This window comes from the organism of the source record quoted next, unplaced genomic scaffold (assembly GCF_019419815.1).
Source record: "Pyrus x bretschneideri cultivar Hongxiangsu unplaced genomic scaffold, Pyrus_bretschneideri_v1 Contig8, whole genome shotgun sequence".
Classification (NCBI taxonomy): Eukaryota; Viridiplantae; Streptophyta; class Magnoliopsida; order Rosales; family Rosaceae; genus Pyrus; species Pyrus x bretschneideri.
Window position 1 is genome coordinate 5,758,309 of NW_025999820.1, and position 144,179 is coordinate 5,902,487.

Below are 144,179 nucleotides of genomic sequence, written 5' to 3' on the forward strand. Positions count from 1 at the left end.
AAACTGGATATGTGTTCAGTTATGGAAATATAGCAATTTCATGGCGCTCAACGAAGCAACCATTAGTTGCTACATCTTCCAATCACTTAAAAATACTTGCTTTATATGAAGCCAGTCGTGAATGTACTTGGTTAAGATCAATGATCCACCACATCTAGAATTCACGTGATCTACCTTCAAAGACATGATCTACCTTCATGTGAACTGTCATTCATGAAGTTAATGCAGCGTGTGTTGCCCAAATGAAGAAAGGATTCATCAAGGGCGATAAGACTAAACACATATCTCCAAAGTTTTTCAGTGCACATGAGCTTCAAAAGGCTAAAGTTATTGAAGTCAGACAAATCCATTCCAATGAAAATCTGGCAGACCTATTCACCAAATCTCTACCAAAGTGCACGTTTCAAAAGCTAGTGTATGGTCTTGAGTTATGTCAGCTTACCAATTAGTTAAATTTGAAGAATGCAGAATCAGGGGGAGATACATATTGGGGGGAGCATCCATGATACATGCATGTTGTACTCTTTTTCCTTGAACTAGGATTTTTCCCACCAGGTTTTTCCTATCAAGGTTTTCATGAGGCAACATAAGCATACTTAACACTATACCAACAATCCAAGCAAAGTTGTACTATTGTTCCTTCACTAAGATTTTTTTCCCATTGGGTTTTTCCAAACAAGGTTTTAACAAGGTAACTGATGTTGATATGTGGGCATCCAAGGGGGAGCGTTATAAAAGTTGTGGGAGTGAATGCCCACATGTTTTTAGCCAAAGATGAAAAGTGAGGAAGACTTAAAAATATTAGCATTGTTGTTGTTGTATGATGTTTTTCAAAAGGCACTCATTTCACTTTGGTGATTCTTCACAGATATGACTCTATATAAGAAGCATTTCATGTATGATCACAACACACAGAAAAGAAAAATATGTGGAAACCAATAATATCAATATCTCTTCCTTCCTCTCTTTACCTGCAATCTTTTTGTGTTATAATTACGAAAATAAATAGTGTGATACATTGCACCAGCTTCGCTTTTGTCCGTAGCAAATGTTATCTCTCAAACTTATGCCTATTTATAACACATCTTCAATTATAACAAAATAAACGGTCACTCTTTAAAATTAGAGTGCAACTATTCACATGTTAAATATTAAAATTCAAGGGTGGACCCTTGAGCAAGGAGAAAATGAAGAGAGAATGTTGTTTTAGAAAATGAGTAAGTTTAGTTTGATTTTTTTTTTGAATAAATGATATTATCTACACTAAGGGGAGGAATAGGCTGAGTTTTTTGTGGCCTATTTTAATCTGACAGGGAGAGATGGGAGGCGCGGCAAAGAGAGAGAGTAGGGAGAGAGATGTGTTTGTAGGATTGTGTAAAGGATGGGTTATTCCCCCTACGCAATGCCTTTATTTATAGTAATAAGGGAAGGAAGAATCCTTCTCCTCCAAGGAATACAAGTCCTAATAGGGAAGAATAACTAGTTAGGATTTACATAATCACACTTTAATACAATGTTTATAACACTCCCCCTTGAGTGTGTACTCAAGTAGATTCAACATCATGTAGAGTTGAGGAAGTCGACTCATTGGCATTGATTCTGGGAACACACTAATCTCAAACAAGGTAAGAATTTTCATATTGAACTAAGTCTCACAAAAAAACCCAATGGGATATGGTAAAACCCGAGTAGGGACAAAACCCATAGTCTAATAAAAAGTGCATAAGAAAATGCAAAGTCAAATAAAATGTCTACGGTACGTCATCAAGGATATAATCAACCCAAGGTGGGTACCCCGTCAAAACCTTGTTAGGTAGCAAAACCCAAAGGGAAAAATTCTCCTAATCGTAGGGAAAAAGAATACATTAAGGTCAAGCTAGTATACTTCAGGATACTCCCCCTGAGTTTGACATAATTCCAAAGAACTAACAATGTTACAACTCAAGAAAGTTTATGTATACCTATTCCTTGAACAAGCTTCTGAAATGTCGCATTCGAGAGTGATTTGGTGAAGAGGTCCGCCAAGTTGTCTTGTGAACGGATTTGAGTGACGTTAATCTTCTGATGCTTTTGTTATTGATGTGAAAAGAAGAAATTATGCGCAATGTGCTTGGTGTTGTCTCTTTTGATATAACCCTTCTTGAGTTGTTTGATGCATGCTGCGTTATCTTTATAGATCATCGTGGGGACGTCAACGATGGGGTAAAGATAGTAAGAACTTCGTATATAGCCCACAACTACTCTCAACCAGAAATATTCCCGAGTAGCTTCATGCAAGGAAAATATTTTAGCATGGTTTGATGAAGTGGCCTCCAATGGTAAAGATATTGCGATGCCTCCAATGGTAAAGACGTAACCCGTTTGGGAGTGCACCTTGTGCTGGTCAGATAAGCAACATGCATCGGTATAACCAACAAGGCAAGAATCGACTTGAGAACCAAGAGGGGTTGCGACATCACTCGAGGATCTGTAGGGACAAAGCAGGCCTAGATTTGTAGTACCCTTAAGGTAACGGAAGATGTTTTTAACACTAGTCCAGTGTCTATGTGTCGGTGCATTACTGTATCTTACCAAAAGATTAACAGGGAAGGAGATGTCAAGTCTAATACATTGAGCTAAGTACAGAAAAACGTGTATCACACTTAGATAAGGAACTTCAGGTTTTAAAATCTCTTTTTCATCATCCTTTAGACGGAAGATATCTCATTTTGCATCTAGCGATTGAACGACCATATAAGTACTTGAAGGCTTCACTTTATCCTCGTTAAAGCATCGCAACACCTTTTGGGTGCAGTTTGATTGATTTACTAATTCCATCCGAATGGTGTTGTATCTTGAGACTAAAGTCTTTCCTAGATCCTTCATCTCAAATTCCGACTTCAATTGCATGACAATTCTCTTGAGGTTTTCAGGAGTTTTGATGAGGTTCATGTCGTCAACATAAACTGCAACAATTGCAAAAACGGAATGTGACTTTTTAATGAACACGCAAAGGCATATTTTGTTGTTCACATATCCCTGGCTAGTCAAATACTCACTCAAACGGTTATACCACATTCTTCAGGATTGCTTCAAAGCGTAGAGTGAGTGCCTCAGCCGAATTGAGAACGTATTCCTAGGTTTGGAACTATTTAATCTAGTCAAAGTAAGTCATTTGGGAACTTTCATATAAATTTCCGTATTAAGATTCCCATAGAGATATGCAGTTACTACGTCCATTAGCTGCGTACATAGTTTTTCGAAAACTACCAAATTGATAAGGTAGCGAAAAGTAATCATAACAATAATGAGTGAAATACGTTTCATCATAGTTAATCCTGAGGCGTTGTGAGAAGCCTTGCGCAACAAGACGAGCTTTGTAATGCATAATTTCGTTATTCTTATTACGCATCTGAACAAAAACCCACTTGTAGCCAACGGACTTCACATGTGAAGGAGTAGGAGCTACCAATCTAGACACCTTACGTTTCGCAAGCGAATCGAGTTCGATTTGGATTGCTTGTTTCTAGTTTGAGAGCATTCCATCTGCAAACAATGAAACTTATATGCAAAACTTAGCGTGTGTGTGTCTGTGTGTGCATGTGCACTTGCGTGTGTACATATACATGTCCTTGTGTATGTGTTCACGTGTGTGAAGAAGATATATGATAGTGCTATTCAATCTAGGGTCAGTCCTAAGAGTTTTGAGGCTTGGGGCGACCAAAAAAATGTGCCATAACTTCATATAAGAAAAATTATTTGTTTTCACACGTAAGACTTCGATAAAATTATACTTAGAAAAGCACTTCAAACTCAATAATTTAGGCATGAAAAAAAACTAATTTATTTTGTATTGAGAGAAGAGAACCCAAAAACCCCGGGCTTAGAAGTACATAGATGACGAGTTTTGTTTCCCTTCTATGTGAACTTTTAAAGTGTTTTTATATAACTCGTGAGGTGTTTTTTCTTATTTACTAACCTTGTCAACATGGACTAAAAAAATAATCATATTTTTGAATCTTTAGTTGATATATATAGGCAATGAATGAGACATGCATCCATTATTTTCTTGAAGGCTAATGCTAGGGATACTAAATTTTTCAACCAAATTTTGTAAACTATATAATTTAATTGTTAATGATTGGATTATTACTTAAATATTGATTAACATGCTTATTTCTTATTAGTGACACGTCATATGTGTTGCAAATTTTGACACACCCTGACCCAGAATGACCACTAGGACTCCGAATCGAACTGTGATGGCCGACATCTGGAAGGTGATGAAGCCATAAAGTGTAGTGATATGGAAAATGTGAATAAATTTAAACGTAAAAGTGCCTAAATATAAGAGTGCACTATGAGCGGGAATGAACCCATTTCACACGTGATGTCAGAGCATAAGTACAGTACAGTAAGATAGGTTGAGAATTATACCATCGAAGGAAATTGCCTACACCAAGATTTGCCAAGAATCCTTGTCGATATAAAAGCTCAGGTACTAAAATGTGGAGAGGCGAAAAACAGAGGTGAGTAGGCCTGAAAAACTTATAATAAAAATCTTTGAAAACGTTATAACCCCTTGCCATAAAACATGTATACTCTCTAAAATATACGTACTACGTATAGTATGCAAAAACTTCTCGTAACCTGCAAAACGTAAATAAGGCATGACATCCCAAAATCACAAAATCTCAACAGTAATATAAGTAAAATCAGGTGCTCAACAACCTATGCTAGCACACTAGTTGGAGTCACCTTTGCAACATGTACGATAGTGTCAGGCAACTTGTATGACAGTGTCGGAGTTGCCTATTGCAACCTATACGACAATGCTAGAGTTGCGAAGTTGCCTATTGTAACCTGTACGGCAGTGTTGGAGTTGCCAACCAGTACGACAGTGTCAGAGTTGCCTATTGCAACCTGTACGACAGTGTTAGGCATCCTATAGGACAGTGTCGGAGTTGCCAACTTGTACGACAGTGTCGGAGTTGCCTATTGCAACCTGTATGACAGTGTCGAAGTTGCCTATTGGTATAATCATGGCATTAAAGATCATAAGCATACCTGTGTATCCCACAGGATGTAGCATATTTCATAAATTCCGTCATTTCGCTAATTCTTATAAACTTTAGTCTAATCCAGGCATATGTAAGAAATTCTTTTTCAAACGCATAAATGGAAACTATCAATCACACACACACACACACACACACACACACACACACACACTATAAAAAGAAAAAGACCCATTCACTTAAAGTCCACGCTATAACTCCCTAGCACGAATATCGAGGCATCACGAACGATCGATGCCTAGAACAGATATCAAATCACATCTCATAATTCTTATGCATTGAACACATAACTTACATAAAACACATCCCCAAGGACGTTCTATAATGATTTGAAACCCATTAACCAAAAGTCAACGTCGGTCAAAGATCGACAGTAGGGTCCATAACCTTACGTAACTCGATCTGGAAGATCTGTAACTCGGATTTCCTATCCATAACTTCCTAAAGGTCTATTTATCTTCTAGAACAATATTCTAAAATTTCGGAACGATCCAATGATTGGGTCTACGCCAATAGCTAAAATTAAATGACGATCAATGTTTTATTTTACAAACTTACAAATCCAATTCGAGAAGATCTGTATGTTGGATTCCCGATTCGTAAGTTTTTAATATCCTCAAATATTACGTACTATAATGTATTAAAGTTTGCTGACGATCTAACGGTTGAATCGTCGATTCATAAAATGGTTAAGTGACGTAGCATTCCATACTAGGTTCAAACTATCAAAATATAACAAATGGTTATTAAATTGACATTAGAACATCAAATTTAACTCAAAAGAGCAGCGTTGGGCCCCCGCCGCTGCACGAGGCTGTTAGCTGCCCCGATTCGCCGGAAAATTGAACTAATTCCAAAAATTCTCAAATTTTATAGGAATGAAGATCTCAACGAGTAGAGCAAGTTTTATACCTGTGGCCAAGTCCAATTTGGCTGGGAAAAGCTTCAAATTACCATGAACCGGCCGGAACCCTAGAATAGGCAATTCTTGATTCGACTTCTTTGGTGCTTCACCGCCTCTACAACTGATTGGGCTTTGTTTGAAAGCTCAAAGGGAGTCTAATGGCGATGGAGATCGACGGGTTTGCTTCAAAAATGGTGGTTCGCCGCTGTAGATGCAAATTTCTTCCTCCTTGATCTTGGACAAAATTGCGCCAACAAAACAATTAACACCTTTGGTCAAGGCCAAGAGCCTCACGCGCCCATGATGAATAGGGGGCACTTTGGTCGAAGAACCTCCGATGCCAAAGTTAGAATTTAGAGAGAAAGTGTTTGAGAATTTAGAGAATTTTAGCAAGAGAATTGGGAGTCATTTTTGGGAGAGAATGGTGAGCTATATATAGGGATATGGCCAGCCATTTAGGTATTTTTTGGGTGTAAATTGTGGTTAATTAGTCATTACTAGATTAATTAGGTGATAAATCTATTAATTGACTAATTAACATATTTTGAAAGAAATTATTTAGGGACTTATGGAATGATTAAGATAATTAGCTAATTGATTATGGAATGAAATAGGTTTTGGGAGTTACCTTGTAGAAGGGATTTGATGAGATAGGTTTTGAATCGTTACCTATTTTAGGCACTTTTGACTTGGTTGAGGGATGATTACCCGCTGCTCACGTGTAGGAATCCCGTTACGCCTCAAGGGTACTTTTGTCATCTTTTTTCCAAAAATCCACATGTCACCTTGTGATTATTTTTGGCTCCACAAATGCCCCCACACCTGTTGGGCTGCTTGTAGGAAATGACAGCAGGTGTAGAGATCTTCTTACTTTAGGAAACGTATGACTGTTTCTTATTTTGATGTAGATTCCCCTTTTAATAGGAAAATAGATCCTTTTAGGAAATGGAAATAAATTTCTCTCAAAGCCTATTTAAGTCCACCTTAAGTGGGTTATTAAATCAACTTTGGAGGGCAATTTTTTCTACCCTACAAGAGAGAGAACTTAGATGATATTTGTTCCCCCTCCTCTAGCAATCTTCTACATCTTGCATGTGCAAAGGATCGTCTTTCGTTGCTTTCTTTGTCTTCTCCGCGCCACACCGAGGTAAGAAAAAATTAATTTTCCTTGTTTTCTCCTTGGATAGTGTTGTCGTGGGGCAGCTGTTAGGGTGGTGTGGCACGTCGACTGGCAGGGGCCAAGAGTCGGCTTGGCAGGGGCCAGGAGTCTGCTTGGCATGGGCTGAGGAGGTGTTGAGGTAGACACCACTGCTTGGGCTGCTCGGCTTAGCTAGAGCCAAGGGCAGCTTGCGCGGCTGGGGCCGCAGATTGAGGCACTAGGGCACAGTGATAGGCGAGCCGTATGACTTATGTCATTTGGGCTCTTGGACCTGACAGGGGCTAAACCGGCGATTGAGAGAGATGAGGAGGTCGAGGGCCTTATGGGCTGCTGGAATGCTGGGCATGCAGGCCTCCTACCTGTTGGTCTGGGAGAAAAAATGAGGAAAAAACCAGATGGGTTGAGTTCCTCTGCTGAGTACCGTGAATAACGTTGGCTGCTTAGTTATCTTCGTCGGGAGAAATGTAGGTTATTCACCGAGATAGAAGGTAAAGAGGATCAAGACGGATACTTTGGCTAGTCTAATCGTTGTCGTGCAGCCTACTGTAAATGAAGGTAGAAAGAAGAGATATTTACTGTCTGCTCAGCAGATGTTGGTTAAGAAAAAACTGAAGACTTTTTTCGCTGCTCGTGAGGGTCCACCTGCAGTCGGGAGGCCTGTGATTAACATGACTTCTTCTAATGGGAAGAAAATTGAGGCTGCTAGATCTGAGCCTATGACGCTTGTTATGTTGAGAATGGCAAATTTGATTGCTAATAGTATTGTTCAGTGTAGAGGTCTTGTCATGCCCCTAATATCAAAGTTTGTGCCAAGACGTCTGTCGGTAACTAAGTCCGGTTTTCCTTTGAAAAGGCTTGCTATTATGAAAAACGATAAGGTGGACTTTGATGCTAAAGTGGCGCTAAGGCCCACTCTCTCTGCTGTTGAGACTGATTCGCCTACTGGGAAGAAAGAGACTGCTCGCGTAGGTAGTTGTGAGAAATCCATTAAGCCTGCTTCTAGGGAGGCTACTGAGATCTGTGCTTTTGAAACCAGATATGCTTGAAGACACAGACGTTTATGTTAAGTTTGTTGATGACGTTAGAAATGTTGTTCGCCCAAGTTCCTTTGCGAAGCATACGGCCGAGTATAAGAAGGCTGCTTTATTTGCAATGATGCAGAAGACGACTATTCTAGCAGCCGAGTCCATGCTTTTTGACCAAGAGGATACCAAGGCTACCAAGGAGGAGGCAAAGGTTGTGGCAGCCGCAGCTTATTTTTCACATATTTAAGATTTTGATTGTACCATTTCTAAGCTTCGTTCCCCTGCTTATGCAAAGGATAAAGGGTTGATTACGGCATATAACAAAGTCATCCACTTCAAGAAAGTTGTTGATAGGCTTGAACCCCAAGTGTTGGAACTCCAAGGTGCACTGAAGATCAATGAAAGTTTGAAGAAAGTAGTGGATGAGTTGCATCGCGTCCGTGTTGGTCTGCTTGAGGAGAATAAGCAGTTGAAGGGTGAGAAGGATGGGCTCGAGGTTTCGAGACCTTGTCTATTTCTCCGGAAGACTTGCTTGACTTTACTTTTGAAACCTTCATTGGTAAAGTAGCTGGAGATGCTGGTGCCTAGGTTGGAGCAGCCGGGGGTGAAGCGCTGGATGATGCTGTTGCTAAAAACGTCGCGGTTGCTGAAGGTGTGGCAACCGAGTAGTCGTGGGATGTCCAAGTTGCTGAAGTGTAGTCTTTTAGGTAACCTTTAGGATTTTCTTTGTTTTTCCTTGTAGCTCTTGTTTTTCTTGAACTCCTTTGGCATTTTCAAGTTATTTATAAACATCATTCCTTCGCTTTTTTCATCTTCGCTTCTTTTGTTCATTCCCTAACCTTTAAACTTTATAGACTAGTGGCAGGCGTGCTACTTTTCTATAAGCAGACAGGCCTGCGTAGTCTATGCAGTCATAAGTGTTGGTATAGAACTTTGCAAAGTTGTTAGCCATAGGGTTGGCAGTCGGATGCTTTACTTACAGAAGTAGACAAATCTGCGTAACCACTACGCTGTTAACCTTGGCTTTCTCCAATTCCATAGGTTGCGTAGCAAGTATCACAACACTTTAGGACTTGGTGTAAGTTGTTCCGTGTTTGGCAAAGGTGAAGCTTATAGACTACATAGCATGTCGGCAATGGATAAAGCTTCGTATATACATGCTAGGTTGTTTAACCTTTCACAAGAATGTGCGGTTGTAAAAGTCTAGCATGGATTTACTGCTCGAAGGGCAAGCCGTAGGCGGTCTTCTGGAAACAGTAGGCTACCTTAGTGCATTCGGTAGCAGCTTTAGGGTTCCAGGGTAGCCGTCTATCAAATGTACTGTGTAATGTGCCCTCTTCATCTCTAAGGCTCGGTTCCCCATGGATTAGCCCAAGAGACCCAAAATCCTTCAGTTAGCCAAGCCTTGAAAAAAACCATTGTGGCTACTTCTAGGAATCTTGACGTAAGCCATCATGCATCTAGTTATACTAGGATAGCCAGGCTCATCCACGTCTGGATATTCGGAGTGTAGAGTTTATCCTCTTGTCGTCTTAGAGAGCTAACCCATATGGGTGTTGGGGAATTGGTTTACCCTCTTGCATTGAAGAGCATGGTTGGTCCATCGGGGGGTGCAATTCCTGCAATGAGTCCGTAAGAAGGGCGCAGTCTTATTTTGAAGTGTAGGAGTGACCAGTTGTTGTAAGCATGCAGCCAAGCCAAGTTATGATTACTTCTGAATTCCTCATTGAAAAACGAGTGAAACGAACGAGAACTTAGCTGTAAGGTAGGAATTGCATAACAACTGGATAGTCTTCGGCTTGTGAGGTGGTCCCCGTTGAGCTACTTAAGTCTTCGGGCTTTGATGTAGTGGGAGGTCACACATGGTACTTCCTCAAATTGCAGGCACTCCACTGCTTTTCGATCATTTTGTCGTTTCATGGTGGCGATGGTGTAATTACTCTTGCCACCTACTCTGCTGATCTTGTATGGACCTTCCTAGATGAGATCCATCTTTTTGGAGCCTTCTATATGAGCAATGATGAAGGCTTTTCTTAGGACTAGATCTTCGATATGGAACTGTCGGATCTTGGCCCTTTTATTATAGCTGGAGAGAAGCTGTTGTTGGTAGGCTACGATGCGGGTGATGGTCTGCTCGCACTTCTCCTTTGCCTGATCTAAACTTGATGCTATCTCCTTACTGTTCTGCTCAATGCTTGGTAGTAGAGCGGTGATACTTAACTTGATGACATTGGGATAAATGATTACTTCTGAGCCAAATGCCAAAGAAAAAGGAGTCTCACTGGTTGCTCATCTTTTGGTGGTGCGTTATGCCCATAGATATCCGGGGAGTTCGTCTGGCCATTTTCCCTTCTTGTTGGTGAGGGATTTCTTGAGGCAGTCGAGGATCATCTTGTTGGATGTTTCGACCAGCCTATTACTTTAAGGATATCTCGGCATGGACATGTGCTGCTTGATGCCATACTTTTAGAAGAACTTTGCCATACCTTTGCCCATGAATTGTGGGTCGTTGTCAGTAACGATGGACTGTGGGATGCCAAATCGACAAATGATGTTCCTCCATATGAAATGCTCTATGTCCGTCTCAGTTGTGGTCGTCTTGGGCTCTGCTTCTACCCATTTGGTGAAGTAGTCGGTTGCTACGATCATCATGCCTCTGCCCCCAGTAGCAGGCTTCATAAGTCCTACCAGGTCGATTGCCCACTGCATGAATGGCCAAGGACTCGTATGCAGGTGTAGCTCGTTAGCAGGCAGTGCTGGTATCGGGTTGTAGCGCTGACAGCAGTCGTACTTTTGTACTAACTTCTTAGCATTTTGGTGCATCGTAAGGAGTCGTGGAGCTAAGGCCATGTTACACGTAACAGGAGATGCTCAAGTTCCGGTATTGGACCATTCTAGAGCTAAATTATGGAGCAAAGGTCGGCTAGGGCCGTGTGACGCGCAACAGGAGATAGTGCTCAACTGCTGGTACATATTGCTTCTATGTAGAATCTTTTGGGGCGACGAGGACAAAACTTACTTCCGAGTGTGTCCTTCTAGTGTTTATTTGCCCTTGGTGTGTCTTTTAGGCCGAGTTGTTGCGTTTGTAAAAAAACTTTGCATTTGCCAGGGTCTACGCCTTTATTGTCGTGCGTTTGGATTGGGCGGAATAATGCGTCATGAGGATAACCGCGTGTGTTTGAAGGTAAAACTTGAGCTTTCAGGTTGCAATAACTATCACCAAAGTTAGCTTTTGAATTTCTGATAGCATCGATGAGAGCTTTTGAACTGTGGAATACAGGTAGTCGGGCCCCCAGCTCTTCTCACATGATGGTAGAGCTTATTGCTGCTTCAGATACCGTCAAACATGTGAATAAGTCCTCTTCTACTTCCGATTTGGATAGTAAGGAGGTGATATAGGGTATTTCTTCAAGTCTTTGAATGTGCATTGGCGAGTTTCGTCCCAAAGTGCATGCTTGCGAAAGAGTCTGCTAGAGTTAGATCTTCTTTGATGATCAATTTTCCGAATAGCAGGTGGCATGTTGGAAGTCATTTTTGGAAAGCTTCTCTAGCTATTGAGTTGTTGCATCCGACTATCTTTGCCTTCTCTACCTTGAACCTTTTCACATAGTCGCGAAGTGACTCTTTTGGATTCTTCTTGACGTTGAACAAGTGGTCGGACTTCTTCTTGACCGAGTGATAAGATGAATATTCTTTGATGAAAACCAAAGAAAGTTCGTCAAAACTCCGGATAGATTGTGGCGGCAGGGTGTAGAACCAATCTTGCACCTTACCTTGTAGAGTGGTGGCGAATATCTTGCACATGAGATTGTCGTTGTTTCAATAAAGGATCATTGTGCTTCGGTAGTGCTTTAGGTGTCTCTCCAGGTCTTTATCCCCTTTTGAAAGATGTGAAATGTGGCATGCTGAACTCGCGTGGAGGCTCTGTTTGCTCGATCTCGTCCGTGAAGGTTGACCTGTTTATGTTGGTCATGTCCCGTCGTAGAGCCTCGTCTGCCACTTCGTTGCATTGGAAATCACGTGATTCTAAATTTACCTTTGTTGGTGTAGCGAAGCTCTCGGCTGCCCCGAGTCTTAACTTGATGGTCTAGGATACTCTTCTACGTGCTCGGCTCGTCTATGCCGTGGTAACGGTGCATGTGGTGGATTCATAGTAGGCGAGGGATTTCGCAGACTGCTGGTTGAACTTGAGCCGGATTTAGTGACTGCTTCTCTCCCCTCGTCATGTTGCCTACTTCGATGTGATATGGAGGATGCTCATTACGGGCTTAGCCGCGAATGAACATTTCGCTTGCAAGGTTGCTCATGTTGATTATTGGAGTGTGGCCCCAACCATGAGTGTATGCTCGTCCGTGGGCCTAGTCGAGAGTGCACGTTCCTCCACGCGCTAAGACGAGAGTATACGCTATCTCGGTGGCCCAATTGGGAGTGTACTCTGCCCAAACCCTCGGTTCGTGGCTGGTCGAGTGGTTGCTTGTCGGGACACTGTTGGAAAGGTTCTTCGTTTGCCCTTGTCCTTCTTCGGGATACCTCGTTTGGAACACGTTGCATCTTGGTGCGCTGCAAGAGCTGGTTCACCAAGGTCGTCTGCTGTGCTAAGGCGCTCGTCAACTCTATGACTTGTCGAGACAAGTGTTGTTCACCATTTGGATTGGAAGAGCTTGGAAGGAATGTTTCTCCTTAAGCAGTGGAAATGTGGTAGACTTTGGGCGCGAGATTTGAGCTGGGAAATGTCAAATCTGCAAAAAAATATAGTGAAAATGCTCCCGGTTTGATCATCGGTTCGGAAATTTGGGGCCAGGACGGTTGAACTAGTCTTGGACCGATTTGGGCCGCTTGGAAGACCAAGGGAGCAGACTGGGCTGCAGGAGCAGGTTGGCTCACGAGAGCAGACTGCTCGGTAGGAGCAAGTTGGGCCATGAGAGTGGGCTGCTTGGCGTGTGGCACACGTGGGTGCGAGGCTAGGACTCGGCTTGGCAATGCGTTGGGCTCACGTTGGACTTAGATTGACATGGCTTGGGTCATGGCCTTGGTGCCATGAGCTTTGGATGGCACGACTTGGGCTTCCTTTGGTGGCACGGCTCGGGTCGTAGTAGTGGTGCCATGGACCTCACCGCGGGTGGCCACTGTGGTGGTTCCCATGGTGGAACCTTGTGGTGGTGGTGCCACTCCCCCTAGGATCACATTTAGTCTCATGGATCATCACGGTCCCATTTCTTGAATTTTGGAAATTTCACTCATGAAGTTTTCTAAATTTCTAGCCATTGTATTTCTCTTTTTCGTTTTATCAAAGAATCTTTGCAAATAAAAAATTCTAATAACAAAAACGTACGAAAAATACAAGTGGACTAGAAAATAGAGAAAAAACCTTTTAATGCGAGAGTCTTCTACGAGTGTGAATTTCAACTCTCAATGAAAGCACCAATTTGTGGATGCAAATTTCTTCCTCCTTGATCTTGGACAAAATTGCACCTACAAAACAATTAACACCTTTGGTCAAGGCCAAGAGCCTTACGCGCCCACGATGAATTGGGGGGTGGGGGGCTTTGGCCAAAGAACCTCCGATACCAAAGTTAGAATTTAGAGAGAAAGTGTATGAGAATTTTAGAGAATTTTAGTAAGAGAATTAGGAGTCGTTTTTGGGAGAGAATGGTGAGCTATATATAGGGATATGGCCGGCCATTTAGGTTTTCTTTTTTGGTGTAAATTGTGGTTAATTAGTCATTAATAGATTAATTAGGTAATAAATCTATTAATTGACTAATTAACATATTTTGAAAGAAATTATTTGGGGAGTTATGGAATGATTAAGATAATTAGCTAAAAAAGGGAAAATGAGGTAAAAAAATATATGGAATGAAATAGGTTTTGGGAGTTACCTTGTAGAAGGGATTTGATGAGATAGGTTTTGAATCATTACCTATTTTGGGCACTTTTGACTTGGTCGAGGGATGATTACCCGCTGCTCGCGTGTAGGAATCCCGTTATGCCTCAAGGGTACTTTTGTCCAAAAATCCACATGTCGCCTTGTGATTATTTTTGGCTCCACAGCCACCACAGAACCCTCGACGTCGTCGCCGTTGCTCATCTTTAAACAGCCCAAATCCCATCGTGTTATGGGTGGAAAATGAAGGACAAGAAGCGTGATGATGTTTGTAGATGGTGGAGAGTCCTGAATTGTTGAAGAAACGTCGAAAATCGCGTTGGAAATGGTTGCAAGGACCAGGTCACTCGGGTCGAAGACGGTTCAAGGGGTTGGCTTCCCTCATTTCCCTCATGTTCTCCTTCCTAATTGGTCAGGCTTTCCTCCCTCTTCTCCTGATTCGTTCCTCATCTACTTCTCTCCTCCAATTGGGTAGCTCTGCCCAATCATTTCTCCTCTGTTTCTCCTCCTCCCCGATTCTTTTCTTTTCCCATCTCAACCACACACACGTGGCATAACAATTTAGTAGTTTAAAATAGTATAATATAATTAAAATAGTGATTTCTTCAAAAATACTTTCGGATTCGTAGCTTCGTAAAACTTTAATCATAGTTCTGATTTCAATTCCGCTTGCACCTACACGTTCATATCATTGAGTACTTCAAGAATACGCTAAAAGAATATTTTGTACGTTTCACTATATAATTCTTGATCATTTGTAAGTAACATCAAACCAATGCTCATGGATTCCAACTAAAATGGAATAGTACAGGCTGAAAGTATTTCAAGGTAATTAATGTCTTTTGCTGCTGTAACAGTAATTACATTTGCACAATCGGGGTAATAAACGGTAGTGCAAATGTAAACATTGATTTGGTTCTTCCATCGTCGCAGTCAGAAATCTAATTCTTTCCAAATGAATATATACTTGAGAGGTCTAAGAATGATAAAGATTTTAAACACATTCTCCACAAAGAAGTGTCATCTCATTTTCAAGCAAAGATGTAGATGTTGATTCTAAGTCATGAATAAGATGGCTCATTTTAGATGGTTCTACATGTTGGGAAATATATGCAATACTCCACCACGTTGCCTTTACACGGCCGAAACATCCAAGAAAAACGTCACTGTGGATTTCAAAATAATCCATGACATCAAATGGTGTAAAACAAAGGTAAAGTGAGACAACAGTTCGGTTGTCAGAACCTTTACTCATATTTAACATCCCAAAATAAACCATCTTTCCTCGATTGTAAGTGAGGAAAGACACTATAGTCGAAAAATCGCTTAACAAATTGTTGATAACTCGACAAGATCGAAGATATCTTGAATTTCACAACACTTTGTGAGAATTTCAACCTTCTTCCACTAAACCCTTTTGGGAAGAAGAAAAGAATATCATCCACTGAGAGCATGTTTCCCCAAGAAACGTATATACTCTAAACAAGTTTGAAGAATTTGGTCTCACTGCCGAGGTAGATGAGAAAGTCATCCATAAGACCACTATGAATTCGTCAGGCTATGGAAGAAAACTCGGGTTACAAAGGTTTGTCGATTAGACCACCAACTCGAACTAGGGTTTAAACGGTTTTTAATCGTCACCTGATTAAGTGCTAAAAATCTAGGTACGATCCTAAGGTTCGACATTTCGCCTTTTCAGCTAGGTCTGAAGTTCCCTAGATAAAGTGTTTGGTTGGGTAATTTCCTAATAAATAAGCTTTAGTAACTAAGTTCTCTCAATGAAGTAGGACTTGGTCGAAAAGTCGCAAGGAAAACTGATGTAGTACGAGAAAGTGGATTGATGATGTACTTCACTTCACAATTTGGTGATATCCCAGGTAAAATTTTGGAATATGATGCCAAAGGTATACGTCCTTGAAACGAACTATACTACTAATCAACTCTACGACACGAACTAAAAGGTCTTCACAGTTTTCTTAACACTTAAATCACTTTAACAATGAGATATTATTTTGTATTTCGATTCTACTGTCTACCTGTGGAAGTGATCGAGAGGTGGCTAGTAAAAGAAGTTTTGATTATATGGTAGCCCTACTTCAGGGCCATCAACTTGTCTCAAATCCACATTTTTCCTTGGTAGGGAGGTTCGTTGCTTAAATCTAGAGGCGTCCGCCAAAATGATGTTCTAGAATGTTGATAAGTCGTCTAAGTCACTCAAAACTTAGAGAAAAAAGTTAACACACTTTTCGTACTCAACGAGGTGGCAAGATTCAAAAATTAGGCTTAAGAATCGAAAATGCTTACATCATGCGTGTGATGAACACAATACTGCCCAAACCTATGCTCTGGTACCAAACTGACATACCCTGATCCGGAATGTCCACTAGGACTCCGAATCGAACTGTGCTTGTCGACACCTGGAAGGTGACGAAGCCATAAAGTGTAGTGATGTGGAAAATGTGAATAAATTTAAACCTAAAAGTGCCTAAATATAAGAGTACGCTATGAGTGGGAATGAACCCATTTCACATGTGATGTCAGAGCATAAGTACAGTACAGTAAGATTGGGTGAGAATTATATCATTGAAGGTAATCGTCTACACCAAGATTTGCCAAGAATCCTCGTCGATATGAAAGCTCAGCTACTAAAACCTGGAGGGGCGAAAAACAAAGGTGAGTGGGCCTAAAAATCAAGTTTTAATAAAAACCTTTGAAAATGATATAACCCCTTGCCGTAAAACATGTATAGTTTCCAAAATATACATACTACGCATAGTATGAAAATACTTACCGTAGCCTGCAAAACGTAAATAAGGCATGACATCCCAAAATCACAAAATCTCAATAGTAATATAAGTAAAATCAGGTGCTCAACAACCTATGCTAGCACACCAGTCGAAGTCACTTATTGCAACCTGTACGACAGTGTCGGAGTTGCCTATTACAACCTGTACAACAGTGTCGGAGTTGCCCATTGCAACTTGTACAACAGTTTCAACTTCTACCCCTATCTTGACTGCAGCTGCCGCGGAAACTACTCGCCATGTCCCCCTTCACACTCCTGGGCATTCATCCAATATGGCTAATCCTGAGGAAGCCTGTGCACGCATGCATCGGCCGGGAACCAGATGTTTTTTCGGCCAGAATAAGGAGGTAGCAGGAGGAGTTAAGGCCTTGTAGGCTGTCGAGCAACTTGTACGACAATGTTAGAGCTGCCTATTGCAACCTGTATGACAGTGTTGGAGTTGCTTTTTGCAACTTGTACGATAGTGTCAGAGTTGCCTATTGCAACCTGTACGATAGTGTTAGAGTTGCCTATTGGTATAATCATGGCATCAAAGATCATAAGTATACCTGTGTATCCCGTATGATGTAGCATATTTCATAAGTTCCGTCATTTTGCTAATTCTTATACACTTTAGTCTAATCCCGGCGTACATAAGAAATTCTTTTTCAAATGCATAAATGGAAACTATCACACACACACACACACACTATAAAAAGGAAAAGACCCATTCACCTAAAATCCATGCTACAACTCTCTAGCACGAATATTGATGCATCACGAACGATCGGCGCCTAGATCAGATATTAAATCATGTCTCATAATTCTTGTCGATAGAACACGTAACTTACATAAAACACATCCCTAAGGACGTTCTATAATGATTTGAAACCCATTGGCCAAAAGTTAACTGTCGGTCATAGATTAACGATAGGGTCCACAACCCTATGTAACTCGATCCAGAAGATCCGCACTTCGAATTTTCGATCCGTAACTTCCTAAGAACAATATTCTAAAATTTCAAAATAATCCAACGGTCGAATCTCTGCTAATCGCTAAAATTAAGTGGCGGTCAACGTTTTATTTTACAAACTTACAAATCCAATTCGAGAAGATCCGTATGTTGGATTCCCGATCCGTAAGTTTCTAATATCCTCAAGTCTAATACGTATTAAAGTTTGGTGACGATTCAACGATCGAATTGTCGATTCATAAAATGGTCAAGTGACGTGGTATTCCATACTAGGTTCAAACTATCAACCTATAACAAACGGTTATCAAATTGACATCAAAACATCAACTTTAACCCAAAAAGGTAGCGTCGGCCCACCGGCCACGCACCTCCGCATGTGGCGGTCAACCACCCCGATTCATCGAAAAATTCAACTAATTCCAAAAATTCTTAAATTTTACAGGAATGAAGATCTCAATGAGCAGAGCAAGTTTTATACATGTGGCCAAGTCCAATTTAGCCGGGAAAAGCTTCAAATTGCCACGAACCCGCCGGAACTCTAGAATGGGTGTTTCTTGATTCAACCTCCTCGGTGCTTCGCCACCCCTACAACTAATTGGGCTTTGTTTCAGGGCTCAAGTGGAGTCTAATGGCATGGAGATTGACGGAATTTGCTTCATAAATGGCGGATCACAGCCACGGAACCCTCGGTGCCGTTACCACTGCTCATCTCGAAACGACCCAAATCCCGCCATGTTATGGGTGGAAAATGAAGGACAAGAAGCGTGAAGATGTTTGCAGATGTTGGAAAGTCCTAAATCACTAGAGAAACATCGAAAATGGCTACAAGAACCGGATCACTCGGGTCGAAGACGGGTCAAGGGGTTGGCTGTTTCCTCCTCTCCCTCATTTCCCTCTTGTTCTCCTTCCTGATTGGTCAGGCTTTCCTCCCTTTTCTCTTGATTCGTTCCTCATCTCCTTTTCTCCTCCGATTGGGCAGCTCTGCCCAATCCCTTATCCTCTGTTTCTCCTCATCCCTGATTCCTTTCTTTTCCCATCTCAGCCACACACATGTGGCATAACAATTTAGTAGTTTAAAATATTATAATATAATTAAAATAGTGATTTCTTCAAAAATACTTTCGTATTCGTAGCTTCGTAAAATTTTAACCGTAGCTCTGATTTCGATTCCGCTTGCGCCTACACGTTCGTATCGTTGAGTACTTCAAGAATATGCTAAAAGAATATTTCGTATGTCTCACTATATGTTGTTCAACGAAAGTCAATACCCTCACCTCTAGGGCATTTTTGTAATTTCACATTTTAAAAATTTATAAAATTGTAGAACTAGAGACGGCTTGTCACAAATTTGGTCTACGCATTACTCTTTGTTGAAGGTTAGACTTGAATTGGAATGAATGTCTAAAAATTGCAACCCACACAGCTACTAGCTAGCAATTAAAAAGAAATTAACAACCAAACAGAATGTTGTAAAAATTGGAAAGAATTAAAAAAAAAAAAAAAAAAAAAAAGCATATAACATTTCAAACTTAAGACCTTTCGTTAATTTTAAAGAATAGAAACCATTGCTTTTGATCAAACTTCTTGATCATTTAACCAAAATTTTAAAAATTTATACTCATACAAAAAGAAGTTCCAGAATTTTAAAAATTTATACTCTTATGAAAAGAAATTCATAAAAATGGAAAATGAAAAAACACACAACGTTTTATACGCTTGACCTCCTTGTTAATTTTAAACATCCTACTTCTAGTTAAACTTCTTAATCATTTCACCAAATTTAATCAATTTATACCCTTATAAAAAGAAATTCTTAAAAATTAGAAAGCAAATAAACATATAACAATTTGAACCTAGGACCTCCTTGTTACTTTTAAACAACATAAACTAGTAGTTCTAGTTAAACTTCTAGGTCATTTAACCAAATCTTATAAATTTATACTCTTATGAAATTATATGAATATAACACCCGAAATAATTTTAGTGCTGTAGACATCGAAATTTCAGTAAAAAAAAAAAACAAATGTTCACCAATGCATTAAAGTTTTGACGTGTCAAGGCATACATGGCATACGCCACGTGTCGTACAAATTGTACACATGGCGTGTGACTCAACAAAATAGGAAGAAATACCCTTGAAGGATTAAACAAGTTTTTCTTCTCATTTTGGGCAATGACAAGGCAAGTACATTTCAATCCATTGAGGATCAAAACAAGTTTTTCTTCTCATGTTGGGCAATGACAAGGCAAGCACACTTCAATCCATTACGGATCAAAGCAAGTTTTTCTCATTTGGGCAATGACAAAGCATACACATTTCAAGTTTAAAATGGTATTAAGTGGGAAATTAGGCCATAAGTTACACCACTTCAAGTTTAAAATGGTGTTAAGTGGGAAATTAGGCCATAAGTTACACCACTTCAAGTTTAAAATGGTATTAAGTGGGAAATTAGGCCATAAGTTACACCACTTCAATTTCAATATTGCATTAAGTGGGAAAATTAGGCAATGGTGCTTGGAAAGGAAAAAAATATTTTGTGGTGGTGATTCATTCTCAAAGCCTATAAATAGGCTTCTCCATCAAGGTATCAAGCATCAACCAATTCACAAATACATTTCTCCACACACCAAAACCTTGAAGCCTTAGAGTTCTAAAGCTCTCAAGAAAATCCCGAAGGATCAAGAAAGCACTCTTCGTTCTTCGTCAAATCCTCCTTCAAGATCAAGCCCCAACGGCCCTTGAAGAACTTCCACCAACTCAAGATCAAGCCCCGACGGCCCTTGAAGAAAGTGTTCATCCGTTCATCCTAAGCTCAAGCCCCAACGGCCCTTTGGATCAACAACCTCAACAAATCCACACATCCAATCGTTCTTCAAGATTAAGCCCAAAAGCCCTTGAAGATCCACTCATCCATCAACCTTCAAGATCAAGCCCAAAAGCCCTTGAAGAAATCCACACAACCATTATTCAAGATCAAGCCCCGACGGCCCTTGAAGAAAGTGTTCATCCGTTCATCAACTGTTCATCCTTAGATCAAGCCCAAAAGCCCTTGAAGAAATCCACACAACCATTATTCAAGATCAAGCCCCAACGGCCCTTGAAGAAAGCGTTCATCATTCATCATCCGTTCATCCTAAGATCAAGCCCCAACGGCCCTTTGGATCAACAACCTCAACAAATCCACACATCCAATCGTTCTTCAAGATTAAGCCCAAAAGCCCTTGAAGATCCGCTCATCCATCAACCATCTTTCAAGATCAAGCCCTGACGGCCCTTGAAGAAAGTGTTCATCCGTTCATCCTAAGCATAAGCCCCCAACGGCCCTTTGGATCAACGACTTCAACAAACCCATACACCCATTCTTCAAGATCAAGCCCAACGCCCCTTGAAGATCCATTCATCAACTGTTCATCCTTAGATCAAGCCCCGACGGCCCCTTGGATCAACAAACAAATCCACACATCTATTCTTCAAGATCAAGCCCAAAAGCCCTTGAAGAAAACCAACTGTTCATTCAAGATCAAGCCTCGACGGCCCTTGAAGAAAACCAACCGTTCTTCAAGATCAAGCCCAAAAGCCCTTGAAGATCCGCTCATCCATCAACATTCAAGATCAAGCCCTGAAGGCCCTTGAAGAAACTTCCATCAACCTTCAAGATCAAAGCCACTAAGGCCCTTGAAGAAACTTACAACTGTTCATCCAAGATCAAGCCTCGACGGCCCTTGGATCAACAAATCTACATCCTACGAAGATAGAATCAGAGGACCAAATTTGAGAGAGATCGTAACCCCAAAATCATTAAACACAAAATATTATTTTGTACACGTTATTCTTGTTTCTTGTTTCAAGGAACTTTCGTGTTCACAAGTGCCCCTGATTTTTTTGGGCCCCAGACAGTCGCCCAGCCTGCACTAGACCTGGGCCGGCCCTGATTCAATCTCTGTGTGTGTGTGTGTAAGCACCCACGAATTTGTATGTACGTGTATATATGTGTGATGGTCATAGGTAGAAAGTTGGGAGTTTTCATGAAAGAAGGTTGAGCTAGGTTTATTTTAGGGTGTTTTAATAAAAAAAAAACCAGCGGTACTGTTCACCTTAACGAAAAACCACATTTTTACACTAAAAAGTCAATTCTGGTACTATTCACTTTACCCTTTATTTTGTCATTTTCGTTAAAACTCAAAGTTTTCAAGCCCTTTTCATTAGTTTTCAAGCCCTTTTCATTAGTTTTCCTTTTATTTTAACCAAAAAAACCTTGCTATAATTTTATTTGATGAAAAAAAAACCTTAAATTTTAATAAAGAAGACAAAAGAACTTAAATTTTAAGGAAAATGACACAATTTAATATAAAAAAGAAAAAAAAACCTTTTATGAAACCAAACAGTATTATACTGTTTATAAAACTTAACAATAGTACACTATTTATGAAACTAAACGGTACTATACTATTTATGAAATTGAACAATACTACACTATTTATTGGTCCATATTCATAAATAGTGCCTAATTCTTGGTTCATTTTCATAAATAGTGCCTACATATTGGGTTTTATTTCAAAATAGTGTATAGTAATTAGTACAGTTTCATAAATAGTGTCTCATTCTTGATCCAGCTTCATAAATAGTGTCTAGTTCTTGGTCCATCTTTCATATATAGTGCCTAGTTCTTGGTCATGTTTCATAAATAGTGTCTAGTTCTTGGTCCAGTTTCATAAATAGTGTATAGTAATTGGTATAGTTTCATAAATAGTGTCTCTTTCTTGGTACAATTTCATAAATAGTGTATCTTTCTTAGTTCAGTTTCATAAATAGTGTCTCTTTTTTATATTGAACTCTTTTAATTTTTTATATTTTCTAATCAAACAAAGAACCAATTAGAACCGGAGGTGATTAAAAATTCATATGGTTCACAGCTCAAAGTCTATTTTTAGCATATTCCCATACAAATCAAACAAATGATACTATGAATTATAAATCGAACCTGGAATTCATAAGAAAAAAAAAAATCGAGCTTGTATTTTACTCAAATAATTGAGAATCCTAGATGATAAGAAGCTTCAAATTCAAAACTCAATTTTCCTACATTTTCGTGAGCCAAACACAACTCTCGTGCATGGAAAGCATTTAGAACTGATATCAAACATAGAGAATGTGTCATCAAACATAGAGAATGTGTCATCCAAATACAAGAAGTAGGCGAAAAATCGAATCTAAGAAGCTCAATTAAGTGAAAACTTCATTAAACAGTGAAAATTAAAGATGAAAAACTTCGACATTTCTGCAAATCATTTTCCTGAGTTCCTCGGGAACAAAACAACACTTTGCAATTGAAATTCCAGAAAATTAATAGTCGATCCTTGAGTGAGGAGGAAGGACCGAGATGGAGCTGAAATCGCAGGCCTTGTTGATCTTCAACTTCATGTGCTTGAATCAGTAAGACTTTGAGGTCCGTTTAGATGTTCGAAAATTGGAGATTGAAATGGAGTTGAATTTCTAGGAGATTTGAAGAGAGATGGACCTTTGATTGGAAAAAGACTCCTGGTTGACAGTTTGAAAAAATTCTCTGCTTCCTCATATTGTTCTTATCTGTAAGTGGAGGATCACGTATTTGATAGAGATACAATGGCTTGCACGCACTTTTGTTAGGTATTTTTTTGGTTTTTTCTCTGTCTTATCCTTATGTTATGTTAATGAACTCCACTGGTTCTCTCTAAGAATGCTTTTTTTTTTCTTTTTTTTTAATTCCAAAAAAGCCACTTTTCCTGCCAGGTTTTTTTTTTTTTTTTGTTTTTTTATTTATGAATCCCCTTTTTCCTGCCATCAATCACTCCACATAATTTTTTTTTTTTTTTTTAAGTTGCGGCATATATTTTAAGAGGAGAAAAAACTCCATAGAAGCAAATACAAAAGCTGGGAAAAAGCACCAGCACACCAAACCAAACAAAAGTTGGGAAAAAAACGTTGTGAAATTGCACGGGCCTTTTTTTTTTTTTTTTCCTTATCCTTATTATTAATTAAAATTATAGGATATTTTTTGATTAAAATTTAAAAATTTGAAGTTTTTTTCATTCGCTTTTCTTAGAAAATATGGCCTGTTCTTGAAACCAAAAGAGAAAATAAGACCCTTTCTTTCTTTATTTCAACTATTAACATTGAACAAGACTAATGGAGCTGTTTTTGTTGGAAAACATAGTTTGAGACAGATTCGTCGCAATATATAACCTAGAGTATATATGAATAGTACTGAACTTGACCGGTAGACGTGAGTATAGATATCAAAGAAACTTACTTACAAAGATTAACGCTTAACCCCGTGACATGAAATTTTTTATCTTATGGAGACTCTTCAACATTTTTTTTGGGTTCATTTTTCTTTTAAAATCTATTTGGGAAAGCATGAATCAGATTGTGTTGTTGAATCCCACATAAATTTATTTATTTATTGGTAAAAGGTTACTCTATTACCAACACAATACATTACAGAAGAAGAGGCCCACATACGAAACACAAACAAAAAATGGACCTCCATGGTAACCCTTAGCCCAACACAAAGTATTGAGTGAGCCCAATTCAGAAAAACCGAAAAACACACCAAAGAAACCTGCAGCCTGAACGCCTCAAACGGAGACCCCAACAACCGCCTGAAATCCAGCCAAGAAAAGCCGACCCAGAAGTGAAGGAACAGAAGACGCGTTACTCCAAAGAGCACCCCAAAGTTGCAGCCACCAATCGAAGGAACAAAGGAAGCCTGCCAGAAGAAGGAACCCACAAGCAACAATGCCAACGAGGGCACACAGACGGAGGTGGCGGGAACACCCGAGCAGGAGCTATACTCACCTTCCAAGAGAATTGCGGAAGTTTGCGGGTAAAATTAGTGGTTGCAAATCTAAATGGTGGCACTGAGGAGAAATAGGAAAGGGGATGGATGACAGAGTAGCAAAGTAAAGGGAAAATGGAAGGAAACGGGAAAAGGGATGAAAGGGAAAGAGGAGAAACAGGAAGGGGGAAGGACGGAAGAGATGGAAAGGAGGGCTGAGGAGTGAGGACAATCAAAGGGCAACAGAGATGGGACGAAGTAAGGGGGTAGCAAGCCTAAAAAACAAAAGAAAAAACAAGCTGAAAGCAAGGAAAGAGAAGGAAACATAAAAGAAAAGGAGAAGGGGAGGGGACTGCCACCGACCCTGGCCATAGCTAAGGTAACAAAAAAAGTCGAGAAACTGTGTAAAAGGTCCCACCAAAAACATAAATCACACAGAGGGTGAAGAGCAACGTTCACTGAGTCTTGTGGAGCCAATTTAGGTTGATATTCTCTTTGGCCACAATTATACTTACGTTTTTCAGATACGACGAGAATGATTCCCATAAATATTTTGCCTCTTCATCACAGACCACTTCCTTTAACTGCTCAAGACCCTTGACTGATGGAGGCAGCTCCTGGAACCTTGAACATTGTCTCATGTTGATCTTTCTTAAACCACTCATTTCACCAATATCTTCGGGCAACACCTTGATGCTGAAGCAATCAGATATGTCAAGAAAGTGTACCTTTCCAAGGTTCTTCATCAAGGTTGGAAGCTCCAACAGTTCTGTGCAGGATCTTAGCCTCAACATTTCTAAATTTTTCAACTTTCCAATCCCTTCAGGCAAGGCAGATAGCTTATGACAGTTAGTGACATTGAGCTTCTTTAGTTTACTAAGATCACAAACCTCGGCAGGCAATTCAATTAAATCACTGCAATAGTCGATGTTCATTTCCTCTAGATTTGGGAATGCTGATGAGATTGAGATGGAACAGTTGTTGAAAGCTTGATCAATGTTACACATGAACAAGGATATCTTCTTCAGACTAGCCAATTGTATGGGATTCTTAGTTATGGAAGGAATTGAGATGCGTTCTAATCTGATTCTCTTAAGATTTGGTAATGAACTCAAAAGTTGGAAGTTACTCAATTCAGCAGGTAAGAAACCATAATTTGTGACTATCACAGCCTTCAATTCACCCATGTTCACCATGGAATCTGGTAAAGCATAGTTCTCTGTCTGAAAATTCAATACTAAAACCTCAGCTTCTAGCATTTGCAAGTTGGGCCATTTTGTTGAAAACCCTTCATCTGCAAAGTAACAACTGTGAGTGTGGGGAGGAGAAACTAAAATGAAAGTATTATGAAGACTTAATGTGCACACATGTGCATGCGGAATGAATATTTATTTGTGCATGTCTACGTAATTGCTAAAGCGAAAGGGAGAGATAGAACAACCAGTTGTTATGGATAATAAGCGGGCCTTCATCTGCTTCTGTTCTCTCCACCATTTTGGAAGTTTGTCTCCGCATATGTCAATAATCAGTCTTTTTCTACGTTCTACTGGTCCTTTTTTTGTGTTGTAGATAGCCAGTTCCCTAAGAACATCATGCTGGGTAACAAAGTGCTCACTATAATACCCGTCCCCCTCAATCTTGTCCTTCCTGGTGACGATTAAAACTAAGTTTCTTAGAAGAGATTTCTTCAACCAACAGATTGCAACAAGAAATTAGCATCAACCAGTCGTGAATATAAAGGGGAAATAGAGCGAAAATAAAGCATGCACACCTTGTAACAACAAGATTAGCCAGACTTCGTTCGGTGAGCTTGTGGAGGTTTGCAATGCACTCTATATCTGTATCTAAATCATATAACTCTGCCCAGATATCAATGAGGGCCGCAGCAGGGATTCTTTGGTCTTCCGGAAATGCACCTAAGTCTAAGAAACATTCCTTGATGGCAACCATTTCTTTATCCAAGGCATCCAAGCTTTGTTCAAGGATGAAAAGCAATTCAGTCTCTGAATCAAGAAAAGTAAAACCTTTAGACCAGTCAAGTTCCCTTTTTTGCCATATCTCTATAGGCTGCCCGCAAAGCGATCTCCCCGCCACTGTAATAGCAAGTGGAAAGCCCTTGCAACGCTCAACTATCTGCAGGATAATTTCCCAAACAAAGCCAACTACCTTTTAAGTTGCAGAGCCAAAGTTCAAGTTACTAAGATGAGAAAATGGATAAATAAACTATCTAGATTTCGTTATTCTAATTTTAGTTTTAGTCCACAAATATGCTTAAATGCATGACTACTCACAGGTTTATATGGTAAATGGATGTGTTCGTCCACTCGATTGTGGATGCTTTGCGTAAAGTGAACATAATTTCTTGATAATTTTCCAAAACCAAGTCAACTAACTTTTGACTATACATTCTGTGCATTGCAACTAAAAAGTACCTTTTCTGGAAGATCTTTTGGAATATGAGAGCTCTTATCTCCAAGGGATGCTGAATGATCAAAAAGTTTCATCGCATTGTCATGACTCAATGGTTGCAAAGAACAAGGGAAACCATATCCCCGAAATTCAGACCTAGATGTCACCAAAAACTTGTAATTTTCCGTTTTGAATTGATCAAACTTCTCCAGAAGGGATTCTGATCCAGACCAAACATCATCCAGGACAATCAGTATAGGATTCTGCCCTTCTTGCTTCAGAAAACGTTGCAGCAATGTCACTGTACTAACTTCGTTTTGGAAAGGAGGTACCTGGATACCCTTGCGTTGATATAGATCTTGAACAATATTTTCCAATTTATGCTTTTTTGAAACCGTGACAAAGAAGATATTATCCTTGAATGTATCTATATAAAAAAAAAAAAACATAATAAATCTGTCCTTGAGGCGTCATTTAAATCTGCCGTGGTTGTACAAAGAAAAAAAAACATATACAATTCAGAGTGCTAAGTTATAATATATGATACCTTTGACATCCTTGTCTTGACAGAACTTTGTAGCCAAAGTTGTTTTTCCACATCCTCCGGGAGCAGTCAGCACAACCATTGACACATTTTCGTCCTTTAGAAGCTTCCTCTTCAATTCCTTTAGAGGAAAATCCAATCCAACCACAAGCGGCGGAAGTTCAGGTACTGCGCAGAAGGCTTCACAATCGAGTTGCTTTGGGATCACCTGATTCAATTCAATTCTTCCAACCGCCTCCTCTATAATCTTCACCGTAACTGCAATGTCCTTCACATCCCTTATTCCCTGAACGTTTAGTATTTCCAAATGTTGTTGAAGAGATTCATTCCATTCAATCAGCCTGTTGGCGTATTTGTACCTTTTGGCTACGCTCCACCATTGAGTCTTTTCGCACTTTGGAAGGAGCTGTATGCCCTCCTCCAAATGTACTTTTAACTTTTTCAGTTCCTCGACCGGAAGATCCAATTTCTTGTTGGATTCTTCTATATCTTTCAACAATGGTGCCAAAAGGTCTAACTTGGATTCGATGCGTTTGAGGAGGGGCGTAAACATTACATTCTTGGTGATCAGCTCCTTGAGGGCATCATACAGCATACTGAATGCTAGTCCGAGACCAGCCCCTCCGAAAAGGTCATCCGCTCCACCCATTTCTTGATTCTTAACAACAAAAACCAACACCAAAATCAGAAGAACTTACAAAAGTTTCAATCTAAAATGTACGACGACAGAAAATAACAGGGAAATTGGCCGAAATGATCAATTTTCACCCAATCGTTGAAATGATCAGTTTTTCAGTATGTGTTCGATATTGGATTTTGATAAATTCAGAGATTGAGAATTTGAGATTTGATTTCGGACCATTTTAGCCACTTTCCCAAAACAATAACAGATTAGAAACTGTGGAAAAACGAGACACTCTTAAACTTGGAACCCAAAATAAAGCGATTCAGAAAACAAGCAATACAAAGTTGGACTTTCTCTTACCTTGTTGGTGCTCAAGCTATCTGGGTTTTAGCATAGAAATACTTACTATTGAAGCTCGATAGAAATTTCGGAGTTGGAGCGCGTTGTATAGTACACCCAGTCGGCTCAGGCCGACTGAGAATCGCAAATTCTACAAGAAAGCGGTGCAGGAAGGGAAGGGAAAAAAGAGTTCAGGGAAAGAGGCAGTTTAGTTCATCATTCTTCATGGCCCTTCTCTGCCCTTCAGTACATATATGCTTCGAAAGGAAATTTTTACCCAAAAAAGTTTTTTTAACTCGGAAAATATAGTCACACTCAAAAAATTCATCTCCACACTTTTAGGCGGAAAAGGATCGAAAATCTTATGATCATTCATTGTATATCGTATCATCAGAAATTATTTAAAATTTAAATTAAATATAAATAAGATCTAACAAAACTGACTGAATAATATATAATGAACGGTCACGATCACGAAATCTTTCAGATCTCTAGAAAAGGATCCACCACCACACTTGGTAATTGATTTCGCTTTTTTTTTTTTTTTTTTTTCTTTTTTTTGTAAGGCAACCCAAATTTTATTATAAATAGTCAAATTAAAAAAAAATCATCTTCAAGCTAGAATCTCTATGATGGTAAAATAAACAACTATTCTTTGATTTTAGAGTGCAACAATTCATTTGTTAAATATTAAAAAATAAATAAAACTCAAGGGTGGACCTTTGAGCAAAAAGAAATGGTAAAGAAAGAATGTTGTTTTAGAAAATGAGTAGGTTGGGTTTAAATTGTTAATAATAAAATATTCTTGTTAAAATACAAAGTGTTGTTAGAGATGAAAAGGTAAACTGAATAGTTGAATTAGTTTTTTGAAATTGTTCACTTGCTAGTTTAACAAAAATTTAAATGAGAGAGTCGAACTAGATTAGGCGAGTTGAGCTACACTATATATAAGGTTTGGTCGTTAGATTATAATAGTAGTTTTACTCTCTAAACCAGCACAAGACGGTAAAAATGAATCAAGACATCGAGATTAGGCATCAACAACAAAGTATGCTACTTTTTTCTCACTTAGAGCAATGAGAAAGAGCAATGATTGATTAAGTATTTAACCATTATTTCTATGTTGCAGTTAACTCACTCGCGGTCGAGCACTACTGATCATATTTTGACAATATGGTGAACCAAAACTTAGATAATCTTTACCAAAGTAAGAAACTAAAAAAAACATATAGATATAACCAAATGCACAATTGACATATTAGGTGCAGTTAAAACACATTTTGTTTCGCATAATCAAAGAAAATATACTACACATTATTTATATTGTGTCAAACAATAACATGATATTTATACATAAAAAAACAACACAAGATATGAAGACTCGAGAGTTTGAAATAAAAACTCATATGATGAAACATAGAAATTGGACAGAACCAAGAACGAAACATGTTGCTCCAACATTTATTGAGGAAAACAATGCAACACAAATCAGAAACATGTTGCTCCAACATTTATTGAGGAAAGACAGGTCTCATAACTGAGGCTTCTCGAGCCAATTCAGATTGGAATTTTCTTTTGTCACCTTGATTTTGTCTCTGGCTAAGAAGGAATCCCAGAAAGGTTTCTTCTCTTCATCACAAATCACTTCCTCTAACTGCTCGTCAAGATCCCACACTGATAGAGGCAACTCCAATCTTGAGCATTGTGCCATGTTGATCTTTCTTAAACCTCTCATCTTACCAATGCCTTCAGGCAACGTCCTAATGCCGAAACAATTATACATGTCAAGGCAGCGCAACTTAGTGAGGTTCTCAATTGAAACCGGAAGCCCTACCAACTCTGTACAGGACCTTAGTCTCAATACATCCAAATTCTGCAGCTTTCCGATCTCTTCAGGCAAGGAAGATAGCTTATGGCAGTTGGTGATACTAAGCACCTTCACATGAGCAAGATCACATAGCTCGGCAGGCAGTTCCACCAAATCATGGCAATAGTCGATATTCATTTCCTCTAGACCCGGCCAGGCATCAGAAATTTTGATGGAACAATTGTGGAAAGCTTGACCCATATTACACATGAATAAAGATATCTTCTTTAGACTCTTCAATGGTACCCAGTTCTTGGTTATGGAATGAATTGAAATGCTCTCTAATCTTATTCTCTTCAGATTTGATAATGATTCCAGAAGATCAAAATTACTCAATTCAGTAGATGATAAACCATAGTTTGTGACTATTAGAACCTTCAGCTTGACAATTTTCTGCACAAATTCAGGTAAGGCATTGTTCTCCGTCTTAAAATTCAAAACTAGAACCTCAACTTGTGGTAGATGAACACTCTGCCATTGTGTTGGGTACGTTCCATCTGCAAACAATATGCTACGAGATATGAGTAGGAGAGAATTAAATGAAACTTTAGTGTATATTTTAGCGTGTGTGTCTGTGTGGTGCACGTGCATTTGCGTGTGTACATATACATGTACTTGTGCATGTGTTGATGTGTGTGGAGAAAATAAATGATAGTGCTATTCAAATCTGAGTGTGTGTGTGTGTGTGTGTGTGTACATATGCTGGTCATAGGTAGATGCACGTATATGCATTTTATAAAGAGAGTGAGATGGAACAACCAGAGGAGATAGACAATAGGCGAGCGTTGATGGGTTGAGACTTCTGCTCCCTCAACCACTTGGGTTGATTGCGTCCACTTACGACAATCAGTCTTTTTCTATCTTCTATTGGGTCTAATTTCGCAATGTAGATACCCAGCTCTCTAAGCATATCATGCTGGCGAACAAAGTGTTCGCTGTAGTAGTTATCCAGAATCACCACATTCTCCTTCCTGGTAACAATCCAAACTCAGTCAGTTGCAGACTTGCAGTTGTATATTATGGTAGGAGCTACTCATGAATATAGAAATTTTCAATGAGAATATTATACTGGAGAAACATAAAATCTTGAGTACCTAGTGATCACAAGATTTGCCAGACCTTTCCTGGCGAGCTCGTGGAGGTTCTTGATGGACTGAAAGTCCCCATCTAGCATATATAACTCTGCCCACATATCAATGAAAGCAGCAGCAGAGATTCTTTGATCTTCAGGAAATGAAACAAGGTCCATGAAACATTCCCTGGTGATAGCCTCTTTGTCACCTAAGGCATCTATGCTACTTTGAAGGCAAAGAAGCAACTTAGTCTCATAATCAAGAATAGAACCTCTACACCAGTCTTCTAGTCTGGAAAGCCAGGATTCTGCAGCTTGTCCGCTAAGTGAGTTCCCGGTCACTGTAATGGCAAGTGGAACTCCCTTACAGTGCTTTAGTATCTGCAGGTTAGTTGTACCAAATGATGTCAACTACTATCCGAGTTGCAGACTGTAAGTTCAAGTTTCTTTTAACATCTCAATGGTTTCATGAAAATGGTTAATGACTACCTACTTATCTTCATTCTTATTTTAGTTTTAGTTCTTAATTAAAATCATATGTGATTCGTGAATGATCATTTGCACGTTCGTATGGTAAAATGGGTGTTCGCTTCTGTATGTGTATACTTATCGTAAAAGATCAAAACAATTTCTTGTCCCCACTTTGTTGCCCTATAATTTGTGAGGCCTTGATAAGTATATTGTGTCGTGAATTGCATAGTGAGAAACAAACCTCTCTCAGGAGATCTTCTGGAACAGACAAGCTATCTCCCAGGGCTGCTGAATGACGCAAAAGAGTCATTGCATCTTTATCCTCCAAAGGTTCGAGTTTATACCGAGTGCCAAATCCTGGAAATTCAGATCTCGATGTCACCAAGATCTTGTAATTTCGCAATTTCAAATCAACAAACTTCTGAAGAACAGACTCGGACCAAACATCATCCAGGACCAACAGTCGATCTTGTCCTGCTTCCTGAGACTTTATGCGTTGATATAGCTTTTCTACATCTGAGTTGGGGTGTTCCGAAACAGTGACAAAGAATATATTTTCCTTGAATTTATCTATCAAAATACAACACAAGAAATATGTTAGATAAATGTGTAAACAAAGAACAAGACACGATGGTAACGTTAAGACAGAAAAAATTAACTCTTGATCTCAAGTACAGCCCTAGGATAAGCAAAGAGTATGAAACGAGTGAAGCAGTTTTCGTATTGGAACGTAGTCCAATCATGAAGCTAGTGTTGTAAATTCCTACCCGTGAGGTTTTCCATTTATATTCCTGTACGACTCAGTCTCTCAGATATGAACTGTATATCTGCAATGGGGATTATTCTTTGCTGATATAACGCATGAGTGAGACTAATATCCAAGATATACCAATATTCAAGCAATTGAAATATTACACTTATGGATTAACTTTGGCGTTATATATATCTGAAGCTGGGATTTATTTGGTATACATAGGTGCTGTAAACTCATACAAAAGGCTTCAACTCTACGACCGACATCTATAACATAGTAGTCGTACTAATCGAGAGAAAAAGATGTTAAATTACAGATTAATTCTACTATAACACTTCTCAATTAGCTATTAGAAAGTACTATCATACCTTTGACGTCCTTATCTTGACAGAATTTCGTTGCCAATGTGGTTTTCCCGCATCCTCCCGTAGCAGTCAGCACTAACATTGAGACATCGACCCTAAGAAGCATCTTCTTCAAATACCTCAAAGGCTCATCCAATCCAACTGTAACACGTGGAGGTTCTGGAACTGAACCCAAATCACGAAATCCTTCTTGATTTTGTATCACAACATTCTCTTTGCTTCCAACCGAACCATTTTTCTGGACAGCAGCCAAGATCTCCTTCGTCACAGCCAAGGTCTCGCTCGAAACACCAAATGTCTCCCCTGAAACAGCCAAGTTCTCGCTCGCAACAACAAATGTCTCCCCTGAAACGGCCAAGCTCGTCCTCGCAACACCGAATGTCTCCCTTGAAACAGCCAAGTTCTCCCTCGCAACACCAAATGTCACCCTTGAAACAGCCAAGTTCTCCCTCGCAACACCAAATGTCTCCCTTGAAACAGCCAAGTTCTCAAACGTATTCCTTGTTCCCTCCACATTCAGTATCGTCAACAACCTTTTTAGACACTTGTCCAAATTGAGAAGTCGGTTGGTGTATTTATACTTTTTGAAGAGTTTCCACCGGCTAGGCTTGGAGCACTCGAGAACTAACTCTTTCCCATTCTTCATTTGTTTCTCAATTTTTTCTACTTCCTTGTTTGATTGATCCAACACCGCTTTGTACTTCGCGATGTCATCGATCAGCGGCTTTAACGCTTCTAGCGTGGAATTGAGTTCTCCGAGGAGCTCCTCAAACATCGTAGTCTTGTCCTTGACATCCTTAACAACATCATACAGCAGAGTAAACAATGTTCCTACAGCAGCCCCTGCAAAAAGCGCCTCAGCCATTCCAGCTTCCCTCAAACAAAACCCGACACCGAAAAATCCCAAAACTAACTTGCGATCATTTCCATCAAAATTTGAAGACAAGAGGAGAACATGGGAGTATGAAAAAACCCAAATAAAAATGCTCTTAATATAAGGAACAATCCGATCCTGCTTCATATAGGAGGCTAAGAACTTCTTAGTTGAATCCATTGACTTTTGCCTTCACCTACCTCATTGACTTACCAAGCAAATTGCAAAGCTGCTTTCTGGGAACCTTCGAAACTAATATATTTTGCATTGACTGACCAAGAAGATGCTTCGGCTAACCAAAATATCGCACCTATCACACTCATGGCTTCCGACAAGAGCGTAATTACAATGCAATGATCCAAAGATAAATTCTAATATATTACAAATAATATTGAAATAATTTAACATTTTCTGGACCGCAACGCAAACAGTTGGTATGCATGGGGGCATTTCTTCTTTTTCTTTCTTTGGGGACAAGGAATTCGCCTGCCACAAACCCATTTCCATCCCTTCCCGGAAAGTGTTGTGTTCGCTCGCAATCAGTCGCAAGTTGGAACCTTTCAACAACCACAAACCAATTTTATTGATCTACCCTTCAAAATTTATTTTCTATACTTTTTATACCACCACACTAACAGGAAAATTGGAATTTCGTATTTTTTGTTGTAAAACAATCAACACTCTAAACACTCTGTTTTAAAGTGCAAAACTCAAAAAATTCATCTTCAAGAGTTGTTGTAAAAGAGTCTCTATTGTAACAAAATGAATGGTTGCTCTTTAAATTTAGAGTGCAGCTATTCACTTGCTAAGTGTAAAAAAAATAAAAAAAAAATAAAAAAACATTGTGGGGTAGACCCTTGAGCAAGGAGAAAATGAAGAGGGAATATTGTTTTACAAAATGAGCGGGTTGAGTTTGAATTTTTAATAATAAAATATTCAAAGTTTGTTAAAATAGTGTTGTTGGAGATGAAAAATTAAGTTTAGTAGCTAAAATAGTTTTTTATACTGCTCACTTAGTTTAACAAAAATTTAGATTTTCTCTTGAAGAGATGCTCTAACTAGACCCAAAAATCTTCGAGCCACAAAAGTTTTGGCCCATATTATGCACTTGAGCCTATACATTTTGGTTGTCTTGCAATCCGTAGAGCAGGTCAGAAATGAGGTTTGTCCTAAACCTCAACAATTCATTCGTGAAAAAACTTGTGCGGGGGAGCATTTCCGCTAATATCTGTGTTCTAAAAAAAAAGTTGAGTACTTCTTTTACTCTTTAACTCCTTGAAAATAATTCATAGACCTACCACTAGTCATCGTGATCAACTTAAACGAAATCAAAATAGAGCTCAGCATCCAAGACTGGTGTGAACATGGACGTCTTTGCTTTCACCTCGTTGAAGATGTCGTAGAGGATCCCTTTCCGTCATACAGCACACTGAAAACTGTCCCTAGGCCGCCCCCGGTATAAAGCTCCCCCACTCCCAGCAAACCAGATAATGTAACTTTGAAAATGTGAGAAAATTTGATTAAAAATATAAAAAAGATTAACAATAACAGATTCTAAATCATCCAAAGTCAAATTCACATATGGCGTGCTTCATGACAGTGTAATATAAAATTGTAAGCACGTTCTTAGTTTTGAATTACCGATCAACTCGAATAATTATATTGTCAAATGAAGAATTAAAAATCGGTAAAAAGACTCCAATAATTATATTGCCAAATGAAGAATTAAGATTCAGTAAAAAAAGACCATTGACTTGACTCAATTTATTTTTTTCGTTGGAAAGATAATATAAAATGGATTAGGCTAATCGAACTATACTAGATATATGGTATGGTCTTCGAATAACAATAGTGGTTTTACTCTCTATACCAGCAAAGACATTTGAAAAAGAACCGAGACATCTGGATTAGCCATCAACAAGCATGCCACTTTCTTTATGCTCAGAGCAATTACAAAGAGCTAATTCCCGATAGAACAATAATCCAAACCGATCCCCAATTTCCGAATTTTATTAAATTATTAAAAACACTAGTAAAAGAATAGAAGTGGGAGGAAAAATTAAAAAGCAATAAAAAGAGACATTGACTTGACTCTATTTATTTTTTCGGTTGGATGGATGATAATGAAAAAAATGAGACATTCTTAAATTTGGAACACAAAATAAAGAAATTCAGAAAACAAGTCGTACAAAGTTGATTTTCTATCACGTTGTTGTGAACAAGCAAGACAGGTAAACGAAAAAAGTTCGATTGACTGTGGAGGGAGACTTGGAATTAACCAAGAAACTGCATCACCATATTTAGGAAGCTTTCATATGGTGACAGAGATAACCCACCAACCGCAATGCAGGTTTTTGGCCGACCAGAATTGTACTTTTGTTATAAAATATTGTTTCTTATCCTTTTAAATTGTGAAGGCAAGTTTCGGAAGGAGACAACAGCATAAAGACAAACCAAAGTTTTGAACCAATGAGCAATTTGGATGAACTAATAAATTTACTTCCATTGGCAAACCATTTCTTTTCTGCACTCGCAAGTTCGTTTCCAAGACTATTTATTTTCTCTAATGCATTAGCTAGCACCCAAAAAAAGTGAGCCCATAAACTCTAAATTCTTACCAACTTTTTGTAGGTTTGTATTCCATTTCTCTTTCGAAAATACTGCATTCCTCGTTCTCGTAATTATTTTTTGAGAGTTTTAACGAAAACTTCACTGTACTATTCACTTTAACGAAAAATCACATTTTTACACTAAAAAGTCAATCTTGGTACTATTTACTTTACCCTTTATTTTGTCATTATCGTTAAAACTTAAAGTTTTCAAGCCATTTTCGTTAGTTTTCCTTTATTTTTTCCTACTAATTAATATATAATATGGATCAATCTAATTTTTTTTTTTTCTTCTTTCCCCCTATTTTTTTTCTTCCCAAATTTCCCTAAACTTTGTTTTGTTGTTGGTGTTCACTGTCTCTCCCACTTCTTACTCTCTCCTAGTTCTATTTCTTGCTTTCCTTCAAAAATAAAAAATAAAAAATAAAAATATGCACCCTCTCCAATTTTATCATGGAAGGCAACCAAGAACCTGTAAGTTTCTTTTCGTTCTTTATATTTGATCATGTGAACTAGACATAAATAACCCACATATATATAGGCGTATTAGGGTTATTTTTTTTTCTTTTAATTGGCGGTTTTTGGGTGAGGGTGTTTGGTTTCTTTTATATTTTTGTTCGTTAAAAAAAATGCTCAGATGCTGGAAACATAGAGCTCAGGAATTGAAAATGGATAAAATGAAGAACGATGTGAGATCTTTATTTTAAAAAAAAATGCGCAGATGCTCTTGGTTTTGAATTATAAACCAACTCCAATAATCCTATTAACAAATGAAGAAATAAAAATCAATAAAAAGGGACCATTGACTTGACTCTATTTTGTTTTTTTTGGCTGGAAGGATGATAATGGATCGTGCGAGTCGAACTACACTATATATAAGGTTTGGTTGTTGGATTATAATGGTAGCTTTACTCTCTAAACCAGCACAAGGCGGTAAAATTGAACCAAGACATTGGGATTAGCCATTAACAACAAAGTAGGTTACTTCTTTCCTGCTCAAAGCGACTAGAAAGAGCTAATTCTCCGATAGAACAACATCGTCCAGTCCCCTATCTCTGAATTTTATTAAATAATAAAAACGATAATAAAAGAATATAGACAGGGGAACACGACCTAAACCCCCGAAAAGAAAAACAAACAATGAAAATGAAAAACAGGACAAAACTCAAGGTCATGAGTATAAGCGACAACTACAAAATCTAAAATGGTGGTCCAACATTTATAGCCTTATAGGCACTAGCAGCCGCACTGAAAGAAGCTAAGGCATTAGCAACTTCCGCGCGCTATGAACTTGTGTTTCTATTATCATTATTGACTGTGGAGGAAGACTTGGAAATTAACCAGGAAATTGCATCACCATGTCTGGGAATCTTTCATATGGTAATAGAGAAAATTTTGTTTCTTATCCTACTAAATTGAGAAAGCAAGTTTTGAAAGAAAACGAAAGCATAGAGAAAGACAAACGAAAGTTTTGAACCAATGAGCAATGATTGATTAAATAACCATTATTTTTACGTTGTAGTTAACTCACTTGCGGTCGAGCACTTAGATAATACTACATAGTAAATTTACTTCCATTGGCAAACCATTTCTTTTCTACACTTGCAAGTTGGTTTCCAAGACTATTTATTTTCTCTAATGCATTAGCTAGCACCCAAAAAAGTGAGCCCATAAACTCTAAATTCTTACCAACTTTTTGTAGGATTGTATTCCATTTCTCTTTCGATTAGACTTACATTCCTCACATGGATAATGCACATATTTCACTATTTTGTCCATTTTTTTGTTTGAACAAGCCTCGGGTGTTCTTTGGGAGAAATTTTTTGGGAAGCTTCGCTTATCATTGGACTTCACTGAGTGGCACTACAATACACTTAAAACTCGTCACGTAACAAGTCTTGAATATTATCTTTTATCATTCTTTTATATTTAAAATTCTCATAATTATTTTTTCCTACTAATTAATATATAATATTGATCAATCTAATGTTTTTTTTTTCTTTCCCCCTATTTTTTTTCTTCCCAAATTTCCCTCCATTTTGTTTTGCTGTTGGTGTTCACTGTCTCTCCCACTTCTTACTCTCTCCAAGTTCTATTTCTTGCTTTCCTTAAAAAAAAAATATATATAAAAAATAAAAAAATATGCACCCTCTCCAATTTTATCATGGAAAGCAACCAAGAACCTGTAAGTTTCTTTTCGTTCTTTATATTTGATCATGTGAACTTGACATGAATAACCCACATGTATATAGGCTTATTAGGGTTTTTTTTTTTTTTTTAATTGGGGGTTTTTGGGTGAGGGTGAGGGTGTTTGGTTTCTTTTATATTTTTTTTCTTTAAAAAAAATATGTGCAGGTGCTAGAAACATAGAGCTCATGGATTGAAAATGGATAAAACGAAGAACGATGTGAGATCTTTATTTTTAAAAAAATGCGCAGATGCTCTTGGTTTTGAATTATAAACCAACTCCAATAATCCTATTGCCAAATGAAGAAATAAAAATCAATAAAAAGGGACCATTGACTTAAATCTATTTTGTTTTTTGTTTTTTGCTGGAAGGATGATAATGGATCATGCGAGTTGAACTACACTATATATAAGATTTGGTCGTCGAATTATAATAGTAGCTTTACTATCTAAACCAACACAAGGCGATAAAAATGAACCAAGACATCAGGGAGTAGCCATCAACAACAAAGTAGGCTACTTCCTTCCTACTCAAAATAATTAAAAAGAGCTAATTCTCCAATAGAACAACATCCTCCAGTCCCTTATCTCCGAATTTTATTAAATAATAAAAACGATAATAAAAGAATATAGGCGGGGGAACACGACCTAAACCCCCGAAGAAAAAAACAAACAATGAAAATGAAAACAAGATGAAACTCAAGGTCATGAGTATAAGCGACAACTACAGAATCTAGAACGGTGGTCCAACATTTATAGCCGTATAGGCACTAGCAGCCGCACTGAAAGAAGCTAAGGCATTAGCAACTTCCGCGCGCTATGAACTTGTGTTTCTATTATCATTATTGACCGTGGAGGAAGACTTGAAAATTAACCAGGAAACTGCATCACCATGTCTAGGAATCTTTCATATGGTGATAGAGAAAATTTTGTTTCTTATCCTACTAAATTGAGAAAGCAAGTTTCGAAAGAAAACGAAAGCATAGAGAAAGACAGACGAAAGTTTTGAACCAATGAGCAATGATTGATTAAATATTTAACCATTATTTCTACGTTGTAGTTAACTCACTTGCGGTCGAGCACTTAGATAATACTAGATAGTAATGCCCGCACGTTGCTGTGGGAATAGAAATCTGCTGCAATATATGAATTTGAGCTAATAATACATGTTGGGATAACATTGATTAATCTAAATAAAAATATATCAGGATAGGAAAGATGTTTATTTGCTGCAAAAAAATTCTTATTTTGTTATTTTACAAAGGTAATTCGCTCCAACTTCCTTGGTATCATTGCTCATCTCCGCGACAACTCCTTGACATTCCAAAGAACTAAAAACGAATGCAAAATTACCTAATCAAAATTAGAAGCAAACCGAATGAACAATGAAAACATTTACGAACATGCCGTAAAAGTATTAAATGCGAAAGGGGAACAAACCTTTTGCACGGTGGTCTTGAAGCAAGTAGCATAACAAAATCATCAATGTGAATCGTGATCCTTCAAATCCTCCAAGAAAGTGGCTTGCTCGTTCTTCTTTTGGCATGAAGCGTGCACGGAAAAATGCATGCATAAAATAGGCAACAACATAGTGCAGGTTAATTATTTGGGTTGAAAATAAAAAACAAAGTAGCTGAAAAACTCAAAAACATCGTAAACTGGACATCTTTTAAACGCAAAATTGTAATATGTTGTTCATGCATGTGTATAACTCTGACATATCCAATAAAACACAACAAAACAAAGAATGCAATTTCACACAACACAACAGAACACATTAATCAAACAAACCCCAATACATAACGAAACAACAATCTAACATCCAAAATTCAAATAATTTGTAAAACATGAAAAATTACAGGAATAAATGAAGGAGAATGAGAAGCAACAAAACTAAACGGTCTGGGGGAAGCTGAGACAAAGGTAGGGCAATGGAAGTGTCTCTGAAAGTCTATAAATAAAATTTATCTTCTGGGTGGGGATTCGGTTTCAGTTTAGCTAAAGTCTCTGATGCAGTTTCCATGTTCCTTCCTGGGATCTCTAAACTCTTCCTCTTCCTCCAATGACCCAAAATTCCAAAATTTCCAACAGAAAAAAGGGTAAATTTATTACAGATTTTGAGGTAATTGCTAAGATATTTAAAATCCAAGCATGATAACATTACAAAGATAAATTTATCAATTAACTAATTAGGCTTTGAATAAATGAAGCTAATTCCCTTATAGTAACAAATTGTTGGTTAGAATACTACAATTTGATTAAATATATAATAAAAGAAAAATAGGAAAATGATGCTTACCAATATGGACATATGGATTGCTTCGAAAGAACGTAAATGCAAGGTTGTCATCCCAATGGTTTTGTCTGCAATAAGAAGTGTAATTAACTTAAAAAGAAGCATCATTGCTACTTGCTAGTCTTCCTACACGATCAAATCACATTGACCATAAACTATTACATGCAACTCAAAAGATAAAATGAAGATAAGAGAAATTCACTGAAAAACTTGAAAACACTTGCCGGAAAAACCCACTGATAAGCATTAGATATCTTTTAATAATTGCACAGTTAAAGCGTGATAGCTACGATATTCCTCTACCCATCAGAACCTAGAACACATAACTAATGAGTGTTAAAGAAACTTACCACGAAATTGTCAAAAGAGAATATAAGACCATACGCTTCATCCAGTTTCATGGCATATCATATCAGTTTATGAAAATCTCCTTGCAGTCTGTTGTTCAAAAAATCCAAAGTAAAAATCAACAACAGTAACTCATAACAACATAAAGTATAACCATTAAATTAAATTCAACATAACACACAAACAATTTCACTACTATACATAAAACTCCATAAATTCCTTACAACATAAACCTTGAGAGGTCCAATAGGTCTAGAAGTCTCAAAACCTTCTCCATATTCAGCTCCAGCCGCCTGAAAACACCGAAAAAGAGGAAAAAAACATAAATTCATCAAAATTCCCTACCCAAAACTAAGCTAAAAATGGAAAATATTCAAACCTCATAATCTCTGGTTTCCTAAACGCCACATGGATCTACATTAGAAAACATTGGAGTAGCAGTATAAAAGTGAAAGATTTAAGACATTTCCGCACAATTCAAGTGGTAGACATGTCAAAATTAAATTTTATTTGATAATTATCAAGGAATATGATCTATAAATGACAAAACCAAATTATGGTTGTAGCAATGATTTCACCTTTGTTTATTTTTCTTTTACAATAGGTCCTACATGTGTCTTAATCTCTTATAAACGGTTATTTGATTGAGTCTAAAAGCTTCAGTCAAACATTTCAACAATAAAAAATCTTTGATCCATTCAAATTATGTATTAAATTTTATTATCAAATATAGATGCACTGGGCAATTGAGACTCACGCAAAACAGAGGAAATACCTGCATACTCTTTCACTCTTTCCCTAGGTTCTGTCTACTGACAGGGAATTGTAAACAACAACATTATCAACTATGTTTACACTCGGTACGCAGAAAAATTTAAAAGAAAGAGGCCCAACATTTTAGCATGACACCAGTTCTCAAACTGCACATCTACTAAATTACCACAGTACTGTATCGATGACTGAAATGATCTTTGGAGCATCTGGGTATCCAGGTTTTCAATTAAAAAACTTATCCAATTGAATTCAATTTAAAAAATGATCTCTCGGGCATCTAGGTACACAGGCATGCATTCAAGTGCACAAACACACTCAAATGAGTTATGAATTAACAGAAAACATACCAAAGGCAGTGGGAAGCTGTACGTCGATGTCAGACATGAAACTTAGCTGATTCAACTAAGCGGGCCTGCTAACCAGAATGCTCAGACCTGTATCATATTTAATAAATACCCATAAATCATCATGACCTCAATCAAATATAATCAAGATAAGAAAAACATAACAGGCACAAATCACATAATAGAAAAGAAGTTTCACAACTCATCCACAATCATCAACAGCTAAATTAAACCCAAAAATTAATCACGATTATCCATTTGTATATCAAGTAGACGTGTAAATGGGTTGGGTTTATTGGGTTTGGATCGGGATTCATCTGATCAGTTAATTTAACGGGTTATCCAATCCTAACCCGTTAAGCAAACAGATCATCCCTTTCACCCGTTAACAATTTTTTTTTTTTTTTTTTTTTTTTCCGTTTCACCCGTCGTCTGCGCCTTCATCATCGACCTCTTCTGGGCCGCAGCTCTGGCTGCTTTTTTGTATTTCCCTAAGATCCATGAACAAACCACCCAGAGTTCAAAGGACCTCACCGACACCATTTTGGAATTCCCCGGACGGAAATCTCCTCTGAAGGCTATACACATGATCGAGCCGGTGCTCGACCGAGACAACCCTGCTTATTGGGACTTCCTCTCCTTTTTCTCATATCTTCCCAAATCCAAAGAAATCATCGTCAACACGTTCGAAGAGCTCGAGCCACCTGCCATCCTCCAGGTCATTGCTGAAGGCCTGTGTAAATTTCACGCCTTGGGAGACGTCGGCGAGGGGTGTGAATTTCACAGCGTTGGAAGATCCGCCGCCTTTGCCGAAGCTGAGGTATCCAGTGCCGCTGGATTTGGAGGAGAGGCAGTAGGAGAAGAACCGGTTGTATTTCAAGGCAGATTACTCCTGAGGGAGGGCCGAGACCGAGCAAACCGGCGGCGCCCGCTAAGAGTCCCTGATTGTTTTGGCCTATTTAACCATTATTTCTACGTTGCAGTAACTCACTAGCGGTCGAGCACACTACTGATCATAATTTGACAATACGGTACATCATAATTTAGATAATCATCTTGACCAAAGTAAGCAACCAAAAAAAAAAACAACTTATATAACCAAATGCATAAATAACATATAAGATGCAGTTAAAACACATTTTGTTTCATATATCATTATTTATATTGTGTAAAACAAGAACATGATACACCAAAAAAAAAAAAAAAAAACAACACAAAATATCTCAAGACTCAAGAGAGTTTGAAATAAAGAGTATTACAAGCTCATATGATGAAACATAGAAATTGGACAGAAGCAAGAACGAAATCACGAAAGACGGTTCTCATAACTGAGGATTTTTGAGCCAATTCAGATTGGTTTTTTCTTTTGCCACCTTGATTTTGTGTCTGTCTAAGAAGGATTCCCACAAATGTTTATTGTCTTCATCACAAATAACTTCCTCTAACTGCTCGGTTAGATCCCACGCTGATAGAGGCAACTCTTTCAATCCTGAGCATTGTCCCATGTTGATCCTTCTTAAACCGCTCATATTACCAATGTCTTCAGGCAACTTCCTAATGCCGAAACAATTATACATGTCAAGACTGCACAACTTAGTGAGGTTCTCAATCGAGACCGGAAGCCTTATCAAGTCTGTACAGGACCTTAGTCTCAGTACATCCAAATTCTCCAGCTTTCCGATCTCTTCAGGCAAGGCAGATAGCTTATGGCAGTTGGTGATACTAAGCACCTTCACATGAGCAAGATCACAGAGCTCGGCAGGCAGTTCCACCAAATCATGGCAATAGTCGATATTCATTTCCTCTAGAACTGGCCAGGCATCTGAAATTTTGATGGAACAATTGTGGAAAGCTTGACCCATGTTACACATGAATAAAGATATCTTCTTTAGACTCTTCAATGGTACGAAGTTCTTGGTTATGGAATGAATTGAAATGCGCTCTAATCTGATTCTCTTCAGATTTGATAATGATTCCAGAAGATCAAAATTATTCAATTCAGTAGGCAATGAACCATAGTTTGTGACTATTAGAACCTTCAGTTTGTCAATTTTCCGCACAAATTCAGGTAAGGCATTGTTCACCGTCTTAAAATTCAAAACTAGAACCTCAACTTGTGGTAGATCAACACTCTGCCATTGTGTTGGGAACGTTCCATCTGCAAACAATATGCTACGAGATAAGAGAAGGAGATTAATTGAAACTTAAGCGCAAATTTTAGCGTGTCTCTGTGTTCATGTGCATATATGCATGTGCTTGTGTATGCGTTCATGTGTGTGTGAGCACGCACGAATGTGAATATACATGGATAAGTATGCTGGTCATAGGTAGACGTGCATATGTGCACATATATGCATTTTATAAAGAGAGAGATGGGACAACCAGAGGAGATAGATAATAGGCGAGCATTGATGGGTTGAGGCTTCTCCTTCGTCAACCACTTGGGTTGATTGTGTCCACTTACGACAATCAGTCTTTTTCTATCTTCTATTGGATCTAGTTTTGCATTGTAGATAGCCAGCTCTCTAAGCATATCATGCTGGCTAACAAAGTGTTCGATGTAGTAGTCATCCAGAATCTCTATATTCTCCTTCCTGGTAACAAGCCAAACTCAGTCGGTTGCAGACTTGCAGTTGCATATTATGGTCAGAGTGACACGTGAATGTGGAAATATGGAATGAGAATATTATACAGGAGAAACTTAATAGCTTGCGTACCTAGTGATCACTAGATTTGCCAGACCTCTGCTGGCGAGTTCGTGGAGGTTCTTCACGGACAGAAAGTCCTCATCTAGCTTATATAACTCTGCCCACATATCAATGAAAGCAGCAGCAGAGATTCTTTGATCTTTAGGAAATGAAGCAAGGTCCGTGAAACATTCCTTGATGATAACTTCTAAGGTATCTATGCTACTTTGAAGGCAAAGAAACAACTCAGTCTCAGAATCAAGAATAGAACCTCTAGACCAGTCTGCTAGTCTTGAACGCCAGAATTCTGTAGCTTGTCCGCGAAGTGATTTCCCAGTCACTGTAATGGCAAAGGGAACTCTCTTACAGTGCTTTAGTATCTGCAGGTTAATTGTACCAAATGATGTCAATTACTATCCAGGTTGCAGACAGAAAGTTCAAGTTTCTTTTAACATCTCCATGGTTTCATGAAAATGGTTATTGACTACCTACTTATCTTCATTCTTATTTTAGTTTTAGTTCTTAATTAAAATCATATGCGATTAGTGAAAGATCTTTTGCAGGTTCATATGGTAAGATGGGTGTTCGCTTCTGTATGTGTGTACATATCGTAAAAGATCAAAACAATTTATTTTCCCCACTTTGTTGCCCCTATAATTTGTGAGGCCTTGGTATGTATATATGTTGTGAATTGCATAGTGAGAAATAAACCTTTCTCAGAAGATCTTCTGGAACAGACAAGCGATCTCCCAGGGATGCTGAATGACGCAAAAGAGTCATTGAATCTTCATCATTCAAAGCTTTGAGATTATACGGAGTGCCAAATCCTGGAAATTCAGATCTCGATGTCACCAAGATCTTGTAATTTCGTGATTTCAATTCATCAAACTTCTGAAGAAGAGATTTGGATTCGAACCAAACATCATCCAGGACCAACAGTATAGGATCTTGTCCTGCTTCCTGAGACTATGCGTTGATATAGCTCTTGTAGAACATCTAAGTTGGGCTCTTTAGAAACGGTGACAAAGAAGATATTTTTCTTGAATTTATCTATCAAAATACAATACAAGAAATATGTTAGATAAATGTGAAAACAAGGAACAATATACCATGGTAAAATTGAAGAGTATGAAACAAGTGAAGCAATTTTCTTAATGGAACCTGATCAATCATGAAGCTAGTGTAGTAAATGCTTCGTTACCCTGTCAAGTAAAATTTCCTACCCATGGGATTTTCCAATTATATTCCTCTCATGAACCGTATAACAGATATCCAATAAGACATGGGGACGATTCTTTACCATATAATGCATGAGTGAACTATGATATCCGAGATATACCACATATTAGTCATGGAAAAAAGAAAGCTTGAATTTCGAAACCAGATATCCAATAAGACATGATATTCAAGCATTTGAAATATTACATTTGTGGATTCACTTTGATGTTATATATATCCGAAGCTGGGTTTGATTTGGGCATAAATAGGTGCTGTGAACTCATACAAAGGGCTTCAACTCAACAAGCGACATCTATAACATACTACTAGTAGTAATCGAGAGAAAAAGATGTTAAATTACAGATTAATTCTACTATAACACTTCTCAATTAATCAGCAATTAGAAAGTAGTATCATACCTCTGACTTTCTCATCTTGACAGAATTTCGAGGCCAATGTGGTTTTCCCGCATCCTCCCGTAGCAGTCAGCACTAACATTGAGAAATCGCCCTCAAGAAGCTTCTTCCTTATATGCCTCAAAGGCTCATCCAATCCAACTGTAACACGTGGAGGTTCTGGAACTGAAACCAAATCATGAAATCCTTCTTGATTTTGTATCACAACATTCTCTTTGCTTCCAACCGAACCAATTTGGTGGACAGCAGCCAAGATCTCCTCCGACACAGCCAAGGTCTTGATCGAAACACCAGATGTCTCCCTTGAAACAGCCAAGTTCTCCGTCGCAACACCAAATGTCTCCCCTGAAACAGCCAAGTTCTCCGTCGCAACACCAAATGTCTCCCTTGAAACAGCCAAGTTCCCCCTCGCAACACCAAATGTCTCCCTTGAAACAGTCAAGTTCTCCGTCGCAACACCAAACGTCTCCCCTGAAACAGCCAAGCTCTCCGTCGCAACACCAAATGTCTCCCTTGAAACAGCCAAGTTCTCCGTCGCAACACCAAATGTCTCCCTTGAAACAGCCAATTTCTCCCTCACAACACCAGCTATCTCCCTTAAAAGAGCCAAGTTCTCCCTCGAAACAGCCAAGGTCTCCACCCCATTCCTTATTCCCTCCACAATCAGTACCGTCAACAACCTGTTTAGACACTTGTCCAAACTGAGAAGTTGCTTGGTGTATTTGTACTTTTTGAAGCCTTTCCACCGGCTAGGCTTGGAGCACTTGAGAACTAACACTTTCCCATCCTCCATTAGTTTCTCAATTTTTTCAACTTGCATGTTTGATTGAGCCAACACCGCGTTGTACTTCGCAATGTCATCGATCAGCGGCTTTAACGCTTCTAGCGTGGAATCGAGATCTCCGAGGAGCTCTCTAAACATCATAGTCTTGTCCTTGACATCCTTAACAGCATCATACAGCAGAGTAAACACTGGTCCCAGAGCAACACCTGCAATAATCTCCCCAACTCCTACCATTGCAGCTTCTCTCAAACAAAACCCGACACCGGAAAATCCGAAAACTAACTAGTAATAATTGCAATCAAAACTTAAAGACAAGAGAAGAACATAGCAGTATGAAAAACCCAAATAAAAATGCTCATTATATGAGGAAGAAACCGATTCTGAGTCAATAGGAGGCTAAGAATTTCTTACCAAGCAAATTGCAAAAGCTGCTTTCTGGGAAACTTCGAAACTAAGATATTTTGCATTGACTGACCAAGAAGAAGCTTCCGCTAACCAATATATCACACCTACCACACTCATGGCTTTCGACAAGAGCGTAATTACAATGCAATGATCCGAAGATAACTAAATAAGATAATAATTTAAAATTTTCTAGACCGCAACGCAAACAGTACCATTTTCCATCCCTTTTTGAAAAGTGTTGTGTTCCCTCGCAATCAGTCGCAAGTTGGAACCTTTTAATTGTGTTTTCTTTCTCCGGTCACCGCTCACTTCCAACTCAGCAACCACTACTACGGTGTTTCTTTTCTCAGAAGTAACAAGAGGAAGTTTTTACCCAAAAAGTAACTTTAACTCCGACCATATAGGCAATTTTACTGATCTACCCTTTTAAATTTATTTTCTATATTTTTTGTACCACCACACTAATAGGAAAATTGGAATTTCGTATTTTTTTGTTGTAAAAAAATCAACATTCTAAACACTCTTGTTTAAAAGAGCAAAACTCAAAATATTCATCTCTAAGAGATGTTATAAAAGAGTCTCTATCATAACAAAATGAACGATCACTCTTTAAATTTATAGTGCAACTATTCACTTGCTAAATGTTAAAAAGAAAAGAAAAAAAAAACATTGGAGGGTAGACCATTGAGCAAGGAGAAAATGAAGAGGGAATATTGTTTTATAAAATGAGTGAGCTGAGTTTGAATTTTTAATAATAAAATGTTTAAAATTTGTTAAAATAGAGTGTTGTTGGAAATGAAAGATAAAGTTGAGTAGCTAAAATAATATTTTTATATCGTTCACTTGCTAGTTTAAAAAAAAATTAGAGTTTCTCTTGGAGAGATGCTCTAACTGGATCCAAAAGTCTTTGAGCCGCAAAAGTTTTAGCCCATATTATGCACTTGAGCCTATACATTTTTGTCGTCTTGCAATCCTTAGAGCAGTTCCACCCCTAAGAGCAATTCCACTCCAAAAGACTTTGCGCCAACACATTTATCCACTCAATGAACAGTGATAGACCCTAATGAATAGTAATAGGTCAAGAGCATCTCCACCCCTAAAAAAAAATAGCCTAATCAATTTTATTAAAATATTATTATTATTTATTATAAAATAATAATTGTATTAAAAAAAAAAAAAGATAAGTCACCTTTCCACTAACCCTCTGTACTCTTCCTCTACATCCCCAATCAGTTCTCTCTCTCTCTCTCTCTATTTTCTCTCCCTCTCTCTCTTTTCCAGCTCACTCTCGTGAGCTCTCCTTCTCCTTCCTCTTCAAAACCTTCAACAAATCAAACACAAAATATTATTTTTGTAATCCCTGGAGCTCAAGGAACCCAACCATGGCCTTGCATGCGGCATCGGTGCATGGTGCGAGGTCCTACCATTGAAGTCGAGAGCTTGAGCTCTCAATCTCTAACCCAAGTGATGTTTCTATCACTGTATTGTGTTCTTGAGCTTTAAATCCTGTTGTGTTGCAATTTTTGTGGTTAATTCGAGGGCTTAATTCCTTGCATGTGATTCCGACAAAGGAAAACGGACAAACTCCTACGAGTTCAAGGTCCAATTCTCGGTGAAATCTCTTGCATTTCACCTGGGTAAGCTCTCAATCCTATTCTTATGGTTTCTAACTTATAAATCGTGTTGGAAACCTTTGCTTTGATGCAAACATGTTGTCGGTGCATTTTTTTTTTTCTTCAGATTTTCCGACGAACTCGACCTCCACAACAAGTCCTTCTCTGGCGCAAAAAAAAATAAAAATAAAAGTGACTAATGTCAGCCTGCATCAAGTAGGTCGTCCCATAGGTATGTCGATTATGGGCCAGTCTCTTGCCTGGCTTAGGCTGGGTGTCGGCCTATCCGCTAGGCTGGAGTGCAAAGCCTGGGTGTCGGGCCATTTTTTTGGCTGGGTGCCGGCCTATCGGTTCCCCAGTGGAACTGCTCTTAGAGTAGGTCGAAAATGAGGTCTATCTTAGATCTCAACAGTTCATTCATGAAAAAACATGTTCATGAGAGAATTTCCGCTAATATTTGTGCTCTAAAAGAAGGTTGAGTACTACTTTTACTCATTAACTCCTGGAAAATAATTCATAAACCTACCACTAGTCATCATGATCAACGTAAAGGAAATCAAAATACATCCAAGACGGGTTTGAACATGGACGTCTTTGCTTTCGCCTCCTTGAAGATGTCGTAGATCACACTGAAAACTGTTCCCCCACTACCAGCAGATCAGACAATATAACTTTGAAAATGTGAGAAAAATTGATTAAAAAAGATTAGCAATAACAGATTCTAAATTATCCAAGGCCAAATTCACATATGATGTGCTTCGTGACAACGTAATATAAAATTGTAAGCACGTTCTTGGTTTTGAATTACGGATCAACTTCAATAATCATGCTGCCAAATGAAGAATTAAAAATCAATAAAAAGAGACTATTGACTGGACTCGATTTATTTTTTCGGTTGAAAAGATGATATATAATGGATTATGTTAATCGAACTACATTACATATATGGTATGGTTTTAAAATTATAGTAGTAGTTTTACTCTCTAAACCAGCACAAGACAGTAAAAAAGAACTAAGACATCTGGATTAGCCATCAATTATAAAATAGACTACTTTCTTCCTGCACAGAGTAATTAGAAAGATTTAATTTCCGATAAAACAGTAGTACCAGTCAATCCCCAATTTCCGAATTTTATTAAATAATAAAAGAATAGAAGTGAGAGGAAAAATTAAAAATCAATAAAAAGAGACCATTGACTTGACTATATTTATTTTTTTGGTTAGATGGATGATAATAAAAAAGTGAGACATTCTTAAATTTGCAACCCAAAATAAAGAGATTCTAAAAACAAGCAATACAAAGTTCGATTTTCTCTTACGTTATTGGTGATCAAGCAAGATAAAGAATAACATAAGGCTATTACTACTATTAGTTTGGTTATAAGCAAACATCATGCACAAGTTGTTTACTAATTAGTATTACTACTATTAGCTTGTATCATGACTGTTTTCTTTCTGTTATTCATACACCCAAGACATTGTAAGAAATAATGTTGATTATTCAAAACAAATCAACAACTAGTTGCACAGAGTCACAGTCAGTGATACTCCCATATTGATAAAGAAACAAAATAAAAAGGAAGTCGACTTCCAAAATAAAATAAAATGTATATAAATATAGAAAATTGTTATTAGCACTCCAAAAATCTTCGATGAGCTCTTTAAACATCATAGTCTTGCCCTTGACATCCTTAACAACATTATACAGCAGAGTAAACAATGTTCCTACAACAGCCCTTGCAAAAAGCCCATCCTTAACAACATCAGGGGGCGTTTGTTTGCCCTCACTAACTCGGACTGGACTAGACTGGACTAGCTATTAGTCCAATACTGTGTTTGTTCCATACTGGGATTAACATTAATGAGACTAAAGGGGACTAGTATGGACAAAACCCTTCACTAAGAGGTCTTAGTGAGACCCCCCAATAACCATGGGACTAGCTAAGACTATCCTCTATTTCTCGTCCTTGTCATGTTCAACGACCACTCCCAACAGACTCCTCGTCTTCGCCGGTCACCTAGATCAATCATTAACTTCCCGACTCTCTTTCAGATCCATTTCACAACCAACTTTCATATAAAATATACCAAATTGAAGCTGGGAGTGACAAGATTACGATTTTACTTGAATCGAGGCCAAAATGTGGTCGAATGTGGCCGGAAAATGGCCTGGAAGTCTCGGCCTGTTTGGGCTTCTTCAAATCCATGACAAATTCGAGCATGCAAAGCTAAGATCTCGGTCCAGTCGGTGATGAATTTTTTGGCGGTGCTAACTTCATCCAATTTAATGAGGGTTGGCCAAAAAACACATTGGGAAACCTGCAACTCGTCGGGAAAATTGGAGCTGTGAGGTTCCGTTCAAACAACGCATAGCTAGAGAGGGAGGGAGGATAGAGAAATAGAGACTGGAATCAATAAGGAGTTTGATCAGGAATGAGAAAGAGACATGAATTGAGAGGTCTGAGAGGAAAAAAAGAGGGAGAGGGTGAGACGATGAGAGAAGAGGAAAAGAGTGGGACGGAAATGGTAGGAAAAGATGGAGAAAAAGATAAGATCATAATAAAATATTAATAATTTATATATTAAATAAAATAATATTAGAATTTGTTATTATACAGCTTCTTAGTCCAATACTGCACCAAACGCTTCACTAAGTTAGTCCAGTTTAGTCTAGTCTAAGCCAGTCCAGCTTAGTCCTTGAAGCTAATCCAGTCCGAGATAGTCCGGCGCAACAAACGCCCCCTCATAGTCTTGTCCAATTTTACGGACCGCAACGCAAAACTGTTGGTGTGCATGGGGGATTTCTTCTTTTTATTTCTTTGTGGACAAGGAATCCGCTTACCAGAAACCTGTTTTCCATCTTTTTTCTGAAAACTGTTGTGTTCACTCGCAATCAGCCGCAAGTTGGAACCTTTTAATTGCATTCCCTCTCTCCGGTCACCGCTCACTTCCAACTCAACAACCACGACGGTGGTGGTACTTTTCTCAGAAAGAACTAGTAACAGTAACAAGAGGAAGATTTTACCCAAAAAGGTAACTTTAACTCCTAACATGTAGGCAATTTACTAATCTACCCTTTTAAACTTAGGGGTGTATTCAATTAGGAATTTCGTGTTTTTAGCCGTAAAAAATCACAACTTTATTTTAAAAGAGCAAACTCAAAAATTGATTCATTCTATCAAAACTTTATTTTTGTTGTAAAAGTTGTATGGTGTATGCCAAATCCCACATGCATTTGGAAAAAGGTGAAAATGATAGTAATATATTTATTATTATGTAATATTGTCAAAAGTAATCATCGAATCATTTTTGGATGTTCTAATAGGAGTAACTCTATTAATAGAGTGATCCATGTGTTATCAAAACACACTACGAAAGAAAGAATCAAATAAATAATATCAGTATATCTCCCTCCCTCTCTTTATCTGCCATCTCTTGTGTTATAGATAATAAAGTTATAGTGTGATATTTTGCACCTGCTTTACTCCTGTCTTTAGCAAAGGTTATTTCTCTAACTTTTGCCTATTTATAACATGTTATCAGTACGACTCTCTAACCATTTCTCATTTCCCTTCGCTGAAAGAAAAAAAATGTTTCCTCCTAGGATTTTACTGTTCTTCTTCTTCCTTTGCCTCACCTATTGGATATACCCTCGTGAAGAACTGTTTGCACCATGTCTGCTTCTTGTTCTCAATTTAACAATTACTTATATATTTGATTTCTTGTTTGGTGTAGTTCGTGATTACTAACCCAGTATTTATTTATGTTAATTTTACTGCGATCAAAGATGGTGCGGTATCATCACCCATCTTGAACTGCAGATTTAATTTTACTGCAATTTTAGGTGGTGCGGTATAATCGTCCACTCTGCATATTTAAATTTGCTTGCTATTTAATTTTACTACAATTTTAGGTAGTGCGGTATAATCATCCACCCTGCATATTTAAATTTTCCTGCAGTTTGAGTGGTGCGAAATAATCGCCCATCCTATGCTTACTTCAATAAGAATGGTGCGGTACAATCGTCTTTCTCATCAATCATGTAAATCTCAAGCCTTAAGTTTCGAGTGCTTATCATTTTGGATTGAATATCAAAATGAAAAATTTGTAAGAACTAGAAGTTCTAACACTATATTCCTCCAGGAATACATATTATTGCAAGTTCTTACACATCTCTCTTTTACAAAAGAAAATGACTAACTTGGCAAAACTTGATTTTGTTGCCTTGGACATTGCTAGGAAGAACTACCTTACCTGGGTAGTGGATACCAAGATCCATCTGGAGGCAGGAAATCTTAGAGAAATCATTAAGGAGGAAAACTATACATCATCTCAAGATCAGGCGAATATCATGATCTTTATTCGTCGCCACCTTGATGAAAGACTAAAGAGCGAGTACCTAACGGTTGAAGATCCATTAGCTCTCTAGAAGGCATTGAGAAATAGATACAATCACCAGAAAACAATGATTATTCCAAGAGCTCGTTATGAGTGGACTCACCTAAGGATCAATATTTTAAGTTAGTGGTTGAGTACAATTCTACGATGTTCAGAATTAGCTCACAGATGAAGCTCTGTAGGGAAACCATTAATGAGGAAGATATGCTGGAAAAGACTTTCAACACCTGTCATGCCTCCAACGTGCTCCTGCATCAGCAGTATAGAGAGCATTGCTTCACTGAATACAACCAGTTGATATCTGTGCTCTTAGTAGCTAAACAAAACAATGAGCTCCTCATAAAGAATCATCAGTCCCGACCGACTGGATCGGCACCATTCCCAGAAGTGAATGATGCTTCCCTTGAAGGGAATACCACATCCTATTGTGGCAATAATTACAAACAAGGACGTGGCTCCAAGCGAGGCCAATCAAATGGGAAAGGCAAGAACCATGGTGTCCAATTTCACAAACAGGTTCTAAGGCATAATTTATGCCCGAGCTTTAAGAATGCAAATCGCCACAAAGGAAAAGCTTATATGAACAACGTTCTTAGAAACTCTGAAGGAGCTTTCTATAGGTGTGGTGGCAATGGGCACTGGGCGCGTACCTGTTGTACCCCAAAACATTTGGTGGATCTATATTAAGCCTCCCTTAAGGAGAGAGGTGTCAAGATCAATTTCCTTGACTAAGCTAGACCAATGGATATACCTGATCCAGTGCTCAACTTATTAAGGCAGTTGAACACAAACCACCTAGATGCTTCAGAATTCATTATGGAAAGAGGGAATGAAGTGTATCGGTCCGATTGAATCATTTATGTTTGATGTATTTTTTATTCTGAACTTGTAGTTTAAAACTCGCATTTCAATTCAATAAAAGTGGCATTTCAATTTCCTTTTATGAATAAGTTGTTTTTAACTGTGAGCCCCTTTACTCAGAAAACATGGATAAAAACTGTGGTTATTCTCAAAACATGAGAAATAGTGGAGATATTTGTCTTGCAGACAGTGCAACCACGCATACAATACTTCATGATCGAAAGTATTTCTCAAGTTTAATGCTTACAAAAGTAAGGGTAACAACAATATCAAGCCAATTAGACGCAATTGAAGGCTGAAGGAAAGCCCAGATTATGTTACCAAATGGAACAATATTGTCCATACAAAATGCGTTGTATGCTACTCGATCTACTCGAAATTTGTTGAGTTTAAAAAACATACGTTTAAATGGATACCACATTGAAACGAAAAATGCAGAAAATGTGGAGTATCTATGCATTACCTCTAATGATACCCAGAAACATATATTGGAGAAGTTGCATGGTTTGTCGAGTGGATTACATTATACATACATAAAGACAGTTGAATCACATACTGTCATGAACCAGAAGTTCATTGATTCAAAAGTTTACATGCTTTAGCATGACCGTTCGAGCCATCCAGGATCCACCATGATGCGTAGGATCATTACCAACTATAATGGACATCCATTATTCAATAGACACATTGTTATCTCAAATGATACCTTTGCAAGGCTTGTTCTTAAGGGAAGTTGGTAATTAAACCATCACAACTAAAGGTTGATGCTGAATCCCCATCAGTTTTGCAAAGAATTCAAGGGGATATTTGTGGGCTTATTTAACCATCTTGTGGACGATTTCGATATTTTATGGTTTTGGTTGATGCATCTACCAGATGGTCACATGTTTGTCTCTTGTCTACTCGAAATGTAGCTTTTGTGAGACTTTTTGCTCAGATAATTAAGTTGCAAGCACAGTTCCCAGATTACCCCCATTAAGTCAATCTGACTTGATAACGCTGGTGAATTTACATTCCAAACCTTTGATGATTACTGCATGACATTGGGCATTGATGTTGAACACCCTATTCCTCATGTCCATACTCAAAATGATTTAGCAGAAGTATTGATCAAGCGGCTTCAGTTAATAGCTCGCATTCTGCTTATGAAAATAAAATTGCCAGTTTCTGCATGGGGACATGTCATCTTACATGTTGCATCATTGGTTCGATTGAGACCTATAGGCAACCACCAATACTCATTAGTACAACTTATGTTTGGGTATCAGCCAAACATTTCACATTTACGAGTTTTTTGTTGTGTTGCTTATGTGCCTATTGCACCGCCACAACGCACTAAAATGGGACATCAGCGCAGACTGGGAATTTATGTGGGTTTTGATTCACCATCTATCATTAGATATTTGGAACCCTTAACAGGTGATATATTTACAGCTTATTTTGCGGATTGTCATTTTGATGAAACAGTCTTCCCGTCATTAAGGGGAGAAAATACCGTTCCAGAAGGACGGTAAGAGTTGACATGGGCTGTTCCCACCTTATCTCATTTTGATCCACGAAGCACTCAATATGAAAATGAAGTGAAAGGATCGTTCACTTTCAAAGTATTGCTAATCAAATGTCATATGCATTTAGTTTCAAAAGTGAGAAAGTCACATATTCCAGCTGCAAATGCACTTATAAAAATGGATGTCCCTATTGGAAAAAATAAAGTGGCAGCAAATGAATCATCTGGTGCACGCCTGAAGCTTGGTAGACCCCTAGGTTCAAGAGATTTAGCCCCTCGAAAGAGAAAGACGAGAGCACAGCTGAATCCAAATGAAATCATTCAAGAAAAGAAAAGGAATGATAAATCCCCAATTCATGATTCTGAAAAGGAAAATGTCCTTGATGAGACACATGTCCCTGAAGAGACAGAAGTGCATGAAAGCAAATAAATCTCCATAAATTATGCATGTACTAACGAATTGTGGGATCAAAATGAAATAATCATCGACAATATGTTCACATTCTCACTAGCCAGTGAAATCATATTAAACAATGATATTGAGCCCCGCTCTGTTGATGAATGCAAACAGAGAAAAAATTAACCTAAATGGAAAGATACAATCTAGGCAGAATTAAATTCCTTAGAAAGACGAAGTGTTTTTGGATCGATAGTCCAAACCCCGCCTGATGTGAATCCTGTGGGTTACAAATGGGTATTCACAAGAAAGCACAATGAGAAAAACGAGATTGCAAGATATAAAGCACGACTTGTTGCACAAGGTCTTTCACAAAGACCTGGAATTGATTATGAGGAGATGTACTTTCCTGTAATGGACGCAATTACGTTCCGTTACTTGATAAGTTTAGTGATTTCAAAAAAACTTGACATGTGACTTATGGATGTCATCACCGCGTATCTATATGGAGAATTAGATACTAACATATATATGAAAGTCCGAGAAGGACTTAAGTTGCCTGAAACGACTAATAAACCACAAGTATACTTTCAATCAAATTAAGGCAATCATTATGTGGGCTGAAACAATCCGGACGAATGTGGTATAATCGTCTCAGTGAGTATTTGATCAAAGAAGGATATATCAACAATGTCATTTGCCATTATGTGTTCATTAAGAAATCCAATTTTGGATTTGCTATAGTGGCAGTATATGTCGATGATATGAACCTAGTTGGAACTTTTGAAGAGCTCAATAAAACTGTTGAATATCTGAAAAGCGAATTTGAAATGAAAGACCTTGGGAAAGCAAAATATTGTCTCAGCCTACAGATCGAGCATTGTGCTAGTGGAATTTTGGTCCACCAATCAGCTTATATTGAAAAAATCCTGAAGCGATTTGGAATGGACAAGGCTTATCCACTTAGCACGCCAATGGTCGTTCATTCTTCGGACATTAAGAAAGATCCATTTCGTCCAAAAGAAGATGATGAAATGGTCCTTGGTCCAGAAGTACCATATCTGAGTGCAATAGGTGTTTTATTATATTTAGCACAGGTACTCGACCATATATAGCTTTTTCAGTTAACCTGTTAGCAAGGTATAGTTTTACTCTAACAATTCGTCATTGGAAAGGAATAAAAGATGTTTTGCGATACCTTCGTGGGACAACAAACATGAGTCTCTTCTACTCAGAAAAATCCACAAATGACCAGATCTTTACTGGATATGCAGATGCTGGTTTCCTCTCTAATCCTCATAAAGCCGTCTCACAAACTGGATATGTGTTCACTAATGGAGATACAACAATCTCATGGTGCTCAACAAAGCAAACACTAGATGCTACATCTTCCAATCACTCGGAAATACTTGCCTTACATGAAGCAAGTCGTGAATGTTCTTGGTTAAGATCAATGATCCATCATATTTGGAATTCATGTGGTTTAACTTCAAAGACAGACACTCCAACTGTCATCCATGAAGATAATGCAGCCTGTGTTGCCTAAATGAAGGGAGGATTCATCAAGGGCGATAAGACTAAACACATATCTCTAAGGTTTTCCAGTGCACATGAGCTTCATAAGGCTAAAGTTATTGATATCAGACAAATCCGTTCCAATGAAAATTTGGCAGACTTGTTCACCAAATCTTTACCAAAGTGTACATTTCAGAAGTTAGTACAGGGAATCAGATTACGTCGGCTTACCAATCAACTAAATTTGAAGAATGCAAAATCATGGGGAGATATAATTCAGGGGGAGCATCCATGATACATGCATGTTGTACTCTTTTTTCTTCGATCAGGATTTTTCCCACTGGGTTTTTCCTATCAAAGTTTTAACGAGGCAACATAAGCTTACATAACACTATATCAATAATCCAGGTAAAGTTGTACTCTTTTTCCTTCGTTATGGATTTTTCCCACTGAGTTTTTTTCCAAGCAAAGTTTTAACGAGGCAACTAATGTTGATATGTGGGCATCCAAGGGGGTGTGTTGTAAAAGTTGTATGGTGTATGCCCACATTCCACATGCATTAGTATACCTACATCCCACATGCATTTGGAAAAAGGTGAAAACAATAGTAATATATTTGTTGTTAAGTAATATTGTCAAAAGTAGCCATCATATCATTTTTGAATGTTCTCATGGGAGTAGCTCTATAAATAGAGTGATCCATGTGTTATCAAAACACACTGCAAAAGAAAGAATCAAATAAATAATATCAGTATATCTCCTTCCCTCTCTTTCTCTGCCATCCTTTGTGTTATAGCTACTAAAATTATAGCATGATATTTTGCACCCGCTATGCTCCTGTTTTTAGCAAAGGTTATTTCTCTAACTTTTACCTATTTATAACAATTTTAAAGAGACCATTGACTTACTCTATTTGTTTTTTTGTTGGAAGGATGACAATGGATAGGCGAGTCAAACTATACTTCATATAAAGTTTGGTCGTTAGATTACAATAGTAGCTTTATTCTCTAAAATAAGCACAAGACAATAAAAAAGAACCAAGACTTCGGGATTAGTCATCAACTATAAAATAGGCTACTTCCTTCGCACTTAGAGCAATTAGAAAGAGCTAATTCCCAGACAGAACAACAATTCTCAATCCCTTATCTCCAAATTTTATTAAACAATAAAAAAGAATACTCAAGAATACAGGTGTGAGGAAGAACTAAAAATAAATAAAAAGAGTTGGTGTGATGATAACAGATCAAGCGAGTAGAACTACACATAAAGTTGGTCATCGGATTACAATAGTAGCTTTACTCTCTACACCAACACAAGACAGTAAAAAAGAACCAAGACTTCAGATTAGCCATCAACTATAAAGTAGGTTACTTCCTTTCTGTTCAGAACGATTAGAAAGAGATCATTTCCCAATATAACAACAGTTCCCAGTCCCTATCTCTCAATTTTATTAAATAATAAAAAAGATAATAAAAGAATACACATGAGAAGAAGTATTAAAAATTAATAAAAAGAGACCACTGACTCAAATTATTTTTTAGATTGGATGGATGATAATGGAAAAGTGAGACACTTTTAAATTTGGAACCCAAAATAAAGAGATTCAGAAAACAAGCAATACAAAGTTCAATTTTCTCTTACGTTGTCAGTGATCAAGCAAGGTAGGATAAACAAAAAAAAGTTCAATTGACTACGGAGGAAGACTTGGAAATTAACCAGGAAACTGCATCACCATGTCTGGGAATCTTTCATATGGTGACAGAGAAAATTTTGTTTCTTATCCTACTAAATTGAGAAAGCAAGTTTTGAAAGAAAACAAAAGCATAGAGAAAGACAAATGAAAGTTTTGAACCAAAGAGCAATGATTGATTAAATATTTAACTATTATTTCTACGTTGCAGTTAACTCACTTGTGGTCGAGCACTACTGATCATATTTTGACAATATGGTAAACCACAACTTAGATAATCTTTACCAAAAAAAAAAAAAAAAAACATATAGATATAACCCAGTGCATAATTAACATATTAGGTGCAGTTAAAACACATTTTGTTTCGTATAATCCAAAAAAATATAGTACACATTATTTATGTTGTGTAAAACAATAACATGATATTTATACATAAAAAAAACAACACAAGATATGAAGACTCAAAAGCGATTGAAATAAACAGTATTACAAACTCATATGATGAAACATAGAAATTGAACAGAACCATGAACGAAACATGTTGCTCCAACATTTATTGAGGAAAACAATGCAACGCAAATCAGAAACATGTTGCTTCAACATTTATTGAGGAAAGACAGGTTTCATCACTGAGGCTTTTCGAGCCAATTCAGAGTGGATTTTTCTTTTGTCACCTTGATTTTGTCTCTGGCTAAGAAGGAATCCCAGAAAGGTTTCTTCTCTTCATCACAAATCACTTCCTCTAACTGCTCGTCAAGATCCCACACTGATAGAGGCAACTCCTCCAATCTTGAGCATTGTCCCATGTTGATCCTTCTTAAACCTCTCATCTTACCAATGCCTTCAGGCAACTTCCTAATGCCGAAACAATTATACATGTCAAGGCAGCGCAACTTACTGAGGTTCTCAATTGTAACCGGAAGCCTTACCAACTCTGTACAGGACCTTAGTCTCAATACATCCAAATTCTTCAGCTTTCCGATCTCTTCAGGCAAGGAAGATAGCTTATGGCAGTTGGTGATACTGAGAATCTTCATATGAACAAGATCACAGAGCTCGGCAGGCAGTTCCACCAAATCATGGCAATAGTCGATATTCATTTCCTCTAAACCTGGCCAGGCATCTGAAATTTTGATGGAACAATTGTGGAATGCTTGACCCATGTTACACATGAATAAAGATATCTTCTTTAGACTCTTCAATGGTACCCAGTTCTTGGTTATGGAATGAATTGAAATACTCTCTAATCTGATTCTCTTCAGATTTGATAATGATTCCAGAAGATAGAAATTACTCAATTCAGTAGGTGATAAACCATAGTTTGTGACTATTAGAACCTTCAGTTTGTCAATTTTCTGCACAAATTCAGGTAAGGCATTGTTCTGTCTTAAAATTCAAAACTAGAACCTCAACTTGTGGTAGATGAACACTCTGCCATTGTGTTGGGTACGTTACATCTGCAAACAATATGCAACGAGATATGAGTAGGTGAGAATTACATTAAACTTTACTGCATATTTTAGTGTGTGTGTCTGTGTGAGCACATGCATTTGCGTGTGTACATATACATGTACTTGTGTATGTGTTGATGTGTGTGGAGAACATAAATGATAGTGCTATTCAAATCTGAGTGTGTGTGTGTGTGTGTGTGTTTGGATGTGAGCACGCACGAATGTGTATGTATGTGTGTGTACATATGCTGGTCATAGGTACATGCATGTATATGCATTTTATAAAGAGAGAGAGATGGGACAACCAGAGGAGATAGATAATAGGCGAGCATTGATGGCTTGAGATTTCTGCTCCCTCAACCAGTTGGGTTGATTGCGTCCACTTACGACAATCAGTCTTTTTCTATCTTCTATTGGGTCTAGTTTCGCAATGTAGATACCCAGCTCTCTAAGCATATCATGCTGGCGAACAAAGTGTTCGCTGTAGTAGTTATCCAGAATCTCCATATTCTCCTTCCTGGTAACAATCCAAACTCGGTCAGTTGCAGACTTGCAGTTGTATAATATGGTAGGAGCTACTCATGAACATAGAAATTTTCAATGAGAATATTATACTGGAGAAACATAAAATCTTGCGTACCTAGTGATCACAAGATTTGCCAGACCTTTCCTGGCGAGCTCGTGGAGGTTCTTGATGGACCGAAAGTCCCCATCTAGCATATATAACTCTGCCCACATATCAATGAAAGCAGCAGCAGAGATTCTTTGATCTTCAGGAAATGAACAAGGTCCATGAAACATTCCCTGGTGATAGCCTCTTTGTCACCTAAGGCATCTATGCTACTTTGAAGGCAAAGAAGCAACTTAGTCTCATAATCAAGAATAGAACCTCTACGCCAGTCTTCTAGTCTTGAAAGCCAGGATTCTGCAGCTTGTCCGCTAAGTGAGTTCCTGGTCACTGTAATGGCAAGCGGAACTCCCTTACAGTGCTTTAGTATCTGCAGGTTAGTTGTACCAATTGATGTCAACTACTATCTGAGTTGCAGACTGTAAGTTCAAGTTTCTTTTAACATCTCAATGGTTTCATGAAACTGGTTAATGACTACCTACTTATCTTCATTCTTATTTTAGTTTTAGTTCTTAATTAAAATCATATGTGATTCGTGAATGATCATATGCACGTTCATATGGTAAAATGGGTGTTCACTTCTGTATGTGCATACTTGTATTTGTATACTGATCGTAAAAGATCAAAACAATTTCTTATCCCCACTTTGTTGCCCTATAATTTGTTAGGCCTTGAAAAGTATATTTTGTCATGAATTGCATAGTGAGAAATAAACCTCTCTCAGGAGATCTTCTGGAACAGACAAGCTATCTCCCAGGGCTACTGAATGACGCAAAAGAGTCATTGAATCTTTATACTCCAAAGGTTTGAGTTTATACGGAGTGCCAAATCCTGGAAATTCAGATCTCGATGTCACCAAGATCTTGTAATTTCGCAACTTCAATTCAACAAACTTCTGAAGAACAGTGTTGGACCAAACATCATCCAGGACCAACAGTAGATCTTGTCCTGCTTCCTGAGACTTTATGCGTTGATATAGCTTTTCTACATCTAAGTTGGGGTGTTCCGAAACAGTGACACAGAATATATTTTCCTTGAATTTACCTATCAAAATACAATACAAGAAATATGTTAGATAAATGTGTAAACAAAGAATATATTTTTTTTGAATTAAACCTTGATCTCAAGTACAGCCCTAGTATATGCAAAGAGTATGAAACGAGTAAAGTTGTTGTCCTAATGGAACGTAGTTGAATCATGAAGCTAGTGTAGTAAATTCCTACCCATGAGGTTTTCCATTTATATTCATGTAAGACTCAGATATGAACTGTATATCAGCAATGGGGACGATCCTTTACTGATATAACGCATGAGTGAGACTAATATCCAATAAGACATAATATTCAAGCAATTGAAATATTACACTTTGGATTAACTTTGGTGTTATGTATATCTGAAGCTGGGTTTGATTTGGTAAAAATAGGTGCTGTAAACTCATACAAAAGGCTTCAACTCAACGAACGACATCTATAACATACTAGTCGTACTAATCGAGAGAAAAAGATGTTAAATTACAGATTAATTCTACTATAACACTTCTCAATTAGCTATTAGAAAGTACTATCATACCTTTGACGTCCTTATCTTGACAGAATTTCATTGCCAATGTGGTTTTCCCACATCCTCCCGTAGCAGTCAGCACTAACATTGAGAAATCGCCCTTAAGAAGCATCTTCTTCAAATACCTCAAAGGCTCATCCAATCCAACTGTAACATGTGGAGGTTCTGGAACTGAACCCAAATCATGAAATCCTTCTTGCTTTTGTATCACAACATCCTCTTTGTTTCCTACCGAACCATTTTTCTGGACAGCAGCCAAGATCTCCTTCGCAGCAGCCAAGGTCTCACTCAAAACACCAAATGTCTCCCTTGAAACAACCAAGTTCATCCTGGCAACACCAAATGTCTCCCCTGAAACGGCCGAGTTCGCCCTCGCAACACCAAATGACTCCCTTGAAACAGCCAAGTTCTCCCTCGCAACACCAAATGTCGCCCTTGAAACAGCCAAGTCCTCCCTCACAACACCATCTCCCTTGAAACAACCAAGTTCTCAAACGTATTCCTTGTTCCCTCCACATCCAGTATCGTCAACAACCTTTTTAGACACTTATCCAAATTGAGAAGTCGGTTGGTGTATTTATACTTTTTGAAGAGTTTCCACCGGCTAGGCTTGGAGCACTCGAGAACTAACTCTTTCCCATTCTTCATTTGTTTCTCAATTTTTTCTACTTCCTTGTTTGATTGATCCAACACCGCTTTGTACTTCGCTAAGTCATCTATCAGCGGCTTTAACGGTTCTAGTGTGGAATTGAGATCTCTGAGGAGCTCCTTAAACATCATAGTCTTGTCCTTGACATCCTTCACAACATCATACAGCAGAGTAAACAATGTTCCTACAGCAGCCCCTGCAAAAAGCCCCCCAGCCATTCCAGCTTCCCTCAAACAAAACACGACACCGAAAAATTCGAAAACTAACTTAATCATTTCCATCAAAATTTGAAGACAAGAGGAGAACGTAGTAGTATGAAAAAACCCAAATAAAAATGCTCTTAATGTAAGGAACAATCCGATCCTGTTTCATATAGGAGGCTAAGAACTTCTTAGTTGAATCCACTGACTTTTGCTTTCACCTACCTCATTAACCAAATGGCAAAGCTGCTGTCTGGGAAACTTCGAAACTAATATATTTTGCATTGATTGACCAAGAAGAAGCTTCCGCTAACCAAAATATCGCACCTATCACACTCATGGCTTCCGACAAGAGCATAATTACAATGCAATGATCCAAAGATAAATTTTAATATAATACAAATAATATTGAAATAATTTAAAATTTTCTGGACCGCAACGCAAACAGTTGGTATGCATGGGGGCATTTCTGTAAGTTGCAAGTGTCATGGGACATGTACTCGCCGTTTCTTGACATAAAATAACTTGGTCAATCTGAGTTAATAGTTGAATAAATTATGGAGCCTTATTTGGTTAGGTTTAGGAGTCCTTATTTAGTGCAATTAATCATGAAAACCTTAATTAGTTGACAAATAATTCGTTACCATTTAGGACTATTATGATACCCTAATTGATATGGAATATCCCATGTAATCAGTTGATAGGCCGGATTACATGGATAATTATCAGTATATTAGGAGGTCCCTGCACTCACAGTAATTATCCTTCTTTCGTGCTAAACCCTATTCACTAGCAAAGGAACTAACTTGAATGGAGAAAACCCTTCCTGGAACCCTAGCATCATGTCTTCCTCTTCTACAGATAAGTTTATTTCCTTTGCATGCTGATTTTATTATTGCATTCGTGATTCTAATGTCTTGTTGTTGTTCTTATGATTTCAGAAATATCTTACATGTGGTATCAGAGCCACACAACAAACTTAGGGTTCGGAGGAAGGGGTTCTTTGCGATTGGTTAATTTCAAATTCTTTTCAACCAATATGATTAGAGAGCCGTGATATATATAATTCTATTTGGTATGATTTCTATTGACTATAATATATGGACTGGTCTAGGTGGTGACTATGCATACTGCTGCCTTTAAGTAGCTTTCATGAAATTTAATTATTTATTTTTCCTTTTGGTTCGACTAATCACGCTCTTGTGATATGATTTTGGGGTTTTTCCTGCTTCCGTGTTTTTTCTTCTTGTATGGATATGTTAACCTTGTATTGCCGAGAAGATCGTGTCATCTATGCTGTGAATTTTCCAATTATATGAATCAAGTATCTTTAAATAAGTTATCTATCTAATGCCAAAATAAAGTACTAGGAAATAGGATTGTTGAATCTGGACAATGAGGTTTTTCTTTCATAACCATGCTTCTGTTTTCTGCAAATTTTTTCTTGCAGTTTTTTTTTATCACGTTTACCTGGGCATCAAGATAAACTGAAATTAGGTATACAACTCTAACAAGGTTTGTTGTATGCGACTTTATGGACTCCTATTTGATAATTATGAATTAATAATTAATATATATATATATATATATCAAGGTCACTATTGTTTTCGGTGAACGATGACCTAATCTTATCTTGGGTAATATTTTGATTTATTATATAATTTTCTGATTATTATTTTAGTTGATAAATATTACCGGTTTTTATTTGATTAATAAAAAATAAAAAAAGAGGTTAAAACATGCGAACAGTAAAGGGTTTCTCCCTCGCGTGACGGTTTCTGTTCATCAATGCCCAGCTTACACCAACCTCCTTCAATCACTGTAATGCTCGAATTGAAGCTTGAAATTTCGGGGTATTCCCGCGAAGGTATGAAACTGCTTTTCATAAATTATTGCAATTTGACTGAATTGATTTTGTGATATTACAATTGAGAAGTTGAAAACTATCTTGTTGTTTTTTAGCAAATATGGTGTTTTCATTTGGGATTAATTCAATTTTGCATTTTTCGACTCTTGTCCATATAGTGCATATGCAAATGAATAAGTAAGTTTTGGTTCTTGGTTATTTCTCTATGAAATGATAGTCGCTTCTATTATTTGCAATAAATATTACTTTTAGTATTATATATAACTGATGTAATTTTCATAAGGAAAACCATTCATGACAATAACCTGGGCTTAATAGACTCTCATAACTCCAAATATTATGAAATTTTGTCATGTTGTAATATCGAATGGATTGTAGACGCTGACAATATTTCCAATTTTTTTTTTTGGACAAGAAATGGATTTTATGGTAAATTTTTAAGTGTGATATCATGTTGCTGGAAGCCTGCAGACTTCTACAGAATAGTGTGTTTGTAATATTATTTTGATATATTTATGTAATTGATAAATTCAAGAAATTTTAGTATGATATACATTGAGATATTTATTTCAAATCTGGAAATTTTCGTGAGCATTGGTTTGAAAATGAATTATTAGTGAATTTTTAATCTTGAGACTGTACTGCAGAATTTATGCAGTTTTGCAGCACATTGCATTTCAATTTTATTTTTAGCCCACTTTTAAAATCGAAAAAATCATGGAATTTTGGGTGACAATTGATTTACATGCCTACTTCATTTTTGAAAATCTTCATGCATATTGGAGAAAAAAATGAATTTTTGGTGAATTATTTAGTCTCTAGTATGTACTGCAGAATTTTTGCCGTTTCTGCAGCTCATCCCATTTCTAATTTTCTTTTGTAAAGTCTCAAAAGTTATGAAATTTTGGGAATTAACAGATTTGTATGTTTACTTTATGTCTGAAAATTTTCATGCATATCGGATGAACAATGAATATTTGGTGAGTTTGTAATCTCAGGTCTGTATTGAACATTTTCTGATGTTTCTAAAGCACCTCTCTTTTCAAATTCATGTTTGGCTCGCTTGAAAATTTTAAAAATCATGAAATTTTGCGAAATAGTAGCCATATATGTCTAGTGCATACCTAAAAATTTTCATGACAATCTAAAAAGAATTGAGTTTTTAGTGAATTTGCAAACTAAAGTAGTATTGCTGAATTTTGGTACTTCAAAACTAGTTTTGTTATGTGATATTGTTTCAATGATTTGTGCACATCTATTGGTACCGATTATTATCCAAGTTTATGGTTCCAATAAGTCCTTATTATTTTATGCAAATTCTCAATACTAATGACTTTTATAGACAACATTGATTAAATTTTGATTTAAAGATGTATTGGTTTATTTTGCTCAAACCAATATTTTGTTTGGTCATCAATTATGATTATGATGATCATTGTCTTTCGAGAAAAAGAAAAAAAAAAATGGAAAGTGATATCAGTTTACTAACTGATCATTTTGGTCTCTATCGAATAACTGAATAATCATGTTTCCTCTTTCGAGAACTTTATTGTTCAATGTTAACAATGACATACTCTTGTGTCTGATTTAATCTTTTGAGAATCAGCTATTTAATATTGTTCTAAAGGATTATTTTCAAAAATCAGAATTCTAATGAGAATTTCAGGAACTCACTTACCAATTATAAATTAGTATTATAGCAAATCATCATAAAGTACTTCTAACATATTTTCATTTGGCCAAAGTTGTTGAAGCTATATGTATTTTGTGTATTTTATGTTTGGGCTAGCTATGCAGGTATTTTCTTTGCATGATTAGTTTTTGCCCAAAGGTGTAACAATCATGCAATTTGGAGTTGGTTCGATCTTCCACAACTTGATTACTTCCATTATGAATCTTGCAGAATCGAGAATGAGTAGGTAAATTTTCCAATCTTTTGCCTTAATTTTCTGTGAATTCTAAATTGGATTAAAATTATGTTGTTGAGATATCTATGTGTTTACTTTAATCGACTTTGTTTTAGAATTAAGACATAACTTTGAGTTTGGATTCTCTTATTAGGTTTCATTTTAATTTATGACCTAACCTTTAACACATGTGGGTCTTCTCTCACATACTAAAATAAAATAAAATTTGTAGTCATTGCATACTTTTTTATGGAACTTTTAATTCTAACCTACTTTAAAAAAATAAAATAAAATAAAATAAATCAAAATATGTATTTGATCTTTATTGATTCAACTAGCCTATATTTTGTTATATGAAAACCACTTTCTCTAGTGTTTTAACTTGCAATTTTGAGTGTTTGCCCAAGTGGGAGAAATAATGTATTATGGGCTTTACACTCATCAATTTTGTTTGTTTTTAATGGTCATGGTTTTGTTAGATAAAACGTACATTATCGTACTTGTTTATATTTTATTTGTTATATATGCAACTAATCTTGCAGGAAATTCAAGAAGGGTTAATGAGTATATTCTGCTCAAAAGAGTTTTCTTATTCAGTCCAACTATAAATCAATGAACGGTTAATCATGGAATTGATAAGATTGTATATACTTCATCTGCTCAAAAGTGTTGAAACTATATACGTTTGCCCTTGTATTTTATGTTTTAGCTATGAAAACCTAATATAATCAGATTCTGTCCAAAGATGATTTTGGAATTATATGTTTTTGTTAAAAACGTTTCGTTAAAGTTTTCTATTTCTGTCAAATGTTAGATGAACAAAACTGACCAAATGATTTTGTATATTTTTTCAGTCACAAGAGTCACTTCCCTACAGATATCTAGAATAAAGATGTTGAGCTCACAAATGTTATGTTCTAGATCCCATGATCTATGTTTTGCTAATGGGAGTATTTGAAAGGTATTTGTTTCATTTTTTTAGACATTTATAAAGATTTTTTTTTTACTCTCTTAGTCAGTGGGAGTAATAATTTGTTTATATAATTTTATTTCTATTAATTAGTGGGAGTAAGAGATTACCTTTTGTGTTAAAAAATTTGAAGTGTTAGTGGCTGATATTTTAAGAGTTTTTGTTTAGGTTTTGTTCATAAGTTAGGTCCTAATTTTGAGTATGTAGTATTTACTTGTCCTCTTATCACATTATAAATTGATAGAAAAATATGAGCCATGCTTGCATGAGGCTCAGTTCAAGAGTTGATCTTTTGCTTATCAACATGAATTTAATGAATGATGTCAGGCAACATTGTGCCCGTAATTTGATATTCGTGGTAATAGAGTAAACATGTAAAAGCAATTACATGTTATTTTCTATAATCCAATATTTAAACTACTGGTGACAAGTTGTTAAAGGTATAGTTGCAAATTTTGTGGGACTCAGTGATCACTTACCACCTAACCAAGTAAGTATCATGTCCTTGGACACTCAAGTGGGAGAATGTAAGTTGTGAGTGTCAAATGACATGTACTCGTCGTTTCTTGACATACAAGTAACTTGGTCAATCCGAGTTAATAGTTGAGAAAATTATGGAGCCTTATTTGGTTAGGTTTAGGAGTCCTTATTTAGTGCAATTAATCATGAAAACCTTAATTAGTTGACAAAGAATTTGTTACCATTTAGGACTATTATGATACCCCAATTGATATGGAATATCCCATGTAATTAGTTGATAGGCTGGATTACATGGATAATTATCAGTATATTAGGAGGTCGTTGCACTCACAGTAATTAACCTTCTTTCGTGCTAAACCCTATTCACTAGCAAAGGAACTAACGACTGTTTGAGTGGAGAAGACCCTTCCTGGAACCCTACCATCATGTCTTCCTCTACTACAGATAAGTTTATTTCCTTTTCATGTTGATTTTATTATTGCATTCGTTATACTAATGTCTTGTTGTTGTTCTTATGATTTCAGAAATAACTTACAATTTATTTTTTTTCTTTCTTTGGGGACAAGGAATTCACGTACCACAAACCCATTTTCCATCCCTTCCTGAAAAGTGTTGTGTTCACTTGCAATTATTTGCAAGTTGGAACCTTTCCACAACCACTCCGGAAAATTGGAACCTTTCAACAACCACAAACCAATTTTACTGATCTACCCTTTTAAATTTATTTTCTATATTTTTTGTACCACCACACTAACAGGAAAATTGGAATTTTGTATTTTTTGTTGTAAAACAATCAACACTCTAAAAACTCTGTTTTAAAGAGCAAAATGAACGGTCACTCATTAAATTTAGAGTTCAGCTATTCAGTTTCTATATGTAAAAAAAAATAACATTGGAGGGTAGACCCTTGAGCAAGGAGAAAATGAAGAGGGAATATTGTTTTACAAAATGAGTGGGTTGAGTTTGAATTTTTAATAATAAAATATTTGAAGTTTGTTAAAATAGTGTTGTTGGAGATGAAAAATTAAGTTGAGTAGCTAAAATAGTGTTTTATACTGCTCACTTAGTTTAGCAAAAATTTAGAGTTTCTCTTGAAGAGATGCTCTAACTAAGCCCAAAAATCTTCAAGCCGCAAAAGTTTTAGCCCATATTATGCACTTGAGCCTATATATTTTGGTCGTCTTGTGGATTGTAGTATCCCACATCGGCGGGGTGGGGATTGGTCCCTGGCCTTATATGTACATGCCCCTCTCTTCTTAGCATGACGTGTTTTGGGTGGAAACCCAAGAACAAATCTGTGAGGGCGTGGTCCAAAGCAGACAATATCGTGCTACAGCGGAGTCAGGATGTGACAAAAGGGGGAGGGGGTAGGCTTAAATTTACAATGGGCTAACAATAATGTGATTAAATTAGTTGTTTATTAAATATTATTTTCTCTATTCTTAATGTAAATTCTGGAACACGGGTGATACATCACGTGTTTTTATATAAGTGATGGGAAATTGTATTTTTTAAGTTATTAACTTTTTAGCACACATATCTCACAATTTGTATAGTGCCACATGATGTACCAACTCGTATTCCGGTCACATTGAAAAATTTCTCCATTTATATGCAACCACACATAATATCGTGGATATTGCAAAGTTAAAATTTTCAAAATATGATCGGTAGTACTCGACTATGAGCAGTTTCCTGCAACGTAGAAACAATGGTTAAAAATTGATCATTTATTGCTCATTGGTTTGTGGTTGAATATTGATCGTCTATTGCTCACTGGTTCAAAACTTTCATTTGTCTTTAGGCTTTTGTCTCATTTCGAACCTTGCTTTCCCATGGTTAATCAAGGTGGTTCTTGGGTGGGTTTTGTAGAGGGGAATGAGAGCTTCAAGATGGTGGTGGTGGCATCGAAAAACTCCACCGTAGTTGGCCGGAATCGACCTTGAAAAATGGGTGGTCGTGAGTTGGAAAAACCCACGGGAAAGCTGGGATTTTTTTTTTTTTTTTCTTCTTTCTATTTCTGATTGGGTCTCACCCTCTCCCTCTAATTTAATTGGTTCCTTCCTATTAGTGTCTAAAATCAGAGTGGCCACTTTCCCACAAGGTGGGAATTCAAATAATTTATAACTAAACTTTAAATAGCCATTTTCAAACGTCTATAACTATACCGTTATAATCCGGACTCGCAAACGGCTTTCGCCTATGCGTTCACATCCACGAGTACTACGAGAATATGTTAAAAGAATAAGTCATACGTCTCTCTAGACGATGGTCAACATAAGTCAAAATCTTTGCCTCTATGGCATTTTCGTAAATTCACACTTTTAAAATAAAATAAAAACGTAAAATTTGGAACCGGTTGTCACAGATAACAATAGTAGTTTTACTCTCTATATCAGTAAAAAAACATTAAAAAAGAACCAAACCATCTAGATTAGCCATCAACAAGTAGACTACTTTCTTCATGCTCAGAGCAATTACAAAGAGCTAATTCCCGTTAGAACAATAATCCAGGCCAATCCCCAATTTCCAAATTTTATTAAATTATTAAAAACGATAGTAAAATAATAGAAGTGGGAGGAAAAATTAAAAATCAATAAAAAGAGATATTGACTTGACTTTATTTATTTTTTTGGTTGGATGGATGATAACGAAAAAGTGAGACATTCTTAAATTTGGAACCCAAAATAAAGAGATTTGGAAAACAAGCAATACAAAGTTCGATTTTCTCTTATGTTGTTGTGATCAAGCAAGATAGGTAAACTAAAGGTGTAGTATCCCACATCAGCGGGGTGGGGGTTGGTCCTTGGCCTTATATGTACATGCCCCTTTCTTCCTAGAATGACATGTTTTGGGTGGAAATCCAAGAACAAATTTGGGAGGGCGTGGCCCAAGGCGGACAATATCGTGCTACGGCGGAGTCGGGATGTGACAATTTGGTATCAAAGCCAGACTCACTGTCCATTCAGATGTGCTGACGAGGATGTCGGTCTCCCTAAAAGGGGTGGATTGTAGTATCCTACATCAACGGGGTAGGGATTGGTCCCTGGCCTTATATGTACATGCCCCTCTCTTCTTAGCATGACGTGTTTTGGGTGGAAACCCAAGAACAAATTTGTGAGGGCGTGGTCCAAAGCAGACAGTATCGTGCTACGGCGGAGTCGGGATGTGACAAAAGGGGGAGGGGGTAGGCTTAGCTTTACAATGGGCTAGCAATAATGTGATTAAATCAGTTGTTTATTAAATATTATTTTCTCTATTCTTAATGTAAATTTCGGAACACGGGTGATACATCACGTGTTTTTATATAAGTGATGGGAAATTGTCTTTTTTAAGTTATTAATTTTTTAGCACATATATCTCACAATTAGTATAGTGACACGTGATGTACCAACTCGTGTTCCGGTCACATTAAAAAATTTCTCCAGGTATATGCTACTACACATGATATCGTGGATATTGCAAAGTTAAAATTTTCAAAATATGATCGGTAGTGCTCGACTATAAGCAGTTTCCTGCAACGTAGAAATAATGGTTAAAAATTGATCATTTATTGCTCTTTGGTTTGTGGTTAAATATTGATCGTTTATTGCTCATTGGTTCAAAACTTTCGTTTGTCTTTATGCTTTTGTCTCCTTTCGAACCTTGCTTTCACAATTAACTAGTCTTCAAGCACGCACTCATGTGCAGAATGTATTTATTGAACAGGGACCTCTATTTCTACAGAGAAGCTATATATGAGCTTTCATTATACGTTAAACAGCTTCAAGGCATGCTTCCATGCTAAGAAAACCTTCTGCCGGTCGATCTTATTCTTTGAGAATCATTTTTTGAGTTCACTCAAATCTAGTCTCTGTCTTTGGTTTAAGCACGATTCTCAAGGGTGCCATCAACGGTGTACCTCCGATGCTCAACTAATTTTAAAACAACCAAACAGAAAACGAATACAACAGGCACAGGGGACAGTTTTATAGGATTAGTAGCATGCCGACAGAGGTAATAATACTGCACTGCTGAGCAAATGCATTGAACAATGGCAAGAAGTAATCCAAACATTTTGGGGAATGTACCATAAAGCATGTTACTTGGAGATGGATAATAAAACCACCATAACTTTCCCTTCCTCCTCAATACAACTCCCTCCTTTATACCATTGTGAACGAGCTCCCAGATGCAAGCAAGCATAGCCACAATTGCCAACAGCATACCAATTAGTGCATAGTGAGGCTTACGTGGGGAGGAAACCTGATCAAAAGCAGCAGACAGAATCTCTAGGCCAAGGTTAGTGAGTAACGGGATCCACTCTGATGAAGTTGCCTGCAGAAGAAGTTATACAAACTTCAATTAAATTCTTACTTTAAAATGTGAAAGCAAAGAACCTTCCCAAAGATAAATAAATGCCAATTTGATTATAGTTATTCTTTACCAATACCCTCATCTTGTGGCGGTGCTCAGAGACCTCATCATTTACATCTTGGGAACCAATGTCTAGTGTAACTGACCCACTGGAACTTGAATTATAGAGACCCTGCAATTATGAGTTGTGATAACCCAAAATTACTTATATGTTTATCTGACAAACAAAATGACAAACCAATATGAGAAGAAAATTTTTGTTTTGAGCCAAGACAAGAAAGGGTAAATTACAATGGTGTTCTCATTCAATTCAATTCTTCTGACCGCCTCCTCTATAGTCTTCACCGTAACTGCAGTGTCCTTCACATCCCTTATTCCCTCAACGTTTAGTATTTTCAAATGTTGTTGAAGAGATTCATCCCATTCAATCAGCTTGTTGGTGTATTTGTACCTTTTTGCTACGCTCCACCATTGAGTCTTTTCGCACTTTCGAAGGAGCTGTATGCCCTTCTCCAACTCTTCTTTCAAGTTTCCCAGTTCCTCATCCGACAGATCCGATTTCTTGTTGGATTTTTCTATATCTTTCAACAATGGTGCCAAAGAGTCTAATCTGGATTTGATGAGTTTGAGGTGGGGTGCAAACATTACATTCTTGGTGATCAGCTTACCGAGGACATCATACAGCACATTGAACGCTGTTCCGAGAGCAGCCCCGCCGATAAGGCCGCCTGCTCCACTCATTCCTTGATTCTTCACAACAAAAACCAACACCAAAATCAGAAAAAACTTACAAAAGTTTCAATCTAAAATGTACGACGACAGAAAATAACAGGGAAATTGGCCGAAACTTGTTCGATATTGGATTTGAGTCACTTCCCAAAACAATAACAGATTAGAAACTGTGGAACCCAAAATAAAGAGATTCAGAAAACAAGCAATACAAAGTTGGACTTTATCCTACGTCGTTGGTGATCAAGCAAGATAGGATAAACAATAAGTAAATTTTCTTCTCGAAACTATCTGAGTTTTAGCATAGAAATACTTACCATTGAAGCTTGATAGAAATTTCGGAGTTGAAGCGCGTTGTATAGTACACCCAGTCGGCTCAGGCCGACTGAGAATCGCAATTTCAACAAGAAAACTGTACAGGAAGGGAAAAAAGAGTTCAGGGAAAGAGGCAGTTTAGTTCATCATTCTTCATGGCCATTCTCTGCCCTTCATGACATATTTATACTTGGAAAGAACTAGGAAAAGTAGAGGAAATTTTTACCCAATAAAGTTTTTTTTGACTCCTAAAATATTTTCAAACTCTAAAAAGTCATCTTCACACTTGGTAATTGATTTCGTTTTTTTTTTTTTTTTTTTTTTTTTGCAAGACAATCCAAATTTTATTATAAATAGTCAAACCAAAAAAATCATCTTCAAGTGAGAATCTCTATGATAGTAAAATAAACAACTACTCTTTAATTTTAGAGTGCAACAATTCATTTGCTAAATGTTAAAAAAATAATAAAACTCAAGTGTGGACCTTTGCGCGAAGAAAATGGGTAGAATCAAAAGGTTGTTTTAGAAAATGAGTACATTGAGTGGGCTTTGTTTAAATTGTTAATAATAAAATATTCTTGTTAAAATACAAAGTGTTGTTGGAGATAAAAAGTTCAACTGAATAGCTGAATTAGTTTTGTGAAATTGTTCACTTGTTAGTTTAACAAAAATTTAGCCACTTAGTATTACGGTCTAGTGATAATTCTCTTCACTTGTAAGTAAGAGGTATTAGGTTTGATTCTCGCCAAAAACGAATTTGAACCACATTATTGCTAGCTCATTGTGAGGCTTAGCCCACCTCCTCCCCTTTTAGTGTAGATAATATCGTTTGTTCCAAAAAAATAAAAACAAAAACAAAAAAATTAAAATTTCTCTTGAAAATACTCTAACTGCAACCAAAATCTAATTTGCGCCAAAAAAATTTAGCCCATATTATGAACCAGGGCCGATACATTTTTGTTGTTTTGCAATCTCGGTGCACATCAGAGATGAGCTTTGCTGTCAATCTCAACTGTTCGTTTATGAAAAAACAAAAATATATATATGTGCGCAAGATAAATTCTGCTAATATATGTGCTCTGAAATAATTTGCATTTGCAATTTGATACAAACTTGAACTCTCCCACAGTAGTGATTGAAAATATGTTCTTTTAACTTAGGTTAATTACTATACATAATTAATAATTCAATCATAAACAATGCACTTGGCCAGCAACTCCGTTGATTCGGATAGGTTATGGTGCTTACCAGAACCAGAACTATTTCATTTGGCGATTTACGTACAACATTGTGATGACTAGAGCATCAAACGCCCAGTTATAGGCTCCAATACTGGGTAAAAAGTTGGAACACAATATGCAGCCAACAATAAGAAACGAGTCGAAAACCTGCTTGTATAAGAATTTTTGAAATTCCGACCGCTGCCGGAGGGCAGGGCTTTCCTTGTGTAAAAAATAACTATACCCTCTCTCACATATTGAATCATCTCATGAGTCTTGCTTGTAGCTTGCGAGGAGCAAATAAGATTTCAGATCCAATTTTGGATGTGAACAAAACAATGACAGATTCTAAATCATCTCTAACATAATTTAAAATTGCAAGCATGTTAATCAACTCCAATAATCCTATTGCCAAATGAAGAAATAAAAATCAATAAAAAGGGACCGTTGACTTCACTCTTTTTTTTTTTTTTTTTGGATTAGAAGGATGAAAATGGATTAGGCGAGTCGAACTACACTATATATAAGGTTTGGTCATCGGATTATAATAATAGCTTTACTCTCTAAACCAGCACAATGAGGTAAAAATGAACCAAGACATCGGGATTAGCCATCAACAACAAAGTAGGTTACTTCCTTCCTACTCAGAGCGATTAGAAAGAGCTAATTCTCCGATAGAACAACATCCTTCAATCCCCTATCTCCGAATTTTATTAAATAATAAAAACAATAGTAAAAGAATATAGGCGTGGGAACGCAACCTAAACCCTCGAAGAGAAAAAAACAAACAACAATAATGAAAAACAGGACGAAACTCAAGGTCACGAGTATAAGCGATAACCACAAAATCTAGAATAGTGGTCCAACGGTTATAGGCACTAGCAGCTGCACCGAAAGAAGCTAAGGCATTAGTAACTTATGCGCTATGAACTTATGTTTCTTTTGTCATTATTGTGCCGTTCCAGGCTATTTCGGTACGCCATATTTGTTGACATTTCATATCAGATTTTTCATGTTCTCTGCTTTCATATAAATTCTAGTATGTTAACTTTAGGACAAACTACATTTTACACCCATTAGGTTTAAAATGAGTTTCAAAAGGGATCACGAGTTTCTAATTTCTCATAGTACACCAAGAGGTTTTGAGATCATATCATTTTATGTTTTCTATGACCTTGATTGTCTAATCCTTTTTTAAATTGAAAATGTGATAAACGCGGGACCTACCTTATTGAGTTGAATACAGTAACTATTACTTTTACCTACCTTATTGACCTACTAAACAAATTGCAAAGCTGCTTTGTGGGAAACTCCGAAAAGAACAAATTGCAAACCCGTTTTGTGGGAAACTCCGAAAAGAATATATTGACTTTGCCATTGACTAATCAAGAAGAAGGTTCCGCTAACCAAAATATCACACTCATGACCTCCGACAAGAGCATAATTACAATGCAATGATCCAAAGATAAATTTTAATATAATAAAAATAATATTTGAAATAATTTAAACTTTAAATTAAAATTATCCTGCAACTTGTATTTTTGATAGGATGAAGCCTGCATCTTTTTATTTTTCCAATTTTGTGGACGGCAACACAAAATAGTAGCTTTACTCTCTACATCAGCACAAGACAGTAAAAAAGAACCAAGATTTTGAGATTAGCCATCAACTATAAAGTAGGTTACATAATTTTCGTTAAGAACGATTAGAAGAGATAATTTCCCAATAAAACAACAGTTCCCAATCCCTATCTTTGAATTTTATTAAATAATAAAAAAGATAATAAAAGAATACAGAAGAGAGGAAGTATTAAAAATTAATGAAAAGAGACCCCTGACTCAATTTATTTTCTAGATTGAATGGATGATAATGAAAAAGTGAGACACTCTTAAATTTGGAACCCAAAATAAAGATATTCAGAAAACAAGCATTACAAAGTTGGATTTTCTCTTACGATGTTGGTGATCAAGCAAGGTAGGATAAACAAATAAAGTTCAATTGACTGTGGAGGGAGACTTGGAAATTAACCAGGAAACTGCATCACCATGTCTGAGAAACATTCATATGGTGACAGAGGTGACCCACCAACCATATTGCTGGTAGAGGGGCCAACCATAATATTTCGGTTTCCTTTCATATGGTGACACAGAAAATTTTGTTTCTTATCCTATTAAATTGTGAAAGCAAGTGTCGAAGGAAGACAAAAGCATAAAGAAAGACAAACGAAAGTTTTGAACCAATGAGCAATAATTGATTGAATATTTAACCATTATTACTACTGATTATACTTTGACAATACGTTAAATCGCAACTTAGATAATCATCTTTACCAAAGTAAGCAACAAAAAAAAAAAAAAAACTTATAGATATAACCAAATGCATGATTAACATATTAGGTGCAGTTAAAACACATTTAGTTTCGTAAGAAAATATAATAGGCATTATTTATATTGTGTAAAACAATAACATGATAATTATACAAACAAAAAAAAAACACGACACAAAATATCTTAAGACTCGAGAGTTTGAAATATAACACGCATTATTTATATTGTATAAAACAATAACATGATAATTATTTATATTGTCGTTCGTTCCTAACAGGCGAGGGGATTCTTCGTTGGCTGCCGGTTGAACTTGAGCTAGATTGAGTGACTGCTTATCTTCGTCCTTCGTGTTGCATACTCCGATGTGAGGAGGAGAATGCTTCTTACGGGCCTAGCTGCGAATAAACACTTCGCCTGGAGGGTTGCTCATGTTGACTATCGAAGTGTGGCCTCAACCGTGAGTTTATGCTCATCTGTGGGCCTAGTCGAGAATGCACGCTTCTCCGCACACTAAGACGAGAATATACGTTATCTCGGGGGCCCAGTCGAGAATGTACACTGGCCGAACACTAAGTTCGTGGCTGGTCAAGTGGCTGTTTGCCAAGACGCTGCTGGAGAAGTTCTTCGTCTACCTTTGTCCTACTTCGGGACACCTCATTTGGGGCACGTTGCATCTCGGTGTGCTGCAAGAGCTGATTCACCAAGGTCGTCTGTTATGCGAGGGTGCTTGTTAACTCTACGACTTGTCAAGACAAGTGTTGTTCTTCGTTTGGGTTGGAGGAGTTTGGACATAATGTGTCACCTTGAGTAGTGGAAGTAAGGCAGACTTTAGGTGCAAGATTTGAGTTGGGAAATTGGGACACCACGAAAGTTGGTTAGGGCATAGGAATGGGTTGGATCATATGCGGCGCACGCGAGTGCGAAGCTAGGGCTCGACTTGGCAACGCGTTGAGCTTAAGTGGGTCGGGCTGGCTTGATTATGGCTTGGGCCCTTGAAACTTGAAGTGGCACGGCTTGGGTCGAGGGCTTGGTGCTGTGAGCCTTACCGATAGCAACTGATGCGGTTGAGTGGGGCCTCGTGGTGGAGGTACCGCTCTACTTGTTGTTGTGTTTAGCCTCGTGGATCGTTGTGGTCCAAATCCTTGAACATAGAAAGTTTCGTTCGTTGTAGTTTCCGAGTTTCTAGTCATTGTACTTTTCTTTTACGTTTTATTTAAGAATTTTTATAAATCAAAATTCCAAGAATAATAACGTACGAAAAATCTACAAATGAACAAGAAAACGAAAAAACCTTGAATGCGAGAGTCTTTTTTTGAGTGTTTTGATCAAGACTCTCAATGAAAGCACCAATTTGTGGATGCAAATTTCCGCCTTCTTCTTCTTGGACAAAAATGCACCTGCAAAACAATTAACACCTTAGGTCAAGGCCAATAGCCTCACGCGTCCACGATGAATGTGTTTAGAGAAATTTGGAGAATTTTGCAAGAGAGTTGAACTTAGGTTTTGGAGAAATTAAGTGATATTTATAAGGGTGTGGCCGGCCCCCTTTGGAGAGGTGGGAACCGGCCACATTTGGTGATTTTTTTGGTGTAATTGCAAGATATTATGTCACCATAATATCTTACAATCAATTAGGAAATTAATTAGAAAATTAATTAATTAATTTAAGTAATTAATCCTATTTTGAATGAATATTTGAAGGTTACCTTGTGGAAAGGATTTAATAAGGATGGATGAAATAGGTTTTGAATAAATACCTATTTGATCACTTTTGACCTTGACTGAGCGGTGGTTGTCCGTTGCTTGCGCGTAGGAATTCCGGTATGCCTCGAGGATAATTTTGTCTTTTTAACCCAAGAATCCATGTGTCGCCTCCATATTTTTCTCAATTATTTTTGGCTCCACATGTGGAGCTTGGCTTGACACTGGACTTTGGTGGGTGGCACTACAATAAACTCAAAACTTACCACGTGACAAGCCTTAAATATAATCTTTTATCATTCTTTTATATTTAAAATTCTTATAATTATTTTTCCTACTAATCAATATATAATATGGATCAATCTAATGTTTCCTTTTTTTTCCCTTCTTTCCCCCTATTTTTTTTTCTTCCCAAATTTCCCTCCACTTTGTTCTGTCGTTGGTGTTCACTGTCTCTCCTAGTTCTATTTCTTTCTTTCCTTCAAAATAAAAATAAAATTATGCAACCTCTCCAATGTTATCATGGAAAGCAACCAAGAATATGTAAGTTTCTTTTCATTCTTTATACAATAGTTGATTTGATCATGTGAACTTGACATGAATAACCCACACACATATAGGCGTATTAGGGTTTTTTTTTTCTTTTTCTTTCTTTTAATTGGGGGTTTTTGGGTGAGGGTGAGGTGTTTGGTTTCTTTGTAATTTTTTTTTCTTTTAAAAAAAAATGCACATAGTTCATGGATTGGAAATGGATACGTTGAAGAACGACGTGTGAGATTTTTATTTGTATGATCTTGCTAGTTGACAATTAGTCAAAATAACTTTTAGATTCACTTTGGATATCAAATTTTTTTTACAGCTTATGTTCTGATCACAGTTTAATTTTCAAACAGTATTATCTAAAGTACTTAATTATATTTGGTAGAGATGTACTTTTGTGAAAATAGAAAGCTACTACAATCAAAACAAAGTGAAATATAACAAATAGAACGTGAAACAATCAACTCGATAATTTGGAGCATGCACTTTTGTATTTAGAGAGAGGAGAGAAACAATGGGGGAAAGAAAGCAAAGAAATTTTGGGAAGAAAAAAGGTAAACTGGGAGATAGAAAGAAGTGGGAGAGACAGTGAAGACCAACGGCAAACAAGGTGGAGGGAAATTTGGGAAGAAAAAAAGTAGGGGGAAAGAAGAAAAAAAAAAAAAAAGGAAACATTAGATTGATCCATGGTATATATACATTAGTAGGAAAAATAATTATGAGAATTTTAAATATAAAAGAATGATAAAAGATTATATTTAAGACTTGTCATATGACGAGTTTTGAGTGGATTATAGTGTCACTTAGGTCTGCGCTACAACTCCCAAGCACGAATATCGAGACGTCACGAACGATCCTCACCTAGAACAATTATTCAGTCATGTCTCAGAACTCTTATCCATAGAACCCGTAATTTACATAAAACACATCCCAAGGACGTTCTAGAATGATTTGAGATCCATTGACCAAAAGTCAACCTTCGGTCAAAGATCAACGGTAGGGTCCACAGCCCTACGTAACTCAATCTGGAAGATCCGCATCTTGGATTTCCGATCCGAAACTTCTAAAGATCCACATTATACTTCTAGAACATAATACTAAAGTTTCATTATGATTCAACGGTTGGATCTCCGCCAATTGCCAATTCAAGTGGCGGTCAACGTTTTATCTCACGAACTTACAAATCCAATTTGGGAAGATCCATATGTCAGATTTTCAATCCGTAAGTTTCTAATATCCTCAAATATTACATACCATAATGTATTAAAATTTGGTGACGATCTGGAACGTCAATTCATTCAAGGACCTCTTAATGGCCAACTAGGTGGTCAACTATGACTCCATATTAAACATCATAATTTCACTAAACAGATGTCAAATATGGAATCGGGGCTTCAAAATTAGCCTACGAAGGTCAGGTGGAGTATTGGCCCACATGTCGCCGCACGTGGTGGCCGGCCACCATGGTTCGCCAGAAAATTCCACTATTTCTAAAAATTCTCAAATTTCACAGAAATGAAGATCTCAAAGAGAGGAACAACTTTCATACCTGCCACAAAGTCCAAAAGTGGACGGAAGATGGTCAATTTTTCCCACAAAGCCGGCGGGTGCTTAAAATATTTCCAAGTGGATTAAAAATATTTAAATAATAAAAACAATTTTTACTTTGTAAAATTAAAAGTTTGAAAAATAAAAAAGGAAGAAGATTATATGTTAATGAGAAATTTTATTTGATCCAACATAATCTCTCTCTGTACTTAGGCAAGGCTGGCCTTGAAAGTAGTCGAGGAAGATGGTCGCCTAAGGGTCCCAAATTTCGAGAGCCCCAAATTTTTTTTATACATCCTATAAATAACTATAAGGGTAAAATTACATCAGGTTTGAGGTCTATTACAATCACATACAACATCTTTAAAACATTTCACTTTCATACCTCACCCACTATTTTATTTCAATATAGTACCTCCGTTACATTTTTCATCCATTGATCCGTTAAGAGTTGACGTGGCGATCACATTTGTGCCATGTGGCAAAAAAAAAATTTAAAAAAAAACTGAATCTTTTCAACGAACGGAAAAAAAAAAAAAATAAACCGTTACATTTTTCATCCATTGATCTGTTAAGAGCTAAAGTAGCGGCCACATTGTGCCACGTGGCTACCACTTGTGTGCCATGTGGCAAAAAAAAAATTTTAATTTTTTTTTTTAAAAACTGAATCTTTTCAACAAATGAAATAAAAAAAAAAAAAAAAGGTTAATCTCTGTTTACTATCCTAAAGTTTCGTGGTTTTCAATATTTGGTACATGAAGTTTTTTTATCCCAGAGTCATACCTCAAGTCTTAAATTTGGTACAGTTTCATACCTCCATTAAGTTTTCCATTAGAACTTTTGTTAACTGATGACGTGGTGCCCATGTGGACAATAACTGAGCACCATGTGTCAATATGGGTCCACTTTAATATTAAAAAAAACAAAATTATAAAAAATATAAATATATATATATAAAAAAAAATAAAAAACTTGGGTTATCTCCTACCTCCCCCAACCCTCCCTCCCTTCTCTCCTCTGCACCCTCATTCCTCTGATCCATCCCTCCACCTCATCGTCACCCTACCAAACCCATATCCTTTGCACCTTCACTCCCTCATTCCTCTGATCCCTCCCTCCACCTCATCGTCACCCTACTAAACCCATATCCTTTGCACCTTCACTCCCTCATTCCTCTGATCCCTCCCTCCACCTCACCATCACTCTACCAAACCCATAACCGGTTTCTGCGCCCTCTGCCTCAGCAAATGCCTTGTAAGCCTTGACTCCACCGCCGCCGCTCACCAAGAACCCTCGACCCATAACCCCTATTATGGGTATGAGCTCTGAAGAATCAAGTTGTGTTCCAGAACGAAACCCGAATCGTCATCGACCAACGCCCCGGACCCAACCCAGCGTAAGTTGTGCAATGTCAAGGCCCGAAACACCATGTCTGAGCTCTTTAACATCGACGACGACCGCAAATGAGTGCCGAGAAAGTTCCATGTCGAATTCAGATATAGGGATAAAGACGACGGTAGAGACAAAGCTAGGGTTTTGGATTTGGATGCAAATGCAGATTTGGAGTTCAAGATGGGCAAGGGTAGGGATTCGAAGGAAATTGTAGGGACGACGAAGAAGGCTAACCAAAAAGGTGAAGCAAGGGCGGTAGAAGCAGAAGACGAAGAAGGCTGAGAACATGGGTTTCGTGATGGAGAAGATGAGGGAGACCCAGTCCGAAGTGGGAAAGTGTGCATTCTCCAACGGTTAAGCCCAGTAACCCTCCCGCCTTCCAATCCTTCAAAATGATAATTTGGGCGTCAAGTTGGGGTTTTTGCTTTTAGGTAAAAGACGGGTTGCAGAGGGAAGAAGGGAATGAAGGGGTTGAGGGAGGTAGAAGATGGGTAGGGGATTTATTTATTTATTTATTTATTTTTGTATATTTTAAATTTATTAATATTAAAGTGGACCCATATTGACACGTGGCGCTCAATTATTGTCCACGTGGGTGCCACATCATCAGTTAACAGAAGTTCTAACAGAAAACTTAACGAATGTATGAAACTATCTCAAATTTAAGACTTGAGTTATGACTTTGGGATGAAAAAAATTTCATGTACCAAATGTTGAAAACCACGAAACTTCAGGGTAACAAACAGAGATTAACCCCAAAAAAATAAAAAATAAAAAATAAAAAATAAAAAAAAAACTAAAAAACGCAAAACCCACCCCACCTTCCTCGCAACCCCTAAAACCCATCTTCCCCGACCCACCTTCTCCCCTCTCCTCCATTCTCTTCACCTCCCCTCTCTTCCACTCAATTTACATAAGCTCCTAACCACGGCAGTATACATATAAACATCGGGTCGAAGACCCACATTGATCATTTCATAAAAGAGTTGCAGAATCAAATTGAAATGCCTAATTTTCACCAACCCATTAAAAGGGCATTCAAAGTTCTCACCTCCGGCAACATTTCACACTCCTCATCAGCCTCACAACCAAAACACCATCCAAAAGCCTCTTATTTTGCACATAACCTTGAACTAACAAATCAAATCCCACACTCGACGAACATTCAAGTTTCCTATAAGAATTCAATAGAGATCGAAAAACCTTACTTGGGTTCAACCTACGAAGCAAAAGGGTTTGCAAAAACGACGAGGCGGGCCAAAAGAGATTTCCCTGAACCAGGGTATGAATTAGAATGCAAAACGACGCCATTGAGTGGCTGAAGCTTCTGTGCAAGCCTAAGAAATTGAAAAAGTGCAAGGCTAACCTGGGATTCTGTACATTGTAGATCAGAACCTTCTCAACGTGGCGGAGCTTCAGGAAGCTGAAATGGAGGGGTCGTTGAAGGCTAGCTTCCAGCTCTACTTCCCCCAAACAACCTCAGATATGATGAAGACAAAAAGGGCGCTGGAGTCCCGATGCCGATCCGGAAGAAGTACTCGCCGCTGCCCTAGTTAATGACGGGAGGCGAGGAAGAGGCGATGGGGTCGTGCAAGGCGAAGAATCCGACTTGTCGGGCCTTGGGGTTACTGACTCTATGGGGAGGCCAGCGAGGGTCCATTTGGGAATTTGTGGGTGTGTATTGAGGGTTTTGGGGTGCGGCGAGAAAAGCTGGGGGGTTTGGATCGTTGGATTTGATCGTCGAGGGGAGGGAGAAGATGGGAAGCAGCAAATAATGCAGAGCGTATGAAGGAAGTAGAGGAAATTTAGATTGCATATCAAAGACTAATAATATTAGTATGATATACTAATATTATAAGAAGGCACATAAGAGAAGGCTTAATTAATCCATGTTGTCTACATTTAGTACAAAAACACTTACCGTAATCAGCAATATTTCAGAAATACGATAAATTACAATATTCTGCATATAACATCCAGTAATCACAATATCTTGCATAAACGAACATATAATATCGGGCGTTCATCAACATATGCTGACATACGAGCACATGCAGAGATATTCTGACATGAACATGACTGGGTGTAATAATGATTTACGCTTTAGTACTACAATCACGTGAAGACTGGCATTATGAGCATCACATATGAGTCATAATTGCCTATAGCAATCTAGGACATGATTGACACCTACAATGGATCCAAAGTGAGCGTATTGGTGTGATATGAACATACACTTCAAGACTACCTCTGCCCTGAACAAGCACTAACACCAATGTAGCATGCACGATAAGTAGTTAGCATAAATATGATCATGTAACAATAATTTGATAATTCTAGTCAATAAAATACTAATTATAGCCGTAAATATTATTAAGGCGTCCCATAATAATACGCATATATGTGCATCTCATATAATTTAAGACAATTTCATAAATTCTGCTAATTCTTATGAAGCATAACATAGGTAATTATTTATAGAATATATATATATATATATATATATATATTTATTTATTTATGGAAACTAAATAAATATATATTATTTAAAATAAAAAACCCACTCACAAATCATGTCATCGAGTCAAACCTGCCTCGCAGGCATCAAAAGTCCTTTCGATGCGTTTCACTTAGAAACAAAACCATTTACATAAATATATAATGTTTTCATATAGAATTTGGCTAATAAATGAATTATTTTAAAACACTCGAATTTGGAAAACAGAGAGTGATTTTGAATTCGAATTCAAATTTGGCGCATCGAGAAATCTAAGGACAGACCTCGAGCTCCTCTACATGTCGTCGCATGTGCCGCCACGTGTCTACGCAAGGAGGCAGTACACGCATCCGCGCGCCAGCGAGTACCAAGTGTACTCTCCTTCTTCACGTAGCCTGCAGGCCCAACTTTCAGAGCTTCTAAAAAGCTCATTTCTCAACCAAAATCAATGATTCAAGAACCTAAATGAAATTAGAAATGCATAGAATAGATCTATGCCAAAATGAAGCTGAATTATGGTCGGCATTAGCCGGAAAAATGATCTGAAAGTGGCCTGATGGCCACGGTTTCCTCTTTCTAAAATTTGGGAATAAATTCTCTTGCGTTGAAACTGTACCACGGTTTCCTATGACAGTTTTTAAGCCCACCCTGCTTGGAAAAATGAAGTTTCGTCGGACGTCTCTTGGCTTGGCAGTTTGTGCAGCACAAAGATGAGGGTTGTGGAGAGAGTGCAGAGAAGAGAGTTTTAAAGAGTGTCTAGGTGGTAGTTCATGGCGTGAAGCTTGTTAGGATGGCGAGATGGTGGTTGTTGGTGTCTCTGTGTTTGTAGGGATATAAAGAGATAATGAGGGTTATGGGCAGAGAGAATGGAGAGATTGAGGGAGCTTAGGGATTTTCCCCCCATTTCTTGGTTTTGTGAAACTCACAAAGATGGTGAGGTTGTGACGGTGGTTTGGAGTTCGCTGGAATGAAAGGGTGGTGTGGTCTCCTTAGTTTTATAGAAGAGAGGGAGTGATGAGGAAGAGAGAGTTAAAAAAGGGAGAAAAAGTGAGGTTGCAGCAAGAGAGAGGTCCGAGAGTTCAACACGGGAGAGAAGAAAAGAACTGGTGTGGGCCCCACGTGGCTCACAAAATAAAACACAAAATATCTCTCAAGATGAAATTACCAATTTACCCTTGGTATTCCGAATTTGGTTCCACTTGCACCAACATGTTTGTATTGTCGAGTACTCAGAGAATATATGTGTGTGTGACTTTGGGTCAAGCCCAATAATAATTAATTAGGTACGAGACTTAATTAATAAGATGCTAACATAAACAGCCTACTTGTCTACTTGCTTAATGAATCCAACAAATAAACCATCGATATTACGATATGCAGCCGGCAATATCGACAACTCACTGTTATCTCGATAAACAAGTAATTAATTAATTTCTAAGAGTGCAGAATTACCATTTTGCCCCTCATTGGCAAACTTGCATAAATCTTCCGAATTAAGCCCGTTCACGTTCATGTGTTCGCAAGAACACGTACCACTAGAAATATGTGCAAAGGAACAAGGAGTGGTAAGAACTCGAATGTCCATGAAGGATTTCCACATAGGATTTCCATTTGCCCATCAGGGGCATATTCATAATTTTCCCAGGTTAGGAAATAAAATTAAACTCTAGACGGGATGCCACAAAAACATAATGTAGAATAAAAATTACATAATGGTTAGGGTATGATGATTGGGTGTGAGCATATTGATAAATCTCATTTTTCTTGTTACTTTTATTGTTTACTTGCTCATAATTATGCAATAGGGCAAAAACAAATACATTTCACAATTAAAATTTAAGTTGAGTGTAAAAAGAGGTTATATAGGTCCAAATAAAATTTTCCAATATTAATCTTCTTCACCAATACAACAAAAGCTCTAAATAAATAATAATAATAAAAAAACATATAGAGAGAAAAGAGGAAATGATTTGAGATAATGTCCCTTAGAGCAACTTCACCGGAGGCTTTAGCCCGGTGGACAGGCGACCCAAAACACCCAATAGCCTCCCTCTTTCTCTAGCCCATGCAGGGGATTGGGCACGGGGGAGGCCCAGTGGACAGGCCAGGAGCCTGAGGGCCTGGTGATGCATGGCTGATGTTAGGATGACGTCAGCCACGATATAAAATTAATAAAAAATAAAAAATTAATAAATTAATAAAAAAAATTAAAAAAAAAAATTTCTATAAATATATTATCATTATCTTCCAACTTACACCACAATTTTATATTTTCTCAAATACTTTGGGTTGTAATTTCTTATTTAATGACACATGGTACAACGAACCAATTAAAATCCTATCAGAAATTACAAATAAAATTATTTTTTATTATTTTATAAAAATAAAATTATTTTTTAGTATTTTATAAAAATAAAAAATACTAATATTTTATTATCTATTGCCATGACTATTCAGTTTAGGGATGAAGATGCAAAAGACAATTATTGTTCATTAAAGGCAGTTACTGTTCATCGGGGGGATTCAATTGTAAGTTGCCCTAGGAAGTCTTTGATATGCTGGAGTTGCTCTTAGCAGCGAGGTACTCGAGGAGGCAAGAGAGGTAGACGGAGGGAGAGGCCGGTCTTGAAGAACTGGGCGACGCTGCCGATTGGGAATTGGAGGCAGGGCTTTTGGGATCGGGAGATGAACTTGGTGGTGGGGGGCTCGCCTCTGCCGTGTTTATTGGTGGTTACAACAGTGAAGCTCATGATGTTGATTTCGCAATTTTTTATTTCGAGTTTGAAGGGTTTGAAGGTATTAAAACCCAAATCCTTGTACTAGGGAGGGAGGCAGATGGTGATTCTTTTTATTTTTATTTTTATTTTTAAAAATTTTAATGATAAATTTTATTTATTTAAATATATTTTAATTGGTGTGTACATATTTAATTAAACTTGTGGGATCTAATTATGTGCAACATCAACACATAACAGATTTTTTGACATAATTGTAATAAAAATACCATATTAATTTGTAGCACTCATTTTCAGAGATTAAATTGATTGATTTTCAATTTCAATAATCAATTTTGGATATGAACAAACAATAATATATTCCAAATCATCCCAAAATCGTATTTACATCCAACAAATTGTAATCACGTCCTTGGTTTTGAATTACGGACCAACTCCAATAATCCTATCGACAAATGAAGAATTAAAAATCAATAAAAAGAGAGCATAGACTTAACCCTATTTATTTTTTAATTCGAAGAAGGGCCGAGCCTAAATTTGGAAGGACCGGGCCGGACCTATTTGAAAATGTAAAGAGATGGGCCTGGCTTGGTATAAAATTTCAAAACTTTGTAATCAAACCCAACCCAACCTGTTAGAAACAAGCCGGTTTGGGCCAGGTCCACAGGTCCAAATTTATTTATTTATTTATTTTAACAGAAAGAAGGGCAGAGTTTATATATTTGTGTACTTTCCCAAATTACATAATTAAGAATTACACAACTTCGAATGTGCTTCGAATCAGACTTCTTTGCACGCATGCTTCAATTGCTTTGAGACCATCTATGGCTGAAGTGGTCGAAATGCTACCCAATAGCGAAACTGCGGCAGCAGTTCCGGGTCCAAAGCAGCCTGCTTTCTTAAACTCTACAACCCAAGAGACAATTAGCTCTACATTTAGAACATACTATTCTACAACATGAGAACAATATACACTCTTAAAGAGCTCGAGAAGTCCGCTTTGATCTCTTATACAACAAAATTAACAAGATCCTTTGCACGGTGTGTAGTAGTCCTTGTCCACCCCTAGTTGGAAGGATGATGATTAGGCGACTTGAACTTCACTACACATAAGGTTTGGTCGTCGAATTACAATAGTAGCTTTACTCTCTAAACCAGCACAAGACGGTCAAAAAGAACCAAAACATCAGGATTAGCCATCAACTATAAAGTAGGCTATTTCCTTATCGCTTAAAGCAATTAGAAAAAGCTAATTCTCCAATAGAACAACCTTGTCTCATGTCTCCAATTTTATTAAATAACAATAAAATAATACATGCAGGGGTACAAGGCCTAAACCCTCGAAGAGGAAAAAAAACAACAAAAATAAAAAACATGACGAAACTCATGGTCACAAGCATAAGCTACAATTGCAAAATCTAGAGTAGTGGTCCAACAATTTTAGGCACTAGTAGCAGCACCGAAAGAAGCTAAGGATTATAGGCACTAGTGCCTGCACTGAAAGAAGCTAAGGCATTAGCAACTTCGAAGCGCTATGAACTTATGTTTCTTTTATCGTTATTGTGGCGTTTCAAACTATTTCAGTACGACAAATTTGTTGATGTTTCATGTCAGTCTTTTCATGTTTGTATTTTCATATAAATTCTTAGTATATTAATTTTAGGACTAATTAAATTCTACACCCTTCAGATTTAAAATGAGTTTCAAAAATGGGTCACAAGTTTATAATTTTTCACATTACACAGAGATTTTGAGACCTTGACAATTTATGTTTGTCACTTTGACCATCTAGTCCCTCGCTAAATTGAAGATTTGATAAGTGTGGGACCCATACGTCGTTTTGGAAGGCACACTTGAACCATAGGGACCATAACTAGTAATCTGAAGCTTCGGCCTTCGACTTTATAAACGTGGAGGTTTCAAAATGTAGTTGACCGTTGATTTTATGTTGTTGAAGTAGACCGCATAGTGAGGCAATCGGCATTCTCTACGACCAAAAGGGCTTATCGGAAGCAGTTCGCTGAACCACAGAGACAAACCCTTTGCTTCCATATACTCGACCCTCGTGCGGCTTTGCCTTCAGCAACGAGCTCTTGGGCAGGGCAAAGTGGTCCATTCCCACACCAGAGCGTCCGGTTTCGTGCCCGGGCTGTTCATTTGTAACCGTCTTAGCGGCTTGGATGCGAAATGTGGGAGCATTTCTGATGCCCGGGTGGTGTTTGATGAAATGCCTGAGAGGAATTTGTGTTCTTGGAATACTATGATATCCGGGCATGCGAAAGTGAGGCAGCTTGGTGAGGCTAGGAAACTGCTTGATGAAATGCTTCAGAGACAGAATATTTCTTGGACTGCGATGGTATCGGGGTATGCGAAAGTGGGGCAGCTTGGTGAGGCTAGGAAATTGTTTGATGAAAAGCCTCAGAGAGAGAATCTTTCTTGGACTGTGATGATATCGGGGTGTGTTTGCCATGATTGGCCTAAGGAGGCTTTGCGGTTGTATAGGATGACGCAGAGGAGTGATAATTCGAAATCTAATAAGTTCAGTGTCTAGTGTTGTTGCTGCTTCGGCAGCCATTCAGAGTTCAAGAACGAAGGAGATTCATGGCTATATAATGTGAACTGGGTTGGACTTGGATAAGGTGGTTTGGAGTGCCTTGTCGAATATGTGTGGGAAATGTGGGAGGATAGAGGAAGCGAGGCGCATTTTTTGTAAGATGGTGAATCGGGATGTTACGTGGATAACAATGATTGACAGATACTTTGAAGGGAGAGGGATTTTCTTTGTTCTCGGAGTTGATGAAGTCCAGCATTAGACGGTTTCACCTTTGCAGGGGTTTTAATGCCTGTGCTCATCATACTGCTGAGAATCTGGGCAAGCAGGTTCACGGGTATTTGACCCCTTGTCTTTTGCAGCAAGTGTGCTTATTCATACGTATTCACAGTGTGAAACACTGAGAGTGCGATTAAGGTGTTAATGGGATGGCCCGCCCAGATGTGGTTACATGGACATCCCTGGTTGCTGGATTTACTCAGAATGGTAATCTAATGAAAGCCTTCAGTTGTTTAAGTTGCTATTTGATTCAGGTCCTAAGCCCGACATTACTTTTGTAGGTGTTCTTTCCGCTTGTACTCATGCCGGTTTAGTTGATAAGGGACTTGAGTACTTCCATTTGATTAAGGCAAAACATGGGTTAACTCATACCGCAGACCACTAGCCTGTGGAGCTGATTTACTGGCCCAAGCAGTTTGATTTGAAGAAGCTAAGAATATTAGTAATGAAATGCCAACGAAACCAGATAAGTACTAGTGGGATTCCTTACTCGGTGGTTGCAAAATTCATGGAAACCTCACACTTGCAAAGCGAGCTGCAGATGCGTTGTTTGAGATAGAACCTGAGAATCCAACTACTTATATTACTCTGGCCAACATTTATGCTACTGTTGGTATGTGGGGTGAAGTAACAAAGGTCAAAAAGATGATGGAGAAAGAGGGTTTATAAGGAAACCAAGTTTGAGCTGGGTCGATATCAAGAAAGAGGTGCATGTTTTCTTAGTGGGAGATATGTCTTACCCTAGATATGATGAAATACATCACTATTTGCACGAACTCTCGAGGAGGATGAAGGAACAAGGGTATGTTTCCGACACGAATTTCGTGCGGCATGATGTTGAAGAGGAGCAGAAAGAGCAGAACCTCTCCTACCACAGTGAGAAGCTCGCTGTTGCGTTTGGCATTATTTCTACTCCGCCAGGAACACCGATCAATGTTTTTGAGAAAATAAGAACATCTGTGGATTGTCATACTGCGATTAAGTTTATTTCTAAGATTGCTAGCCGAAAAATTATAGTCCGGGATTCATTTCGGTTCCATTGTTTTGAGGACGGGAACTGGTCATGTCGACACTATTGGTGATTTAAAGCACCTACTAATCTGTTCGTAAGGCATTTGATTGGAGTAAGACTCAAGAAACAGGCATAATGTCTTCTGTGCAATCTGGGAGCTTCCCACATTTTGTTCTGAGTGGAAAGAACTAGAACTGAATTTTCTACGTCTTCAACATTGACATGCGAAGATGTTATACTGAATGTTCTCCATTAATATGAACAATGTTTGGCTCCTTACGTAATCATTATTTAACTACAAATAACAATTTAACAGCAAGGTTAACTATTAAAATTCCGAAAAAAATTAAAAAAAAAAAGGTTTACAATCATGTCAAACTATTGGATGAACGGTTCTAGACGCAAGTCACCAAGGATTTTCCAACTTGCTACACAAAAAGTGACCCAATATAAAATTCCTTCTGCATTTTTTGATGCTACACAAAATCTGACCCAATACAAACTTTCTTCCTGTTGTAAATGGATGGCCCCATATAATAATCTGTCTACGGAAGGAAGACACCAAAGCCAATGTTGAAGACATTATTAGACACCAAAGCACATGTGGACCAAAGCTCATGTGAAAGACACCAAGGCTCATGTGGAAGAAACCAAAGCATGTGTGTGGATCATTCGAACCGTTCACACACCACCAATGCTCATATATCTATATGCGAGAGCAAGAAGGCTTTGCCAGGAGAAAAAAAATGAAAAAAATGGAAAGAAAGAAAGATGAATGAGAAGGAGGAGACGAAGAGGAAGATGGTGAAAAATCTCCTTCCCAACAAACAGATTGTGTTGAATCAGTCTGTGAGTGGGTACCCCAAAGAGAGTGACTTTGGGTTGAGATCATCTTTCATCGACTGCAGCCTTTCCCGTGATTCCTCACCGGCTGTGCTTCTGAAGAACCTATACCTCTCTTGTGATCCTTACATGCGCCACCGCATGTCCGATCAGGTCGCTCATCCCGGGACTATTATCCAGTCCTTCACTCCTGGTTCTGTCCTTGTGGGATATGGTGTGTCCAAGGTCATGGAGTCCACACATCCAAGGTTCAAGGAAGGTGACTTTGTTTGGGGGATGATTGGGTGGGAGGAGTACAGTTTGATCACTACCCCGGACAGGCTAAACAAGATCAGTTTTACTGATGTGCCCCTCTCATACTATGCTGGCATTTTGGGAATGCCGGGAATTGCAGCTTACGTTGGATTTCACAAAATATGTTATCCAAAGGAACGCGATTGTGTCTATGTTTCTTCTGCAGCAGGAGGAGTTGGTCAACTTGTTGGACAATTTGCGAAAATGATCGGCTGCTATGTGGTTGGAAGTGCAAGCACTAAAGAGAAAGTTGAACTCTTAAAGCAAAAGATGGGATTTGATGAAGCGTTCAACTATAAGGAGGAAAATTTAGGTTCAGCATTAAGGAAGTACTTCCCCGAAGGCATTGACATTTACTTCGACAATGTTGGTGGTCGCATGCTTGATGAAGTTATTTTGCAGATGAAAGCTCATGGCCGCATCGCACTCTGCGGTATGATTTCACAATACAATCTTCACGAACCAGAGGGTGTGCACAATTTGTTTAGCCTCATCCTGAAGCTGATTGAGATGAAAGGGTTTGTGGAGACCGATTTCGTTAACGTGTATCCAGAGTTTTGTATCAAATACTTGCGGCAAGGGAAGTTGGTCTATGTTGAAGATGTTGCTCAAGCGATAGAGAATGCCCCCGCTGCACTGGTCGGAATTTTCTATGGCCGGAATTTTGGGAAGCAGGTCGTTTATATTGCTAATGAATAAGATTCCTCACTCAATGTATTAGTTGATGGGAGTTTTTTTCTTACTAGAGCAACGGTGAACATTTGATTGGATAAACTTGTTTTAGTACAATGTCATTTTAATTTACAACATAATATGTTAGATATCCAAGTGTAAATAAATAAATTTTGATGACGACGCGCCCAAATCAAATTTTCTTGGATTTACAATGCCAATTATAATTGGCTCATTAGGTGGTTCAGCTCAAATCTTTTGCTCCTTAATTAGTGTAAATTATCTTTGTATTAAAAACAACAACAACAGCAGCATCAACCCCAAACAGAATATATAATTATTACACAATCAATCCTATTTCCTATCCTAGCATGTTGTAAGCATAAATACATAAAAAAGATATTTTCTTTTCCTTTCAAATTATTGAGCTCATTATGTTACTTATCAATTGCATATCTCCGAGTTTGGACAGAACTAAGCTGCTGTTATTGACCTGTAATTGCCCCACATGTAACCAAATTTATAAGGATTCTCTTTGGTGCTGAATTCACAGATTGCACAAACCTCTTGAGTCCGGAAAACTTATTACCCAAAACCCTACTTCCACTTAGATTGAAAATCCAACCCCTCCCACCTCCTCCATTCACATCCATTTGATCCCATCTCCTACATATTGCCTTCATCTCGTTTGAAATCCTTACAACATCCAATGCCACCTTAACTTGCAAATCAATGGTAATCAGCCTCCGAAGAGACTCGTCCAACTCGAGGAGCTTCTTGTAGTACCTTTGCCCCTTGCAGAAGTTGCAGCCACCTGCATTCGAGCACTTATCAACTAGCTCCTTCCCTTGAATCAGCTGTTGGCGTATTCGATGGATGACATCGTCTGGGAAATCTTCGTCAGAAAGACGGTCGATTTCACTGATTTTTGGAGTTATTGTATGAATCGTGCATTCTAACTGTGCAAGAATAGACTCATACATATGCGCTCTCTCCCTGGCTTGCAAGACAGCTCCTAGCAGCGCCTCCAGTGCGCGTCCTATTGTAGCATCTAGAAGAATTTTTTCCATTAGTACCTTTTGGAACTAGATTTCGCAGCTCTAATATGTGGTTTGAGAGAGGATATATGCTTGATTTATTTATAGGAATCCGTTTCTTGTGGGATAAAATAAAGAATTATAAGTTTCAGAATTTACTTAGGAAAAGAAAAGTCCTACGCTTGGACTTGGACTTGGTCTAATACCAATGAAAAGACAATATCAAAGCAAGGACTTAATTGACAAGAGTACTGGTGACAGATAAATTACAACGAAGCTGCTGAGAAGTTCAAGATTCAAGAAATTTTGAAGTGCAGAAGCCTTCCAAGCATACCCATGCAATTAAGCAGCTACGGAACCTTCTTTTCCTACCTAATTCCCCGAGTGTCACCTTGTCAATTTCTGGAATATGTCCTCTTCTAAGGAACTTGTATGTGCGGATACATGGCCACACCTTGTCAACTTCAGGAATATGTCCTGTTCCAACGAAGATCTTGTATGACACGGATACACCGCCATACTAACATTCTGGACATTCGAGGAAAATAATACAGGATGTGTGTTAATTTTTATGTGTGTCCTTCCATCATTAGAAGGACACAGAGATTGTGACAGTGTACCGTGCATACAAGTTGCTCTCTCCCTTCTAAGAGGCAGTTAAACAGAGCATATTCGACCTTGAAAGTAAAATCTAACTGCCTTTTAAAAACCCCTCGCTTTTTAAGACTCTTGATGTCAGTTGCCAACATTGTTTGTTGATTTATTAGAGCCCCGTTGCTCATGGACTCTAACAACATGAATATACATATATACTACGGAAAGACAAGATCAAGCATGCGTGGTCTTGTTTCTTGATCAAGAAGTAATTACAAGTTACAACTAACTTGGAGAAATATACGTAGAGTACTGTACTGCGGATACTACTTCCCAAGCAACGCATACAAATTAAACAGCTACTCAACCTTCTTCACCTTCTTTTCCCCGACTGTCACCTTGTTCTGTATTTTCTTGACTACCTTCTCATCAAGCGTGTCATAGTACCTTTTCAACTGTGCCTTCAACTTCTCCTCACTCCTCTCTATCTTGTCCTCGTATTTCACATACATTGCTGGAGCTGTCATGCCCATAACGGTACCTACGCGCGCAACATTAATTAGCATCCCAATTATTCATCCTCGTATTCCTAGCTAGGATTATTAAATACGTGCAATGTTTTCATTTGCTTTAGCATATGAATACTAATAGTATGTGAACCTTGATAACTTTTGAGGAAAACACTTCAAACCCAAGAGTTTAGGATAAACCAATGGTAATGGAGTTCACAACTATGAATAAATTAGAACGTCACAAGTAGATATGTAAGAGTTTATTTCTCTCTATTGTACGTCGGGGTGTTTTTTTTTTTTTTTTCTTCTAGTTTACTATTACTAATATGTGCATAATATACAGTTGAACTAGTTTTGTCCGGTAAGGGTGCGGGATTCTTCATCACCTCTTGTCGAAGTCAAATTAAGGACACCCTACCCCGTTATAATCGGACACCCTTAGTAGGGACCTTAGTGGATATGTATCAGATAACAAATTATCTACTAGAAAGAAATGAAATTAATTTGTGAAGATACTATAATAATAATAATTAAAAAAAAAAAAAGTACTGTTCTCCAGCCTGAATTCTGTTGCTATATTAAAGTGCTTGTGGTTCCAAACTGTTAATTTGGATACATTCTCTTCCGACTTGAAAAACCTAATAACGGTCCAAATACGCAATCTAATAACATAAGTATATATGTGTCTGTAAGCAAGTGAATTAAGAAGTTTCCTTATACGAGTTATTACCTATATAAAGAAGGGTAAGTAGATCAACGCATCTTGCTACACCGGAGAGCAACCACAAACCAGAGACAGTTCCAACAAATACAAACCACTCTCTCTCCGCAGCCACCTGAAACATCCATCGAATTCCTTCTTCAACCCAAGCACGAACGGTGTTTCCCATCTCCAAAGCGGACTTCTCTGTAATTCCAACTCTTGACAAATCTGGAGGCTCTCTGGAAATAAGCAAACCAAATGTAAAACTCATAAAACAATTATTGAAGAAAGAAACAAAAACAAAGGGGAAGTTAAAAGTATAGGGGAGCTCAGCTTACTTGCCGAGAAGCCTAAGCAAGTTGCCAGAAAGGAACAACGAAGTGACAATAAACATGGCAACGTATGAAATTACAGTGAGGAAATTGAATTGATAGACGTCCAACAAAATCCATGTCGCTGTTGCTGTGAAAAGAACCAGAAAACTCTGCTTCTTCTTCCTCCACAGGAGTATATCTCTCACAGTATCTACATACCAAAATAACGAGTGAGACAATTATTAAGGCCTTAAAAGTTAATTAATTAAGTATTTAACATCTATGAGCTTACTTAATTACCTAACTTGGGTAGTGAAGAGTCTGAAGATTGAGATGTAGCAGCCATGATGTTGATCTGGACACACTAGTTTTTGAGTATTAATTCCTTTCTTGTAGTTTGAAATGTTCTATTTTTAAGCGGTTTGGGAGAGGTACCGCTTGAAGAGCTAAGGATTGTTTTGGGGCTTACACGTAGAGAAACTACACATTGGAAACGTGGAAACCATGCAAGCCTTTTGCATGTCACTTATTGCGTATAGCCTTGGAAGCCATGGACTGTGGGAGCACACAACAGTGCATGGGATCTGTTGACGTCATGGAAAAAGTTTGACTCTTGTTTTAGAATTTTCCATAAGAGGAATTATATTCTCGTAGGCCCAAGTTAGGAATAGGATTTTTTGTGAGCCCAATCCTTAAGAGGAAATATCCAACTCACATTTATTTTCCACACAACTTTGTTAATTTTTGTTTGTTAATCGTCATTAATTTGTTCGATATGAAAGCCAAATATTGAAAGAGGTGTGTGAAAAATAAAAATGAGTGTGTGTGTGTGTGTGTAACACCACCTTCTGCCCTACCCCTCTGTGCGTTGTCCCAGCTACAGCTGGCGTCCCGTGCCCCTGGCAATCTTGCACATTCCTCTGCTACCCACGCCTCTTGCCAATTCTGTACCTGCATCTCTATTGTGGACACGTCATCGGTTCTTTTGTTGTTTTGATGTAGTTTTTATGTTTTATCAGTGTTGCTTCGGAAAGTTGTTTGTGTTGATGTGGCGATTTTGTAACCTAGCTGTTTTGTGATGGCTTTTGTGAAGGTTTCGGTGCTTGGTATGTCACTTCTCATCTATGAGGCATATCTGCTTTGAGACTCCTCGTTCTACACTACAAAAAATATGGCCACTGGACACAATAAATTATATGTGCCTTTTGAGGCCAAAGAGCACCAACATATGTGCCTATAGACCAACAATGCAGCAACTATATTTGTATATGTGCCCCTTATGGGCATTGCCCTTGTGGGGATGATGATGATGTTGGAGGAGACATGACGACGCTGCAATGCAAGAGAGAGTGACGAATGAAACGGGAGTGATCAAAAGTGTAGGGAGTAAGAGAGAGACGAGAGTAGGGGTGGGCATGGGCCGGGTCCATTTTTGGAGGGACCGGACCAGACCCGTGTGAATAAGAAACGGGCCGGGGATAGTAGTTTGTAATATAGGAACCAGACCTAATTCGGCCCTGTTGAAATGGGCTGGTTTGGGCCGGGTCTACGAGTCCTTGGGTTTTTTTTTTGGTTATATATATATATTTAAAAAAAAAAAAAACCGTAACATTTCAGTTTTGCACATATTCAATTCAACATTTGCACACATTTTGCACAGATCACATCCAATCACCAATCCAGTGCAGATTTAGCTCAAACACAAAAATGGAAGCATAAAGGACCTCGTCTCACCCCAACAGTTGACCGTGTCAAACGGTCCCAGACTCGTTATCCCCACACAAACTCGCATAACCCAACCATCAACCGCATTATCCCCACACAAACTCAGTTTTCCTCGTCGCCTTCCTTAAATCCATCCTCAAATAGCTCCAAGACCTCATCTCAGCCAAGCCCTACCCGACCCAAACCCGCTCTCAGAATTTGCCCTCCCAGATCCTCCGCTCGTTCCACCGCGTCCAAAACCTCCTGATTGAGCTCCCGTCGGGCAATCTTGGGTTCGGGAAGGAGCGAAAACCGACGAAGGTGCATTATCGGAGAAATAGAGAGAGAGAGAGAGAGATCAAAAGGGAGGATATTGAGAATCAGAGATTGAGATTGGGGTCTGAGATCGAGAAAGAGGAGATCGAGATTGAGGTTTAAGAATGAGAATTAGAGAGAGAGGATGATGAGAGAGTTGAGCGGCGACTCAGGATAGAGAGGGTGAAGGCTTGAGTATGAATTGGGCCTAAGAGTGAGAACAAGCGAGACTATGTAAATGGGTAATAATATAGGGCATATCACAAACGCAATGAACGATCTGAGTTGGGGGCCCGTTGTTTCTAATTTTTGGAATCGGCCCGCCCCGTTATTTATAAGAAACCGGCCCGCCCCGTTTTGTATTTTTAATTTTTGGACCTGCCCCGAACCGCAAGGAACCGGCCCGCCCCGCGGATCCAGGAACCGTTTGCCCACCCCTAGACGAGAGTGCTGTGGGATTGCGGAAACCCACCTTCGGAGGTGGGTTTTGTCTATGTGCATTTTTGTTTAGGTAAACCCCTATTTAATCCCCTAATCTAATCTTGTGCCTTCTAGATCCCTCCTTAGTCCAAACAAGGTGTTTAAATTGGAACTTCAAATTCTCTCTCCTTCCAATCCCAAGCCCTTTTTTCAGTCCTTTATCCAAACAAACCCAAAGGAAAAAAAAAAAGGGGTGGTGGACACTGGGTTGGATAAAACCTTATTGAGAGAGTTCACAACTAGAGATGTATATTCCAAATATAACCAAATCTTTTCATATCCATCCTGTTACTAAATGCAACTAAGTTGAGAGAATACAATCTTACATTGGAAATTATAACAAAATACATACAATTTTTTATATGGAACATTAAGTACTTTTAATACTGATGTTTTTTGTAATAAAACTTTACACCTAGTAATAGGGGGTAAGTATGAGAACACTATCGGTGATGTTGTATATTATGAATATAACCAAATCTTCTTAGGTCCATCTTGCTACTAAGTTGAGAGAATACAGTCTCACATTGGAATTGTAACAAAATAATATACAATTTGTGCCACGTCCCGACCCGCGAAAGATTATTCACGAGTTTGGGTGTGACCCATATCTTAGCTATAAAAATAAACTCTACAACCAAGATATGGTGGAAAATAAAATAAAATTATAACGATTACACATACATCACATAACAAAATCTTACATAAAATTTATCGAATACGCAGCGAAATAACAATAGTGCACAAATTACTTCACAACAAAAAGTACAAATTAAATAATAGTTAGAATGTAATAATTTTTTTAAATGAAAATATATACAATTGAGATGGATGAATGTACTCACTCCCTTCTAATCCCGCTAACACATACCTAAGGCATCCAAGCCTACACATCCTCATACCATGCTTATACCACTTGGCTCCGAATAACTTAGAATATGAGTCAACTCCTGTTCATCCCTTAAGCCCAATTTTTAGAATTAAATTCTCAATTTCCACTTTATTTATATAGGCACTTCTCTCGACGCCCAATTGTATATTCAAGCCCTTCCCCTTACGCTTGATATATACAAGATTTCATTATTTATATTCAAGGCATTCTCCAGTCCTTGAATATCTTCACAACTTAAACACTTTACACATGTGAGCACTTGACACAACACAACTATTTTTCTTGCTTTGCATGAATGTTTATGTATATGTCATGTTCACATAGATATCAATACTCACATTTTATCTAACAAGCCTGCAAGCTTCAACATAAATCAAATTGATTAGTAACAAGAGTAATATAATCATAATATTAACAACAAAGTAATCATCTTTAATGTACATGATAAGCAATATGTTACCAATTCCTACTTGAGTCGATCCTCCTTATCCATTATGTTTCTATTTAAAACTCAGTGTTTTATTAACAAATGGTTTGCTCAACTCAAATTTATTGCAATTATACAAAGGAACACGGAGATTTAAGTGGTTCACCAATTTGGCTACGTCCACTAGGGTTGTGTTTGTATTTGTATTTCACAAGGTAATGAGGATTTATAAATAATTGACAATAACTTAAAAGCGTTGACAAAAATATGTAAGAAAAGTGATATGAGAAAGACGGTTTTGCTCTCTTTTCTTCCCCCTTCTTTGCTCTCTCCTCCTTCTTCCTTTATATAGTGAGTGATTGTGTTTCTTCCCTTGAATTCCTTCCCTTTGATTAACCTTGTTTGCTTCTTTTCTTCATAATTCATGGCACGTGTTCCAATAGCAGGACACCAAGTGTTGTTCTCATCATTAGCCATGGTATGTGGTCCAATCGAAAAACAACAAATGTTAAGCTAATCATTAGCTCTAATATGTGTTCCAATAGAAACACACCAAATGTGAAGTTAATCATTGACAATAGGATGTGTTCATATGACAAAGCAACGTGTGTTGAGTTAGTCATAAACAAAAATTATCATGCAAAGTGGGCAAATACCCAAAGGCCACATCCATACTCTATAAGATATAGAATCCCACCTCAACCTATCTAGAGTAGTGACTAACCCCTCCTCTTTATTCTCTAATGGTTGGCAAAACGCCACTTAGCATTTGTGAGAAAAATCAAGTCAAACTCATCGTAATCCCCTTCTCCAATTCAAACTAAAAAAAAAACCTCTAATTACATATGAACATGAAATAATACTAGCTAGGTTTTTTATTTTTTTATTTTTTTTGCATATCGAAAGTAGGTTCTTGCATAAAAGAAATCTAATAAAATCATTATTTAAAAATAATTACCTACATACACACATATATTTAACTTTTTTTTTTTTTTTAATTACGGAGTATTACATTATATATGGAAGATTAAGTAATCTTAATATAACTAATATTTTTTGTGATAAAACCTCACACCTAGTAATAGGTGGTAAATATGAACATTATCGGTGATGTTTATTTGATATCAAATCTTCCGACACGTCCTGATTGGATATATATCGGAATAGAATAGACCTAAGGAAAGCACAAGAATTAAATTGGTCGAGTGAACTAACACAAAGTCCATTTTAATTTTTAAGCTATTTTTGTTTTATCAACCACATTTTCAACCGCTAGATAGTAAGAATACTATTGGGAGGTTCAGTCTTGAGTTCTAATTCTTGCTTTCCCAATATTTGCTTGTATGAAACAAATAAAATTAAAATAAAGAACCGTGTATCAAAGTTTGTGGCTTTAGTATGGTAAACTTATAAAATCTTCTAACACGAATTGTTGCATCAAAACCAAACTTGGATGGTAATTAAGATGTTCTCAATAGTACTCCTCTATTCTCTCCTAAATTTCTTTCTTCTAAAAATTTCTCTGTTTTATTACCAACGGCAGTGATTTGTCTTCCATCATTATTTGTGGTCCATGTCGTTCCAAACAGTTCGAACACTTTTATTCCATCACGGCATCACGATGAATTAAGCATCATAAAGCTAATGTACAATGTCACTTATCGCTTCAACCAATTCATGCTTTTTTATAGTTTATTTCATAAAATATTGAATTTGTTCCAACACCTCCCTAGTTCTATTGGTTAGCAACAACCTGTATATTATGTTTTATCGAATGTGGTAGTAGAACTTCTACTACTGTCATTATTCTGATTCATCCAAAATAATAATCCAACCAATGCATTTCCCCCTTGCAAGATTTTTGCGGATAAAGTCATCGGAATCCCACAGCCGCATCTCCTCTCCCTGTCTCTCTTTTATACAGTGGCAATACGAGTGGTAGCAATACCACCGTTTTCCTAATTTCTTTTCATCGTTTTCTCTGTTTTCTGCCAAGAGCTGAGTGGTACCGACTTAACCTGGCCCAGGCAATTGCTGAATATCACATGGGTGACAGGATTAGAGGGTCTCCGCCCTACAGTTTTTCAACTTTTTTCGGTTTAAATTAAGGATGAACAGATAACCAAACATTATACTTATGAAAATACAGATAATCAAACATTACTTATATGTGACTGGATAAAATGGTCAGTTCGCTGCGTGCCAGATGTGTAAATATTTGTTATTTTTATTAGCAATTTTAAATAAAAAAGATTTGGCTTAAATTTAAGCAAGTTGAAAAGGTTGGACTGCGCTTAAAAATATGGGGCTGGATATACCGTCACTGAATCTATATTTCTCCAGTACTCTTATATCCGCTATCCTACCTACCCAATTAGTTGCTTTCCCACAGGGGATCGGTTGACTTAGCCAAATTTATAGTCTAAACATTTGAGGGTTTGCAAGAGAGCCTGTGGGATAAAATCTTGTGCATGCGCATGCACATAACTTCATTATATTGTACACTGCATTATAATTAAGCTAGTTTTAAATTTTTATATGAAACTATGTTAGCAAGATTCCATCATCTCCACATATCTCTCCTCAATCCTCTTGATTGAGTTATATTTAGAATGATTGTATAGGGTTGACTTGGTGATTTCAATTGTAATTAATTATTGTATCAAATAGGTTCTATATATCTTGTAATTCAGTGAATGAATAAACAAGGGAAATCATTTTCTACATGGTATCACCTAGGTCTAGGCTCCTTCTTCTCGAAAAACCCTAGCCGATCCCTGCCTTTTTCTTCTCGAAAAACCCTAGCCGATCTCTGCCTCTTCTCCCATGGCTACCTCCGGCCCTAGTATTGCTAGCTTCCTGAAATTAGATGAAGACAATTATCCTGAATGGCTTCGCCAGATGAAACCATTCCTTATTGGCCAAGGACTCTACAAGTTTGTTGATGGCTCTCACCCAAAACCTTCAGCTACCATTCTTGCCGTGCCCCCCACCCCTCCTTCCCCCACCGATGCTCCTGCTGCTACTGTCCCTAATCCGGCTTTGCTCCCATGGATTCAACAAGACCAACTTGTGGTGAGTTACATCACTACTACGCTGACCAAGCCCATTATTTCACTTACCATTGGTTGCGAGACAGCCCAGGCTATCTGGGAATGTCTTCATCATCATTTTTCCCAAACCTCCATTGCTAGCTCCGCATCACTTCAGTTTCAACTCCTCGACCTCACAAAAGGAACCAAATCTCTTAATGAATACTTGCTCCAAGTCAAACACATTGCTGACTCCTTGGCTGCCATAAACAAACCTGTGGATCCTGAGTACTTAGTCACCCTCACTCTTCGCGGCCTTGGTCCAGAATATCTCATGCTTCGAACCGCCATTCTTCAAGGTTCTTCCCTTCCAACCTTCACTGAACTTCGCTCTCGCATCCTCGCATTTGAAGCCCAAGACCCCAACTTCAACGCATCATCTCCATCCTCCCATGCTCTCTTTAATAACCACCTTCCATCATCGGCTTCTCAAAACCCAGCCCCACCTCAACCTTCCCCGGGACATAAACCCCATAATCCCAAGGGTTTCCATCGAAACCATACTGGACGTGGTAACTACCGTAACAACCGGTTTTCTCACCGCCGGTACAACAATAATTATGGCTCTCCTCTTACCCCGGCGCAAGGTCAGCAACCATGGCTTCCTCGCCCCCCTCCTTGGTCTGCTTCAACTAATGGACTGTTGGGTCCTCCTCCCACCTGGTGTCCCAATTGCAACACCAATCAACACAACCAGGCTCACTGCCCGCACCGGTACACCGGCCCTGCTCAGTTCCCTCCTTTCGCTGGTGCACATATGGCTCAAGCCGCGGCTGCGGCCGATCCCGTTTGGTATCCTGATACCGGCGCCACTCATCACATGACAGGTCCTGGCACATCCCTTCACAACCCGTATCCCTTCAATGGTAATCAAAATGTATTTATGGGTAATGGAGATTCCATGCATGTTACCCACACCGGTACTCTCCCTTTTTCTTTAGGCTCTTCTACATTCACTCTTCGTGATGTTTTTCGTATTCCTGCCATTCGCACAAATTTACTTTCTGTTGCTAAGTTCACTAAAGATAATCGTGTCTTTTTCCTTTTTGCTCCAGATTTCTATCAAATTTATGATTTGCTCACCGGTGCACTCTTATTTCAGGGCCCTTGTGAAGATGGCTTGTATCCTCTTCAACTTTCCTCCACCCGTCAACCCCTTGCTCCTCATGCTCTTACCACTCTTCACTCCTCTACTTGGCATCGTCATCTCGGTCACTCGTCGTCTTCTGTTCTTTCCCACCTAGGACCTTTGTTAGGAAAAGAAATAAAATTTAATAAGACATTCTGTACGGATTGTGCTATAAGCAAATCCACTCAATTACCGTTTTCGAATCGTAATATTTCAGTCTCATTTTCTTTTCACCTCATTCACTCCGATGTTTGGATGTCTCCTGTGCCCTCTCTTAGTGGCTTTCGGTATTATGTTCTTTTTACGGATGATTTTTCGCGTTACTCTTGGATTTATCCCATGCGCCGTAAATCGGAAGTCTTTACACACTTTCAAACCTTTGTTGCCATGGCACAGAATCTCTTCAACTCTAGTATTAAAATCTTACAAAGTGACAATGGTACCGAATATGTGAACAATGCTTTTGCCAATTTTTGTAACACCTTGGGTATCCAACAACGGTTCTCATGTCCTCACACCCCTCAACAAAATGGCGTCGCCGAACGCAAACATCGCCATATTGCAGACATGATTCGCACCCTTCTTCATACTGCTCATTTACCACCTTCCTATTGGACTGAAGCGGCTCTCACCGCGGTTCATCTTATTAATCTTCTTCCTACACCCCTCCTAAATTGGGAATCCCCATATGCCAAACTCTTCCATCGATCTCCCTCTTATTCTCATATCCGTGTCTTCGGTTGTTCATGCTTTCCTAACCTCAGTCCTTATACATCCCACAAACTTTCTCCTCGCTCTTTAGAATGTGTCTTCATCGGTTACAGTCCGAGTCATAAAGGTTATAGGTGTCTCTACCCTTCCACCGGTCGTGTCTATATCTCCCGTCATGTAATTTTTCAAGAAGATTATTTTCCTTTTACTAAATTGCAGGTCACTCATGACTCTCCCACCGTTTTGTTGGACATGCAACCTATCTCACCTCCGCAGCCCCCGCTGCCGAGCCCTCATATACCATTGTCTCCCCCTCCTCCGCAGATTACTTCTCCCTCCAGTGATCTGCCGAGCTCACCCCCCACCTCGCGGGCCCCAGCTGCTATCTCTATTGCAGCTCCACAGCCTTCACCGACAACACCTCTTCCACCGCAAGCATTATGTGATGATGCCACAACTGCACCGTCTGCCCAGACAGCACCGCCTGCACCGACTGCACCGCCACCGACTGCACAGCCCATTGTCTCATCGCATGCAACTCATGCAGATCCCATGGTGCCTTTCAATGCTCGTTCTATGGACCACGAACCACCTGTCACCCCTGCTCCACCTATGCATCCCATGGTCACACGTCTCCGACTTGGCATCACCAAGCCCAAGCATTCCACCGATGGCACCGTCCGCTATCCCCTGCCCAAAGCCCTTCTCACAACACTCTCTGATCTTGAGCCCACCTGTTTTTCTCAAGCCTCCAAGAGTCATGCTTGGCGCTCTGCAATGTCCGAAGAGATCAATGCTCTCCTTACAAATAATACATGGTCTCTCGTTCCTCATTCACCTCATCATAACACGGTTGGTTCTAAGTGGGTGTTCCGGATAAAACGAAAGCCTGATGGATCTATTGAGCGTTATAAAGCTCGTTTAGTCGCCAAGGGTTTTCATCAACAGCCCGGAGTTGATTATGGGGAGACCTTTAGCCCCGTCGTAAAACCTACCACCATTCGAACGGTTCTCAGTGTTGCCATTTCTCATGGTTGGTCACTACGCCAACTCGATGTCAAAAACGCATTCCTTCACGGGCACCTCCAAGAAGATGTTTACATGACTCAACCTCCCGGTTTCGTTGACCCTGATCGTCCCCATTATGTATGCAAGTTATACAAGTCTCTCTACGGTCTTAAACAAGCACCCCGAGCATGGTTCCATCGCATTAGCTCCTTCCTCCTCACTGCCGGTTTCACACAAAGTGTTGCTGATCCATCCCTCTTCATTTATCGGTTTGGTTCTCACACCATATTTTTGCTCTTATATGTTGATGACATTGTTCTCACTGGTAGTGATACTGTTTTGCTACAAAGTTTTATTGATGCATTGGGCAGTGGTTTCGACATCAAAGATCTTGGTCCACTTCAATATTTTTTGGGATTGCAGGTTCTTACTCATGGTGATTCCCTACACATCAGTCAATTAAAATATGCTCATGATTTGTTACAAAAGCACAATCTTCAACATTGCAAGCCCGTCAATACACCCATCGCTACAAAGGTTGTTTTGTCCAATACTGATGGTCCTCTCCTCTCTTCTCCCACGGAGTTTCGCGAACTAGTTGGCTGCCTTCAATATCTTACCTTGACACGTCCCGACATTACTTATGCGGTGAATACAGTTTCTCAGTTTATGAGTGCCCCTCGTGCTCCTCATCTTGTTGCCGCCAAGCGTATTCTTCGATACGTCAAAGGGACCCTCGATCATGGTCTTATCTTTACACCTCAATTACGAACTGCCCGCCTTTGTGCTTATTCCGATGCCGACTGGGCGGGGTGCCCTGATACACGCCGCTCAACAAGTGGTTACTTAATTTACTTGGGTTCGAATCTTTTCTCATGGTGCTCAAAGAAACAGCCCCCTATTGCTAGATCCAATGCCGAGTCCGAATACAGGTCCCTCTCTTACTCTTGTGCAGAAACAACTTGGTTATCCTATCTTCTCTATGAGCTAGGTGTCTCTATACAGTTTCCTGTTCACCTTTACTACGACAATCTCAGCGCCACCTACATGGCTGCCAACCCTGTCTTCCATGCTCGCACTCGTCACATTGAACTTGACTACCACTTCGTCCGTGAAAAGGTTACTGTTGGGAGTCATCGTGTATTTTTTGTGCCATCCGTCGATCAGCCAGCTGATGTTCTTACTAAAGCACTGCACAAGTCGCGTCACACCTTTCTTTGCTCCAAACTTGTCCAACCGAGGCCGTCCAGTTTGCGGGGGGGTGTTAGCAAGATTCCATCATCTCCACATATCTCTCCTCAATCCTCTTGATTGAGTTATATTTAGAATGATTGTATAGGGTTGACTTGGTGATTTCAATTGTAATTAATTATTGTATCAAATAGGTTCTATATATCTTGTAATTCAGTGAATGAATAAACAAGGGAAATCATTTTCTACAAACTATATAAAAAGTCTGGATGCAGTTAGTAATTGTACCACATGTATATGCAGCCCAATAAGCAATATAGGGAATGGAACTTCACGAAGTGGCCGATATATACGGGGCATATGCTTCAACAAGACCTGGAAAGGTCGTGTTATGATTGATCCAGCTTCTAATCTTGTATTTGATTTGTTCATCCATGGCCTTAGTCAATCCATCGTTAAACTGAACCAAGTTATACCTTAATTTAACCCTAATTATGAGCTGGACTCGGCATTATTCAAGTATGTCATGCACATGCTAATTAAACCCAATTATATATAACATGTTGGCAAAAGCAAAGGGAAGAGGACAACTTGTTTGGGTTAATATTTAACTTTGGGTTTAAAGGAGAGAAAGCCTAAAAGAGTTGAATAAGAAGAGGTTTTGCCCAGACCCCAGCACCAAACCTAGACCTTCCATCTCAAGACCAATTGACGCTCCCCCATTAATGCAAAGGCTAGGTGCTTATGGGAGAAGTGACAACTGATGAAAATCAACCTACTCTTAGCCCAAAAGTACTTTTTAGTGGCAATACAAGTAAATTACTGATAAGTCACTACCCTTTAATTGCTTTCAGGCAAGAACAAAGCTACAAGCAATTGGGCTAATTCGTCTATAAAAGGAGGAAAAGGGCCCAAAGACAAGGACACTCAACCAATCAAACAAACAAATATACAACTTGCCTCTCAGTCAAACAAATACCCAGAAAGTCGTGCTTTGTCCAGATTCTGCACCTTTTTAGCTTTAGATTTCCTTAGAAAGACATCCTTTGTCTATGTAAAAGCTCTGCTTCATTTTCCTAAATGATGTAGTATCGATCTCCCATGTATAAATTCTTTTCCAGTCATCCCATTTAACATATAATCCTTTCATATCTGTCAAGAGAAAAGACTGCAAGATGTTTAACCTTGCCCGACTCTCTTCGTTTTGTCTTTCAATTAATAGATCTGGTGTTATAATGCATTCCCCAATTTATATTCAAGTTTCCGGTCTTTTGATGACTCAAAGCCTCATCAGTTCTCAGATCTGGTTCATTTAATGGTTTTTATCATCATAGGAAGATTGAAATAGATTAAACTGATGACTTAATCAAATCTAGACATTCACCCCTTAAGCATACAAGATAACGAACTAAAAGTCCTTAGTCTTAAGGCATAGAAAAGAACTTAATGTGGACTTAACCCATCTACGACAATCCTTTGATAACAAGAATTCTGAATAACTTGGGCGCAAGTAATCGGCTTAAATACATTTGTTCTACGTCTGTCATACAGAGATGGCAGTGGCACACCTTCGCACTCAGTTAGTTTTGATTGTGAGCTTTAAGGCCTACACCTAAAGCTCCACAAATGCACCTTTCAGAACTAATTGTGTCCTCCTCTTGCAGCATCCCGACAAACAACCAAAGTGCCAACTTCTCAAGGAGTTGTATGTTCGAGCCAGGGACCCTTCCCAGGAAATTTCCTGCCCGAACACAAGTCCCATGAAAAAATTGAATGGTACTGGGATGACAAGTATATCTAGCTGCCTCTTATATATAAATGGCCTGTCAACTCATTGTATGTTCCATAGAGACAAAATAATGCTCCAACTTTTTACCAGCATATATCAGTATAAATACTGTAAGATCAATTTAATCTAACTGTTAAGTACATCGATTATTGTAATGGTAAATTAACACATCACTTGGTACATTGTCTGATCAGCTAATGCATGTCATATAATATTATACATTATAATGCTACAATCAGTCACACACCCATATTAGCGGAGAGTGGATAATTAACCCTAAAGGTTTATTTTTTTATGCTGCAATTATATATATGTTTCTGATCCAGACTTACCGGCCACAGCCATTCCCAAAGTTGCAGAATTATTGGAAAATTGAGAAAAAAATGACAAAACAATATGAGCTGAATGTGACACCAATTAACGATCTCATTGCATTCTCAACAAAACTACAAAAACTTTCATAAGAAACAAGTGGGTTACATTTACTTGGCTGAGCAAATTGTTCTTTCATATAGGGGTGGAATCATGAATATACCACCTATCATTATCCAATACTTATGAGAAAACCCTAAAGTGTTTTCTTTTGAAAGAGCAAACCCCAAACTTTAATGTTCAATATTTATGAGAAAACAAAACCCTAGACAAAAAAGAAAAACAGACCGAAAGGAGAAAAAGTAATATAATTGCAACATCAAAGGCGCAATTAGAGGCGGGTTTATGAAGAAAGTGTGTCATGCTGTTTCACTTTAGTTCTTGAATGATGGGTTTAAACTTGGCTTTTGTTCTAAGCAAACGAGAATTATCATCACGCGAAAACGCGTCTTTGTGCCCAATACCAGAACATTGATGGCTTCACACAATTATAAAACCAGACTTTATTTATTTTTTTTTTTCACCAAACTAGACTTTATTTTTTGAAAAAGCAGTTTTGTTAATATAACAATTAATTAGAGCATTTTAGTTTAATTGTAACTTTGGTCTTTAGACAGAAAATTTGTGCATATTAATCTTTGAATTTGTCAAAATACGAACAACAATAATTTTGGAATAACTAAGTTAGAAATTCGGCACATTACTTATCCTTTTAAATCCTAAAATTCTAATAGTGTTGCCTGAAAAGTTGGTTACTCTGCATTGTCACAAGTTCAATAATCGATACGTATAACCTTTTAGTTCATAAACTAAGCTCTAATTAAACCAAAATCTAGAGGCAAATTTGGAATTTTCTCGTTTAAAAAAATTAAAGTGAAGTAAAAGGACATATCTGATGAGCACTTTTTCCCGCGCTGCTGCTATAAAGGGGTATCACTAACTACTCAATCCAATGCCATCCAAACAAAAAAGGAAATAAATAAATTGAACAAAACTCAAATCTGTGGTTTTGGGGGGAGCATTTTGCAGGGAGAGGGAAAATGAAGCAAAAAGCAGGCTTCTTGCTCCACTTGGTTTGTGGGGTTTTGGCAGTGTTTCTGAATTCTTCTGTGGTGAAAGCAGAAGACCCATATAAGTTCTACACTTGGACTGTGACTTATGGGACTCTTTCTCCCCTTGGTGTCCCTCAACAGGTTTGTGGGTTTTTTGCCAATTTTGCAATCTCAGTTCTATTTTTTGAGCTTTCGGGTTTTTTCTTTATTTATTTATTTTTTGGTTTTGGATATTTGAAGGTAATTCTCATCAATGGCCAATTTCCTGGCCCTACACTAGATGTTGTGACCAATGACAACATTATTCTCAACCTTATTAACAAGCTGGACCAACCTTTTCTCTTAACCTGGTGAGTTCATCCTCCAATTAACCTCTTGTCCTTTTCTATTTTTATTTTTATATTTGTAACTGTTTTCCATTGTTTTTAGATTAAAGAACTTTCATTTTCTGAAGAATGTTGGTTCAGTATCTGATAAAAAAAATGGCTACTGCCGTTTAGGAGCAATATTTTTCCATTTAATTTAGGTTAAGCTTCAAAGAAAGTAGAAGGGCAATTGTAAAAACTGAAGCCAAATTGTTGCATTAAGCTTACTTAAGTGGAGAAATTTGTTCCCAGATTTTAATTAATGAGAAATCTGAGCTTGAAAATCTTGTTGAGTATGTTCCCCTACATTGTGTGCCATCAAATGAAACAATTATGTACTTCTTTGTTTAGAATTAGGCGAGATTAGCTCTTCATTTCTGTTCTTTTGTTCAATGTCTGAATATTTGGCTGTTGCATTCATTCTAATGATATCTGCATCATAAGAAATTTTCTTTGTTCACAACCAGGAATGGGATTAAACAGAGGAAGAACTCTTGGCAAGATGGGGTTTTGGGAACCAATTGTCCCATTCCGCCGAACTCAAACTACACCTACAAGTTTCAGACCAAGGATCAGATAGGTTCATTCACATATTTCCCATCAACTCAATTTCACAAAGCTGCTGGAGGGTTTGGAGGGATCAATGTTTACGCAAGACCTCGAATCCCAGTCCCTTATCCAATCCCTGATGGAGATTTCACTTTGCTTGCCGGCGACTGGTACAATACCAGCCACAAGGTAAGAAAAACATACGACTGCCATTCTACATGCACTTTGAAAGTGTTAGCTAAAAGAATTTGTATGTTAATGCAGTTGTGTTTTCATTTTGTTTTGATTTTTGTAGGCATTACAGCAATCTTTGGACTTTGGAAAATCTCTTCCTTTTCCTTCCGGTGTTCTTATAAATGGCCATACTAGTAACACTTTCAGTGGTGACCAAGGTAACTCTCGATCTTTGATTCCTCAAACACTTGAACTATTCTTAGTTCTCTGGGGAACCAGTTTAACCATTTACTCAAATGATTAATGTTGAACTATGTTTTTCGTATTATGATTTCAGGAAAAACATATATGTTTAGGATCTCAAATGTTGGCTTGTCAACCTCATTAAACTTCAGGATTGAAGGCCACAAACTGAAGTTAGTTGAATGCGAAGGATCTCACCCAATTCAGAACTTGTACGACTCTCTTGACATACATGTTGGCCAGTCAGTCTCTGTCCTAGTAACCTTCAATCAGGCTCCAAAGGACTACTACATCGTTGCATCCACACGATTCACTAGGCATGTTCTTACAGCTACTTCAGTGATACACTATACAAACTCGCACGCCTCCGTTTCTGGACCTGTGCCTGCCGGTCCTACTTATCAAAGACACTGGTCTATGAAGCAAGCAAGAACTTTCAGGTACAAATATGCAAAATTCAATCATAATGAGCATTAGATTCGTACGATTATAATGATTTAATTTGACCCTTTTGAACATTGTTTTCTTACAGGTGGAATCTAACAGCAAATGCAGCCAGGCCTAATCCTCAGGGCTCATTCCATTACGGCCATGTCACACCAACAAAGACAATTGTGTTAGCCAATTCAGCACCATTGATAAATGGAAAGCAGCGGTATGCATTCAACAGGGTCTCTTATGTTAACCCCGATACCCCTCTAAAGCTTGCTGATTACTTCAACATCCCTGGAGTCTTCAGCCTAAATTCCATCCAAACCGTTCCCTCAGATGGCTCTGCATTCGTAGGTGCCCCTGTCATGCCGGTCTCACACCACGACTTCGTTGAAATTGTTTTCCAAAACAACGAAAATAGCGTCCAATCAATGCATTTAGATGGATATGATTTCTGGGTTGTTGGGTATGTCCAATGTGCTTTCTTGTGCTTAAATTCTTACGAGATCAATGGGTAGACTATAATCTTTATTGTTTGAACAAATGCAGTTATGGTTCCGGACTGTGGACGCCAGCCAAGAGGAGAACCTACAATCTCGTCGACGCTCTTACTCGACATACTGCTCAGGTAAATAAAGGCTGTTACTGATTAGTACATGCTTATTTCGACTTTTCGTTAGATAATTTTCGCTTTTTTCTCTTCTAAGGTGTATCCAAACTCTTGGACAACTATTTTGGTGTCACTTGACAACCAAGGAATGTGGAACTTGAGATCTGCTATATGGGAAAGGCAGTATCTTGGCCAACAGTTCTATCTCAGGGTTTGGGACCCAGTCCAAAGCCTTTATAACGAATACAACATTCCTTCAAATGCACTGCTGTGTGGAAAAGCTCTTGGACGAAACACATAGGGCGACCTTCGACTCTTCAGAGCCTGTTTTCTTGAGTCATGAATGTGAAGCGGAAAATTGCATCGACAATGAAGGTTTGGCTAAAGGGAAGACAGATTGCAGCAAAGAAAGCAAAAGAGAAGATTCAAATTTGATGTTTCTTTTCCCTTGGTTGTATAATTCTGAATTTAGATTAATTTTCGTCTGCGTTTTTACAAAATATTATTGTATGCTACAGCTATATAATTTCTCTCGAAATATAGAATTTAGGGGGTGTAGTCAATTTGGATTTGGGAGGATTTTTAATAGACTTTTTAAGTGAGATTATAAATTTTTTTAATAGACTTACAATTCTATATGGATTTATAGATTTCTATGAATTTGTATGGACTTCTTTGATGGATTTGTTAGGATTTTTAGAGCTTTCATGGATTTTTTAGCATTTCTATGGATTGGTGCATATGTGCACATCACACAGAAAGCCCCAAGAGAGCACTAGACCATCAAGGCAAAGGAGGCTGAAGATGGAATCGCGGCCTAGAAGTCCAGATATTGACTGACGTGCCAAAACTGGGTGGCAAACCTATGCAACTAGGCAGGCATAGCAGGCATAGCGGTCATTAGCAAATGATTTTGCAGAAGGCAAAAACACATTTTTAGGGATAAAACCCCTTAATTTGGATAGGGTTAAGTGTGAAATCACCACTTGGTCAATAGTGGTACGCTCAACATTCATCTAGATAGTCTGGGAGCCTAATCATAGCCCCTGCAGAGGCATGAGGCATCTTTCAAGCTAATCATCACTTTCACCATACACATAGGAGGAGTTGTGTGAGACGCATCCAAGGCCGAACAATACCCAAAGTGAAAACGATATAAAAAAACGATAGACATGACTGATTAATCAAAAGAGTGCTGAGCAAGTCTTCTTATTGTGGTGTCCAACCTGCTTGCAGCACTAAAGCAATGTCTGCAAGTCTCAGATAATCAGAGACATGAATATGACTAACGAACTTAACAAACCATAAGATTTTTAATGCTATTTACTTCAGCACTGATTCCTTAGATTCAAACTGTAAGAAAAGGTCTTAGTCCCCCAAGACCGAAATTGTCCCATAAGATTCAGTTATAAGGATCACAATGCAGCGGTAGGTTTAATACAAATTTTGTGACTTCAAAGCATGAGGTACTTTCTGCGTTTTGTTGCTTGATATGACATACACAATATGATAATTTTTGTTTGTATTTGCAAGACTGTTGCCTTCTCTAAATGCTAGATTTCCATTTTTATCTCGCTGAGGACACAAGGGGTTGCAGGAGAAAGACCAACGAGCATCCAATCTATTATTGATGATAGCCAGATTCGTGCGTTGCGCTCGATGATCTGTATTGTGGAACCCATGATTGTCAGTTGACAGCAGAGGAGGCATTGAGGGGATGCGAAAGGTGCAGTTGCACAAGATTTTAAATTTGAAGGGGCCCTCAAAATTTGTCACCTAATATTTATATGTAATAATATTCTATATTTAAAATTGCTTTTGTTATGAAATAATGTTCTATATTCAAAAATTAAAATCTCATCTTACACTCCTTATAAGCGTAATTTTTTTCCTTTCTAAATACAAAAATTTAGAGTACAATAAGATATTTTGAGTTTCAATAATACACCATAAAAGACGGTATTTTTTCAATATTATTATATAATAATTTACATATTCAAGTAATTTTAAAGTTAGAGTTTTTGAAGTTTGTTTTCTTGTTTGGTTGTTGAAGATTGTTTTCTAGCGTCAATACATTATTCTATATTTTTTAAAGACTTATCTTAAGGAGGGACGCTTTTATAAATTTCGCACAGAGCTCCAAAATCTTAAATACCGCCCTGGTTGACAGTTGGTGATACGAGAAAATAAGAAACACCGGTGCATTAGCAGATACTTGCTGTGTTCTTTCACAACTGCAAAAGGCAGCACATGTGCCGGGCTTTCTCCCTTGAGCAAAGTTTGTCCCACCTCGTCTCTCTTAAGAAATTGATTACAGAGGGTTGCCATAAAGTAACGTGCATTTCAATCACAATTACAATTACACAGGGCCTCCCATCTCTCTGTAATTGTTATTCACAATTGTCCTGAATTATCAAGCCTACCGAGTGGTTAGAATTTTGTATCTATCTTCAGGATTTGGCAATATCTTCATGCAAAAATGGACGGGTGGCGAAAGGAATTTTTGGGAAATTGGGAGACCTGATATGTATAGGTTCTGAGAGGGTCACTGGATCTCAGGCAGGGCTAAAATTGGTGGAAGAATGTTCCTCTTATGCAGAGGGAATTTTCTGGTCTTGAAATGAAACCCTAGGGGTGAAGGGTGGATTGCTTGAGGCATTTGGTATTTAGTATACCACTCACCTCAAATTCATCAAAATTCCTCACATATTAAACTCCTAGCAAATATTTGGCATTTTCACTACACCTAGACATGTGTGGACTTTTTAAAAATCCTAATCGACTACCAGTGGATTTGGTTGTACTTTTACAATCTTCTTAAATCCTAATTTAACTACATCGTGATTTCTTAGTCTTTTAAAATCCTAATTAATTACATCCAAATTTCAAAATATATTAAAATCCTATCAAATTCTAATGTCTACACTTTACTTCTCTTTCTTGCCTTGCAAGTTCAGTTTCACTCAACACTTTCAACTATGATGCACGTTATATATATTGTTCAAAAAGGAAAACTAATCATCTGTCGCATTAAATCCTTTTTAATTATGATTAGCACATGGAACCTGATAAGTGAGATGGTCATGAATCATGAACATGATGAGCATTATTAAACCATCTATTTGACAAAATTTCTTGACTAAATAGTCAAAATGATCTCTGAGATTTGCATAACACATTACTTTGATCCCTAAAATTGAAAATCAATAGAAATGGTCCCTAAGATTGTCCACAATCCATCATTTTGGTCCTTCTGTTAAAAACTCCATTAAGTGTCCCGGAGCTCTTGGCTGGAAGTTTGGGCAATTTTCAAAGCTTCGTAACTCAATCGTTTCTTAATCAAATTCGACCCATAATATATCAAAATGAAGATAGGAAAGTGTAGAACAAGATTATACCTATTTGGAAGCCCAATGGTTGCCGGAGATGGCCGGAAAATAGCCTCAAAGTTGACTGGTCCACGGGAAAACTGGAAAACTCGCCGGAAACTAGGTAAACTTTAAATGTTCATAACTTCTTCAATACTCAACGAAACCGAGTGATTCAAAAACAAAAATCATACTTCTCAATGAGACGAAGAGACTGGTACCTTTATCAACAGCTAATTCACTGTGATTTGGCCGGAAAATGGTTTGAAAGTGACAAACTATTTTCGAGGTAGTCACTTTCGAGCCGTTTTCTGGCCAAACCACAGTGAATTAACCGTCGAGAAAGATATCATTCTCTTTGTCTCATTGAGAAGTATGATTTATGTTTGTTCCATTTCGTTTAGTATTGAAGAAGTTATGAATGTTTAAAGTTTACCTAGTTTTCGGCAAGTTTTCCAGTTTTCCCGCGGACCAGTCAACCTTGAGGCTATTTTCCAGCCATTTCCGGCAATAATTGGGCTTCCAAATAGGTATAATCTTGTCCTAAACTTTCCTATCTTTATTTTGATATATTATGGGTCAAATTTGGTTAAGAAACGATTGATTTACGAAGCTTTGAAAATTGCCCAAATTTCCGACCAAGAACTTCGAGACACTTAACGGAGTTTTTAACAGAATAACCAAAATGATGGATGGTGGACAATCTCAGGGACCACTTCTATTGATTTTCAATCTCAGGGACCAAAGTAATGTGTTATGTAAATCTCAAAGACCATTTTGGTTATTTACCCATATTTCTTTATGCAAAACATCTGCTCTTTATTAAAAAAATGAGTGCATGATATTCTAAAAAAATACATTAATAATATGTTAGCTTATTTTTATTTTGGCACCAATCACATTGACATTATTGATATCATATCAATCTATTCTTTCATTGAAGGACAGATGTCCGTTCCATAACTGAACTACTCCAAGTCTATATTTTGATAAAGAATTTCCAAATTCTAAAGGAAATTCTTTATCAATCTCTTATCCAAACATAGCCTAATTGATTACGAATTGTAATTAAAAAGGAAATTGTGTAGTCACTTAGTACTACGGTCTAGTGGTATCCCTCTTCACTTGTAAGTGAGAGGTCTTAGGTTCGATTCTCGCTAAATATGAATCTAAATCACATTATCACCCTTTAATATAGGTAATATCGTTTGTTAAAAAATAATAAAAAATGTGTCCTATCAGAGAAGCTTAGTGGATCATCCAAGGGTGTGCCAAAAACTTTTGCAGATCCTATGGCCCAAATAAGACAGTTGGGCTACACATGGGCTAGATGATGGTCTACAAATGGGTATTGTAATCCAGTATTACATGTATGGTGGGCTTAAGAAGTATAATCCAATTTGTTTTATTTTAAAAGCATGTTATTTGAATTCGGACTGGACTTACTTCAAAGACTAAGCTGAACTAACTTAGTGAAACATTTGATGCTGTATCGGCCTAATAAGCATGATAATATAAATCAATGAAAAATGAATCATAACTTTTTTAGCTAAAGAAATCTAATACCAAAATAATGTGGAATACCACACCGTAAAAAATTGTATCAATTGATAAAATTTACATCCAATGCTTGAAACTCAAGGCCTACTCGAAAATAAATACAATATAAATATTACAAGCTATTTATAGAACATATATAACATATTCCACAAAATTTTCATAGATTTCAAACCCAAAACAACAAAATTGATCAGACTCCAGTAATAATTTCACGATCTACAAAAAAAAAAAAAAAACGAAGACATAGATCGTCAGATATAGAATTTACTAGATGAGGAGCAAGACAAGGGCGAGCAGGACAGGGGAGCAAGAAGACGGGCTTAGCAATCCTGTGATAATTGGGGGTTCTAAACTTAATCCTTGTGCCTAACTAACACTGGATTACACTAATAAGTAATCTAGTCCAGTCAAATGAAACTTAGTGAGCCCAAACAAATACACTCTTAGGACTATGGATGTTGACAAACATAAAAATAAAATAAAAATAAAAAAACTTAGAACTACGGTCTAGTGGTACTTTTTTACTTGTAAGTAAGAGGTATTCGGTCAAGTAGCGAGTTCGAAACAAATTTTTTCCTCGCCTCTTAATGCAAATATATTGTTCTATAAAAAAATTTAGATTCACTTGATCATAATTTGGTTACGATACTTACAAATACTTAATACAATTACTATCAGATGGTCTGATATTGCAATGACATTCAAGAACCATATTTAAGTGTCAAATGGTAATCATATTAATTGTTTCTAAGTATTGTAGTTAGTTGTTAGAATGGTCGCCTTGGAGGAAACTTTATATTAACCTTTAATTACCGTATGTACATCATGCGATTGAGCCATGTTGTATTGTATAATTGGTTAAGTAGTTAAATGGATTGAGTTAGTTAGTATAAAGTTGTTAGAAAGGATAATTCAGTCATTTTGTAATAGAGATCATTTACTTCGAAAGGTTGTTTCATAGGAGCATATTTGTGCAACTTTGTTAGCCTATTTCCTTGCATTTACTCAGTTAGTTTATATTTATTAGAGTGTTTTAAGCTATTTTCGTGTGTATGTAGGTTCAAATGGCAAAAGTGGCAAGAAATGGCATTTTGGAGCAATTTGGGGGTAGTTTTGGGCTGGAATGGATAACTTGCGTATGAAGCATAAGGAATGGACATTTTTGGTGCTTAAAAGGTGCTAGGAATGTGCAAAGAATCAGGAAGAATTAATTAAGTCAAGGAATCAACTGAAAAGAAGGAACCTTATCCAATCTTATCCAAACTAACCTTATCTAATCCTATCTTATCTCATCTCATCCAAACATTATCCCAATTTATCCAACATTATCTCAGATTATTTCCAGCTGCAAAAGGAGTCCTTACCCTATTCTAAATCTTTCCCATCTGATTTAAGTAGTCCTAAAATCATGCAAACAACTAACCTTTTTCCTCCTATAAGTCTGCCGAGTATATCCCTTTCCTTCCAGGATTTGGAGCCATGCATGCCCTATATATATGCATACATTGTGCCGCAACATTGAGAGGGAGAGGGAGAGATTTTCATAGAGTTTTTATAGAGGAATAAACACATAGTGCTGCAGCTTGCAAGGAAGAAGAGCTTTGAGTCATGACCTGCCGTCCAAGGTGTCTTGCTGGAGCGTTTCTAGGTGTATTCTATCCTTAGTAGTCAATGCTTATGATTTTCATAGAACTTAATGATCTTTGATATGTATCTCTATCATGCAGTTCATATAGGGAACTTGATAAGAATAATTTGATTGCGTCGCTGAGTCCAATTCAATGAATTTAGGAAAATCTGAGGGTTAATTTGTGCAGTTCATGGTTAATTTGGGGCATTGTCATTTGTGGTTTATAGGAATAATAACTAGAAATCATTTGTATGCATATGTGTCATGTGTGGAGAAGAATCCTCTAACTAGCCTTTCACCCCTTAAGTTACCTTAGTTTCGTACCACCTTTACTTAGTTTCTACAACCTACTTAGTTTTAGTTTAAAATTTGTCCAACCAAACCCCCCCTTTAGTATTTCATGTCAATTTACTTCAATTTTCGTCCAAAACACCCCTTAGTGCTTGTTTTGTGTTATTTGAGTCAGTCTAGCGTAGTTTTGTGTATTTGAGTCTAGTTTTGTGTTTTTAAGTCTAATTTGTGTTGATTAGCATCCCTTCTAATCCTCAGCCTAGAACGATCCCTACTTACGCATACTACAATTATATAAAAGAGAGTTTAATTTGTGTGTTAATTTTTACCATATCATTGTTGTGAGAACCATTTACTGCATATTGTAATATCTGTTCTTCGAAATACACAAAGCTTTTCTCTTCATCTTTCTTACTTGTCAATCCCTCTACTTCCATTGTTTCCTTTAGTTCTTCATAGTTTCATAGGTTAATATGATATCAAAGTAGGTTATCTAACATGTGAACTCAAACAGCTACACGCGCTCCACGTCGCTCCGTTGTGTTGTCCAAATGTTAGCCTTGAAAATTCGCCCAACTTTGAGGGGGTTTGTTAAGAATGAGTCCCACATTAATGGGATGAGGGACCTTACATAGGCTTATAAGAGGTTGGGTTACTCCCCATATTACCAATTGGTTTTATGGTGGAACCTCAACTTTCTTAATAAACTTCAGACTCCTACACTCTTTGATTCTTAGTAAAGTTCTACATGTACCTAACATTGCTAGAAGTGTACTCTTTGTGAAACATTTGTGCGCTGACAACAAAAGTTGGTTTCTATGTGATGAATCTGAATTGTTTATGCTGGATAAGAAGACAAGGGAGATAATGTACCAAGGAAAGAGAAGAGTAGGCTTGAAAAGTTAAGGAAAGAGTAAGCCTGAAGAGTTATTCCAGATCCTTGTCGTTACAAATACAAGAGGTTCATAGTTCATTACAAAGGATCCAGCAGTATATTTAGGTAAAGTAGTGAAGAATAATGTCTAGCATCAAAGGCTAAGACATCTAGCTCATGATATAATGGCTTCAATGTTGAAACAATCTAATATTTTAGTTCAATCAGATAATACGCATAGTGTTTCTATTTTTGCATTGAAGGCAAGATGTCTAGGACTCCCTTTTTAGTTAGAATTGATAGATGTACATTTCCTTTTAAATAGTGTACATTGATATCTGGGGCCCATCACCTGTAAAATCTCTAAAAGGATATAGATACTATGTAACATTTGTGGATAAATATACAAGATATGTTTGGATTTTTCCTATGAGCAATAAATCTAATGTGTTTACAATATTTGTCAAGTTCTACAAATTTATTCTTACCCAATTTGGTACATCAGTCGAGTCTTTAGAAATAGATGGAGGGGTGAATATACAAGCAAGTGTTTTACTTCTTTTCTTGTTGAGAAGGGTATCTTCCAATTAATATCTTGTCCTTACACTTCTCAACATAATGGAGTTGTAAAAAGGAAACATAGGCACATTCTGGAAACTGCAATCACTCTTCTTACTGCTGCTAGTTTGCCCTCTGAGTTATGGTATTTTGCATGTGCTCGTTCAGTGCTATTGATAAACAAGATGCCTTGCAAAAGCTTGTCTTTCAATTCATCTTATTTGACTCTATATAAGAAAGCACTTGATATAATGTCACTAAAGATCTTTGGTTTAGTTGTTTTCCCATGGTTAAAACCATACAATGTGAACAAATTATAACCAAGGTTAGTGATGTGTGTCTTTTTGGGATATTCACAGTGCAATAAAGGGGTTATCTACTGTAATATACAAACCAAGAAATTTATCATATCCAAACCTATGTGTTTTAATGAATCTTTGTTTCCTGCAAAAATGGTCAGCTATGGAAGTAATGGGATGACGCTTAGACATGATGAACGAAGATCTTTACTTGTCATCATACCTATACCAATTTCAAATAGATAGCAAAGTGAAAAACATGCAGGGCCACAGAGTTCACTATCCCATTCTATGACAACAATATTTTCTCCAATAAGTGATGATAATCAAGTGATATCTGAGACTAATGGGATGAATAACAATACTTCATTGCATCAATTAGAAGGCATGATATTGCTCATTCAGTGAAAATGGTTTTTCAATTCATGACACAACCAACTGATGTACATATGTTTTTGGTAAAGAGAATCTTGAGATATATACAAGGTACTATTGAGTATGGTCTACAGTATATAATGAACAAGGATTTCAATCTCACTGCTTACTCAGACTCGAATTAGGCAACTGACATTAACACCAGAAGATCAATTACAGGTTTTGTTGTATATCTAGGAGCAAATCCAATCTCATGGCGGTCAAAGAAACAATCCACTATGTCTAGAACTTCAATAAGGCTGAATACAAAGCCTTAGCTCATTGTGCAGCTGATGTCTTTTGGATTTGTTCAGTGTTCAAGGACATTCATCAACACATATCAGTACCACCTTCTTTATATTGGGACAATTTATCAGCTTTGGCACTGACTTCAAATCTTGTTTTTCACTCCAAAATAAAATATCTCAATACTAACTTTCATTTCGTGTGTGAAAAGGTTCAAAAAGGAGATCTTATGGTTCACTACATTCCAACAGATGATCAAGTAGCAAATGTGTTCACAAAAGAACTGCATATTCCAATTTTTCTCAAACATTGCAGAAGACGGATTGGGGTTGAATTCTGCAACAAACACAGCTTCAATAGCTCAGCTTCCTTTGAAAGAGGGGGGGGGGGGGGGGTATTAACCATATGTACATCATGTGATTGAGCTATGTGGCATTGTATCATTGGTTAAGTAGTTAAATGGATTAAGTTATTATAAAGTTGTTCGAAAGGGTAATTGAGTTATTTTGTAATAGAGATCAGTTACTACAAAAGGTTGTTGTGAGAACCATTTACTACATATTGTAATAGTTGTTCTTCGAAATATACAAAGCTTTTCTCTTCATCTTTCTTGCTTGTCAATCCCTCTGCTTCCATTGTTTCCTTTAGTTCTTCAGGTTAATAACCTTATCAATGTGAGGGGTCTTAAACTGCTTTGCCGCCACCAAGAGAGAGAGAGACTTAATACTGATTGGTTATGAAAAAAAGCTTAACACCAACTAGATAGAGAAAGACTATAACCCGTATTCTGGATTGGCCACATGATGAGAATTGAACTTCACGAGTGCTGGAATTGAATTCGATTACATGTGACATGTGTAATTTAATTCCTGGCCCCAAAACTCATTATTTAACAAATACTGGACGATGTTGTTCTTGTTTTCCCTATGAGATCTCTCCTCGGGATCCATTGCCAATTCTACTATAAAAGTTGACTTGCCCATCAAAAAAGCTTTTCATTGACTGTATAGCACATGTACTATGGAGGGTGTTCACACTTGCATTAATAATGTAGTTAATTGACTGTGGATTTAAATTAAACAAAACAAAAGGTAGCTAGCATTATTCATGTGTAGTAAGTCTCATTGTACAATATAGATAGAATACAACCAATAATGTCATAAAGATATACTTCTCAATGTCCTAAGTTATCAATGTGTGTTGGATCTTCACTTTATTTATTTATTTTGAGCCACAAAGAAAAGAGCATCCTTATACGCGTATTTTCTGCTACTGCTGACTTGTATTTTTTTTTAAGTAAGAAACATACGTTTGATCAATACACTATACCTAGTCTCAGTAAGATGTAGCTTCCCACCTAGTCTCAGTAAGATGAAGCTTCCCACCAGCAGTGTTTGTATCTTGTACTCTTCTGCTACATCCACTCCATACCACCTCGGAAATATTTTTTAGCTTTAGGTCGGTTTGTTCTTGAAGATGAGAATGGCATCAACTAAATTTCAAACGAGTTGCCCTATTCTCACCTCTCAAGAACAATTCGAAGAGTACGCAGTGTTACTAATTCATGTTATATAACATAAATTATTGACATACTTGATATGTTATAGGCCTATGATATAATATTAATAAGTAATAAATCTATGGTATAATATTAATAAATAATAATTAAACTCACATGTTGTAACATGAATAAATTAGTAATACCACGTATTAGGACGAGTGTCTCAGTTAAAAACGTCTAACAAGAATGTGTAGATTGGTTTGAAAATGAAGCTCAACTTGCATGGTTGCACCTGTGTCAACTGTCAACGGCCAACAAGGCGGGAAATGAGAAGCCAGAGACTTGTGATCTGTGAAGAAACAGATGACAATGGTGGAAATTGACCATTCTGCCCTTCCATTGTCTTCGGTTTTCTGCTTGTTTTCATCATCATGTGGGGTTTCTGAGTGAGAGATCTAAGAACTCATATAATTCAACTCCACAAAGACCATTCGGGCAAAGAAACCTAAGATTATAATTATAATCATCCCAAAAGTAAACTGATCATATATTAAATGCAATTAATACGAATGATGGATCCGTTCTAAGCTGCGCAGCTCCCGCTTGATCTCTTCTTTCTTTCCCGCCACCGCGCACCACCGACGAATTCATGCGTCCAAAGTCCAAACCACCATCACCACCCTCACGTACACGACACATTTTCATCACTAGCAAAAAGTTTAAAAAATAACATTGCATTCATTCGTTGGTCAGTTTTTCACATAATTTAAGAAATTAAATATATATATATATATATATATATATATATGTTTAGTAATTTTCATTATGATTTCATTTTAGTTAATGTACTCATGAACTATTTGTAAATAGTCAACTCCCTCTGCAACCTTATGTTTTTAAAGTTTTCATGCATCATGTGTATATCTTATGAACCACTTAAGAGGCTACAATGACTTTTCGCTTTTATTAAAATCCACATATGCAAATCAATTATGTTTTCCTTCAAATTGCGCAGGTCTAATCTATAAACCTATTTATATTTGCAACTCATCCTGGTGTTAAAAAATGAAGTTTTCACCCTCTTTATTAGCTCCAACACTATTCACGTGACAAATATTGGCGAAATTTAGGATGCAATGTTGAGTAATCTAACGACGAGGTATGACGTAATTGGCTATTTGTAAAAATTTATTAAGATAACTAAAGTTTAGTGTAGAAAATAGCACTTACAAGTTTGGGAATAAATCGATGGAAACCTCCCAATTAATTATCTCTATCAAATGAATTGTAGCATAGAGGTATTACACTAAATACTTACTATACACATATAATGAATATACTTAATCATCGATTATGTGTGAGCTAAAGCCATGAGTTGTGAAATAGTAGCATACGCAGGTAGCTGACTGCTTGTGCATGAAGTGCGCCGCAAATGAACCTCGATTTTTCATCGGTCTTCGCGTAGATCCGCATATCCACGTTGGCATTGCCCCTCTAGGCTCTTCACGGCTGCTTCCTTCCCTTGCCACTTGCCAGTTATATATAATCCCTTCCATCTCTGAACTTGCACAGCTCAACCACAAAGCTACGTGTATTTACTACACTTGCACTTCATCATTTCAATCTTCCTCATCTCTCTTGGGGAAGGACTGACAATAATTCGAGTATGTATTTCATAATTTCTAGCTACGTACATACTCCATAAGTTTGAATGTGTAGTTTTTGCCAATATGTACTAATTAGTATCTTTTGCCTGAACTTGTTCTTTTGTGCAGAAATCTGAAATTTGGACTACATATAGGAGCTGACACAATGAGGCCAACCACTTTCGTGCCGTTTTTCGTCGGAATTTTTGTTTGCTTGAGTTCTTTCTGCATCATTGATGCAGAAGATCGATATTTGTATTATACATGGACTGTAACATATGGAACCATTTCTCCGTTGGGTGTTCCTCAAAAGGTTTGGCGTTTTGATCCTTCATGAAGATAATGTTGTTATATAATTCTGTATGTATGACTTCTGCTTAATTAATCTAGTAATTGTGGTTAATTATGCAGGGTATCCTTATTAATGGTCAATTTCCTGGACCAAATATTGAAGCTGTGACAAATGACAACATAATCGTGGACGTGATTAACATGTTGGATGAGCCTTTCCTCATTACATGGTGAGGATTTTTATTGGCAGTTGTAACGGTTGTAGATTTAAAATGCACGGCTCGTCATAGGACTTATTTCTTTTGCTGTGGGAAATCAGGAACGGAATCCAACAGCGAAAAACCACGTGGCAAGACGGAGTGCTTGGAACCCAATGCCCGATTCCTCCAAACACAAACTGGACATACAAGTTTCAAACGAAAGATCAGATTGGAACCTACTCCTACTTCCCTTCAACTAAACTGCACAGAGCTGCTGGAGGTTTTGGGGGTTTCAATGTTGCAAATAGGTCGGTCATTCCAGTGCCGTATCCTATTCCGGACGGAGAGTTTACCCTGCTTGTTGGTGACTGGTACAAGACTGGCCACAAGGCATGTAATTCATAAAGTAACAGATATTCTTCACTTCGTTTACTCTTTCTTAGGCGTCGATGCTAGCAGTAGGGAAATGTTCTTTTTTGGATATAGCATGACATGTTAGTGGTCCATATTTACAGGCTGGCAACATAAAGCTTCGGAGTGTAATTGTTGCCAACCATATAACAGAATAACTTTCTGATAAATGCTCTTATTTTTTCAGGAATTGCAGCAAATATTGGACTCTGGCAAAAATCTTCCACTTCCTGATGGTGTTCTTATCAACGGGCTTCCTGAAAATACAGTCTTTACTGGCGAAAAGGGTATGCATTAGCCCTTCTCAAAAGTGTTTGTATACCATATCTGTTTTTGAAGATTTTGTAATCAAAGTTCTGTTGGGTTATTTCAGGAAAGACCTACAAGTTCAAGGTTTCAAATGTGGGCATAGAAACTTCAATTAACTTCAGGATTCAGAACCATACAATGACACTTGTTGAAGTGGAAGGAGCTAATACCTTGCAAGAGGTGTATGAATCACTTGACATTCATCCAGGTCAATCCGTGGCTGTTTTGGTCACGCTATACGGTTCAGTCAAGGACTATTACATCGTTGCCTCTACCCGATTCATAAAGCCAGTCCTCACGACCACTGGATATCTCCGCTACGCTGGTTCTAACACCCCTGCTTCAAAACCATTGCCAATTGGTCCAACCTATCAGATTCACTGGTCTATGAAGCAAGCCAGGACAATCAGGTAGCAATCACTTACTAGGGAGTTTTCTATTTCCATTTTCGGAAGCATATATATAGTTGGCGAATAAAGTTTGTTCACCAAATGATGTGACAGTGTTTGAGTATCTAATTTGGCAATCAAATTTGGTGAGCCTAGCATTATTGTCTAATGATTTTTTAATTATATGTGGAATTAACTTTTTTTCCTTTCTTGTACTTGAAGATTGAATTTGACTGCAAATGCAGCCAGGCCTAACCCACAGGGCTCATTCCATTATGGAACTATTCCAGTTGTCAGGAGACTACTTTTGGCCAATACTGCTACTAAGATTGATGGAATGCTTCGATATGCCGTAAACAATGTCTCCAATGTTGATCCGGAGACCCCATTGCAGCTCGCTGATTGGCTTAACATCTCCGGCGTGTTTAACCTCAACACGATACAGGACACACCTACTCCAGGCCCTGCAGTATATGGCGCCTCTGTCATAGGAACTGCCCTTCATGATTTTGTGGAAATCGTCTTCCAGAACACCGAGCCGAAACTTCAATCTTGGCACCTGGATGGATACAGCGCCTATGTTGTTGGGTAAGGTCTATGACCAATTGTCATATGTATAACAAATTATTGCCTAGACATCATATTTTTGTAACAATTTGTCTAATAATATTTGTTGGTCTTCACAGATATGGCTCTGCTGCTAAATGGACACTAAATATGACGAGAGGTTACAATTTGGACGATGCTGTACCGAGACACACAGTTCAGGTAATTGACAGGAACTTAACCTCATCCAGTTTATGCGTACTTTCTGAGATTTTATCGTTCTATATTGATCAACGTTAATTGGTGTACACAACTTACAGGTATATCCACTTGGTTGGACTGCTGTGCTAGTCTCTTTGGACAACAAGGGAATGTGGAATTTAAGATCTGCAATCTGGTCTAAGAGGTACTTGGGGCAGCAATTATACATCAGAGTTTGGAACAATGAACGCAGCGTTTATACTGAGAACGATATGCCTTTGAACGCGTTGCTTTGTGGCAAGGCCAAGCAGCAGTGATAGCAAACTTATTTACCCTTTGATCATGTAACTCTCCGTATGTTCTTTCATTATTTTTATTTTTTAAATTTGGTAGTTCTTAAGTTTCAGTTACGAGGGTGACTTTCGAAAAAGAATGGGGAAACAGGCTTAGGATTGAGGGAAATAAGATGTTTCAAAGGGTCATTGTGTTAGATTTATTGCTATCACATCCTATATAGGATTCATTTCTCTTACATGTTCATTTTCTATTATGTTATGTGCTTCTATACTCCCCACTACAATGTTTACTTCTCTGTTTTCCTGCCCCTATAGAATAAGTCATCACAGTTAACCAAAAGATAGCATCGTAGCAATTTCTTCTAAAAAAAAGGAAAGGAAAATAATCCTTCTGTTTGGTTGCTCAGAAACATTAGGAAATGTTTACAGGCCTTTTTCATAGCACGGTCCAAATTGCATCGATTTAACCCTAGATTCATGGTTCAACAAAAAGAAAAAATTGATGGTTGATTTGGTTCGGTTTTAACAAAAACATAATGAAAACTGAACCGAACTGAACCAAACAAAAGGCACTGCTCAGTACAAAGCTGCTCCAGACTTACCGTCACAGGTGTTCAAATTCAAACTACCTTCGACTGACTAATAATACAAATATAAAATGATAACTGATCAAACTCTGTCAAAAACTTCTTATAACCAAGAACTGATCAAACCCTTCGACTGACTAATTTTCTTTGTTGGAGCCCCCGCTGACTAATTTTTCGGCGTGACTGTTTTCGTTTGTTTCAATTTGAACCCGCTATGAAAAACAATCTAAGCTCCAATTGCTCAACGCAAGTGAACCGACCTCGGTATTACTGGGGGGATTGAACGTTCCCTTTTTCTTCTTTGATACCAATACCATCTAGTTCAGTCATTGCCCAAGTTGAAGAGAAACTCGCCACTTAATGCATTAAAGAAGAATGCAGAAACCGAGAGAGGAATTGCAAACAAAGCATCCTACTAATGCATTAACATAAAATTAACGTGATACATATCCAGCTCTCACCACCAGAAGTCAAGTCTTAATTAGGAAAAAAAAAAATGCAAGAAATTATTATCATTATTGTTTTATGTAATGCTTTATCACCATAAGTACTGGGGGATTTTCCACGGCAAGAAATTTTTTTTTTTTTATTTTGATACAAATGTGAGAAATTATTTTTACATATACATTTTACATCATCATCTCATACCCTGTGCATGCAAAGGGAATTCATTTTTAACAAAACTTATGCCTCCCCAATTTCCCTGTAGTGAAAATTTGTTAGAAGAAAAAAGAAACGATTGGAATAAGGTACAGTTTTTTTTTTTTTTTTTTTTCGCCAAAAGCTGGTTCACTTTAAAGTTAAGCAGTAAAAGTGTTCGGTAAAAATAAAATATCTTGTTTATTTTAAAATCAATGACCTACCGACAACAATTTTTAAAAGAAAACGGTACGTTTAAAAGCAGACTATAAATTGTTTTCTAAAACTGCTTTAATAAAAAGCAGAGTTGAACATTAAATAAATATTTTTAATTTCTATAATATGCTCATTAATTTTGAAAAATTACATTGCTAATTCTTTTAGACACATTTTATCCTTGAAAAACAAAGTGACTACCATCACCTACCACTACAAACCCTAACCTCTTACACCACCATTGTCATTACCACCACTATTGTTTCCACCACCACCACACCACAATCTCACCGCCAGACCACCACCACCACAACCATGCCCGCCACCACTACAACCACAACCACTACCATTGATGCCACCACCGCCACCATCATTGTTGTCGCTACCCCCTACCACCATTTTTACCTATGTAGCCCAACCACCACACCTCTTTATTGGCACCACCACCACTACCATCACAATCATGCCCTCGCCACCGTTGTCGTTGTCATCGTCCACACTATCATGTCCATTTTTATCATTATACACAACTATATCACTTTTACATTAAAATTTATCAAACGTTTTTACATTGTTTTTCATACTCATAACACTTTTAAAAATACAATTTATCAAACGCTTAATTGTTTTTTTTTTTTTTTTGCAGCTGAATGTTCTTCAAACACAATAGAAGTAGTTGTTAGAAAAAAGCACAGCAATCCCAAACTGGTACTAAATTAAAAAAAAAAAATGGACGGGTAGCAAATCACTTTTGTGAAATCAAAATAAATAAAAGAAAATTTTCATAACACAATATGCATCATAAAACTATGTAAGTTGTATTTTCAATTGGTTTTCCTCATTCTCTATTGTATGTCTTATTTGGTTGAGTATCAACAGGATGTAACACTAGCAATGTCATTCGTGAGATGTTAACAATAAGTCAAAATGCATGCTCAGAAGATCGGCTTTCAATTAGTCAATGCAGTTAACCACATGTTGCATTGAATTGCATAGCACTAAAGCAATGTCTACTAAGAAAAAAGGGAATTAATTATTTTTATTTTGGTCAAATTAGATAACTTTCATTAATTAAAAAAAGCTAATACAATTAAAAAAAAACAAAAACAAAAACAAAGCTAATGCAAGAGATAGAAAGCTCAAAGCAAACCAAATGAAAGTATAGCCTAAAAGAAAATATAACATATAACCTAAAGAGAGAGAGCCCAACAACAAAAACCCTAAATTCGAAACACAAATGCCTCCACCACAACAGATGGGTTGCCATCGCAAATCCACCACCACCATGAGAGCAAGTCCACTGGGGACCAATAGGGCAGCACCCAGCTTGAAAAATGGACCAGGCTCCCTTTTTTTGCTCCACCCCAGCCTAATAGGCTGGCATCCAACCCAAGCCAGGCCATAGGGCAGCCCAAAATCGACAGACCCAAGAGACGGGCCAACTGACGTCAGGCTTGCTTCAGCCTGACGTCAAATCCCATTGAAATTTTTTTTGCATCAGGCGCGTGTGATACACGCTTGAGTGGGGGCGCATCCCCGACAAAAAAAAAAAAAAAAAAAAGGCGTAGGGCCCGCCATTGCAACGCACCAATTTGCACCCTTGAGTGCCCACATGGCTCGTTATGGGCGTTGGATTTCCAACAGCTAGTTTTCTGGACTGTTGCATTTTCAACGGTAAAAAAAAAATTCAAATTCAAACATAACGACTAGTTGACGTGGCGATTGTTGGGTCGTCCGATCCGAGATCAACGGTCGGCATTTTTCGTTCCCAAAAAAAATAAAAAACAAACAAACAAATGATCAGAAATATGACTGTTGGTCCATGTATCAACATCTGGACTGTTGGATTTCAATTTTTTCAAATCCAACGGTCTATATTAATTAAGTTAATAAAAATTATAAAAAATTATTAAATTTTTTTTTAAAATATAGAAAAAATTTTAATTTTTTTAAAATTTTTTTCTATAAATAATTAACCATCATCTTCCACCTTACACCACATTTCAATATTTTCAACACTTTCAACCAAAGGTTTTGTATATTTTTCATGGAAAAATGACCCGTGGAAGCTCATCGAAGATTCTATGTTGTGTGAATGCTGGGTTCAAACTACTTATGACTCGATTAGGGGTAATGAGATGGATAAGCGAGAAAGCGATGTACATGGAAAAGGCACCAGAAGTAGTCAAGGTTGTTGGAAAAAACTCAACGCATCCTTTACTTGTTGGAAAAACGCTATCTCTCATGCTTCCAGTAATCTGAGTAGTGGGACAAGTTTAGCGAATCAGGTGACAATATTTTTATTTATTTATATGTATTCCACCCGCATCAATATTTTAATTTATTTATTTGTGTTACACCCACATTTTATAATATTGTCTTATCCCACATTTATAGACACTACAAGCACAAGCATTCTACAATGCGAAGAACCACAACAAATCATTCAACAAATGGGAATGTTGGCAAATTCTCAAAGATTGCCCCAGATATAGAATTGTGGCAACCGGTCTAGAAGTTGTCATGCATGGCATGGGTCTACACAGTTCACCAAAAGCAGACACAACCGAACAAGAAGGCGGCACATTTGAAGATACGGAAGGGACGCCTAAAGAAGTGCTGGAGACCTAGCCGACTCGTCAATCCCTCAGGCCTAAAGGTAAAAAGGCCGCAAAGAATAAAGGTAGTTCTTCCAAAAATGACTACACTAAATATATGGACGAACTTGCTCGCCATAGTGAATTGAACATTGCACGGGAAGTGGCTAGAGATGAGGCAAAAGCTGCAACTATGGTAGCAATATTAGCAGCTACTGAGAGACATAATGTAGCTAAGGAGAGACAAAGAGAAATACTTAATCAAGAAAATCAAATGCTGAGAGAAGAAATGACGGCTCAAGTAGATCGTGACATTATGAATAAGTCTGTAGTAGGGATGTCTCCGAATTCTAAATATTTTTGAACATCGAAAAAACAAGACATGGTACGAAGGAGGCGTGCTAGGGATGAGGAAACAAGTCGAGAGGGTTCTAGCTACACAGATCGTAGCAATGAAGATCCCAGCACCACATATCCTAGCTCCTCAAACTTTGTATAATTTCTTATTTATTTTTAGTACTTTATTTAATTTCTTATTTATTTGTAGTACTTTATGTAATTTCTTATTTATTTTTAGTACTTTGTGTAATTTCATATTTATTTTTAGTACTTTGTGTAATTTCGTATTTATTTTTAGTACTTTGTATAATTTCTTATTTATTTTTAGTACTTTGTGTAATTTCTTATTTATTTTTAGTACTTTATGTAATTTCTTATTTATTGGTAGTACTTTATGTAATTTCTTATTTATTATTAGTACTTTGTGTAATTTCTTATTTATTTTAATACTTTATGTAATTTCAAATTTATTTTTTGTACTTTATTTAAACACATTAAATAAGATTATATAAACTCACCAAATAAACTTAAAAAAAACACCAAATAAAATTACATAACCTCACCAAATGAACTAAAAAAAAAACACACACACACACACACTAAATAAAATTACATAAACTTAAAAAAACACACTTTGTTTTAATTATATTCACCTTGTTGCAATCCCCACTGGTGCTCAATCAAGTCACTTTGGCGGCTTATGTGCCAGTATGGCTCTTGCACTGAAGTAGATCACCAATTAATTGATTGTGACATCCATCCCGTTCCAACGGCTCGTGTTGCACAGGATCTTCGGTCCAGTCATGAGCATAGTAGATATGTGTTCTTGAGTTGTTCATCGTATCCGGCTCGTATTCATCGACGGCATCATAATCATACTCATCTTCCACAATCATGTTGTGGAGAATAATACATGTCATCATGATGGATCGAAAAGCCTCAACATCAAACATTCTACTAGTAGCCCTAACAATCACCCAACGAGCTTGCAGGATACCAAAACAACGCTCCACATCCCTTTGCGAAGTGTTTTTCTTTTTCACTCTATGGATGTGGCACTGTTTTGACAAACGTTGTCCACCTTGGGTAAATGTCGTCTGCAAGGTAGTATGCTCTGTCGTATTTATGGTCATTAACCCAATATGTGCACCTTGGCGCTTTTCCTTGCAGCAGTTCGTCAAACACTGGAGATTGGGCAAGGACATTTAGGTCATTCTGAGCTCCTGGAACACCAAAAAGAGCATGCCAAATCCATGTATCAAATGAAGCCACCGCTTCCAAAATGATACTTTTGGCTCATTTTCTGTCGCCATAAGCTCCTTGCCACGCACTTGGACAGTTTTTCCAAGTCCAGTGCATGCAATCTATGCTTCCAATCATACCAGGGAAGCCTCACATCTCACCATTCCTCAGAAGCCTTCACATATCCCTTTGCGTTGATTTCCGAAGGTACTCATTGGAGTATAGGGCTTCAATTGCAGAGCAAAACCGCATCAAGGACTCCATAACAGTTGTTTTTCCCATTATCGCGATCTCATCCACTTGATCTGCAGATGCTCCATATGCAAGCATTCGCAAGGCAGCCGTAATTTTTTGCTCAGGAAGAAGACGTAGAACATGAAAAGCATCATCTTTTTCACAAAGTATGGATCATGGTTGCAAATAGCACTCGCGATTTTGTCGAACAAACTTCGTTGCATTCTAAAATGACGTATAAAAATATGATCAAGTTTGCGACACATCTGGGTTTGGCTATCGAAGTTTGCGACACGTCTAGGTTTGGCTATCTGACCCACAGCTTCTATGACACGACGGGAATATGAGGCCTGAAGCCTTCTATGTTCATCATCTTCATTCTCTTCCATTATGAAAGCCTCATCTCCACCTTCCTCGAGATTGAACAATTCTTCTTGTTATGCCAACACTTTTTTCTGTTGCTCATACAATCTCCTTGACGAAAACATTGTAAGAACTTAAGATTTAAAAATGATGAAGAAGGATTTAGAGCTAAAAAAGAAGGATAGAGCTTGGTGTGTGAATGAAAATAGATGTAGGGATGTAGGGTTTATATGGACAAAAAAAAAAGATTATGTTATGGACGATGCCACGTGGCACTACGTAATTCGTTGAAAATCTTATCGAAATCTTGGCTAAATTATTGTAAACAGATAGTGACACGTGGCATGTTAGGATTGATTGAAAATCTTATTGGAAATCTATACATCAAATAGTATGTTCGGATAATGACATGTGGTGTGACAAGATTGGTTGAAAATTTTATCGAAATCTTGGCTAAATTATTTGTAAATAGATAGTGACACATGGCACGTCGGGATTGGTTGAAAATCTTATCGGACATCTATCAACAAAATAGTACTTTCAGATTATGACACATGGCGTGACAAGATTGGTTAAAAATCCTATCCGAAATTAAAACTACATTTTTAATTTATTATTTTATAAAAAAACTAATAATATTTTAAATGGGTTGGGTGCCAAGGCATTTTGTAGGGGTGAAGATCGTTTGTGTCATTTCATTTTTTAGGGGTGGAGATACTTTTGGCCAATTACTGTTCATTAGATCTATCACTGTTCACTAAGTGAATTAAATGGGCTGAGTGCTGGCGCATTTTTTTAGGGGTGGACTTGCTCTGAAGAGGAAGAACCCACAAACAAACTAGATGAACGAAAAATAGGGGTGGACAAGCCACCTATGCAAAACGCTCTAGTAATCCTACCAAATAGTGTGAATGGCACTTTAATAACCACTCAACACCAAAGAGCACCGCATTTGAGAGACACACGATGGGCCGAGTAGCAGTGGTCGGCGGTGAAGGATTGACTACAAAAGAAACATTCGAGGAAGAAAGGGGCATAAAAGTCCAAATCTGAAACAAACTCAGGAAAGTTGAGACAAAGGCTCAAATAACACTAGAAATTGAGGGCCAAGAGAAATAGAAATGCATAAGGCAAAGGAAATGCAGAAGGCAAAGGAGAAAAGGAAGAGGTAACCACCCAAGAGCAAAAGTCGGCAGCAAGAAGGGAGTTTAGGGTTTTTTTTGCTAGCGCATAGAGAGAGTAAAAAATGATTGCATGGCTAATTTCATTGATTAGATACTGAAGGATTCAATTCCAAGCTTTATATATTTCTATTTCTCTGTAGTTGATTGAATTGAAGTAGTTTTTGTTCAATCCATTCTCTCATTATTCTTGGAAAGCATTACATAAATTGTGAATTCCTTAGACATCCAAAGTGTAAAGCGCAACATTGACTAATTCAATACCCCAATCGTTTAGTAAGACATTTTTATTTAAGCTCAAACATCTACCTTTTTTCACAATTTTGTTTAATAGCAAATCTAATGGTAGCAAGCCTGCACTGATCCATTCTTTCCTTCCTCACCTCAGCACTAGAAACAGAAACACTTATTAGGGGGCAAACAAGGAGTAACTCCTTCCTGGGAAGGAGACATGCAATCTCCTTTATAGACTTATAGTGTGCCACATGTAGCGTACAACTATGATTTTCCTGACAGTGCTTATAACTGGATCCTCTCCTGAGCTCAGGATAGGGATCCTCATGAGCAGCCCATCCGGGCCATTGAAATTTGATCCAATAGCTCCAAACAAGGGGCCCCTCTAAAAGTTATAATAATTGCAGCCTTTAGATCAAGTTTGAACTGTTCGGATGGGTTGCTCATGAGGATCCTCATCCTGAGCTCAAGAGAGGATCCAGTTCCTAACATAGAGATGCGCAATTAATAAAAAAGTAGAGGTGATTACTTGCCCCTTGCTTTGATTCCCCCTCCCCATAGCCACAGTGTGTGTCTGTGTGTGTATCCAAATTATTTCATTGCATGTTTTCTTTCTTTTTCTTGTGTACTATTCTTTTTGTTTTATGCATGCGATAATGGGGAGAGAGAATCGAACTTAAGACCTTAGATGTAAAGGTGAGTGCTTTAAGTAACTAAACTACAAGCACATTGTTTTTATTTTCTTGTGTATAAACAAGGGAAATTTGTGGGCCTTTGGTGTTAGCTTAATTGGTGAGGGAGGGTTGGGTAATTGAATAGAATTAGATTATTCCATCTTTTAACTTCCGCCAATGTAACCAAAAAGTAGCTATAACTAGCATATAGAAGGTGATGTTCCATGATAAAATTAATAGAAAACTAGATTTTAATCCTTAAATAAGATGAAGTTTAGAAAAATGTGTTATACAAGATTAAAAATTGATTTTAGTCCCTAAACTCTATTTAATGTCAGCATATTAAATGTCTCTCTTTTTTATTTATAATTTTATGGTGTTCATAAATTAAATTTTATGAAAATATTATAAATTTTAATTCTCATTATGGTAAGTATCTTATATAAGAAAATATTTTCGTAAAGATTTTTCGGTACACATGTTTTTGCATATTTTCTTATGTGCCAGTAATTCATTACAATATATTTGGGTATGAACATTTCGATACACTAGGTTAGTATAATATGTTTAGGTACGGACATTTCGGTATACTGGTTTATTATAATATATTTAGATACCGACATTTCGGTACACTAGTTTAGTATCATATATTTAGGTACGGAATTATTCGGTACACTTATATTTTTGTATGTTTTCTTATGTGCTACTAATTCACTACAATATATTTAGGTACAGACATTTCGATACACTAATTTAGCAAAATATATTATGATACTGATGTTTAGGTACACTAATTAAAGGAAGTCAAATAAATATAATAAATTAAACTGTGTATAATAATAAATAATTTTAATTTTAATGTAATGACATTAAATAAGATATCTATTAAATATTAAATAAAAATATAATATAAATTTGAATTAAGTACTCATTAGAGGACTAAAATCAAAATCCAATCTAACACTAGGTTTTTTTTTTAATTTTAATGATTGTCTCTAAGGATTAAAGTTCAAAAATCCCAAAAATTAATTGGTTATAAGGAGAGACCCAATGTCTTATTAGCCCTTGCAAGCTTTGTTCCATTTTGATTAGTAGCAAGCCCCTCATCAAAACTTCCTGAATTAAAGCTTTTATATGAGTAAAAAACATCAGAGCTGAACCTCATACATAATAAACTTGAATCCTTGAAAAGATGCATGCTCATGCCAAGAAATGCAATCTGTGGCAATAATTATTGTTTGAGCAAGTTCCAGAAGGCAATTAGAGCAAGAGCAGAGACCAGTTTTGATAAGGCTGCATTTATAGAAGGAATCGTCTGACGGCCACCTATATTAAGAATCAAATTGCTCCGTAAAAAGGGAAACTATTTCCAAAGGCTGCAAATTTTATACTTCATTCTTCACTTTCTCGTAACCAAACACTACTCTCCCTGAATCTTCATGTGCCCTCCACCACACCAACAAACACCCTCACATAACTAATAAATATGTAGAATCCTAAGTAATGAGCTGATTAGTAAATAAGAAGTCTTGAATGTTATTTGTGTATGCACTTAGTCTTTTAGAATGACAAGTGTGAGGCTCTAATATGTAAGGCTAAAATAGCCATGTGTAGTGATCCTAGAAATTAGCTAGATGTGTGGCTTAGATAAGCGTGGATCCAGCTAAGGCTAACAATCATGTAAAGCACGTGTGTGCGCTCATTTTTCCATTAAGAGAAATATATCCCTCTCTACAATTTATGAGAGAGATAAGAGAAGAACATTCATTCCTTTTGCATTCTTCAATCCTTTCTTTATCTCCATACTGTATAACTCAGATAAATCAAGAACACTAACATGGCCTCAGAGCTAGGTTCGATCATTTGAGCATGGGCGTAAATTTGTGATCTCATTGAGCTGAATTAAAGCTCAGTGAAAGTCGTCGGAGACCCATTATCATTTGAGAAGAGAAATTAACCCATTTGGACCAAAAATGTCTAAATTTGGAGGCTCGGAAGTGAGAACTCCAATTTTCTCCGATGAGAACTACAAGTTCTAGAGAATTAAGATGGTAACGATCTTCAAATCTCTTGGGTTATGGAATCTAGTAGAAAAGGGGATTACAACTCCCCGACTCGAAGAAGAAGAAGAAGAAGGAAGCTGAATGGTCATCGGAAAATGTAGTTGATGAAGAAATGAATGTTGTGTTCATGAGGGATGCAAAGGCTCTAGGAATCATACAAAATGCAGTTTTTGATCAGATCTTCCCTCGGATTGCCAACGCTAATTCAGCTAAAATGGCATGGGATTTGTTGTATGGAGAATACCACAGTGATGATCAGGTTAGATCGATAAAACTTCAAAATCTTAGACGAGAATTTGAATATGCTAGGATGCGAGATGATGAATCTCTATCTAGTTATCTTACAAGACTGAATGAATTGATTAATCAGATGAAAACATTTGGTGAATCTTTTTCTAATGAAAGACTTGTGCAAAAGGTTCTAATTAGCCTAAGTAAATCGTATGATCCTATCTGTTTGGTTATGGAAAATACAAAATGTTTGGAGACTGTAGAATTGCATAAGGTAATTGCAATCTTAAAGAGCCAAGAACAACGGTTTGATATGAACACTGTTGATACTACTGGGAAGGCATTTACATCTCTCTCAGTGAGTCCAAATGAGCAAAATAGAAGTGGAGCACAATCTGGTCCATCTCAGTTCCATAAGAATTGGAATTCTAAGGGCAAGAAATGGGATTCAAAACCCAAGTTTCAGCAGAAATTTCCTGCTAGTTATACACATAATGCACAGTCAATAGGTCAGACAGTTACAAAATCACAATGCAGGGTATGCTCTAAATTTCACTTTGGTGAGTGTAGGTATAAGGGGAAGCCTAAATGTTACAACTGTGAAAAGTTTGGACACTGGGCTAGAGAGTGCACTGCAGGCAAATCAGTCCAAAAAGCAAATAGTGCTACTCAAGTAGAGGTGACAGGGAACTTATTCTATGCCAATAGCACTATCTTTGAATCAGTTGTCAATGGTGAATGGTATATTGACAGTGGTTGCAGTAACCACATGACTAGAAATGAGAAGCTACTGGTTGGTATAAGGACAAATGTGGTAGGCAAAGTACAAATGCCAACGGGTGAGCTTATGAATGTAGCTGGAATGGGCACTCTAGTAATTGATACTACCAAGGGCAGAAAATACATCAAGGAAGTAATGTATCTACCTGGATTGAAGGAGAACTTACTAAGTGTGTGACAGATGGATGAGCGTGGGTATTATTTGTTGTTTAGAGGTAAAATGTGCAGTATTTTTTATGATCTTTCACTGGAATGCCTTGTAATTAAAGTAGAAATGAAAAGGAATAGATGTTATCATTTAGCACTATTACCTAATGATCATATAGCCTTGAAAACAAATTTGTCTCACTCTACTTGGACCTGGCACAAAAGGCTAGGCCATCTGCATCTAAGGGGGTTAAAACAACTCAAAGAGAAGGAAATGGTGCATGGACTTCCATACTTAGAAGAAGTTGATGAAGTTTGTGAAGGTTGTCAGCTTGGAAAACAGCATAGAGAGTGGTTTCCAAAGAATCAGGCATGGAGAGCAAGCAATCCTCTAGAATTAATTCATGTAGACTTATGTGGGCCTATGCAAAATGAGTCCATTGCCGGTAACAAGTACTTTATGCTTCTTGTAGATGACTGCACAAGAATGATGTGGGTTTATTTTCTTAGATACAAGTCAGATGCAGTGAATTGTTTTAGAAAATTCAAATCTATGGTAGAGCTACATAATGATTTTAGAGTAAAATGCCTGAGAAGTGACAAAGGGGGTGAATTCACATCCTGTGAGTTTAACAAGTTGTGTGAAGATGAAGGTATTCAAAGACAACTTTCTATGGCCTATACTCCACAACTCCATTTTGTTGTAGAGAGAAAGAACAGAACTATAGTTGAAATGGCAAAAGCCATGCTTCATGATAAAGGATTACCTTACTATTTGTGGGTAGAATCTGTACACACAACTGTCTACATACTCAATAGGTGTCCTACAAGAGCTCTCCGAGATATAACTCCATTTGAAGCATTCAGTGGTCGAAAACCAGGGTTTGCACATTTTAGAATCTTTGGTTATGTGTGTTATGTACACATATCAAGTGAGCTTAGACAGAAACTAGATGCAAAAAGGGTCAAGGGCATATTTGTAGGTTATGCAACCTGTGAAAAGGGGTACAGAGTGTATGATCCTCTCACTAAGAAGCTTATACTCTCGAGAGATGTTGTGTTTGATAAAAATGCAGCCTGGGAGTGGAAGAAGGTCTCTGAGAACTATGTAACTATGTTCAATCATGATGAGTTATCTGAGATGCCTAAGGGTACTTCACCAGAGGCAACTCCTGAAGGTCATGACTATGCTCGGTCACCAAGCTTGTTATCTTCTCATGAATCAACAAGTGATGTGAATAGCAGCATGAGAAAGTCTCAAGCCTTTAATCACACTTCATTGAGGTGGAGGAACCTGGATGATGTTCTAGCTCAATGCAATCTCTGCATTATGGAACCTAAAAAGTTTGATGAGGCAGCTAAGGATCAATCATGGATGAAAGCTATAAAAGATGAATTGTCAATGATTAAAAAGAATGCAACATGGAAGCTAGTGAACAGACCAACTTATAAACTTATAATTAGGATTAAGTGGGTGTTCAAGACCAAGCTTAACCTTGATGGATCAATGCAAAAGAATAAAGCAAGGTTGTAACCAAGGGATAAGCTCAGAAACCAGGTGTTGATTATAATGAGATTTTTGCACCTATGGCTAGACTTGATACAATTTGAACACTAGTGGCATTGGCAGCACAAAAGAGTTGGAAGCTGTACCAACTAGATGTCAAGTCTGCTTTTCTGAACGGAGTACTCAAATAGGAGGTTTATGTAAAACAGCCAGATGGTTTTGTGATCAAGGGGAGTGAAGACAAAGTGTACAAGTTTCATAAAGTCTTGTATGGCTTGAAACAGGCACCAAGGGCCTGGTGTAGTGAAATTGACTCTTATTTTGCTTAATGTGGATTTGAAAAGAGTCAAAGTGAGGCCACTCTATATACCAAAACCAGAGGAGAAGCAGAAATTTTGATTGTGTCTCTATATGTAGATGACATTGTGTACACGGGGAATAGTCAACCAATGTTGGAACAATTCAAGAGAGACATGATGACAAAGTATGAAATGACAAATTTGGGACTCTTGCATCATTTTCTGGGAATGGGAGTCATCCAAACACACACAATCATTTTTATTCATCAAAGAAAGTATGTTGCATCTTTGTTGAACAAATTTGGCTTGAGTGAGTGTAACTCTGTTGCTATACCTTTGGTTACAGTTGAGAAGCTTAGCAAAGATGATGGCAGTGGTCCAGCAAATGAAGAACAATATAGGAAGATTGTGGGAAGTCTGTTGTATCTCACAGCCACAAGACATGATGTGATGTATGCAACTAGTTTACTTGCAAGGTTCATGCATTGCCCCACAAACAAACACTATGGAACTGCCAAAAGGGTTCTCAGGTATATCAAAGGAACACTTAACTATGGCTTGGAGTATGTGAAAGGAAGAAATACAATCCTAATTGGTTACTATGATAGTGATTGGGGTGGTTCAATTGATGATAGTAAAAGTACCTCAGGATATGCTTTCTCCTTTGGTAGTGGAGTTTTTTCTTAGGCCTCGGTTAAACAGAATTGTGTTGCACTTTCAACTGCAGAAGCAAATTATATTAGTGCATCAGAGGCAACTGCACAAGCCATTTGGCTCAGGTTTGTTTTGGAGGATTTTGGTGAATTTCAAACTGAGGCAACTCCACTTCAATGCGACAATATTGCAGTAATTACCATCACAAAGAACCTTGTGTTTCACCAGAAAACTAAGCATATCGATCGAAGATATCACTTCATCAAGGATGCTTTACAAGAAGGAATCATTGATCCTGTTTACTGTCCTACAAATGAGCAACTGGCAGATATCTTCACAAAGTCATTGGCTAAGGATCGATTCTGCTATCTCAGGGATAAACTTGGAGTGAAATCAGCTCAAAACTTAAAGGGGAGTGTAGAATTGTAAGTAATGAGCTGATTAGTAAATAAAAAGTCTTGAATGTTATTTGTGTATGCACTTAGTCTTTTAGAATGACAAGTGTGAGGCTCTAATATGTAAGGCTAAAATAGCCATGTGTAGTGATCCTAGAAATTAGTTAGATGTGTGGCTGAGATAAAATGTGATGTGTGTGGATCCAGCTAAGGCTAACAGTCATGTAATGCACGTGTGTGTGCTCATTTTTCCATTAAGAGAAATATATTCCTCTCTGCATTTTCTGAGAGAGAGAAGAGAAGAACATTCATTCCTTTTGCATTTTTCAATCCTTTCTCTATCTCCATATTGTATAACTCAGATAAATCAAGAAC

General features: G+C 37.6%; 10 protein-coding genes and 2 pseudogenes across 13 annotated transcripts; 5 read left to right on the forward strand and 7 right to left on the reverse strand.

Moving 5' to 3' along the window:
• Positions 1–24,199: 24,199 nt before the first annotated feature.
• LOC103956362 (probable disease resistance protein At5g66900) lies at positions 24,200–28,782 on the reverse strand. 2 transcript variants are annotated; one of them, XM_048575722.1, is made up of 6 exons: positions 28,590–28,782; positions 27,562–28,216; positions 27,038–27,441; positions 26,377–26,738; positions 26,047–26,252; positions 24,200–25,899 (listed from the first exon to the last, which is right to left on the reverse strand). In XM_048575722.1, the coding sequence occupies exons 2-6, from the start codon at positions 28,205–28,207 to the stop codon at positions 25,061–25,063; spliced, it is 2,457 nt and encodes an 818-aa protein (XP_048431679.1). In that variant the 5' UTR covers positions 28,208–28,216; positions 28,590–28,782; the 3' UTR covers positions 24,200–25,060. The 2 variants fall into 2 exon arrangements, with proteins under 2 accessions (XP_048431679.1, XP_009366609.2); XM_009368334.3 differs by having other exon boundaries at positions 28,544–28,782.
• A 1,128-nt stretch (positions 28,783–29,910) lies between these two features.
• LOC103957587 (probable disease resistance protein At5g66900) lies at positions 29,911–34,637 on the reverse strand. Its single transcript, XM_048575721.1, has 5 exons — positions 33,055–34,637; positions 32,174–32,502; positions 31,484–31,842; positions 31,149–31,360; positions 29,911–30,886 (listed from the first exon to the last, which is right to left on the reverse strand). Exons 1-5 carry the CDS (start codon positions 34,103–34,105, stop codon positions 30,054–30,056), a joined length of 2,784 nt encoding a protein of 927 aa, XP_048431678.1. The 5' UTR covers positions 34,106–34,637; the 3' UTR covers positions 29,911–30,053.
• A 5,288-nt stretch (positions 34,638–39,925) lies between these two features.
• LOC103956378 (probable disease resistance protein At5g66900) lies at positions 39,926–48,131 on the reverse strand. Its single transcript, XM_048575720.1, is given in 11 exon segments — positions 39,926–40,052; positions 40,162–40,257; positions 41,021–41,085; positions 41,368–41,455; positions 41,590–43,841; positions 43,844–44,641; positions 44,866–45,077; positions 45,201–45,550; positions 45,882–46,137; positions 46,139–46,220; positions 46,808–48,131. Coding segments are annotated over 7 exon segments (2,808 nt in total). The 5' UTR covers positions 47,823–48,131; the 3' UTR covers positions 39,926–40,052; positions 40,162–40,257; positions 41,021–41,085; positions 41,368–41,455; positions 41,590–43,746.
• On the reverse strand, positions 44,424–64,480 carry LOC103957580 (annotated as a pseudogene).
• LOC125473006 lies at positions 54,152–54,691 on the forward strand. The gene has a single exon (XM_048575221.1). The coding sequence runs from the start codon at positions 54,152–54,154 to the stop codon at positions 54,689–54,691; it is 540 nt and encodes a 179-aa protein (XP_048431178.1).
• An 8,673-nt stretch (positions 64,481–73,153) lies between the features above and the next one.
• Positions 73,154–75,243, reverse strand: LOC125473209. Of its 3 annotated transcripts, none has more exons than XM_048575725.1 (4): positions 75,089–75,243; positions 74,334–74,792; positions 74,119–74,214; positions 73,154–74,003 (listed from the first exon to the last, which is right to left on the reverse strand). In XM_048575725.1, the coding sequence occupies exons 1-4, from the start codon at positions 75,089–75,091 to the stop codon at positions 73,551–73,553; spliced, it is 1,011 nt and encodes a 336-aa protein (XP_048431682.1). In that variant the 5' UTR covers positions 75,092–75,243; the 3' UTR covers positions 73,154–73,550. The 3 variants fall into 3 exon arrangements, with proteins under 3 accessions (XP_048431682.1, XP_048431681.1, XP_048431683.1); XM_048575724.1 differs by having other exon boundaries at positions 74,113–74,214; XM_048575726.1 differs by lacking the exon at positions 75,089–75,243 and having other exon boundaries at positions 74,113–74,214; positions 74,334–75,073.
• A 15,638-nt stretch (positions 75,244–90,881) lies between these two features.
• Positions 90,882–93,163, forward strand: LOC103957569 (annotated as a pseudogene).
• Positions 93,164–93,589: 426 nt separating this feature from the next.
• LOC103956214 (2-alkenal reductase (NADP(+)-dependent)-like) lies at positions 93,590–94,877 on the forward strand. Its single transcript, XM_009368178.3, has one exon. The coding sequence runs from the start codon at positions 93,660–93,662 to the stop codon at positions 94,722–94,724; it is 1,065 nt and encodes a 354-aa protein (XP_009366453.2). The 5' UTR covers positions 93,590–93,659; the 3' UTR covers positions 94,725–94,877.
• An 89-nt stretch (positions 94,878–94,966) lies between these two features.
• Positions 94,967–95,922, reverse strand: LOC103956205 (protein RESISTANCE TO POWDERY MILDEW 8.2-like). The gene has a single exon (XM_009368166.3). The coding sequence runs from the start codon at positions 95,765–95,767 to the stop codon at positions 95,183–95,185; it is 585 nt and encodes a 194-aa protein (XP_009366441.2). The 5' UTR covers positions 95,768–95,922; the 3' UTR covers positions 94,967–95,182.
• Positions 95,923–96,533: 611 nt separating this feature from the next.
• On the reverse strand, positions 96,534–98,284 carry LOC103956199 (reticulon-like protein B13). Its single transcript, XM_009368151.2, has 4 exons — positions 98,158–98,284; positions 97,882–98,068; positions 97,571–97,782; positions 96,534–96,869 (listed from the first exon to the last, which is right to left on the reverse strand). The coding sequence occupies exons 1-4, from the start codon at positions 98,201–98,203 to the stop codon at positions 96,688–96,690; spliced, it is 627 nt and encodes a 208-aa protein (XP_009366426.2). The 5' UTR covers positions 98,204–98,284; the 3' UTR covers positions 96,534–96,687.
• Positions 98,285–111,899: 13,615 nt separating this feature from the next.
• LOC103956190 (L-ascorbate oxidase homolog) lies at positions 111,900–115,030 on the forward strand. The gene is made up of 8 exons (XM_009368140.3): positions 111,900–112,160; positions 112,260–112,369; positions 112,852–113,122; positions 113,229–113,325; positions 113,445–113,790; positions 113,883–114,248; positions 114,332–114,410; positions 114,490–115,030. The coding sequence occupies exons 1-8, from the start codon at positions 112,008–112,010 to the stop codon at positions 114,691–114,693; spliced, it is 1,626 nt and encodes a 541-aa protein (XP_009366415.2). The 5' UTR covers positions 111,900–112,007; the 3' UTR covers positions 114,694–115,030.
• Positions 115,031–126,945: 11,915 nt separating this feature from the next.
• Positions 126,946–129,670, forward strand: LOC103957558 (L-ascorbate oxidase homolog). Its single transcript, XM_009369746.3, has 8 exons — positions 126,946–127,092; positions 127,191–127,300; positions 127,390–127,660; positions 127,869–127,968; positions 128,055–128,400; positions 128,602–128,967; positions 129,066–129,147; positions 129,246–129,670. The coding sequence occupies exons 1-8, from the start codon at positions 126,946–126,948 to the stop codon at positions 129,441–129,443; spliced, it is 1,620 nt and encodes a 539-aa protein (XP_009368021.2). The 3' UTR covers positions 129,444–129,670.
• Positions 129,671–144,179: the final 14,509 nt, after the last annotated feature.

Excerpts from the sequence above, each read along its gene's own strand:
- LOC103956362 (XM_048575722.1), bottom strand. The coding sequence starts at position 28,207 with ATGGGTGGAGCGGATGACCTTTTCGGAGGGGCTGGTCTCGGACTAGCA. Across the intron at positions 27,442-27,561 it reads TCAAGACAAGGATGTCAAAG|ATACATTCAAGGATAATATC; the intron begins GTATCATATATT and ends TTTTTTATATAG. Across the intron at positions 26,253-26,376 it reads GCTAATCTTGTTGTTACAAG|GAAGGACAAGATTGAGGGGG; the intron begins GTGTGCATGCTT and ends AATCGTCACCAG.
- LOC103957587 (XM_048575721.1), bottom strand. The coding sequence starts at position 34,105 with ATGGATTCAACTAAGAAGTTCTTAGCCTCCTATATGAAGCAGGATCGG. Across the intron at positions 31,843-32,173 it reads CAGAAGATCTCCTGAGAGAG|ATACTAAAGCACTGTAAGGG; the intron begins GTTTGTTTCTCA and ends ACTAACCTGCAG. Across the intron at positions 30,887-31,148 it reads CCTATTGTCTATCTCCTCTG|ATGGAACGTACCCAACACAA; the intron begins GTTGTTCCATCT and ends TATTGTTTGCAG.
- LOC125473006 (XM_048575221.1), top strand. The coding sequence starts at position 54,152 with ATGTTCAGAATTAGCTCACAGATGAAGCTCTGTAGGGAAACCATTAAT.
- LOC125473209 (XM_048575724.1), bottom strand. Across the intron at positions 74,215-74,333 it reads AATTGAATGAGAACACCATT|GGTCTCTATAATTCAAGTTC; the intron begins GTAATTTACCCT and ends TCATAATTGCAG. Across the intron at positions 74,004-74,112 it reads GCCACAAGATGAGGGTATTG|GCAACTTCATCAGAGTGGAT; the intron begins GTAAAGAATAAC and ends CTTCTTCTGCAG.
- LOC103956214 (XM_009368178.3), top strand. The coding sequence starts at position 93,660 with ATGAATGAGAAGGAGGAGACGAAGAGGAAGATGGTGAAAAATCTCCTT.
- LOC103956205 (XM_009368166.3), bottom strand. The coding sequence starts at position 95,767 with ATGGAAAAAATTCTTCTAGATGCTACAATAGGACGCGCACTGGAGGCG.
- LOC103956199 (XM_009368151.2), bottom strand. The coding sequence starts at position 98,203 with ATGGCTGCTACATCTCAATCTTCAGACTCTTCACTACCCAAGTTAG. Across the intron at positions 98,069-98,157 it reads CTCTTCACTACCCAAGTTAG|ATACTGTGAGAGATATACTC; the intron begins GTAATTAAGTAA and ends TTTGGTATGTAG. Across the intron at positions 96,870-97,570 it reads ACTTACCCTTCTTTATATAG|GTACCGTTATGGGCATGACA; the intron begins GTAATAACTCGT and ends TTGCGCGCGTAG.
- LOC103956190 (XM_009368140.3), top strand. The coding sequence starts at position 112,008 with ATGAAGCAAAAAGCAGGCTTCTTGCTCCACTTGGTTTGTGGGGTTTTG. Across the intron at positions 113,326-113,444 it reads CACTTTCAGTGGTGACCAAG|GAAAAACATATATGTTTAGG; the intron begins GTAACTCTCGAT and ends TTATGATTTCAG. Across the intron at positions 114,411-114,489 it reads TTACTCGACATACTGCTCAG|GTGTATCCAAACTCTTGGAC; the intron begins GTAAATAAAGGC and ends TTCTCTTCTAAG.
- LOC103957558 (XM_009369746.3), top strand. The coding sequence starts at position 126,946 with ATGAGGCCAACCACTTTCGTGCCGTTTTTCGTCGGAATTTTTGTTTGC. Across the intron at positions 128,401-128,601 it reads AAGCAAGCCAGGACAATCAG|ATTGAATTTGACTGCAAATG; the intron begins GTAGCAATCACT and ends TTGTACTTGAAG. Across the intron at positions 129,148-129,245 it reads TACCGAGACACACAGTTCAG|GTATATCCACTTGGTTGGAC; the intron begins GTAATTGACAGG and ends CACAACTTACAG.